This window comes from Rhinolophus ferrumequinum, chromosome 3 (genome assembly GCF_004115265.2).
Source record: "Rhinolophus ferrumequinum isolate MPI-CBG mRhiFer1 chromosome 3, mRhiFer1_v1.p, whole genome shotgun sequence".
NCBI lineage: Eukaryota > Metazoa > Chordata > Mammalia > Chiroptera > Rhinolophidae > Rhinolophus > Rhinolophus ferrumequinum.
The window spans coordinates 7,332,771-7,475,448 of NC_046286.1; the positions used below are offsets into that span (position 1 = coordinate 7,332,771).

The window sequence follows — 142,678 nt, forward strand, 5'->3', positions numbered from 1 at the left end:
TCTATCATCTTTTCCAACAAAAAATGTGTACGAACAACATAGAACCAAAAGACAACAATAGTTTAGAGTCTTTAATCTCTCAGTTAACCACCTACCACGTGCCAAGCACTCTTCTAGATGCTGGGGTTATAGCACAGAACAAAACAGACAAAATCCCTGCCTTAGTGAAGTGTACATTCTGGAGGATGGAGATGGACAACAAAATAAGTAAGTAACATAGTAGGCAGTGATAGTACTTTAAAGAAAACTAGAGTGATGGAGCCTGCTAAATAAATCTTAAATAAGATGATGGTCAGGGAAGGCCTCCCTAAATTGAAGACATGTGGGAATGTACCTGAATGAAATGAAGGAGCAAGTCATCTAGATACTTGGGAAAAGTGAATTCCAAACAGAGGAAATTGCTAATGCAAAGGCCTTGAGATAGGAACATGCTTGGATTGTTCAAGGAACATCAAAAACGCCAATAAGTGTGGTTGGAGCAGATTAAGCAAGGAAGAGAGTGGGACCAAATCATGCAAGGTCTTTAAGGAGCTTAGGTGTTATGTCAAGTGTGATGGAGCCATTTCAAGATATTGAGCAGAGGAGTGATGTCTGACTGACATTTTAAAAGGCTCTCTCCGGCTGCTGTGGAGGGAATACACTCTAAGAGGGCAGGAGTAGAAGCGGGAGGCTTAATAGGAGGCTGCTGTAAGGATGTTGGTTGGTTTAGATTTGGGTGGTCATGGTGGTGGTGGTGGTGAGAAACGTCCCAACCATCTCAACTTCCCTGATAAAGACTATTTAATAAGTTATCACCAGACAACTGGAGTGAATTTTTAAAGTCTTGGATGGGAAACTGGCTTAGATGTAGAAAAGCAAGAATAGGGATAACAGGGCTCCTTTGGGTAGAACGGTGTTAACAGTATCCCCTGGAATCAGGGTTATTTAACATTTAATAAACAATGAAGAAAAAAGGAACACTTTGAGACATTTCTAAGTACACAAACTATACTCTGCTTGCCACATGTGAAATAGCAAGTTAATAGGGAGCTCTTCTGGAACATTTCTGAAGCTCTGTGAATAGGCTGGAAAGAGACAGGTGACTTGCCACATGGACAAGGGTAGGACAGCTCCTATAGGGAGAAATAACTCTGATGATACCTTTAAGATAATGACTTTGAATTGCCAGTATCCACTGAAGAAAGGATCTAGAAGTCACTGTAGATCATTTCTTCAAGACATCAGCTTTTATAAAGTCCAAAATGGCAGCAAAAGTTCTGGCTGTCCAGAATAAAGACAAAACATCAGCTTCAGCAAAACCTCAGGAAACCCCTCTTGGAGCTCAGTGTGCAGTGCTGGTCACTGTATCCTAAGGAAAAAAAAAAGAAAAACAGCCAAAGAAAGGCAGCTAAAATGTTTAAAAGATGAGAATAAACAGATAAGAGGTGCTTTTGTTTGATGGATTAAATGCTCATAAAGGTGAGACAAGATAAGATGAAAATCTATAAAAGCACAAAAGGTCCAGAGAAAGTAAAAACAGCTCTTTTCACAATCCCATGATTGTGAAATTAGGGGGCAAAAGAAGCTTCAAAATGGGGGTAATATCTATGTAGAAAGAGGCCACTGGAAGGCATATAAAAAATGTCCTTTAGACAAGGAATCCTTTAAGTATTCTCCAATATGTGAAAAGACATGTGGTAGCAGTAAACAAGCCACCTCAACAGTCCTTTGTTGGGATGGAAACTATTCTGACTGGTGTGTGCTTTCTGCCCACGCCCCTCATCACTGGTGTACAGCCACAGAAACTGAAAAAGAGCAAAAAACACTGACGAGACATTCAAAGGATTCAAAATGCTAATATTAAATCTCATTCTGGATTTAAAACTAGATTGAAAATAAAGTCAAGGGTGAAAAACTGATAATAGATTAATAAGAGAAATTAAGTCTGTTTGGGTTTATATCCTTACTCTTTGTGATTCACGTCATGGAGATATATTCATGCGTCCTCGCAAGAAACATTACTTGGTCTGAATTGGATGAATACTTTGTCAGCATCTGGGTTCTGGTCAGAAAGTGACAGTTATTAGATGAAACAGGGATTCAGGGGTGTCCAAACTGCGGCCCACGGGCCAAGTGTGGCCCAGGATCCATTGTTAATTGGCCCGCAACAAATTCCAAAAATATATTTAGTTTACTTAAATAAACCAGGTGAGGCAATACGTACTTCACCTCGAGTGAGTGGCCCGGCTGTGTGTGTATTTTACTGCATATGGCCCTTGGTGAAAACCGTTGAAAAAAGTTTGGACACCCCTGGATTAGATCATTTGAACTTCACCCACAGCACAGGTCCTTCAATAGTGTTCAATGAACAGAGGAGAAGAAGATTCTCATGAACCAACCGTTACTCACGTGTTGAACAGTCAGCAACCATACGCTATCCAACCGTATTGATCTTCCTTCACAGATTAAAATATATATATATATATCGGGGTCCGAACCGAAAGGGAAACGGAGGGTAATAACCAGTGTCACTGAGCTGGGTGGGAGATTTTAAAATGGGCTGCAAATAACACATGGGACCTCATTTTTAGGTCAAGATTTACGTATATAAATAAATACATATGCTTTCTCTTCCCCAAAAATATTAGACTCCAGAACCTCATTCCCTCCAAAGAAAACTGTACCCTTTCCTCTTCCCATAGGTCCTTCACCTGCTTCTTCCAGGTTAAGGAACCTTCAGTCCCGCCTCCCTGCGGGTCCGAGCTCCGCCTTCCCGGTCCACCTGTGCGCCCAGCCCCTGACGTCACCGTTCGGCTTCAGCGGCTTGCAGGATTCCGGCTCCTGATTGGTTCGTCCGACCACGGCCTGGCAGTCCACCAATGGCAGCGGCGCTGGGTGGGGAGGTGCCCATATCCAAGATGGCGGTCCCAGCACCTAGGAGCGGGTGACCGGCAGCGGGGGAAGTGGCCTGGGTTGGCCCTCCGATTGTGGGGTCCTGGGGGCATCTCGCCGAGTACCCCCTGGCCCGCCTACAAGGCCTTCCCCGGGCCAGAGCAATGGCTGCCGAGAACAGCAAGCAGTTTTGGAAGAGGAGCGCCAAGCTGCCGGGGAGGTGAGCCCAGGAGCTGAGAGGAGGAAGAGGGGATTGGACCAAACCCTTCCGGATCCGAAGCCCTAAATCTCGCGGGCCTGGAGCTCCGCCGACCCCGGCGGGCTGGTTTGGGCAACGTGGGCTGGGGGAGCTGGGGCTGCCTGGTGGCGGCAGGGAAGCTGTCAGGATGAGGCGCAGGCAGCAGGGTTTGGGGACGGCTGGTTGTGGGAGCAGCCCCGGGTCTGGGGGTGGAGGGCTCTGGAGGGGCTGCCCTCAGCCAGACGGTGGCCGGAGTCCGGGCGTAAAAGACCCTGGAGTGGGATGAGTAGCCTGTGTCCGTCCTGGATTAGGAGGGTCAGCCCTGGAACTGCTTCTCACGTTAAAGAGAACTCTCTCTTGGGGGGGGGGTTGTCTCCCCCACACACAGGTGGTTGTTTGGACAAGGATGGCCCCTTCCCCTGCTCCTCCAGCTCTGCACGTAGGAACCTTTTTCCTGGATTCCAGCAAGGTTCTGCTGGGAGCTTGGGACCCTCTGCAGGGGGACAGGAGAAATGAGGAAAAGTCTCAGGCCTGACCTTACTTCATCTTCAGTTGGCCTTTTCCCATTAGGAATTATTACAGGGTGACCCAAGAATTGAGGTTATTTCTTTAATCTTTTCTAAGGATTTATTCAACCCCAAGTAACCCTTTACCCTCCTGCGTTGTATCGTTCTACTAAATTTTTTCGTTGTTCAGTTGATGGGTTGGAGAGCAGACCTTCTAAGCTACTTTTTTTTTCCTTTTTGATGTATGTTGAGACCCTTAACAATTGTACATCCTTCCATCTGCTGTTGGTTTACAGTTTCAATTTGTTTTGGGCAGAGTCCTGAGATGTATAAGGAGGAGTGAAGGTTCCGTCGTGAATTTAAGATTTCTGACAGCCATAGTCTGCTTGGTGATGAAATTCATGTGGGTTCCCCCACGTGCTACCTTTCCTCATTGATTGGGGTCTTTTCTTTCTGGGATAATCCTTTGAACTTGTGACCTTTTTTTTTTTTTTTTCCAATAGCAAGAGAGAAAGGGTCAATGGTGGCTATATAGCAGACTTATTTTATTTAGGATCCTATCAGACATATGGAGAATGGTGGGACTCAGCTACTAGTGACACAGTATTAAAATAATGCAAGGGAATGCAGAGATAGCTTCAGATGAAAGTGCTGTGGAATTACAGTGTTAATGTCAGTGCTAATGACTTCTATGTTTTTAGATAAGCACCACTTCCTGCCAACTGATTCCTTTTCCTTCCTGGTCTAGTGAGCTCTCCAGTCTCACTAACTGTTGTTCTCTGGGGTTTTCCATAGTGAGATCATTAAATGTTGACATCCTAAGGTTATAATCAGAATCAATGGGAGAACTGTTAAATCAGGAAGCAATAGATGAGATGTGGGACATGGCACGGTCTTTTGTGCCTGCTGAGTGCTAGTTGTTATTAACAATCTTTCGTTTTGTGTGTTTCCTATTTTGGACTATAGGAGCAGTCACCTTTTTTCAAGGCACTATTTTTGCAAGATAGAAAGAGGAGTCTTTTCAGTTTTCTCAAGTTTCTGGCTTCCTTTTTCATTTTGAAGAGGAATATAGAGGGATAGAGGAGAGATCATTTCAGTTCAGAAAGACTTGGGTTATTATTTGGACCCTTTTACCTGTGTGATTAAGGACAAATGGTTTGCTCAATTTCTCGAGGCTTCAATTTCCTGATCTATGAAATGAGGATAAAAATACTTTCCTCAGGGTTACTGTGAGGACTTAATTTAACATCCTATTTGTAAAGAACCAAGGACAGTATTTATTTAGTACATTATGGTTGCTCATTATATACTAGTAATTAGTATATTCTTACTAATTATTCTTACTACTATTATTCTTAATACTACTATTATTCTTACTACTAATTATTCTTAATACTACTATTATTCTTAAAGCAAATAAATAAACCTTTACTCAGATCCTTACCCTGGTGCTGGGTATTTATGTTCATTGTTTATCTTGAGACATCAAAGTGTTGCCATGATTGACAGTAGTTTTTATACCTTGCTTGTTGAGAGGAAGTATTGTTTAGTTATGTGTTTTTAGCAGGGAAGCCTCCAGGATCCCCTGGTTATGGGGACAACTAGTTTTAGATCGTAAGTGCTTTGATTTAAGGAAAACGTTAGGGCATTTTCTCAAGAATATAATTTTTGCACTTGTACTCTTTCTGTTTTAGTGAAGAAACACTTTCTCCTGGGTGGGGAAAGACATAGACAACTGTGTTTAGGCCCCTTGCAACCTAAAAGTGACACTAGTTTACTTTTCTTTGCGAACTGAAAGGTAAAAATTCAAAGCAATCTCAGGTTACTTTCAGTTGCTTTGATCGTTATCCAGCAACCTTAATGACAAACAAATAGGAATTTTACTTAGTAAAATAGCCTAAGTTCACAATGAATTAAACAGTTTTTTTAAAAAACAACCGCTTTATTGAGATGTAATTCACATACCATAAAAATTCACCCACTATTCAGTGGTGTTTAGTGTATGCATCTAGAGTATGATGTTTTGTACAACCATCTCCACTAATTTCAGTACATTTTTGTCACCCCAAAAAGAAACCTCATATCCATTGGTAGTCACCCTTCATCCCTCCCCACCATCCTCAGCCCCTGGAAACCACTAATCTTCCTGTTTCTATGGATTTACCTTCTGGACATTTCTTATAAATGGAGTACTGTGATATGAGGCCTTTTCTGGATTCTTTTATTAAACATGATGTTTTCAAGGCTCATTCGTATCACTATTTTATTCCTTATTATGGCTAAATAATATATGGTTGTACCTCATTTTGTTTATCCATTCGTTAGTTGATGGACATTTACATTGTTTCCACTTTTTGGCTATTATGAATACTGCTATGAAATTCATGTGAAGGTTTTTGTGTGGATGTATGTTTTCCATTCTTTTGAGTATCTGTAGGAGTGGAATGGCTGGGTCATACGGTAACTTGGTGGAATTAAACATCTTTTTAATGATATCTCAGTCATATGCGTCCATAAGAGCCCTATGTACTTAATGCATCACATGGTCCTTGTGTGGATGCCCAGGAAGATGGGAGGCAATATGTACCATGTGGTTAAGAATCAGGCTTCGGAAACTTGCAGCTAATAGATAAGTCAGTCCTGGAGATCTTACGCACAGCGTAGTGATTATAGCCAACAGCACTACATTATCAACTTCAAAGTTGCTAGGAGACCAAATCTTAATAGTTGTCACCAGAACAAAGAAATTATAATTATGTGATGTGATGGAGGTGTTAGCTAACCCTTTGGTGGTAATAAATTGCAATAGATAAGTGTATCAGGCCAACACATTGTACACCTTAAACTTTCACAATGTTTGTCAATTGTATCTGAACTAATAATTTTAAAAAAGGTGAAGGCTTTGGAACCTGACTGCCTGGGTTAAAATCCCAACTCTGCCCTTTATAGCTGTGTGACCTTGGGCAAGTTACTTAACCTCTCTGTTCCTCAGTCTCCTCATCTGTAAAATGGGGACAGAGTGATTACCCCATGAAGCTATTTTGAGGGTTAAATGAGATAATGCATAGAAAGTACAGAAGAGGTGATCAATAATAGTAGCTGTTATGAAAATGATAGTTGTAATTCAGGTGTTCTTTAGCAGTGAGGAGTATGATTTTGAACAGTCTCAAACTTCAGTAAGTACCCTGGAGGGCTCATTAAAACACAGATTACCAGACCTCCAGGGTTTCTGATTCAATAGGTCTAAGGGGGACCTGAGAAGTTGAGCTCTAAGAAGTTCCCAAGTGATACTGCAGCTGCTAATCTCGGGGCTGCACGTTGAGAACCACTAAGAAATGCCCCTAATTATACTGAAAGAAACCTGATCCGGTGCTGGGGGCTTTTGCCACATGGATCATGAATAATTAATACATTTCACACTCAACATGTCAAAACAGAACTCTTGGATTCTACATCTGCCCACTCCTGCAAAACTATTCTTCCCATCTCACTTAATGGTCCCACCATTCACCAAGTTCCACAGACCCCAAATCCTAAGCTTTGATTCTTCTCTTTCCCTTCCTGCCACATCCAATTCATCAGCAAGTCCTGTTGGCTCATCAAATCAATCCCAAATCTGAGCTGCTCTCACCATTTCTTTTTTCTCCCCGTCCCCCACTCTGGTTCAAGCCATTATTTCTAGTGTTTCTCAGTCTAGTTGTGTAGGACACAGCCCCCTGGCCCATGCTGGTATTATGAGCCTTGCGCTCCCCCCAGGCTGAGGCAGTCGGTCACTGGTCGTTGGTCAGCAGCTCACGGCAGCTCTCGCCAGCTCTCACCAGCTGCCGGCCACTCACGCTGGCCACCGGCTGCTCCTGGCAGCACCCAGTAGCCCAAGCTGACCTCCTGTTGCTCAAGGCAGCCCAACTCCAGGGAGAGCTGTTGTTCACAATCTCAGCTGTAGAGGGCGCAGCTCATGGGCCCATGTGGGACTTGACTGGCGACCTCAGTGTTAGGAGCACAGCGCTCCAACTGCCTGAACCACCAGGCTGTCACCATTTGTACCCTATTGTGGATCAAACTGTCCTCTCTTGTCTGGACAACTGCTGTAGCCTTCCTGCTTCTCTTCTTGCCCCTCTTACAGACCTCCTATTTGTAGTTAGAATAAAATCCAAACTCTCTTGAGTCTTTCAGGCCCTTCATGGTTGGAAAGATAGGCCAAGTTATGGACTTTTATCTTCATCTCAAGAGCAGTGAAATGCCATCAGAAGGTGGATGGGGGCTGTGACACGATTGGATTTGCGTTTATAAAACTATCATCCTGGCTGCCCTGAGGAAAATGGCTTGGACCAGTGTTTTCAACAGTTAGGGGTGGGACACACAGTGGGTGTTTTGGGTGAGTTAATCCTGGGTTGTACTGGACTGTAGGACATAAATATCCCTGGCCCTTGCCCACTGAATGTCGGGAAGGCCCACCAGTTATGGGGACACACACCCCGTCCCCCACTTACATGTTTCCAAACACTCCAGCTCCCCCCACCCCACCCCTGACTCTCACCCCCTCCCGCACCCCTGCTGGGAATCAGAGTGAGTCTAGTTAAGGGGCAACTGCAGTCAGTGGGGCAGAGGACACGATGGCTTGGATTAAGGCGATGGCAGTGGTCCGTAGAGGTCACGTCTGAGAGGACCTGCAGGACTTGACCGTCATTGGATTTGGGGAGTGAGGGAGAGGAGGTGCCGAGGAGGTGTGACTCCCAGGTTTCTGGCTGAGGTGCTCAAGGGAGATTGTGGTGTGATGGTCTCAGAGAACAAGCCCGATTTTAGGGCAAAGTACGTAAATACTCCGCGCTCAATCTCCTTATCTGTGAGGTGAGAGGTTTGGATTAAGGCTCTTACCAGTTCTGAAGCTGAGTGTTACGTTTAAACTTACCAACTCCAGCTCGTGTCACTGGATATTTCTCCTGCTCTGTCACTCACACCAGGCAGGATTCATAGGTAAAAGCAGATGACGGGGTGGGGGTGGTGGTGGGGGTGGCGGCAGGTGGGCTTTTCTGTCTTGTGCTTTGGAAAGCGGTGACTTGCTGGCCTGCTGACCATCTGAGTGTCATGAAATTGTAGGACGGTAGACTCGGCGCTAAGACCCCTGCACGGGGGAAGCTGAGGGCACAGGGGAGGTGACTGGCCACAAATCACACTGCAGATTTCCTGACTCCTGGTCCATCCGGGCTCTCTCCACTGCTGCTTCCCCTTCCCTCCGTCTGTGCTGAGGTTAAGACGCCCTCTGCCAAAGCACCTCATCCACTCCAAGGGTGTGGACACTTCCGGTGAAAAGATGTGGATGAGACGTGAAATAGGAGAGACACCTGTGAGCCAAGGCCCGGCTCGTACCCACGTTCTCATTTCCAGTCTTTCTGGGAAGGACTTTTCCCTCTTTTTACGCAAAAATGTTTGTTAAATTTGAGGAACTCTGTTTAGCGTTCAATGAAGTTGAGAAAAGTGTCTAATCACTTGAATCACGTAGGAGGCTTCTGTCACTTTGGTCATTTTCATAACATTAATGAACCTGATAGTAGACTCTGTGTCATGGTCCCAGCCTATCTGGGCGGATACATTACTACCTGTTCTTAGCTTGGAAATGTGTGACTGATAAAGTAAGTGACTAGAAGATATTAAATGATCACCGGAACCCCGCACACCCCGCTTCTGGAAGACTTCCATCCCGTGAGTGTGTGACCCTGAATCAGTTGTCAGCACGTTTGGTTTTCAGTCGGATCGCTCTGTGCCCTTATTGGCTGTAGCTCCTCTGTCAGCACCAAGCAAACACCTGTGGGTTTTCCCTACCAAGGTGTTTGCACTGTTCCAACTACATGACCCAGCTGTGCCAGTGCGTTCTGTGGTGTCAGTTTTATTAAAGAGAATAATGGAGGTTGCCCAGGATTTTTGCTCCTTTTTGTCTTGGTTGCAGCCCATCCTGTGGCATTTTCTCTGTGTCTGCGGTGTGATTTCTCTGCGCTGCAGCGTGTTTGCCTCTGGTTTTAGGTCTCTCTGAACAAGAGTCTGCTTAAAACAGAGGCCTGAGTTTTGTGCAGTTCCAATCTTCACTCAGTAAGTGTTGTTTAGGTGCCTGTTGGTGTACGTCGTGCTCTGCCAGGTGGTGAGGGGACTACAGAAAAAGACGTGCCCCAGCCCTGCTCTTTAGAAGCTGGAAATTGGCTTTGCAGGTGGCTTCCTGGTGAGGATGCTGTGTATTATTGACCTTCAGAAAAACGTAAAAGTGGAGCTGGGTGAAAACATTGTTGAGTGATCAAAGCAAGATACAGAACGGTATGTCTAGTGTGCAATCTTTTATGTAAAGTTTTTAAACATAAGAAAGCACTGTGTGTTGTTTATGGACACATGCGTACAAGTAAAAGTATGAAAACAGATGGGAGGATTTCATACCCAGTTCAGGATAGTGGTTGTTTCTTGAGGGGAAAGGGAAACAGGATCCCAGGATGCACTGGGACTTCTGTCGTCTCTCTAATGCTTTATTTTCTTAAGAAAAGAAATGTGGCAAATGTTAGCATTTGTTAGATCAGAGTGATGGGTTCATAGATGTGTGTTGTATTTTTCTCTGTACTTTTTTTTGTGTTAGAAAATGTGAATTAAATGGTTTCTATACTTTTTTGCAGCTAATATTTTTAAAATTTATGTTGGAGACATCAGTCACCAGCCATGGAATTAAGTAATATTTAAAGTAGCATTTATGGTTTAGAGTCAGAATAAGTCATATATACAGTGTGATGCCATTTATATAAAGTTTTTAAAACATACAAAACAATACTATATAAATTGGTCAGGGATATATACCTAGGAAATAAAAACTTAAAAACAAAAATGACGGTGAAAAATGCCAGATTCAATAACATGGCTTTCTAGGAAGGGAGGGAGGGGGTTCCACTCCGTAATGTCTTATTTCTTGTGCAGGTGATGAACATAAAGAGCCTTATATTATGATCTAAATATAGTTCAATTTTTTTAATAGTTTATTTTTAAAAAGCAACATAAGCCCTGATTTGTGTATTTTAGGGAATCAGAGAGGGCATGAGTTAGTGGGCGCTGGGTGTGGGGTCAGAGAAAGTCTCATGGTGGGAGACTGGGGGGGTGTGGAATGTGAGGGGAATGTTTCAGGATGGACACGATTTTGCAAAGGGGGTAGTGAGAAGAGCCTGATACGTGTGTTTGGAAGGTGGAATGGAGACCAGGCTGCTGGAGCGTTGAGTTTGGGTTTGGCGGGTAAAGATGTTACAGGCTGATGGGTCAGTTATAAGTGCCGGGAAATTGAGCACTTCAGTCGCCAGGCTCGTAGTTTATCGTTGTTTAGTCTCTGTGATCATCTCAGTTTCTCATCCTTTTCTAACTTCTTGCCTGTCCTTTCTGAGATTCAATAAACTGATTAATTATACAAAATGTTCCAGGTACAAAAACAGCATAGTTTGGTTCAAGAATATGTTAACAAATTCTGTTTGGGTTCTGATACCTTTGCTGATAAAATCCATCATTTGGCCTTTCTGGCTATGCGAGCACGTTGGGCTGACATTTTTAAAAGAAACAGTTTACCATGATTTTAAATTCTCTTTCCTGGATAGTAATTGATGGCCTTTGGCGCTTAGGCTTGCACAGTTAGGACAGCTTTTTGTCTGCATGGGTTACTGGCCAGTGCTAATCTTTCTTCTAAGGAGAGAATCTAAGGGTCCCCTCTTATTTTTCTACCCCATCACCTTACTTAACTGGCCTGTTGCGATCTTCCTGCAATTTATCCTCTGATGTTTATATTTTACTACAAAGAGAGTTGTGAACTTGCAGACTTCAACTGTACTCGTCTTAGAGTATTTACAAACATTAAAATATCCATCAGTGGCCCTTTTGGTGTTTTTGTTTGTGTTTTAATTTATATCTCTAAGCATTTCCACTGTAAGCCAAACTTATCCATTATTCTTTGATACTTCTTATTTTCTCTCTCCTTTCCTTTGCCTAAGAAACTCTGTAAACACATTCAAGTAGTATTGTTTGTATTTCTGTAGTTGTATATATAATGGTTTGTTTACAAATTACTTAACAACCTTCCAGAGCAACTTAGGGAGGAGAGATTTTCTATCTAGAAAGGCAGGGATCGTATTCATAACTAAAGATCTGTACATGGGAACATTCCCTCTGGAATCTTATTAATAGTACAAGTCAGTGTGAAAATGATTGAATTCGCTACATTTTTATTCAAAAGCAACATAGGGTCACATCTGTTATGTCAAATAAGTGCTTGGTAAAGTTGTTCTATTTTCTAAATGTTGGGTAAGGAATAAATGACAAAAATGAGGGGAAAAAGAAACCAACGTTTCTCGGGCACTGAGTGAGTGCTCGGCACTGAGCGCGTGCTGGGTACTGAGCGTGTGCTGGGTACTGAGCGTGTGCTGGGCACTGAGCGCGTGCTGGGCACTGAGCGCGTGCTGGGTACTGAGCGTGTGTTGGCACTGAGCGTGTGCTGGGCACTGAGCGCGTGCTGGGCACTGAGCGTGTGCTGGGTACTGAGCGTGTGCTGGGCACTGAGCGTGTGCTGGGTACTGAGCGTGTGCTGGGCACTGAGCGTGTGCTGGGGAGCATTGTAGCGTTGGCAAATCTACCTCACTGCTGCTGGTGTTATCCCGCACCAGGAATTGTGTGAAAGGGGCTTTTACACATTGTCCCATTGAATCCTCCCACCCTGCTTAAGATTGCCTAATTCATTTCTTGCAAAGGTGATACATGTGCATGACACTAATTGAGAAAGGTACGAAAAGGTTTGCTGTGAAAACTAAGTCTCTTTGCCACCAGGTCCTTGAGTCCTCCATTTCCTCTTCCAAACCACTGCTACTGGTGTTTTGTGTATCCTTTCAGAGGTACTTTATACATAGACCTAATTATGTGTGAATATATGGATATGTTTTATTTTAAAGTTTTTTACAGAAATGGTGGCATATTACACATACAGTTCTCCATCTTTTTTCAATAAATGTTTAGTTTGTTTTTTTGTCAATGCATATAGAACTGCCTCATTCTTTTTAACAGATGTACTCTAATTTATTTAACTAGTCCCCTGTTGATAATAATTCTTTGTCTTTTAGTAGGTAAGTTCAGCCCATTTATATTTACTGGAATGATTGATATATTTGGTCTTAGTTCTATTTTTAATATTTTCTTTAAAAATAATCTTTCAGTATAAGGACTGACCTTGCTTTGGGAGGTGTATATTCTGATAATTTGGCAGGCTTATCCTCTGATTCTAGTGATTGTGTTTATAATATAACTTTATACCATATTTCTTCAGAAAATAATCTATTGACTCCCTACCATGAGCAATGATGAAATTAGTAGTTATATTTCCTGCCCCCTCACCTCCTGCTTTTGCTGATTATTTTATTTTTCTTAGTTTTATTTTATATCTTAAAACATACTTATGCCTCTATTACTTGAGCTATCAGCCTTAAAGATCTTTTTTCAGCCTGGCCAGTAAAAGATGAACTCAGCGTACATACTCGTTCGTCGACTTTTCCTCCATCCCATTTTAATATTTGCCAGTTACATTGTTTTCACATTTTCTTCTGCAACCATAAAGCCTCAAATTTAAGACTTAGTCTTAAGGTTAAATTAATTAAACGTTCTCCACCAGTCGTTTAGCCATAATTTCTACATTTGTCTCATTGTTAATTGCAGTTTTTCCTCTAGTAGTTTCTTCAGTAAGGAGTTAAGGAAACCGTATTCCCTGAGCTCTTATATGTCGAAATCTGTTTTTCTGTCACCTTTGTACTTGAACAACAGTTTGGCTTGATATGTAGTTATTCGTGGATCACTTTTGTGTGTGTGTGAACTATTCCAGAAAAGGACATGAAACAATTGTGTGGTATGAGAGCTTGATGAATAATCACAAAGTGAACACCCCAGAAATGAGCACCCCACAATCCACCTTGTGTCTGTTCTCTATCACCCTACCTCCTTCCCTCAAGACAACCACGTTCTTTATGTTAATCACTCTGCTTTCTTTATGATATTGCCACTATGGATGCGTCCTAAACAATACAAATCATTTTTCCAGTGTTTGAAGAGTATATAAATAGAATTATACAGTATTTACTCTTTTATCCTTTGTTTTTTGCTCAATGTGACATTTGTAACATTCATTCACATTGTTACTTGCAGCCTTCACAATTTCCGTTGCTGTGTGATAGTGTATTATATGAACATATTACAGTTTATTTCTCTGTTGATGGACTCTTGGGTTATTTCTATTTTGGGGCTAAAAGAAACCATGATGGTATGAATCGTTTTATATATGTCTCCTGGTACAGATATGTGTGTATTTTTCTTCAGATATAGACTTGGGAGTGAATATACTGGGTCTTAGGGTATACACATTTCGTTCTTCCTAGATATGGCCAAACTGTTGTTGTTTTTTAATTTTTTTATTGGGGAACATTGGGGAACAGTGTGTTTTACAGGACCCATCAGCGCCAAGTGGTTGGCCTTCAATCTAGTTGTGGAGGGCGCAGCTCAGCTCCAAGTCCAGTCGCCTTTGTCAATCTTTAGTTGCGGGGGACGCCGCTGACCATCCAATGTGAGAACTGAACCTGCACCTCGTGCTCTAACCAACTGAGCCATCCAGCCGCCCCAAACTGGTTTTTGAAGTGGGTTGTATCACTTTATACCCCGCCAGCCACGTGTGAGAGTTCCTCGGTTGATGTGTAGTGTTGCTTCATTGCCTTTTAGCCCAAGCGATCCTTTGGGGTAGGTGATATTTCCATTTGACAGTTAAGAAAACAGGTTCAAAGTGGTCAAGTATTTAGTGCAAGTTTATAGAGGTAGTGGATGGCAGAACCGGCATTCGAACTCTGCTCTCTCTAGCTCTAAAGGCCGTTACCTTTCCATGCTGCCTTCGTTACAGATACAACCTCCTGACGTAAGGTATGTAAGGCACTGAAACCTCACCAGGGAAGATGAACACGCTCAAAGACTTTTTTTAAAATAGCCGTTTGCTATCTTTTGGGGATGGATTGGATTTAGTTGTTCTTGGAGGGGACCTGTTTCTCAATCCTTCCAAATCTGTGGTGTAGATGGTACTCATCCAACATATTTAGCGTCCTGACAGCTTCCTTTGTTCTGCTTTTAGCATCCAGCCTGTGTACGGAGCACAGCACCCGCCTCTGGACCCTCGGCTCACCAAAAAGTAAGTCAAGATGTTTTCCTTTCATGCAGGTACTTCTTCCATCACCCCCAAATCCTCCCCTACTTTGTTGAAATGACAGTTTCCACTGTGATCTTTTCTAGCTTCTCCTCTGGTCTCTTTTGGATCAAAAGATGAGCAATCTTACCTCTAAACAGTCTGTTACTAAGTGAGAAATTAATTCACTTCCAATATTTTTTCCCTACTTTGTGATAGGTCAGCTGATAAAGGAACACACATGGTCAAGCAAGTTAAGAAAGTTTATTAAGAGAAAGTCTAGTTTATTAAGAGAAAGTCTATCGGGCGGAGCAAAGGATGGCTACGGCCCGGGCTGCGTGTCTAAAGGAGACTTGCAGCCCCGAGGGAGGGGGTGAGGAGGGTTTTATAGGGGCTGTGCTGACAGCGTGACCTTGTTTGAACAGAAAACGCTGACTGCCTGCAAGCCAGTAGCTGCTTTGTGGTGTTTTCTGTTATTGCAAGTTTGGCTCTGTCTGCAGGTGCAGGCCAACAGACATTCTGCTGTTTTCTTGCAGACATGGCTCTGTCTGTAAGTCAAGGTCTCTGAGACCCAACATTCAGAGATCTAATGTGAAGTCAAGGTCTCTAACATTCAGAGACCTAACACATTGGAAATAGGTGTGTGTAGGGTTTGATGTTGAATTCTCTGTCCTGCTGAAAAGATCTTTATTGATTAAGGATTGTCCTGAAATTGGATGATTGATGACCTTCTTCTAGCAGGAGATCTGGTTTCTGAGGCCCACTGCTTTTGAACATAGATAGGTCTCCCACCTTCTCCTCACTTACACTCTGAGAAGTAGGGCAAACAGAGTATAACTCTAGGGCTGGTTTCCTTCAGGTCCTCTTTCTATTTGCCGTGTTCAAGGAAAACCAGCCATACAACAGAGCTAAAGCTCCTTGGAGGCTAGTTCTCTAGTAAAATTCTAATAAATTATCTTCAAACACAACAGAGGCCATCCTTAATCCAAGATGTGGATATATCGATACCCCCCGTTATCACTTTATCACAACTTCCTCTGACGGGCCGTCACTGAGCCGCAATGAACTTCAGTGAGGAAATGGTCACCTTCTCAGATACTAATAGTACCTCATAGAATTATGAATGAGCATTAGTAAGAAAGTGGGTATGTGTAAGTATTAGCACAGAGCCTGGCACCTAGTAAATAGCCTATAAATGTTAACATTTATGTACATATGAATTTATATTAATCTCTTTTGGAGAGAACAAAATTAATAAACATGGATAATTTTCAAAGCCTTCAATCTTCCCATCACTGTCACTGGTCTGTAGATTTGCTGCTTTCTCTCATTGGTGACCCCGGTACCTTTCACTCTCGCTCTCCTCTTTCATTCTTGTGAGTGGTTCTCAGCGACCTTCTTCTGTCCTCAGACTCCCACCCGTGTCGGTGAAACCAGCTCCTTCCATGAGGCCTCGTCCTCAGGACACAGCTGACTTTTCTACCTGGTTGGTTGAGTTTGGGGTTTTATGGGAGTAGGTGTCCCTAAAATAATTTCTAGCAGCCTCACAATGCTCTGCTTTGACTCTTTCTTGTCTTTCTGTCACAGAGAATGGGAGCCTTTCCTCTCTTCTTTTCTCTTCATTGTGTTGGAATGTGTCCTTCCAATTTCTATTTGCAGAAGCCTTCATCTGAGTACTTCTTAATCTAGTTCCCTTATACTGAATCTCCATCTGCTTTAAAAATGTAATGATATTCTTTAAACGCATAAAAAAAAGGTGTAAAGAAAAATATAGCCAACGCTCATGGACCCAGCACACAGCTGACTTACCTCCTTTGCTTGTACAGGAAGCTCAGCGTCTGTTAGAACCTGACCCTCAGCACAGCCGTTCCTCGGTGTATGTTTTAGTTCAGTCCAGGCCGTGCGTGAGCTTCACCCAGTGTTACACTGTCAGCACCCAGTCAGTTCTTCGACCTGAGTTAGAATTCAGCTTCTTGATTTGACGGTTTATTTAAAAAATCCTCAAAACATCAAGAGGGTATTTAGGAAACATCAACCAGAAAAAACCAGTAGTTAACCTTGCGATCCAAAGCACTCTCTGTCACTCTGTAGGATTCATTATGTGCAATCTTGAGGTGCGCGTGGCCCCCAAAGAGGAAAACAGTGATAATCACCACGTACTCCTGTGCAGTGTTTCATCCGTGACTGATCGTTCTTACACATCTGCCTGTTTGTTCTCGGCAGCGGCCCCTCCGCGGTGTGTGTGCAGGTTGGGGAGCCTGGGTCCCCTTTACAGAGGAGAAGCAGCCACAGTGATGAGTCCAGAACCTGCGGCCTCAGCAGGTCTGCAGAGGAGTAATTTGCCTTCTGGCTTATGGGGGACTTTTGACACGCAGATATTTGTACTGCGTTGCCTCAGTTTTACTTTCTTTGAGTCGTTCATTTCTGGTTATTCATTCAGTAGCTTTATAAGTACTCTCACTTTGGGAATTGACGAAAGCCAAGAAAACAACATTTTCCACTGAATAATAAAAGTAATAAGCTCATTGTAAAAATCATGAATAATTCCGAGAAGTATAAAAATGGAATGAAATGTCACCTATAATTCTACAGCCCAGAGATAAGCACTGTTAACATTTTGATGCATTTTCTTCCCGGTTTATGCATATACTTCTATGCTTATACTTTTTTATAAATACAGAGATCATTAAAAATGTGTCATTTGGTTCCAAGTTTTACTTTATCGGGATCGTTTTCTAGTGTTATTAAATAGCCTTCAAGATGTGATTTTCGCTGGCAGTACAACATTCCATCTAGGGGCTGAACCATGATTTATTTCATCATTTCCAGTTTCTAGATGTCTGTGTTATTTGAAGTTTTTAACCAAAATAATACCACTATAAACTTTTAGATCATTTTTGTTTGATTTTCTGATTATGTTCTTGTGGTCAGAGACTATGAATCATTTTAAGGCTTATAGTGTGTATGTTGCCAGATAGTTTTCCAGAAGGTAGTACAACATACTCTCTTACCTGCAGTATTAGATAGCTGGTCTCACTACACCCTGGTCAGCTACAGAGAATACGTCTTTAAATCTTTGCTAATTTAGTGGGTGGAAAATGGTATCTTGTTTCTATCATATTTGAGCCGTTGCATCTTGTAATCTTGTGTTCTCTCTTGTGTTAGTGTGCTATGTTTTCCTTTGCTCTGTGTGATGCTAGTGTTTCAGGATAACCCCTGCGTGACAGCTGACTCCTTTTTTGATGTTAATAACAGGGACATTCGGATGAGCTGTGAGTTACCAGTGTGTATTTATCGATGTTAGTGTTATCTGTAAGAATAAATAATTGGACTCATCTAGGGAGACAGGATAGGTCATTAGACTACCTACCTCCACCCAAAGGAAGAAACATCTCTTGGAAATGGGGGAGCTGCAGCTCTCTGGCAGAGCCTTGTTTTCACTCTGGAGTTGCCCTGCGTTGTTGGGGGAACAATGAGGCATTTTAATGATGTTTTTGCCCATTGCATTCCAGTCCCCAGGTGTAAACCTACACAAGGCACATCCTCTGCTTCCCTGTTTGGGGTCTGAGGGATGCTCGGTGAGAGTGAGTTAGAAATGTCCCAGCCACGTAGTCCCCTGGATCCAGAATAAGGGCCCCCAGACCGTAGGAGGGAGACAGAAAGAGGCAAAGTTCAGGAAAGTAGGAATGGTCTGTATGACTCAGGACAAGGCTCTCTTTCCTCAATGAGTTAATCTAGGGTTCCCCAAATCTGCACCATTTTTTGGGCCATATTCTGTACTATTATTTATTAAATGCATTTTAAAAAAATAAACTCATTTACTCAATTAGATTTATTGACAAAAATAAATGTGATCACTTATAAATGGAAAACCAATACCATTTGCCAAAAATAGAAATTAACCTTAAAAATAAACACAGTGAAAATCAAAACAATCTTTATAATTAAGTTCTAAGCCAAGTCCTGTTGCTTGCAAATATGTCGGTCCTGAGGCTGCCCTCACTTTGTTAAAAAAAAACCGTCTTAAAGACGGAGTAGCACTGAACTGAAACCATCTCCTCAAGGTCAGCAGAAGGACTTGAACAGAATAGAAAAGGACAACTTGTTCATTTTGGAACTCAATGTTTAGTGCTACATTTGGACTACCTGAAATGACCTCGTGTTCTACCAGTAGTTTATGCCCTACTCTGAGGAATAGTTCAGGTTATGTTGCCTTACCAGCTTAACTCTGAAATCTCAGTGGATTGACACGACAAAGGTTTGTTTCTCGCTCATGTTTCCATGTTTCCCCGAAAATAAGACCTAGTTGGACAATCAGCTCTAATGCGTCTTTTGGAGCAAAAATTAATATAAGACCTGGTCTTACTTTACTATAATGTAAGACTGGGTCTTTATAATATATAATATAATATAATATAATATAATATAATATAATAGTATAATATAATACAAGATAATACCAGGTCTCATATTAATTTTTGCTCCAGAAGACACATTAGAGCTGATTGTCCAGCTAGGTCTTATTTTTGGGGAAACAGGGTACCTACCCCTCCAGAGTGAAGTCGGGTGGGCGTGGAGGGCAGGCTCTGTGTTCCAGGCTGAGGAGGCGCCACCCTCTGGATCCTCTTCCTTTCCCACAGTAGAGGAAAGGTTCTAGAGAACACACCCCTGTTCTTTTACACTTGGGCTTAGAAGTGACTGCCTCACTTCTCCCTCAGCCCATTGGCCAGAGCGAGTCACATGGCCTTGCCTAAGTTCACGGGCCTGGGAGGGTAGAGGAGCACTGGGAACATTTGGGGAACACTGCTGTCTTTGCCACATCTGTCTCTGCGGCCTAGGCTGGTCTAGATGCATCTAGATGAGGAGTGGATGTGGGTGTGATTTATCTGGAGAAGGTAAGGACGGTATACGAGATAGCTGCTAATACTGTTAATAGTACATTAAGCAAGTAAAGGTGGTACGAGGGGTCAGACCGTTCCTTGGTAATGGTGTCTCCTTTCTTAAAGCTTCATTAAAGAACGGTCAAAAGTCAGCGCAGTTCCCCTGAAGAATAAGAAGGCCTCCAGTTTCCATGAGTTTGCCCGGAACACCAGTGACGCTTGGGACGTTGGCGATGATGAGGAAGAGGACTTTTCCTCCCCTCCTTTCCAAACTCTGAACTCAAAAGTTGCTTTGGCCACCGCAGCCCAAGTCCTGGAAAACCACAGCAAGCTGCGGGGGAAACCCGAACGGGCCCAGTCAGCAGCCTTCGACACCCCTGCCAGCTACCAGGTCATCAAGTCCAGCAGTGACGCCCAGCTGTCCAGAAATGCCAGTAAGTCTGTCCCGCTGCCCTTCAGAGCCGCAGCCTTCCCAGCGGAGTGCGTTGTCAATCAAAGTCATTTGTCTTTAGGGCGTCACTCGGGTTTTCCATTGGATGATAAGTAAGCGAGCAAAGCCTCAGGTCCGACCTCAAGGCGCCTCCCTGGGCATGAGTGGCCCTTGCTCCTCCCACCTCAGTGGCTGCCTGGCCCTGTGACCTGGGGCTTCCCTGCCCAACACCGAGGTGCTGCCTGCCAGTCTCTTCTTCCTGTCCCTACACGGGGGTCCAGAACTTTTGTGGTTTGATTGCTTCCCATTGCTTTAGGCCTGGTCAAGTTAAAGAATATTAACTAATGTATTGAAAGTTGTTAGCAGCTGAATTTCACAAACGTTGGGCGCTGTAGGTTGGCCTCCTCATTGTGGGGAACAGCCCCGAGCATAAGGGTGTCCCTCTCCTGTTCCTGAGTGATGGGGCGACATGGGCCTGACGGCCCTGGGTCCCACCAGGTGGGTGGAGCGGGAGGAGATGCTCCTTCTGTGTGTCTTCAGGACATGCACGGGCTTCAGTAACTGGTTGGAGTGATGGTGGCTTTATCAGATGTTTGGGGACCCTCAGGGTGCTCTTTTAATATGCATGGCTGTATTTAATGCTGCCCTAGGGGTTTTATGGGAGCCAGTTCTTCTGAGCTGGATGGGAAGTGCCGTCATTCTAGTGAAAGTTACAACAGGACTGGTAAAGGGGAAACAGGAAAGAGAAGCGTGTCAGAGCCCTGAGGCAGGTCCTGGCACAGGTTCTAAGAGAACGTCTTTTCCAGTTTCACATGAAGCACGTGGTCATGGAATTACGCTGTAAGCCTCTAAAATCATTCCCCGGTCACTTTCCATCGCCGACTCGAGCCCCAGCTTGAACCTTTCTCAGTGCCCTGCCCACGCAGGGGTGTGGTGTTGATCAACCACAGCTGCAGGCTGTGGACAGTGTCCACGTGGTGATTCTGGGTCTCCGGAGGGTGCCGGTGTGAGGAGGCCTGTCCACGGTCCCTGAGGAGCTGCCCTGTGCAGTCGGGAGGCCCGAGCCTTCCCTCTGGGGTCGCGTCCTTGAGCATGTGTCTGGGAGTCGCTGGTATCAGAGGTCACGTCGGCCGGTCTCAGCTCTGCAGTGTGTGGTCTGCGTTTTCCAGGCTTTGGGTCACACTGGGCATCCAGCCAAGTACCCTGTGGCAGTTGTTTCTGTAAACCTTCTCGTGGTGCTGCTTGTTTCGTAGTCACTGTTTCATTCTTGTTGTGATTACTGCTTTCCAAGGTCCAGGTATATAAAGATTATGAAACAGTCATGAAAGGACAGAGTTGAAACTGAGTTTTGTTTGGGGTAGTAAAATAAATAAGGGTTTTGGAGTCAGATCTAAGGTGGCCTCTCGGCTCTCCCTTGCGAATTACTTAACCTCTCTGAGCTGCAGTTTCCACCTCTGTACAATAGTGATGACGTCCTACTGTGTGTTGTAAGCTCAGATGAGAGCTATGGAAACGTGACCAGCATGAGGCCTTATACACAGTAAGCACTCAGTCAACGCTAGTCCTATTCTGCTCATTCTCCTACCTGCCATCTAGTTTGGAAACGTCTAGAAGCAGGCATGGAGTTCAGCTTGAGTCGTGTTCCTGCTATTTCAGTCCCATCCCATCATAGTTAAAAGCTGGTTCGTGTGGTGGGAAATGTAGGCGCACAGAGGAGCTGCAGCCACGCAGAGCGGGATTGCTTTAGGCCAGGACTTCTCAGCCGGTGAGCAGGGCACACAGGTGGGCCAGGGACAGGTTGGAGCTGGGCCAGGGGCAGCTGGGGGGGCTGGGGCTTCAGGAGAGCAGCACCTCCTTTCACTGCAGCACGCTTTCTAGTGTCATCGTTTCTTATGTGCTCCGTGACGTGGGAAGGGAAGGCAAACAGCGCCTTACACTGCGTGGCCCCCAGACTCACTGTTAGGTACCAAGAAAACGTCCAGCTTGGGTGGAAAGAAAACATCTGCTTGCCCTCGGGAGTCGCCAGAACAGTTCTCAAAGTTGCAGTGGCATCGGAGTCTCCGCCAACACACGAGGTGTGTGGTATGTGTGGTAAAAATGCAGCCTGGCCTCTGGCAGACAGTGGAGCAGAGCCGATTGTCCCTCCCCGGCTGCCCCTCAGCTGGGCGCCTTCAGGCAACGCACAGCCTGTCAGCCGTGGCTCTGGTGGGGGAGCCCCGTCCTGAACAGGCCGCTGTGAGGTTTCTCAGATTCCGTGCTCTTCACACAGTCGCTGCTCTTTCTCTTTCAAATGATCTCAGGTGATACCTGCCTGAGGAATGCACTCCATAAACAGCAGTCACTCCCTCTCCGACCTGTCATCCCCCTGGTGGCCCGGATCTCAGACCAGAACGCCTCTGGGGCACCGCCGATGACTGTCCGGGAGAAAACCCGCCTAGAAAAATTCCGTCAGCTTCTCTCCAGCCACAGCACCGACTTAGGTGAGTCCCGGGAGCCTGGGCGAGACAGGACCTCTTGGTGCCTGGGATTCTCAGAGACCTGGAAGCTACTGCTCTTTATTCTTCCTTCTTTTACTTTTCCAGCATCTCCTGATCTGGTGCCACTACAGTGACATGCAGGTATTCAGTCAGACGTGTGTTACTAGATTAGGGACCCAATGAGGTGGGACTGGATTCTGGGGCCTGTAGACCATAGTGCAGCTACTCTGGTGTTGGTCTCCCCACCTCAGGCGATTGGTATGGAAATCCACACCCACTGGCCTTTCTCTTCCCCTCCAACTCTGCTCTCAGAGCTGACTGGGTCCCTGCGGCCGAGTCGTGTCCTTAGCACCTTGCTGCTCAGTCGTTTGGGGCTTTTTCCCGGTGCTTGTCAGTAGCTGGTGGCGGTGGTTGTGGTCATGGTGACGGTGGCCATCGTCTGACTTGAATGGCGGGAGGCATGAGGAAGGGCTGGCTGAAGTTTTTTTTAGGGCATTTGTAGGAAGAGCTAAATCCAATGACGCTTTTATCTCTTTGTAGATGAACTGAGGAAGTGCAGCTGGCCCGGGGTTCCCAGAGAGGTCCGGCCTGTGACCTGGAGGCTCCTGTCGGTGAGTCCACCCTCTGTGTAGGACAGCGTGAGCTCACACTGCCCTTCTTAGCTGATGAGGGCGTTCTGGGTCCGTCAGTCTCACTCTAGAGACTCTGTGGTCCTACTGGGTGTGACAGAACTGGGGGACCGTCCTATTTCTGTGCGTAAACACACACGTTCTTGAGAGTTTATTTCCACCCATGTAGGAGGGCACAAGTTTGTTCCTATCGTCACCCCCATGGAGAAAGAATCTAGGGAGGCCGGGGGATCCCACCCTCGTTTGGGAAACTCCCATGGTCCCAGTGTTTCCCTGCTTTCTCGGTAGGAATAACCCAAGTGGTTGAAACCCACCTTGCAGCTGCGAGGAGGTGATAAATGGGCCTCCCTCGGGAGCTGCTCTAGTCCCATTTCACTAAAGTGCAGAGCACCAAGCCAGCCACTGCAATAGGGACGCCTGGATTTCCTAAGCCTGTGACACTCATCACTCACATAGTAAGGATTTATCGAGGGCCTGCTGTTTGCTAGGCACGGTGCCAGGTGCCGGGAGGGTAGGGGAATGAAGAAACTGAGTCCCTGCCCTCTAGGCACCGCCGTGGAATGGCGCATAGCCGCCTGCGAGAGGAGGGGTCTCTCCTGATGGCTCCCACCGTCCGTCTGGCAACCACATAATCATTGCTTCTGCCACTTCTAATAAGTCTGAATGCTATTAAGAGTCGATTTGATGAGAATGGAACAGGAGATGTCAGCAGTGAGAGTGGGGTCTAGACCACGGACAAGAATGAAAGTTGCCTGGAGCTTTGGCTGAGGGTGGGTGGGGGTGGGGCTGCTGTCGGAAGTTCTGTGTCTGGGCGTCGCAGCTGCTGTGTCACAGATTCCATCCGGCTTCCTAAGCTGGTCGTTCTGAATATAACCGTGTAAAGAATGGGGAAGCGGCCCCAACTTACACGGCCCGTCACTGAGATGTGCCGCAGACATGGCCCCTCCCCGCGATTCTCTTCAGTACTGCTTCGCGCACACACAGCCCTCAGAGGCCCCGACGTGGGTCCAGTTCCCTCCGACCGACCTGCATTCACTGCTCGACTGCGGCAACTCCGGCAGCTCTGGCGCCACCAGGGGTACCAGCCCGAGGGCGGTGCGGGCGGCGAGAGTAAAGAGCCCGGGAAGCGGGGTCACTGCCCACAGGTGGAGCTTGTTGCGAGGAGTCGGCAGACACTGTGTGGCCCAACCCAGAGCGGGACTGACCCTTGTCCTGCTGGCAGCTTTCCTTCCGTTCCTGTGATAGTGTCCCAGTCACTGCTCAGGCTGAAATGAAAACAGGATCCTGCAGCCAGTGTGTGTCCCCGTCTGACCGGCAGTCCTGTCCGCAGGGCTATCTCCCCGCCAACGCCGAGAGGAGGACGCCGACGCTGCAGCGGAAGCGGGAGGAGTATTTCGGCTTCATCGAGCAGTATTACGACTCTCGGAACGAGGAGCATCACCAGGACACGTACCGGCAGGTACAGTCATCCCTGCTGCCTTTTCCTCCCTCGTCCTGATCTCCAGGGGCCCTGGGAGTGTGTCGGGGTACAGGTGGGTTTTCCAAGTCCTCAGGCTGTGCTGTGCTGCTGAGGAGCCGCATTTCTTCCTGGGGGTACGCGGAGGAGGTGTGGGGGTCTGGAAACACATTTATACCCAGGCCAGTTCCCCTCTGTCTAATCAGTCGTTCTGATTTTAGCCCTTTTCAAATAGATAGTTTTCCACTGGTCAGTGGCCATGCTTCTCAAACATAATGTGCAGGCAAATCACCTAGGATTTTGATAAAATCCCCCCTGGGGATTCTGATAAAGTGCAAACGCTAATCAGTAGGTCTGGAGTGAGTCCTTCCCTTCCCATGAGCCCCTGGGTGATGCCAGTGCTGCTGTTTCACAGACCTCACTGCGAGCAGAGAGGGTGATGGGAGATGAGGAGAGATGAGTTCCCTCAGGAGTGGTGCAGACCCCAACTGGGACTTCAGTGTGTCCTTCTGGCAGTGGCAGTGCCTGTTCAGCACCCATGTCTGTCTGTCTGTCTGTCTGCTGGAGCTGTAGTCAGCAGCAGACTTGGCAGGGAGTGTCCCGTGATTGCCCGTAGTGGTCCCCACAGCCTGAAGAAACATGGAGGGGGCAGAGAGGAGTCTGGTGGCTGCAGAAGAGGGGACAAGTCGGGGAGCAGCTGCCTACAACGGCCCTGAGAACGGAAGTTGCCCCTGCCACGGCTAGCATCGTTTCTAGGGTTGTTAGACGGGTCAGTGGGAATCCCAAGGCCTAAACCAACTGTAGTGAACTCTTTAGTAACAGGAGGCAGAACTTCCGATGCCAGTTACTGGAGCTCAGCTCCCTCGGGTTTTGCTCACTTCTTACTCGTCATGACTTCCTGGGCAGGTTCTCTGGTTCCCTATCCTGGCACGTTTTTGCAGCTGTCAGAGCTCTTTCAGTTCTTGCAAACTTGATGAGTAAGGTTCAGAAAGAGGGGTACATATTTTGATCATCACACCTGTTAAAGGTACCAACTCAGAGTGAAACAGACATCAGAGCAATAGGGAAAAACAGGAGATTCTCTTAGGTTGTGAAGCCTATTGCTTTCTGAGAGAAGTGGATTTGTAAGGGTAGGTTTTCTCACTGTTCAGTAAGCTATTGCTGTCATGGAAACGTATTCCAGATGGGCAGGTAGGTTTAACCAGCCTTTTATTGTATGTCAGTCAATTCTTTTCCAAGATAAATTGTGCTCTCACTCTTACTCCCTTCTTATTAAGAAAAGAACTTCTCAAAGAACAAACTGGCATTTGTGTTTTTGGACACGGCTTCTCTTTTTCAGATTCACATTGACATTCCAAGGACGAATCCTCTCATTCCATTGTTCCAGCAACCGCTTGTACAGGAGGTGAGGGAAGCACCTAATGTTCTCGGCTCTTCTCCCGTCGTACCTCCGAGGCACCTGTTCTGTGTGGACGCGTGCTAGTGCCCTCCCTCCACCACAGGAAGGTTCACGGCTCACAGGGATAGTACCCGATACAGAGTTTGGTCCCTTCAGAGCACTTTCTGGTGCATTCTCGTTTGATCCGCTAACAAACCTGAGGGCAGAGTAGGGACTTGCCGAGAGTTTTGAGGCTCCTCGTGACAGAATGAAGACTCGGACCCACAGCTTAGAATTCCTGGTCCTGTGTTTGCTCTACTTTATCAAGTTGGGATAATGATTTTTTTTTTCTATTGTGGTAAATATACATAACATGAAATTTTAAATTGTGACCATTTTTAAGTGTACTTTTCAGTGCTATTAAGTACACGCCCCTTGTTGTACAGCCATCACCACCATCCATCCCTAGACCTTTTTATCTTCCCAAACTGAAACTCTGTCCCCATTAAACAGTAACTCTCCATTCCCCAGCAATCACCATTCTACTTTCTGTCTCTATGAGTTAATTATTCTCAATACCTCAAATAAGTGGGATCGTACAGTACTTGTCCTTTTGTGTCTGGCTTATGTCACTGAGCATAATGTCTTCAAGTCTCATCCATGTTGTAGCATGTGTCAGAATTTCCTTTTTAAGACTGAATAATATTTCATTATATGTATATAACACGTATTGTTGACCCAGTCATCTATCAATGGACAGTTGGGTTGCGTCCATCTTTGGGTATTGTGAATACTGCTGCTATAAACGTGGGCACCAAGTCTGTTTGAGTCCCTGTTTTAAATTCTTTTGGGTATAACCAGAAGTTGAATTAGTAATGATGCTTTGAGACCTAACAGGTTCGCACAGCACATGGAAGGTCTCAGTGGGACTATTGCTTTTTCCCCGAGCAGTAACTATGATCTCCTCAGATGAGGGGTTGCCTTTACAGCTTCACAGTCACTGGAATGCTGGGGTAGAGTCCTCTTTGGATTTCCCTTTCAGGGATCCTCATACTAGAGAGGGAGGGTGGTAAAAATAAGTTTTATTAGCTTTAGATTATATTCATAATTCTGTTTAATTATAGATATCTCTACTGGTGGGATCCCTCAGGACTTACCCATCGCGTAAAGAAGATTTTGAGGGTGACACCATTATTTTAGCTCTAAAAGTCCGCTCAAAGGAAGTTAAAAACCGATTCAGGATCCCTCTGCGTCTCCCATACATTTTCCCAGGGCTCAGCCCTGCTCGTTCCTCATTTCAACTTGGAAATGTTCAGAATCTTTTACCTGTGCAAGCTTACTCTAAACTTGGAGACAGGGAAAGTAGTTTGTTTAAAAGCCTTCTCCTCTCCTGCTAGTGGAACCTGAATACAAAGAAGGAAAATCAAAACTTTCTAATTTTTCTAGAATCCCCTTTCCATCTAGCAGATGTAAAATGACAACCAAGGAGCAGAGAACTAAGTAACCCTGATTATTAAGACTTGCTCTGCAAACCTGAAAGATACGTGAACATTAACTATAGTAAGTCAGAATTACCCGCACTAGGAGAAGAGGGGTAGAAAAACCTTCAGGGATTATCCTCTCCTCTCCTTTCCGCGAGGCAAGAATATTCCAGGCTTTTCTGTAGTGAAGATGCCATGATCTCCTCTGGTACCCGGGCCTGTGCTGGCCAATTTCCGTCTCTTTGGCGTCATCCTCACTTGTACAGGGTGAGTGTGTCTGCGATGTTCCATCCTGACTAGGACGTATCGCAGGTCTCCTGGTTCTGAATGGCTGGTTCCCACCCCTTGGCCGTTGTTAATGCCAGGCAGCAAGGATTGTGTGTTCACAAGGAGTGATCAGTAGTGTGCAGTAGAAGCCCTGGCAGGTCCTTCAGAAGGACTGACCTGGAGGAGCCTTTAACAGAGACATCCAGACAGACACGGGCCACAGGAGGTGTGAGGAGAAGGGGCGGGGGGCAGAGAATCCTTGAGAACGTCCTGAAATTGGAGGGTGTAGCTTGAGCTCCACTTTCAAGGGCGGGAGGGTCATTTAGCAGCAGAGAGGAAACGTGTCGGAGGCCCCGTGAGAATGTTGGGTCTCACAGAAGTGAGGATGCCACGGCCTTCCCTTGGCCCAGGGAGCACGTGGGCAGGTCTGGTGGAGGCAGAGAGGCAGCTCCTTCCGGGCACGGCTTTGTTCTCACTGCTTGGAGGGGCAGGAGTGTTGGCAGTGGGAGTTTCTCAGCTCTGCCAGCTGCAAGGCAGACTCAACCCCAGCTGGGAAACAGCCTTTATTGTCTTCAGATGCTCTGCTTCTCCCCTACACTAGCCAAGCAACTCCAAAACCACACAACCATTTCTCTTTTACTGTTCTCCATGGGAGCATTTTTCTCCCTCCACGTGACCTCCAGGAGGGCCTCTTCAGTCTGCCCAGAGCCGGCTGGTTGGGGCTCTGCAAAGCCATGTGCTCGGGAGGCCTTGTACTCTCCTGTCCTTGGCACCGCCATCACCTCTGCCATCCCTCTGGGTGGTTCACAGGGACGTGAGGCAGCCCAGGAGTTGTGGTCAGCAGGATAAACCAGAGAAGGAGGATTTTCAGGTTGAGAGAAGATCGCGGAAAAGATCAGAGGGCCCGATGAAAGCAGAGGGGAGTGTACTGAATGGGCCAGACTTTGTAAATGGACCATACAGCGCTCTTCTCTCTCCCCTTTCTAAGCTTCTGGCCTCTGTGGCTAGTATACTTCATTCCAGAGGCTTTGCTGTGGAGGCTCTGGCTGATGTCTCTGTTCTCAGATGCCCAGCTGTAACGCTCCATGGGATCTGGTTTATCTGACTTCCTGTCCACAGCAAATGGACAGGAATGCATCCTGATATGTGAAGTGACTTCCTCCATTTATAGTCTGTCACTAGTTTCAAGTCAAGCTGAGTTAGAACTAAATCTAGGTCTAGATCTCCTTCTGTCTCAGCAGGGAGAAAGGAGAGGATGGTAGAGAAGGCATTTCCTCTAAATCCTGTAATGATGGAAAGAGATTTAGAAAAGGCGTCAGAACTTAGATGTTCTGACATTTTCCTCCTGGAAATAGAGAAACAGTGTCTACAAATGATATCCTGAATTAAGACCTCCGTTGCAAACCTTTTTCTAAGCCGTTTGTGTCGCCATCCTTTTCCCGATTTTATATCACAGTTACTAGATACTGAAAAGATAAATAAAGGGCAAGAAATATCTACTTCTTAATAACGATTAGCATCTTAGAAACTATATTTATAAACTTGCTTTATCCATAGTGTTTTAAAATTTTCCCCCAAAATTCTGTAGCCACCCTGAGATAAATTGTGAGCTAGGTAAATGGAGAGAGGGAGCATATCCCCAAGGTTTAACAGTCATGTCTTCTTTCTTTCTCATTTTCCCAGATCTTCGAAAGAATTCTATTTATTTGGGCCATCCGACACCCTGCCAGTGGGTATGTCCAGGGAATTAATGACCTGGTCACTCCGTTCTTTGTCGTCTTCCTCTCAGAATATGTGGGTAAGAAGCATGAGTACCAAGTTGAACAAGCTCTCGCTCTTATCTTCAGTCTGTTTTTCCCAAGAGTGCAGCCAGTAGTCTTGTCGTGCTAAAAAAGGACAGTGGCTGAAGCATACACAGCTAAACCTATTTTAACAGCGGTAACAGCCTGGAATTTCCCTCTCGAGGTGGTCACAGATTTCACCTGAAAAGACCTGCTTTGTCACCAGAATGACCACACTGATATATTGTGTTCTGCCATAAACAGATGGTTTGATGGCTTATTTGAGGTCATTTTAGGATTATTTTGAACTTGTTGGAAAGACAGGAATTTTAGATTGTATTAGGTTGGTGCAAATGTAATTGCAGTTTTTGCAATTTTTAACCTTTTAAACCAGTTACTTTTGCATCAACCTAATACATCAGACCTTCCCACTTCAGTTCACATGCTGTTTCTTAGGAGCGGGGTGTGGGCTTGTAGAGGAGGAAAGGATGTGGCCCCAGAATCCAGCTCACGTTGCAGGTGATGGAATGGACTGAGGAGAGCTCCCGCACCTTGATTTCTCCCCTCCTCCCTCGGCTCTTACCCCACCGGGTTCTCGTCACTTTGGATGGAGTGATTAGATGTCACAGTGTCAGTTAGGTTTCCTTACAGCCCCCGCAGCCTCCTCTGGCCCTGCCTAAATTAGGCAGTCTTAGAAGGACTTGAGGATCTTCACTGCTTTTGGTTTCCTTAATCACTTGGCTTAGAGAGTCACAGGCAAACCCATCTGTCATGGCCTGAGGCTTTGTTCTCTTAGTTAAAGAGAAGCTCATGTGGGAGTAAGAACATTGAAAGGGTCTTAGAAAACCACCCATCATTATAATCCCCTCATTTCTCAGGTGGGTTATAAGATTCCCTGCCTTTTTATTAGTGGCAGAGCGAGGACTAGAACCCTTTTCTTTGGACTCTGGGGTGGTGGATTGTTGTGGTTTGTGCAGGAAGCCATTGCAGGGGGTAGGGGGGTGCTGAGAAGTGGACTAGAGTACAGACCCTTGAAGGCGGAGGGCATAGAAGATGTCTCACTTGATTCATCTCATTCATGTTCTCTGATGGGGCTCAAAGGGGTGGTGTTTGGTCTTTCGTGAGGCAGGTCTGAAAAAGTAAGGCAACCGAATGACGTTACCCCTTGTTCCCCTGACGTAGCAGCAACCATGGCCGCACTGGGAGTGAGGGTGGGAGGTCCCTCTGCCAACTCTGTCAGGGGATCCTGAGCAAACGCGGGACTAGTGAAAATTTAGCTACTGAAAGCATATAAATAAAGGTTTTGTAAAGGACTTTTCATTTTCCCTTCACGTTAATACGTCAGCTCTTGGAGGCCGCCTAATTCTGTGTGTTTCGTTTCATTAAGAACAGAGCAGCTGATCTGTTGGGATTTTGAGGTAGCTTCTTGCAGTAGCACTTCTGTAAAATAGTGTTAAAGGATGAGCCTAGGAAGGTGCTAACCGTCCATTAATCTACATTTGAAGTGTAAACGCTGGCGTGACATCTTGGTGACACTGTTGTGCCAGTTAGAAATAGTCCTCAGCAGCTGCAGTGCTGGTGGGATATTTAATTCTCTTGTTAGCTGCCATCGGTATTTTGTACCAAAATTTGCTTTACTTTCTTGTCGCGTCCAGCGCAACACGGGCAGTGAGGTTGCGAGAAGGGGCGGCGTTGGGTTAGGTTTTAAGAAAGAAAGAAACAGAGACTTAATGCAGTTAAATCTCAGAAGTCCAGGGGGTCTCGCAGTCACCAGAGACTGGAGCCCCGAATCGGGCTGGCTGGTGGCTTTTATTGATAATTACACAAGGAAGTGGTGATGTTTTACACTCGGTCTGTGAGACTCATTCGTCATATCACAAAAGTGAATCAAACCAATTATCTTTGTCCCCAAGCAGCCAGAGCGGAAAGTCTTTTTTTTTTTTTTTTTTTTTTTAATTTATTTTTAATTTATTGGGGTGACAATTGTTAGTAAAATTACATAGATTTCAGGTGTGCAATTCTGTATCACATCATCCATAAATCACACTGTGTGTTCACCACCCAGAGTCAGCTCCCCTTCCATCACCATACATTTGATCCCCCTCACCCTCATCCCCCACCCCCCAACCCCTTTACCTTCTGGTAACCACCAAATTACGTTCCCCAGATTAATTTTCAAGCCCGTGGCCATCCTGTGGTCACCGATTGCCCTCCAATTCCCTCACCCTCCCCCCACCCCCCACCCCTCCCGCCCATCTAGCAACCCTCAGTTTTTCCTCATTGTCTTTTGATGACTCAGGTGAGGTATGCACCTCCCTGGGGGGCAAGTCTCTCATGTTTCGCTGAGATAAGTGGAGCGAGCTGATCCTTATTGCCCTCATGACTTCTCTCACAATCAGCTGAGAGAGGAAAGCCAGAGTCAGTAATGGCTTTTCCCAGGCTGGGGGACGGGGAGGCAAGGCTCCTTCCCCGATTTTCTAAGGCAGCTCATTGGGGGTCCCCACTCGGTTCCGCCTGGCTTAGGTTGTATCTCACATGAGCTATCTTACCCGTCTTTGGCTGCAAACCATCTTTTGGGGACCAGAAAGAGAGACATAAGGTGTAAAACATTGAAATAAGCAAACTCCCAAAACGGCACAGTCTTACAGACTTTTCTTTCCTCAAGGAAAGACATGGGGGGACTGTCGGCTAGGCTGCTGTATGACAACACTCTGTAGGTGTCCATCCCGTTACTGCCTCACCCCCGTCAGCCCCACCAGCGCTGTGCCTTTTCCTGTGACCAACGTGACTGCGTTCTGATCTCGGCACTGGGTTTGTCAGCCCCGCCTGCTGCCCAGGGACACCATGTGCAGTGCAGCGTGGGTTCCTCTGCCCTTCCCACGCACAGAAGCCTTTCGTGGCACGGCTGCACTCAGTTTCACCTCTGCCACGGACTTCTGATTACCTTCTCCCAGACCTAGGAAGATGGGGGGCACTCATTTTTTAAAAAAAATTAATCATGTTAAGTTTCAAACATACGTAAAAGGAAAATCTAATACTGTAAATCCCCATATACTTACCATCCAACTCAACAGCCAGTCTTGTTTCATCTGTATCTCTATCCATTTTCCATTCCCCTCAGCTTTGTGAATTACTTGGTCGCAAATCTCAATATCAAGCATCACGTAATTTCATCCATAAATATTTCCATATGTATCTCTAGAAAACAATGATTAAAGAAACCCACAGCCATAATGCAATTATTACATCTAAAAAGTAATAATAGCGCCTTAATAGAATCTCATATACAACAGTATTCAAATTTTCCTGATTCTCATAAATGTATTTAACAGTTTGAATCAGGGTCCAAAATAAGTCCACACACTCTAAATGGTTGATACGTCTTATCAGTTCCCATCCTTCTTGTCCTTAGAACTGGATAGTGTTAGCCCTTGTTTTTCCAGTTTTTAGCCTAGGGTTTTGCCGTATCAAGCAATAATATCACGCTGATTTTTAAAGTGCTTTACCATTTGCAAAGTATTCTGACATACCTGAATTCATTTAGTAGACCCCAGTATCTCTTTAAGGTAGATGTGTCAACCCATTTTCCAGGTGAGAAATCTAAGGCTCAGAGATTTAATGAGCTTTCCAAACTCAAACCCAGGTCTTCTGACCTTAATACCTGTGATCTTTATATGATTTGGTGGTATCTAATCTTAGACCCATATCCTTGGACCTCTAATGGCTCTCTCTACTCCATTCTCTGTTCCAAAGCAGGCAGTGTATTTCTTATTGCTCCTTGCCTTAAAAAAAAGAAAACTTGCCAAAGGACATGCTCATTAAACAAATCAAAACAATTTAGAAGTGTTATTACCCTACCTCCACCTCCCACCACCAGAGGTAACTACCACTATCGACCTTTCGGTGTGTGTGCTTCCAGACCTTTTCCTGTGTGTGGATGCACCCACATAGATTATTTTTCTTTGTTATGTTCAGAAAAATGGGATCAAACTAGCCATACTTTTTTATATCTTGCTTTTTTTTCATTGACAAATATTGTGGCCAGCTTTCTAAGTCTGGACATATCGATCTGCCTCATCCTTTTCAGCAGTTACCTTTATTTCCATACTAAGACTTTACTATAGTTTATTCAGAAAGTCTTCTATAGAAAGACACTTAAATCATCTATAATTTTTTGCTGTTATAAATAGCATTGTAATGAATATCCTCGTACATATTTTCTTGTGCATTTGGGTTAAAATACATATTTCTCTGAAAGAGAGTCCCTAGAAGTGAAATTGCTAGTCCTACCGGCATGCCAAATAGGTGCTACTATTTTACACTCCAGAAAAGTTTGCACGAGTTTACACTCCAGCCTCTGATGTTTGAGTGTACTTTTCTTCACGTCCTTAGCAAAACTAGGCCTCTCAATCAAATAGTTTACCAGTCTGGCAAATAAACTACTGTTTTTGTTTCAATTTTTATTTCCACTTGCTCATCAGTGAGGTTATTTTATGTATATTACCATTTGTTTCTTTTGTGATCTGCTGGTTCAAACCCATTTTTTCCTATTGGGTTTTTGGTCTTGTTATTTTGTAAGAGCTTTTTGCAGGTTAGATATGTTCATTCTTTATCTGGTATATGTTAAAAATAGCTTAAACCATATGAAATTGCTATTATTCAACTATTTTTTACCTCCAGGAATTACCACAGGAATTTTATATGGTTCAACCTAATATTTTTTTCTCCCAGGTCATCATTTAGCTCTTTAACTTTGTTTATTGTGTTTCCTTATATAGAATTTCCTGATTTTTATGTAGTCAAATCTGTCCATTTGACAGGTATTTAATGCACTCCTACTATGTGGCAGGGAATAAAGTGACTAAGATGACGCACTTTGGCCCTGCCCTTGTGGCTACTCCCACCTAGTGGGGGTGGTGGTGGCTCAGAAACAAGTAAATAAGTCATTGCAATGTATGAGGGGGACACTAAGGAAATAATCTCCTTTATGGCTTTCTGATTTGGTATCTTGCTTAGTATTTAGGTATCTTGCTTTTGGATTTGGTATCTTTCCTTCCCCACCTCAATATTATTAAAAATACTCTCCCATATTTTCTTCTAATACTCTTGTGGGTTTGGTTTTACATTTAGCTTTTTAAATTTCATTAGTAATTTATTTTCCTGTGTGGTAGGGGTTGAGAATTACAGTTACTGTTCTAACTGGATAGTTTTAGTTTCAACACCATTCATAAAGAGTACATCCTTTCTTCACTGATGTGAAATCCCTCTTCATAATGTAATATAAATTCCTTTACTTCTGTGGTTCTACTTATTTCTATTCTATTTATCTCCATTACTATGCAAGTACCACATGCTTGGATTTTTGAGCTTTATAGTATGTTTTATTATTAGTCCTAGACCAGTCTCTTCCATCGCCCTTTCTAAAACCTTGTCTTGGCTCTTCTTTCAGATGGACTTGGAGTCAACTTGCCAAATTCAGGAGGTAGGGAACCCTTTAGCATTTTTATTGGAGTTGCAGTAAATTTATAAATTAAATTTTGTGGGGTTTGTTTTTTATAGCAGCTTTATTGAGATGTAATTAATATACTGTACAATTCATCCATATAAAATGTACAGTTCAATAGGTTTTAGTATATAGAGTTGTGTAAGCATCTCCACAATTTTAGAATATTTTTATCACCCCAAAAGAACCCCTGTACCCTTTAGCCATCAGCCCCAGGACCCCCATCCCCTCTGCCCCTAGGCAATTGCTAATCTACTTTATGTCTCTTTGGATTTGCCTTTTCTGGATATTTCATAAAAATGGAATCATATATGGTCTTTGTGTCTGGCTTCTTTCACTTAACATAATCTTTTTATGTTCAGTTCACTTTTATTATCAGACTATCTCTTCTAAACATAATCAATATGCAACACTTTCAACAGGAAAAATCTAAGGGTAAGCCCTGACTGAGTCTTTAGAAGTTTGAGATTTAGTATTCTAGCACATAAAGTTCAGCGTTTGGTATCATCCTCCACACAGAGCACATGGTTTTTACTCTACTTTTTAAGGTAAAGACAGATAAATCCCAATGGCCTTGGCATTTAGAACAGTGTTAATGATTTATCTGTTAATTCACCCCTTCAGCTCTCTGATTTCTTGCATCCGAGTTGGATACTCTGATGAATAACGGGCCACCTCGTAAAGATGCAGAGTCTTCCAGAGCACACAGGGTGTGGCCGAAACATCAGGAATGGAAATCACAAGTCTCAGTGCGGCTGGTTTAGCCGCCTCCCGATGTCTCACCTCAGAATGTCCGTGTACAGTTAGTACATGGAGAACACCTCTGAGCCTCTGCTGTGGTTATCAGGCTTTATGGAGGGTTCACAACAGAATAATAATAGCTACCATGTATTTATTCACACAGGAATGCTTACCATGTGTGGGCGAAAGCCTTCGTAGTCATTATTTTATTTAATCCTCACAATAATCCTGTGAAAAAACTCAGTTTGTTTTGTAGATAAACAAACTGAGGATTCAAGAGGTTAAAGAACTTGCCCAAAGTCAAATGACCAACAAGTTGGGGAGCCATTATTTAAATACAATTCCCTTAGCATATTTTTAAGTTTCATCCATGTTGTAGCATGTGTCAGTACTTCACTCTGTTTTAAGGTCAAATATTTCACTGAATGGATACACCACACTTTATCTGCTCATCCATTGATGGTTATAAATTAAGTTTCAAAGAAACAAGTCATACTGACTTCTCCCCAGCTCCAAGGCCTTTCTTGAACATAGATGTAACATTGTGTGTGACCTTCAAGAATAAGTCTCTTCTCTGAGTAACGCTTCTTTCTCCCCCTTCTCTCATGGTGTCACATCCTAACAGGGCAGCTGCTGGGAAAGGCGTTCTGCTATGACCTTTCTGATAGGACGCTCCCTCGTACAGGAGGCCCAGGTATCCTTGCCCATGGAACAGACCAGGCGTTGCCCTCGGCTCCTGGGCAGTCTCAGTGGGCAGACTCCTCCTCTGCCCCATCTCACTGAGCTATAACGTGGAGGACCTGCCCTCGTAAAGCTATGGGATCCTCATGTCACTGGGCCACTGGCCTCTCTCCCACGTCCTCGTTCCTCTGTTCCCTGTCATTTGTATAAATTCCTACCTGAGCTTGCTTTATGCTTTGTGTTATGTTTTTTTATAAAATAGTTGAAAACAGGGAGATCCAGTGAGTGCCCTCTGAGTTGACAGAGAAGTTCTCTATGGCTAGTCCAGCCCCCATGCGGCTTCTGCTGCAGCCAGCTGCTCACAGAGAGGTGGGTCTGCTATGGGTAAGCCAGCTGTCTGGGTCCAGGGGTGACAGCGCTAGATGGGGAGATACAGTCTCTGGGCTGCGATCCCTGGGACTGCAGAATACCTCTAGTCTCTAATCTTCAAAACCTTTTGGGCTTAGACGATATTATTTATCTATTTAAGTGACAAATAGGAGGAAATCATGGAGAAGAGTGAGGCTCGTGACATGTCCTATTCTCAAAAGAAGAGTGGTGCCTGGTGATTTCAGTACAAATGAAACACTGAGTATCAAACAACTGTCCCTCTTCTCGTCTACATGAAGCAGTACAGTAGGGTTTTCGTTTCAGCTTCTATTTAGAAGCACATTGGCACTGGAACTCAGAGGGAAGGGAAGGCTTTCCCAATCCTCTGACCCATGTATCCAGTTCCCTGTGTGACATTTCCGCTTTTCATAGACAGTCAGGATTGGCTGTATGTGACAGGGAACCCCAAATACCTTAAGTATCTTAAGCAAGAAGAAAAGCTTATTTCTCTCACATGAAAGGTCCAGAGGTAATGAGTGCAGGGCTGTGTGCTGCTCCAGTATATCAGGGCCCAGACTCCTTCCTCCTGTTCCTTGGCCATCCTCAGTGTGTGGTTTCCCTCTCATGGTCCACAATAGCTGTGTGCTCTGCCATCACGTTTGTATTCCAGCCAGTATGAAGGAGGAAAGGGAGAAAGGCACACTCCTTCCGTTTAAGGACACTTCTGAAGTGCATGATGCTTGGGTTTGAATCTCTGTCTGAACTCAGTCTTACAGTCATAACTATCTGCAAGTGAGGCTGGAAAACATAGTCTGTATCCTAAGTGGTCAGTCCCTTAGGGTCCTACCAGCAGGGACGAAGGGGCACAGTTATGTGTGGACAGCTGGCATCCTTGCCACCCTCAGGCTCCTGAGACTCGTGTTTGACTGACTCCTCCCCACGCACAGCCAGCCTTTTCTCTCAGCAGCATTTCCTGCCACGTAAGTCGGAAATGCCAAGAATTACTCATGAGTCCTTTGTCTCACGCTTCCATCCCCAATCAGGTACAAAGTTCTGATGATTTCATGTCCTAAACGTTCCGCGAATTTGCTTCCCTCTGCATTCGTCCTACGACTGTCCTAGGTCAGGCCTGGGTTCTGAAATGGCCAAGTGTGTGTTCCCATCTCTGGTTCTGTCCCCTTCTAACCTATCTTCACACCATTTAAACACAGACTTGCCCGTGCTTCTCTGCTTACACCCGTCAGTAGCATCTCATCACCTACAGGTTCAAATGTCCAGGTTCTCTGGCTTGTTGTGTGATCTCCGCCCTGCCTCACCCCTGCACTCAGGGACCCAGAATGGACGTTTTTCATCGACGGCCTCGTCTGCTCCATCTCTTTATCCCCAGGCTGATCCTTGTGTGTCCTTTAAGGCTCCCCTAAGCCGGGACTTCCTCCCTGCCCCCCACCCCAGTCGTACTCTTACCATGACCCTGTGCATTTGTTCTGTGGCCCTTGTGTTTCCATCCGCCCTCTGCCACCAGACTGTGTGATTCTCTGAGGCCAGAGACTATTTTAAACATCTTTATATTCCCAGCGCCTTCATTTTTGGTGTCCAAAATACACATTCCACGCGTCTAGATGATAACTTGGCAAGATATCTAGGAATTCGGCTTTGCTGGGCTTGGCCACTGGAGGGCAGTGAAGTACAGAGTTCTGACACTGCGCTGAGTTGGCCAAAGTTCTCTCCGAAGGGAAGGAGATGGAGTGCCACCCGCTCATCAGCCAGTATTTACTGAGCCCGACGCTGAGCTGGGCTCTGCTCTAGGCACTGAGGGCGGCACCATAAACAAAGTGACAAAAATCTCTGCCTTTTCCTTCTAGTTATTTATTCATGGAAAATGAAAGGTAATAGTCCTCCAAAGACTGTATCAGGATTTCCATAGGAACTGTATTCCTATAGATAACAATTGTAAACAACCCAAATATCTGTTAATCTGAAAATGGATGTTCACACAATGGAATAGTATCAGCCATAAGAAAGGACAAAGTACTGATTGGGCAACAACATGGGAGAAACCACTTTAAAAACCGTTCTATTGAACAAAAGGAGCCAGATATCAAAAAGTCTACGTTGGATGATCCCATTTAAATTGAGTTCAGAAATAATCTGTGTCAATAGAAATCAGTGATTGGCTCTGACGGAGACGACTGGGAAGAGGCCTGGGGACGCTTTCTGGGGAGACGGAAGTGTTCTCTTTCTCCACTGGGGTGTTTTTACACAGATACACGTGTGTCAAAGCCAGATGGCTTTTACGTGTAGTCCACTGTGTGTAAATTATGTGTAAGAAGAAATCCCTTTCCTACAGGTTAAATTCTGATGAGCAGAAACAGATAATAGATAGAAAACAGGTATTTGTACGAGGGTGCTAAGTGCTGTGGAGAAAAGTGAAGCAGGAAAGATCAGAGATGTGCCCCGTTGGCAAGAGTGGGCTAAGTGCTGTGGAGAAAAGTGAAGCAGGAAAGATCAGAGATGTGCCCCGTTGGCAAGAGTGGGAACAGGAGCAGGTTTTAAACGGGGCAGTGAATCAGGGTCACGCTGAGGAGAGGAGTTTGAGCAGCGTCCTGAAGGAGGCAGCGGGCCAGCCGTGCAGTTAGTTTTCAGTTTTTGATAATTAACACTCCGATTTTCAGAAAAAAAGACGTTGGAAGGCAAAGGTGAAACTGGCCAAACTTCCATAGTAATGGTGGGTTTTCATTGTTGTCTTAAAAGGACATTGCTTTTGAAATGTAAACTTTACATTGAAGTACAATTTGTACATTTTTTTTTTAAATTCGGGAACATTGGGGAACAGTGTGCTTCTCCAAGGCCCATCAGCTCCTTCAGTCTAGTTGTGGAGGGCGCAGCTCAGCTCCAGGTCCAGTTGCCATTTTCTATCTTTAGTTGCAGGGGCGCAGCCCACCATCCCATGTGGGAATTGAACCAGCAACCTCATTGTTGAGAGCTCGCGCTCTAACCAACTGAGCCATCCGGCCGCCCCTCGAATATTTTTTAAAGTACATATACGTGCACAGCTGGTAAATTTCCCCTAAATAACCAGCACCCATATCAAGACATGGAACACTGCAGAGCCCCCTGTGTTCCCGTCTAGTCCCCTCCCCCCCTTTCCCTAGCAAGGGTAACTATTGACTTGTAACATCTCAGTTAGTTTTCCCTATCTCTACACTTTATAGAAATTGAATCATACAGTAAGGACACTCCATTTTCCATTGTAATGCTCTTGGTGTGGAGGGAATTGGGGAGTGGAGCTGATGCTGAATTTTGTAGCACTCACCCTACCTGAGACTCTAACCCTTTCATCAAGATGCCTCCTGGCCCCGCTGCACAGATGCAGCAGCCTCCTGCCTGACAGGCAGTTGAGGAAGACTGGAGGCTCCTCCCAGCAGGAGGCGGCCCAGTCAGAGCTGAGCTGAGCTCCTTTGAGCTGATACTTTGGAGGGCCGTGTGTGCATGTGGTGGGATGTCCGGTGCTGAACTTCCTGTCATGTACGAGGTAAATTCTCCAAGGTCAAGTTGCGTCTTGTCATCTCCGGGACTATAAGACCTGGCCTGCTCTCCCTACACCTAGCACGAGTGGCATGTCCCTGCTTGCTAACTCGCTCATTCATTCACTTTCATCTGACCCCAAGAATATGTGAGAAATTCTAACAGAGGAGAAATTGAGGCAGCCACCACGTTCAAGATGTTTGACCCTAGATGTGCAGCCTCCGGGCATCTGACATTGGTGTTGGGGCCCCTGGACTCCGAGAGCCTGTTCACATACACAGGCTGTGACAGGCTGTTCACATACACAGGGTGACAGGCTGCCTGGCCCTGCGGATGGGCTCTGGGCGGGTCCTACAAGGTTAAGTGTGTGCCGTTCCTTTGCCCCCAGAACCTGATACTCATGTAGTTTGGGCTCATACAACCTGGGGTCCTGTGGCCAGTGCCAAGAGGCTAAGTGAACCAGCGGTCACTAACATTTGCTAAGTAACAGTAAGAGTAATACCGGAACCTGTGTAAAATGGAGAAAATTTGGTGGTATGTTGGGTTTTTTAATGAATTTGACCTAGAGCATCATGACACACGTGTACCCAGGCTCCCCCACTCTGAGGAGCGCAGAGCCAGAGTTCACGTATCGTTCTGAGTTAATATTTACCTTTGCGTCACGACCCTGATTGACAGGCGCAGTGCCAGGCAGGGCTCCGTGGTCAGCGGCTTCTCTGCATCCGTGAAACAGCCCATCTCCTCTCACACAGTCTGGAACATGGTCTTCATGACACAGAACCGCCTCCACTGGTCTCTGCTCTGTAGGAACCTCAGAAGAGGTCTTTCCTCTGACCCCCGCCCTGGGGGAGACCAGCTGTGCTCACTCTCTGTGTGTCAGGGCTTTGACTTTCCTGGGGTTGCCGAGGGCCCTCCCCCCCCATAAGGTTTGCAGTGGGGTCCTTCTCTCTGCTGCTGCCATCAAATACTTGCCTGAAATATCAGATGAACAATACCCAACAAAGACATTTTTATAGCACTTGAACCACTTAAAAATCATGACACACAGGTAATTAGATGCATTCCTGACACTTTTCTTAAAACTGTTTTTTGGATGAAATATCTAAGTTTCTGTTTTATGAGGTTCTTTAGATGTGTGGCCAAAAAGATTTATGTTTTCCTTTTCTCAAGCAGTTTACTTTTGTCATCAGAAAATATGTAAGGTATTCTTAGGAGTTTAGTTAAAAAAAACAAGAGACAGGAATCAGGTAAGCCCGAGGCTTGGGAAAGACGAAGGCTGGCTGCAGTCTGATGCCTTGAATCCCATGGCTGCCAGTCAGGCTGAATTGTTCTGAGCCAGCAGATCACAGGCGAGACCCTGCCTTGCGATCACGGATGGTTCCTGGGAAATGCCTAGAGCAATGAATGGGCAAGTTACTCTTGTCAGTTAGAGCAAAACCAATTTTTCCCAAAGCAGTCGAGGCTTTCTTGAGGCACATGTGATGCTGCTTTAGGACCAAGACTTGGAGGTCTCAGAAAAATAAGCCCTTGACAGGAGGCACCACTCAAGTACACAGTGTCCTCTAATAAAGGGGTACAATGTCGTCAAGCCCAGAGAGGGCAATTTGGTTTTTATAAACAGGTTTGGTCTTCCTCTTTTCAGATGCTTTGCCTCATAAAATAGCCCTTAAAATCTCATTCCCTCCAGTCTGAGTCCTGGCTGCCGTATGCTCTGTAATGACAAGCACTGCCCTCATTCGAGACTGCGTTGCGGGCACGGATTCCCATTCCAGCTCACTCACAGGTGGAGTTTTCTCAAGTAGGACATCTCATGAGCCTTCTGAACAGACTGTTTATGCTGAATGAAGCCCTTCCGAGAGCATTTGGGACCCCTGTCTCTGCTGCTTTTTGCTGTTACATTCAGCTCACAGTTTTTGACCAAATGTGTGAATTTTATCCTCCCAGCAGGCAGAACACTAGAACTAAGCTCTCCTCCCACTCTCTGATGTGCTGGTGAGCTGTGCCTCTGTCTGAAAGCAAAGGGCTAGTGGGCGGGTACGATGGCAGAATAAAAGCCCTGGGCTCCAGGCCCCCAAAGACGGCTCGGCACGTGTCTGTTGGTCCCTTTGCTTCCTGGACCCCTACAGGTTTGGAATTGGTACAGTTACTGAGAATGGCTTCTTACAAACTAAAGACCTCACGTTGTTAGATCTTCCTCCTTAAGACCAAAAGGTGGAAATGGAAACTTCAAAAATGGACTTGTTTTTAAAGTACGTTCTGGAATTATGTTAGGTTTGGCTGTGAATAACAGAGATTCAAAATAACTGAGGCTGAAACAAGAAAGAAGTTTATTTGTTCCTCATTTAATAACAATAATACTAGCTAACCTTTACATAATGCTTCTTTTGTGCCAGGCACTGTTATTAGCACTTTGCATATATGAACTTCTTTAACCCTTATAATGTCCTGTGACACTGGTAGGGTATCACCACCTTAACAGGTGAGGAATTGAGGCGCAAAAGGTAAAGCCATTTGCCCAGAGCCACATAGCTGGTGAGTGACGGAGCCAGGCCCTGAGCAGTGTGGCTGCAGAGTCTGTGCTCTGCTGCACGTACTCTTCTGTCTGGAAAAGGCCACAGGTCACCAGGGCTGACGAGGCAGCCGTGCTCCCCGGCGTTCTCATGGATCCAAGCTCTTTCTCCCTCGTTACTCTGCTCTGTGTGGTTTCCATTCCCAGTGACATTTCCACTGCAGGGTTCTGGGACTGTAGAAGCCCCAGGTGAAAAAGAGCCTTCGTATTATTATGGAGCTCTGGATCTTCATTTGGGAAACTTCGTGTGTGATTCGTGGGGGGTGGTTTTTGTCCTGAGTCGTCACAGCGTTTCTTACAACCCTGTTCTCATAAAGCGGGAGCTCCGCCTTGGACACTCAGTGCGAGGAAGCGGCACTCTTTCCTCCTGCGCTGCTGTGCTCTGGTCCTGGGGAGCAGTCTGGTCTGGCGGCTCCTGTGGGGTAGGTCTGCCTCCAACTATGCCTAGCGCAGTTCTCATGCCCTCTGAAGGGGACAGTTCCTGGAGGCATTGTTTGTGGTCATGGGTGTTGGAGGCACCTGGGTGTCTGTCCCTGGGGAATGGATACAGATGGAGGCGGGAGGCACAGTGGGGCAGTGAGCAGCCACACGCAAGGAGCTTGGAAATGTGATACGAAAAAGAAGGATTCTGAGCTGGGTCTTAGAGCCCCGTGTCATTTAACTAAATTAATAGTGTGTATATGGTCACTGCCCAAAAACTCTACATAACAAGTGTTTCAGTTAGGAAAAAAAGAAAGATGTTATTTCTTGGAAGGTTTTTTCTTTTCCCAGTGTAATTTCTCAAATGGACCTCTGTATATTACCTGAAGTCTTAGTTTCTGCAGGCGTCGTGTTTTACAAAATCTTTATTTTTTGGTGATAAAAGACATGTGTAGTCAATTGTAGCTCTTTTTTTCTAAAATAATATGCTTTTTTTCCTGATTATAAAATTGTGCTTATTGTAGAAAATTTGAAAAGTCTAGTAAAGCTTAAAGAAAATGAAAATCTTTTATCCCTACCACCTGGGGATAAGCACGGTAAACCTTGTGATATATTTTGTTTTTCCACTGTGCTTATGTAAACACACATAAATATTGTGTGCACAGTATGAGAGGATACCATAAGTAGTTTTGTGCCTTGCTCTTTTCCCTTAACACAATCACATACTTCCCCGTGCCATTACACATGCCTAAGAAACTTCATCTAAAATAAACTATATCGCGCCTACTGTGTGCCAGGCCCCGTTGTTTGCACTTTACATGTATTCACTGTGTCTGTACTTCAGGTCGAACTTCTAGGTTGTTTCCAGGGCCATAGCTTTTCTGACAAAACACCCTGCCTTCCCCAAAAGGGTTTGTGCAAGGTTAAGCACATTTGGAAAATTTCTTGTAACTTCTCAAATCTTTTTGTTTGCTATGATCTTTGTGAATCTCCAAGATGATGCTACATAATGCTGCATTTCTCAACCATATTTGTCTCTGGAACCCCTTTTTTCTTGAATATTCTATAGGATTGAAGTTTTACCAAAAAATCCATCTTAGGACTACCAACTTGACGAAATTAAAACCTAGACGTTACCACAGGTTTGGGCCATCTTTTTTCACATGCTCGTCTTCACTTCTAAGTGGTGAGGCCATGAGTTGGCCTTGTCAGAATTTGGGGTTCCATCTTTAAAAATGAATGGCAGGGGCTGGCTAAGGAGTATGGTAGACAGCTCACTGAATTTCTGAAATCAAATAATTTTTCCAACCCATCTCATGGGGGCTGGGTATAGCTCATTCCCGTATTGAAGATCCCTGCCTTTCCATTGGGTGGCACTAAGCAGCAGCATTCACCGTATTTTGTGATCACAGTGGAAAGGCTCCGTGTCACACATCATTTCTGGTACAGCAACTTATATCAAATAAAAACATTACAGTGTGTCCTCATCCACCTTATTCACCGGATCTGGCACCATGCAACTTCTGGCTCTTCCCCAAAGTCAAAATAACCATGAAAGGTAAACATTTTTAATCGATTCAGGATATCGAGGCAGCCACAACAGCGCAACCAAAGGTATTCATGAAAGAGGACTTCTAGAACTGCTTAGGAAATGGCAAGAATGATGGGATAAGTGTGTTCAAAGTGAGGGGGAATATTTTGAGGGGGATTAACGGCAATGTGTCTTTTACTGTAATAATTTTTTTTTAAATTTAAATATTCACCGTATGTTTTGATTATACCTCACATGGTCCCCTTTAAAAGAGGTGCCATGGCTAAAGAAGTTTTGGGAAACGCTGGATAAGCAAGGTTAAGCACATTTGGAAAATTTCTTATAACTTCTCAAATCTTTTTGTTTACTATGATCTTTGTGAATCTCCAAGATGAGCTATATAATACAGCATTTCTCAACCAGGGGTTCTATGGAACTGCTTTTTTCTCGAATATCCTATAGGATTGATGTTTTATAGAATCCATCTTAGAACTACCAACTTGATGAAATTAAACCCTAGACGCTACCACAGGTTTGGGCCATCTTTTTTCACACGCTCATCTTCACTTCTACATGGTGAGGCCATGAGTAGGCCTTGTCAGAATTTGGGGTTCCATCTTTAAAAATGAACTTCAGGGGCTAACTAATGAGTATGGTAGACGGCTCACTGAATTTCTGAAATCGAATAAGTTTTCCAACCCATCTCCGGGGGGCTGGGTATAGCTCATTGAACACGAGGCCTGAAGTATCTTTTTCTAAAACGGAATGAACAAATGCAGGGGAAGAGAAAGATATGTTGGCCCCAGCAGAACTGGTGTGAGAAATGCCTGTTCAGTGTTGTACGAGCTCCAGAACTTTCCTGGGCCATTTTTGCCCACCTGACGAGGGGCGGAGGAAGGAGAGCAGGCCCCTGCTCCTGGGCATCAAGTTAGCCTGGCTCTGCCCTGGTTGGAAGGACCCCCTTGAAGATACTAGACTCTATCTTTCTCTCTCCATTTTTTAGAGAAGACCTCTGGACTTTCTTCACCTTTTGTTTTACAGAAGAGGATGTAGAGAACTTTGATGTGACCAATTTGTCTCAGGACGTGCTGCGAAGCATTGAAGCCGACAGCTTTTGGTGCATGAGCAAGCTGCTGGATGGGATCCAGGTGAGTGGTTCTGCCCTTGTGGGACGCCCGGGGCCGGGGCTTCCTGCAGGCCTTTGGGTCCCTTACTGCTCGTCTGCATCAGACAGCCCCCCACCCCTGCATAGCTCCTCCTCTTTGGGGTTCATTCATTTCTACCTCTTTCATTAGCTTCACAGCTTTCAAAAGGCAATACTCTAGGGTCCCCTGGAGTCTCGGGAAGTCTCCACGTTGCCCTGGCTTTGTCATCAGAGCACGTCCCTCCTTTGTGCTGCACCCAAGCCATGTGGCTCTGTCAGGCTTTCCCCATGCTCAGCTGTTCTCTAGATTCCTTTGTTCCCCCAAATACTGGCACCAGCTTTGGAAAAATAGCTTGTGCTTTTAAACGCGTTTCTGTGAACGCGATGGGTGGTAGCATAACTGTTTGGAGTCTCTGCTTATCCTGGGCTCTATGTCATTTGCAGGATAACTACACCTTTGCACAACCTGGGATCCAGAAGAAGGTCAAGGCACTGGAAGAGCTTGTCAGTCGGATTGATGGTAGGTTCCAAGGAACAGGAATTCTCTAGCAATAGCACAGTATGATTCTGACGTGAGCAAGTTACGCTTGCGGGTCCCTTCCTCAGCCCCCTTCCTAGCCATGACTCTGTCCAGTTTACTCTGTGCTCTTGGTGGCACAAGCATCCTTCCAGATCTCGACAGGAAGGTGAGGTGAGAACTCTTGCTGTTATAGCAAATTCATTTTTCTCCTTAGTTTTCTGTCACCAAATTCTATCAGTTCTCCTTCAGCATCTCTCCTCAAACTCACCCTTTCTTCTCCATTTTCCTAGCCACTGCTCTGGTCCAGCCATGCCTCCCTCATACTCTTTCCTCTTCCAAACCTCCTGTCACACAGCTGCACCTTTCTAACGCGTTGTTCTGGCCACATCCGTCTTCTGCCCTGAAACTCCGGTGGCCCTCCATTGCTTTTAGCATCAAGTCTGTAGTCTGACCTTGTCCTTCAGGAGGTGATGTAACTCAGGACTTTTGGGCTTGACACGGGGTCCTCAGGTCTGGCTGATACCCAAGCAGGACTTCCCAGAGCTCTCTGTGACCTGTTTGGGCCGGGGGGGATGAGACGGGGCTCTTCCTGAAGCAGAATGTCTTTGAGAAACAGAAGCCTTCCAGGAATTCTTTGGCTCTGACTTGGAATAATGGAATGTTAGAACTGAAAGGCAGCTCGGGAAGCCCTGCTCTTGACTGATGAAGAAACGGAGCCCCAGGAAGAGAAATCAGTTAAGTTTCACGAAGAACGCATAGAACCTAACAGGAAGGTCTGTTAAGGAGCATCTCTAGCACCAGTTAAGTTGTAAAGCTTCTTGGAACTTCACCAGTTACGACACCAAATAGTCAATCTTATTTCCTGCTTTTCCCAGTCATGGACATTCTGCTTTAGGCAAGCATTGCCTTTTGTTTCTTTCTCTCTCCTTTCCCAGGTTCTCGTTTCTTGAAAACCTTCCCTGATTTGTTCCCCTCACTTCAGCTTCCTTTTATGACTTAGGATTTCAGTCTCCCCAGCTCATTTGCTTATTTACAGTGGTTTGCTTTTTAATACGTGGGATGTTTTTTTCCTCTGATCACCCTGACCCAGCTGTTAGCCCCATGGCAGGGCCTGCATCTAGGTCTCTTGCATCCCTCACCTGGGTCGTGGTACAGGGCACGTGCTGCCATAGCAGGGCCGCTGAGCTGGCTGACGGGCTGGTCATCGGTCGGGTTCTAGAGGCCAGAGGCTGTGGTTTCTGCCCCTGTCTGCCTGAGCCTTGATGTTTCTGCCCTCACACATACCTGGTAAATAACGGCGTAGTTCTCTAGGGTAGTGGGTTTTTGAGTGTACATACCTTTATTCTTTGAATTATATAAGTAATACTTATTACAAAAGTTTAAACAATTCACAAAAATAAAAAGTAAAAATCCTCCCCTTTCCTTAAATTCTATGTCCCAGAAATAATCATTGTTAATAGTTATTCTTTCAAAAATTGTAGTGAATAATTCCCACATGCCAGGTGCTGTTGTAAGCACTTTTATTTTCTCATTTTATCCTCTCCCAAACCTTCCAAGGTATGAGTGATTATCTCCATTTTGTAGATTAGGAAATTGAGGAGGATAGTGATTTTAAAAAAATCCTGTTAAGTATTATCTGAAGGGCTGTCATGTAGAGCAGGGATCAGGTTTGTTTGGGGTGTTCTAGAGTATCACCCAAACACCAACGTGTGGGAGTGAGGAGGGAGCTGGTGTCTGCTGACTGTGGCGAAGCACTTTCTGGTGAATGCCTTAGTACGTCCGCGGGCAAGGCGGCCCTGAGTGGAGCTGGGGAGCCTCTCACTGGCAGGCGTAAGTCCCTGCTGGCTGCCATCTGTCAGGGATGCTGAAGAGGAAATCCTCACCAGCAGGAAGGTGGCCAAGGTGACCCCCAGTCTGGCTCCTTCTCCGATGAGTCGTAGTGAACCTTATATCGCCTGCTTTGTGGCTAGAGCAGCCCCATGAAGGAAGAAAGGCACCTGGGACCTCACTATGGGATGTGAAAGTAGTTGTGTGCGCAGGCTGGGGTTACCATGTGGTGCTGCGGTGAGATAAACATATAGGACAACCAGAAGCCGGGTTGCCCCTCTGGCTGGTTTCCCCGGGGGAAGGAGGTGGAAAGAAAAGGAAACAGCCCTTTTGGCTCGTGATTTTTCAAGGCCTGATCCCCTAGGTTGTGACCCCAGGGCCAATGACACTTCCTGTTTCAGAGCAGGTACACAGTCACTTCCGGAGGTACGAGGTCGAATACCTACAGTTTGCCTTTCGATGGATGAACAACCTGCTGATGCGGGAGCTTCCCCTCCGCTGCACCATCCGCCTGTGGGACACGTACCAGGTATGAAGAGACCCTGCCCTCTGCACGCCAGGCTGCCCGTGCGCCCATTTCCTGCCCTGCGATGCAGTGCGGCTGCTCAGAAGTCCCCCCACCTCCTGTCTAATGCTGTGTTTGCCTCAGCTTCCTGGGCAGAGCCTCTGCTGTGCAGGCCTCTGTTTGCCCAGCCGTGAAAGTGGGGCTGTGCAGCTTTCCCACCTTGCAGAAGGATTGGAACTAAGAGGACTAGAGCCAGCTCCTTGGCAGGGCTTGGAGCCCTCACTCTGCTTTTTTGCCTTCCCAGTCTGAACCAGAAGGCTTCTCCCACTTTCATCTCTACGTGTGTGCGGCTTTCTTGATCAAGTGGAGGAAAGAGATCTTGGATGAGGAGGATTTCCAGGTGAGTGGGCAGGAGCTCCGCCAGAGCTGGGGATGGGCAGCAGAGTGACTTATCCCACTGGTGGGGCCGCACAGGCAGAAGGTGCCACAGGAGGGGCGGCTGAGTGACGTATCCCATTGGTGGGGCCGCACAGGCAGAAGGTGCCACAGGAGGGGCGGCTGAGTGACGTATCCCATTGGTGGGGCCACACAGGCAGAAGGTGCCACAGCAGGCACCTGGCTAGGAGGAGAGAAGGAGAAAAGGTGTTCGGAAGAAGCTGCCACTCCCAGTTGGCAGGCAGTCACTGGGGCCCAGAGCTCTTCAATCTGAGAGGGTTTTAGTGCCAGAAAGGCTGCAGAAATGGCAGGCAGGCCTAATTCATTCTCGGACGAGCCTTTGTTGGATGCTTGCAAGATGCTCGGTATTAATGACAGCATAGGATATTTTGGAAAGTAAAACAGGCGATGTCTCCGTTCTCATGGAGCTTCCATACTGGTTGGGAGGAGACTTACAATAAACAAAAGCACATTTAAAAGAATGTTAGAAGGTGATAAAAAAATGTTTTTAATGTAGAGCAGGATAAAGGAATTGTTAGATGGTAGGGAAAAGACAGGTTGCAATTTCAAATAAAGTAGTCAGGATAGGCTCACTGAGAAGGTAACATTTGAGCAAAGGCTTAGGGAAGGTGAGGGAGCCAGCCATGTGGATGTCTGGGGGAAGAACGTCCAGGCAGAGGGGACAGCCAGTGCAAACGCCGTAAAGCAGCAGTGTGATGGAACCCCGTGCAGCCTGGAGCAGAGTGGTCCAGGGGAAGAGCAGGAAGAGGTGAGGCCAGAGAAGTGACAAGGGACCCAGACCACAGAGGACTTTGTAGAGGACTTTAAGGACTGTGGCTTTTACTCTGAGTGGAAGGGGATCCCTAAGTGGGTCTTGAGCAGACGAGGGACACAGCCTGACTTACATTTTCAAAGGATCACTCGGGCTTCTGTGTGGACTATAGGTGTGGGCAGGGTGGAAGCAGGAGACCACCCAGGAGGCTGTCGTTGTCCTCTAGGTGAGGCATGAGGGAGGCTTGGACCTGGACGGTGGCAGTGGAATATGACAGGTGGCCAGATCTCGGATGTAAGTAGAGGCAACAGGAATTCCTGATGACTTGGGTGTAAAGTATGATAGAAAGGGATGAGTCAGCATGACTTTGCAGTTTCCGAGAAGGCTTTAGGAGGAGCAGGTTTCTGGAGAAAGAGCTGGAGTTCAGTTTTGAGTGTGTTGAGTTTTAACTGCCATTAGACATCCAAATGGAGATGTAGGCAGGTAAGTCTTACGACTCTGGAGTTGGAAAGAGAGAGGTCTGGACTGGACAGTCAGTTGGGAGCCTTTGGCTAGATGGTCCTTACAGCCAGGATGGTGGCTGAGACCCCTAAGAAATGGAGTGAGGACACAGGAGAGATGAGGACCAGCCCTGAGCCCTGGCACATGCCTGCACGAAGGAGCCGGGAGAAGAGGTGGGAGGAGCACAGGAGGCGGAGGGGAGCAGTGAGAGTGCAGCGTCCTGCGAGCCTTGGCTGGGGCGTGAAGAACACGGAAGGAGAGCAGCTGTTAGGTGATGGCGTGCCAGGCAGGTGCTCCAGGAGCCCTGGGGATGGGAACTGGAGGGTGAGGAGAGCGATTGCCAGGCTCTAGTCTGCAGAGAGAAAGGCCTGAGGTTGTTCATGGCCGTCGTCTCTGGGGCAGTGGGGGCTTTTGTTTTCCTGCTTGGTACATTCTGAACGGGGGGCTATTGTTTGTTTGTTTTAAATGGGCATATATTTCTTTTCAAAGCAGGGGCAAGAGAGGCAGAGAAGGCTGCATGTTTTTCTAAGTTCTAACTAATAAGTGTTCTCGAGAGCAGCAGCGTCTCCACGTGATCTCTGAGCAGTTCCACTCCGTGTTGGGTGTTAGGTGGTGGCTGAAAGCGGAAGCCTGTTCAGCGGCTCGATGGAGAGTCAGGACCTGCCTTGCCCAAGTAAGGGCTTTGGAAGAAAAAGGAAAGAGTGGGCTTCTGTGAGTAGAGGCTGGCTGTGGTGCCAAGGCCGCAGGCAGCTGATGAAGAGCCACGGCTGCTGCCAACAAGCAGCGTATGTGACGTCCTAGGATGAAGGAGCACATGGGGCTGCAATGGCCGCGTGCCGGCGGAGCTACCAGTTTTGATAAATGTGGTTGAGGATACGGAGAGCGTGGAATGTGATTTAGTTATCATGAGCCAGGCTCAGAGGGCCTTGTCACGTGTGATAACAGTGCTTCCCGGATTAACTCAGGGAGTGTGGAGGTGATTTTTGGAATGGCTTTTAGCAGTTTATAGTCTTGACAGCCTAGGACAACAGTCTGTGACTTTAAAATTGCGTTAGACGTAGAAATGTCCTTTACTGGGTAGCATATTCGGTTATCTGGTGGATCTGAGGTCTTTTTACAATAACCCACAGAATAACAAGTGGGTTTTCTGTCGGCTGCTGTGCTAGCACCTCAGTTAGTCCTCCTGACAAAGGAGCCTCGCCTCTTTCTTTTAGACAAAATAGAATGGGCAGTGAAACTGATAATCTGCAAAGTTCTCCCAGCCCCACAGTTCTATAATTCTGTGAAGAATGAAAGAAAACAAATGTGTCTGGCTGTGTTAGGATAGTCAGGAGATGTCCTGTAGGAGACAGAAGCGTGGCCCAGGTGTGAGGAACGAGGCACAAGAGCCTTGTCTGAGAGGGTGGGACACTGGCCCATGACCTCTGCAGAGAAAAGGGCCGCCTGTCCTTAAATCACTGCAAAGGAAGCTCTGTCAATGAATACGGGTATCCCAGAGAGTCAAACAGGCGTAGCCTGGGAGAAAGAAGTTTGGGGCTAAAAGCTGCAGTGACTCAAAGGAAAACCACGTGAAGTAGCTGCAGAGATGAAAGTTAGATTTGTGGCAGTTTCAGCAGACTAGCCATGTGTCACCCTTACAAAGCAGGGAAGAAGAACCCGCTGCAAGGGAGCCAGTGCAGGGTGTCGGGAAGCAGCGAGCCTCCTCCTAAAGTTGCGGACTATGCAGAATAGTGCGGTGGTAAGCCACGGTCTCTGGGGCCAGTCTGCCTGGGGTCAAATCCTAGCTCTGCCACTTTTCTGGGTGTGCACCCTTAAGAAGTAAATTGGCTCTCTATGCCTCAGTCTTCTTACCTGTGAAATGGGCATAAGAATCCCTGCCTCCTAGGGCTATTATGAGAATTGTACAAATTAATACACATGAAGTGGCTAGCATCATGTACTGTGCATATAGCCATCAAAACAGTGAGCTTATTATCATTAGTTTTGCTCCCTGCAATATACTCCTCAGTCTGGGAAGCAGTCAAGTGAAGACAGAGCTTTAGAAACCCGTCTGGGCGGTTTTTTACTTACCTGAGCAAACCATGCTCGACTCATCCTGGGTGAAACTGCCAAGCTGGGAGAACAAATGGGGCTGGACAGGAGGTGTCAGAGGGTGCCAGGGGCAAAGGGCAGTGCCCAGCTGTGGCGAAAGCCTCCAGAAGGACAGACGCTTGCCTCTTCTGGCCCAGCAGTTGCCTGGAGTCACGCTGCCTGGGAGAGGGGGCCAAAAACAGACAGTGGGAGGATCACCTTCAGTTTCCTTCCTTCCTGAAACCTGAGCAAGGGAACTGGAGGCATGTCTGTGCACGGGCGCTGTGATGTCAGGAAGCCGTGGTCCTCTGGGCCACGGGCTGCTGGAAATGACAGCCCCCAGCAGAGCTGGGCCAAGCCTCCCGTGGTAGAGGAGACCTCGGTAATGCTAGCCCGTAGCCTGCGCTGGAATGATAGGATAATTATGGTAATGATAGGTTGCATTGTATGAAATTGTTTTTACAGGTCAAAATGGTCAAATATTGGCAATTTCGTAAGTTCAATATAATAATAACTAATTCTTAGCACTTTTGATATTCCGAGCACTATTCTAAATGCTTCCCTGTGTTAATTCATTTAATCCTTGAACAGTCCAACAAGGGAGGTCATAGTTACGACCCCCATTTTACAAATGGGGAAACTGAGTCACAGCACAATTACGTAACTAGGCCGAGGTCACCCAGGCAATAAGTGGTAGAGACTTGGAATCCATGCTTACACAGTGGCTTCTCACAGGCAGGGATCTACTTCCTCCTCTTCCTCTTCCCAAGACTTCCCCTGCCCCCCTCCACTCTTGCCCTGTCATTGACAATTGCTAGCAGGCTTTCTTCTCACAAAGTAAATGTTTACAAAAAATTGGTGGTTTTGAAACTGGAAAAGAAATCCTCCGAAGTCCTGCCATTGATCTCCCACCATTCTGGCTTCTGGGTTTTTCTCCTCTCACTGCCAGGAGGCCCTGCGCCATCCTGACACCCTTTCGTGCTCTCCTTCCCAGGGGGCTGGAAACCTCACACGTGTGTCTGTGGGAAGGAGGTGCTCTAATGACCACAAGTTACTGGGCACGAGTGCAGGTGGCCGGAGCAGAGAGGGCCTCTGGGCCTTGGTCTTGAAGCCTCAAGCACGTCCCCCAGCCGTGAGGGAGCTCCTGGGCCTCAGAACGACCTGCCCACGACGGGCAGCGGGTCAGACTCAGCAGGGGCCAGGGATGCGGGATTCTACCGCAACGAGGTTTTTAAAGGGGTTTGTGTGTATGTGTGTCTCTCTCTCTTTACTTTTCATTTTGAAATAATTTTACACTTACAAAAATATTGCAAATATAGTACAGAATTCCCCACCCTTATCAAGTGGATATTACATCTTACACACCATGCCACAATTAATCGGCCAGGAAACTCACGTTGACAATTAATCCGCCAGGAAGCTCATGTTGATAAAATGCTATTAATCTATAGACCTTATTTGAATTTTACCGGTTTTTCCATTTATGTTCTTTTTCTGGACCAGGGTACGAATCTGGGATAGTTCCTCAAATCTTTCCTTGTCTTCCGTGACAACATTTTCAAATGTTTTGAAGAGCACTGGTTAGTTATTTTATAGAATGTCCCTTAATGGAGGGCTGTTTGGCATTTTCTCGTGATGAAATGGAGGGTCATGCCTTTCAGAGAAGAAACCACAGAGGTGGCGTGCCCCTCGCAGGACGTCCTGTCACGTGGTGCCTGGTGTTGGCACGTCTCGTGACTGCTGCCCTTGATCACGTGGTGCATGGTGGGTCTACCAGGCTTCTCCACTTTTTTAAAGTTACTATTTTCCCCTTGGTAATTAATAAGTATCTACTGGGGAGACACTTTAATACTATGTAATTACTCTGTTTATCATCGTTCTTTTTTACCCTCTAACATCTGTTTATGGTTCTTGCCTGTAACAATCATTACTGTGATGTTAGCCTAGTGGTGATTTTCTATTTTCATCATTTCTTCTATACTTATTAATTGGCATTCTACTCTAAGGGAGAGCTGTCCCTTCTCTCCCATTTCTTATTCAAATATTTATTTATATCAGTGTAACATTCATGGGTGTTTATTTTACTTTATGGATTTCCCAATTGTCATTATTTATTTTGCTGGTCCTGTTGTCCCAGCTTTGGCCCTGGGGTGCACCTTCAGGTTGGTTCTGGTACCTTTTCAGCCCCATCATTTTTAAGCATTTTCTTTCTGGCACCACAAGATGTTCCAGGCTTATCTTGTATTTTCTTTGCCCCAGTCTTGGACTCAACTGTTTCTCCAGGGAGCCCTGGTTAACTAAGCTAGTTTTTTGCCACTAAAAATTATTTAGATGTGTCATGATAACTTTGGAAATAAGATGGAAGGAAAGCATTTATGTGAAGTTCAAGAACAGGCAAAACTAGTTGATGGTTGATTGAGGTCAGTGGTTGGTGGGGAGTGTTGACTGGGGAGGAGCATGAGACTTCTGGGGCCAGACGTGTTCTTCACCTTGATCCAGGTGGTTTTGTGTATACGGAGGGTGTCAAAAAAATGTATGCACATTGTAAGAAAGGAAAACTATTAAAATTGTAATACTCAATGTATACCAATAACAAAAGATGAATACAAGTCACGTTTGACTTCTGCATTTACAAGAGCTGCTCAGAGTGGTTTCCATCAGCGTCCAGACACTTCTGATGACGGTGAACTACTGCTTGAGCAACGCTAACCAAAGTGTCCACTTTTATACATTTGTTGACACCCCTGGTATATATCAAGCCATCCAGCTGTACACAAGATTTGTGTAGTTACTGTAAGCAAGTTATATCACATTTTAAAAGTTAAAAAAAAGACTACAGGGGAGCGCATGGTAGGAAAAGGGCACATGGTTCAGTGTGTCGTGAGGCCACCATTGAAGGGTTGGGAGGAAAGTAAATGGGTAAGTGGTGGAGGAAAATGCAGCAACACTAAAATCTACCCACCACACAGACTGTTGACCGTGTGAAAATTGCCCAAATCGAAATGGACGAAAGCTTCCTTTCTCACAGGGGAAGGCTGAAGAGTGAATGATGGTACTTAAATCTTGGTACCAAGTGAGGATCTTGATATTGGCAGCTGGGAGACTTGAAGAAAACAGTGTAACCAGTAGGATGCAGGGCTGACAAGTCACAGAACTCATCAGATGCGAGGTGGTGGCTGTCCAAGGGGTTGTGCAGCACTGAGTGTGTTGGGGTGTGAGTGGTGACGGTGGGAAACCCTCCTGGTTAAAGGGAAGCTTTAGTGGTGGTCAGACAGGCTGACATTGGCCTTGGACATGAGATCCTAATTCGTAACCAGCGGGGCCTCCACGTGCAGTTGTGAACTGCGGGGGGAGGGAGTGGGGGCTTCTCTCCCCCAGCTGTGAGACTGAGGAGGCCTGTACCTGCCCAAGGGGGCCTGTCAGGCTGTTACAGGTCCTGGAAGAAGGAAGGAAGCAAAAGGGACTCCAGGGAAATGGGCTGCACCTGTGACAGCTGTCCCCGCTCTGATGTGAGGCTGCACGGAGAGCAGGCCCTTCTCAGCACTTGCCCGGGGCCTGCCCTGCGCTGGGTTCTTCTCCCTGATGGGGAGGTAGAGGAGAGGCCGCTGCAGCCAGCCACGCAGAGGTCTGCCCAAGGGGTTCCCGGCAGAGGAACAGCCAGAGCAAAGGCCTGCAGGGGTGAGAGGTTGAGGTGCTGGGGAAGGGAGGAGGCAGAGGGAAGGCAGGGTGGCTGGAGTGTCAGGAGGTGAGGGGACAGCGCTGGCGAAGACCGTGGGAGGGAGGTGGGGCTGGATTCCACAGCAGGGAAACTTGGACCCCCTTCCTGTGTCACATCCACAGCCAGCCCTGAAGCCTGGCCCTGTAACGTCTGGGCCTTGACCTGCACCGCCAGCTCTTTGGAGATGGGATGGGGAGGGATGCCTTGGTCCCACCCCAAAAGCCAGCCGAGTCCCAGGGATGTGCAGTCCGTTGTTAAATAACCAAATCATAGCAGCAGGAGTGCACTTGCCAGCTTCTGCCCTTGGGCCGAGGCTGAGCCTGGAACGTTAGTGGGACTGGGAAAGCCGCAGAGTTAGGTCCTGGAAACATGTTCTTCTTCCTGATACCCAGGGTACAGTACACCATTGGGGCAGGTGTGGGCGTCAGACTTTGGGGGAGACTTCCCCGTGTCACACCCAGGACAGGAAATCTGGGGGATTTCTGTGAGTGTGGCAGACCCCTGGGTTAGTGTGCCACCACGTAACAACCAAACAAGAGGACCTGCTGGCAGGGAGAAAGAAAACATCTCCAAAAGTCAGAAATTCAGTGTATTTTAGAAGAATATGAGCTGCTGTGCCAAATTGCCCAGGTTCAGGGGGGCGAGCCCGGGTTCAGGTGGGTGAGCCCGGGTTCAGGGGAATGAGCCCGAGATCACAGTGGCTAAAACCTTCTGCCCACATTCGCACTGCTGCATGGCGCCCCTTATTGGCCTGTCCACGAAGGTTGTCAAGGCCCATCAAGGTTAAGTCTGTGATCCCTCTCCCAGTGTTTTAAGATGCACATTGTGTTACCAAAGAGAGGGCCCTTCTCTGGGAGATGTCTGGGCTTGGCTCTCACACTGGGGGTCGAACCTGAGAGGAGAACTGGGAAACTTAGCCACTCTGTTACCAAAGGATGGGCCCTCCTTAACACGGTGTCCAGGTTGTTGGCGTCTCGAGCAAAGAATTGAACGAGACACAGAGGTGAAGCGGTGAGAGGAAGGTTTATTAGAACAGATAGTCACTCCAAAGAATTAGCGGGCGGAGCACCGAGAAAAGCGGCTCAAGGCTCAGGGCTCAAGGTGGCGTTATTAGTAGGAGAAAAAGTGCACTCCAAAGGGTTTGCAGCAGCCCTCGCAAAGGCAAGGCTCAAGGGGGGCGGGGGGGCTCAAGGCTAACGCTCAAGAGGCAGCAGCTCCTGGGAGCCTGAGGGTTTTATCTTTTTCTCTGGGATGGGCTGTTCCCCTCTGGGAGCCAGACGGCTTGATTGACACCTGTGATTGACAAGGGACATTATCTCACCCTCTTAGACTGCGCATGTCCCTTCCCAGAGTTCAGTCTGTTATAATGATATTAATGAACGCCTGGGCCTATGTATGATAATATAATGATGGTATAATGCGGCCAGGGTGAGATGGAGGTCGCTATAGCCCTTTATGGCACTGGACCGGTCTAATTCATTGTCTTTTAGTTTCCTCACAGTGGCTACTGGTTAGGGCAGATATGGGAAGAATTTGGGAGGTCCGGTCTCCAGGCGGTGCTCCCCGTAAATTGTGTTGGATGTGAAGGAATGCAGAGACCCCATTACCTGTCTCTAACTACCTGCCTTGTTTTCCCTGAGAGACGTGATCCCCATAAATCTCTGTGGGGAGTTGAGGGACAAGAGGTCTCTTCTTCTGTATCTGCTTCAAGCCGAGAAGAGGAGTAGAGCTGTCCCTACCTAATGGGGATTCACAAAACTCTCGCCCTATCTGTTCTTAAATAAAGAAGAGGGGGTCTCATATCTGCCTTGGTCAGGGTAAACTGGAAGCCTCGCTGGAGCATAATTCGTATCCCAATGGCCCCTAGATGAGGAGAAACAGATGTTAGTTCATAAATTAAAAGCACTGGCTCCAGGATTATGACTTGAAGCCCAGTTATCTTGATTTCACCCAGGGTTAGGTCTGGACTGGCCTGGAGGAGTGTTAAAACCCATTTGGTCTCTGGGATGCCATCTTTATCCAAGAGTTAGGTCTGGAATGGTCTGGGGGAATGTTGGGCTGCAATGATTATAGCTCACAGGCTTTTAAGGAGTTATTAAGCAGGGTGAGAGACATTCTGTGATTTAGGCTAGGAGCAATCCTTAGTTTAGGATTTAGAAACTGATTAGAAGAGTGATTAAGACCAGGGGCTAAGGAGCTAAGAAACTAGGGAAAAGGAGACTTACAATTTCTATAGTGAGGGGGCTTAAACCTTCTATAGTGAGGGAGCTCTCCCAGGTCAGTTCCAGCAGGGACCCAGGCCTCAGAGAATGCAATGAATGAGCAGCTTACGGGGAAAGGGGGGGTGGCAGCTGCTCTGAGAACGGCCATCTCCCCGAGGTTGCAAACCACTGCCTATCGGCCCGCTCCTGGGCCTGGCCTTTAGTCCCCAGCCCAGCCAGGGCTCGTGGCTTTGTTTTCTTGAATCACTGATACTTTGCATTTTGTAATAAATATTTTTTTGAAGAAAATTTGTGCAGAATAAAGTAGCCCACAGGAAACCTGGACACTTACTTGACGATAACAATGTGTCTAGGAAAAGTGTGTGCCCGAGTTAGGACAGCACCCGAGCAAATAAATGCCTGGTCACACTAGAGTCTAAGAAGTCATCTCGGGGCAGCATCTGTGGGAGCCCAGAAGAGCATGGGACCCCCAGAGATGTCGGGGCAGGTGCCAACAAGGCCTCGAGTGTCTTAGCCGATTTCCAGGGGACTCCAAGGACCAGCAGTCACAATTCCTTTTAGGACATAAAATGGGAACCGCAAGGAAGTCATGGGGACCAGCTGATGACTCTAAACCAGAGTAGCAGCTGGTCTCAGAATCCTTTGCTTTCATCTTACGGAAGAAAATCTTAGAGAGATTCCTACTCTGAAAATATCTTTTGTAGGAGAGGAGACAGATCAGAATCATTAAATGAAACAGTGCTAAGCCCGTGGGACGTTCCAGGCCTAAATAACAAACTAAGTGTAAATACATCCCTTGGACCAGATGGCATCCACCCACCCCTTCTGCAGGAACTCAAGGGGGAGAGTGTGGAATGTTGCCCAAACGCGCGCCCCATCTTTACAGATAGCCAGTGAATTGCCGGTTTAAATCCTGCCCAGAAGAAGGGTTCAGAGTGAGCCCTGGGAACTGAAGGTTTCCCGCCGAAAGCAGGCTGGTGTGAGAAAGGACATGATTCCTAGACACGTAAACCAAACAAGCCATTGAGAGGGAATCAACATGGCTTTCTCTGAGGGGAAACTTGCTAAATGCCCTAGGTACTTGCATGCCTGGGAGACCAGCGAATAAGTTTGGCTCTCAAGAAGTTTACATAAAGGGCATTTTTTTTGAAAATTTGTATTGAAACCAGGGGAACTGTTTTGCTACCTCATGGATCCTCAAAACAGGAGGGATTTGGGTTTTTTGTTTGTTTGTTTTGGTTTTTGGTTTTTAAAGATTTTTATTGGGGAAGGGGAACAGGACTTTATTGGGGAACAATGTGTACTTTTAGGACTTTTTTCCAAGTCAAGTTGTTGTCCTTTCAGTCTTAGTTGTGGAGGGCGCAGCTCAGCTCCAGATCCAGTTGCTGTGGCTAGTTGCAGGGGGTGCAGCCCACCATCCCTTGCGGGACTCGAGGAATTGAACTGGCAACCTTGTGGTTGAGAGCCTGGGCTCCAACCAAGTGAGCCATCTGGAAGGCAGCTCAGCTCAAGGTGCTTGTTCAATCTTAGTTGCAGGGGGCGCTGCCCACCATCCCTTGTGAGATTCGAGGAGTTGAACCAGCAACCTTGAGGTTGAGAGCCCACTGGCCCATGTGGGAATCGAACCTGCAGCCTTTGGAGTTAGGAACAAGGAGCTCTAACCGCGTGAGCCACCGGGCTGGCCCTGGGATTTGTTTTAAAATAGTTACTTGACTAGGAAAGTATTTTGACATGCTTGAATATACTTTACATTTGCAAAAAATGTTCCAGTATTGCTAAGTGATTCTACAGTATGTTTTTTAATAGTTGATATTTCATGTGACATTTTAAGTTCTTTTCCTGTCAATTATTATACATCCTATCTTTGGTTGTGCTTGACTCTTATCACTGAGTGAAATTAAGCAACTCATCCAGATTTCCTTCAAATGGCCTCCTGTATGACTTCTTGTTCTTTCTGCATTGTGCCCCACTTCTAACTCCAATGCAAGCAGTATATACCAGGGGTGCCAAAAAAAAGCATACACAAGACTTGTATTCGTATTTTGTTATTGATATATATTATTACAATTTTTTAAATTTTTTTTTGTATTGGGTAACTGTGTTTTTCCCAGGGCCCATCAGCTCCAAGTCGTTGTCCTTCAGTCTAGTTGGGGAGGGCGCAGCTCAGCTCCAAGTCCAGTGTCCATTTTCACTGTAGTTGTGGGGTGCGGGGGAAGGAGGGCACCGCCCACCATCCCATGTGGGAATTGAACCAGCAATCTTGTTGTTAAGAGCTTGCACTCTAACCAACTGAGCCATCCGGCCACCCTTGAGTATTACAATTTTATATAGTTTTTTTCCTTTCTTGAAACCTGTATACGTTTTTTGGCGCCCTCTGTATATAGTATAATGGTTTGGAGCACAAGCTCCAGAAATCCCAGCCCAGCACACGATTCTGTGACCCTGGGCAAGTTCCTTAACCTCTGTGCTTCAATGTCCTCATCTGTACAGTGGAGGTAATGTGTATCTCATAGAGCTGACGTGAAGATAAAATGAGTTACAAGCGCCCGTGAAGCATCCAGGGCTCTGTCTGGTATGTAGTGAGTGCTTAATACATGTATTGCCATCATCATGGTTATTCTCCTGATATTCTTCCTCTAGCTCTCCACTTCTTCCATCTATTGAACATTCTCTGATGAGTTTCCCCTAGACCTTTTCCTTACCCATTACCTACTATCCCTTCTTCTCCCTTGGCCCCTTATCTAATTCTCTCTCTCTCTCTCTCTCTCACATACACACACACACACACACACACACACACACACACACAGCTCAAATTCCTCTGCCATATTCCTTTTCCTCTGGGATCTGTGGATTCTTAGCAGGTACCTGAGCCCTTTCCTACTATTTCAGCCATTTCCAGCTTTTCTTCTGTGAAAGCCATTGCCCCTTTCCATTAATTTGGAATCTTCTTTATCTCTAGATGAAAGCACCTGGTTTGTGACTAACACTTTCTTCCACGAGCCGTGATCCTTTGGTTTCTACCTCTTTATCTCTTTCCTAAATTGATCAGTGTATTGGGCAGGTTTTTGCATTGTTACAGCAATGGGATTTGAGGTGGTGGTGGTGGTAGTGGTGGTGGTGGTGGTGGTAGTGGTGGTGGTGGTGTGTGTGCATTCCTCGGCGTAGCCATCAGGTGGCAGAGTGGTTTCTCACATTTGGCCTCACTGCCAGTGGGGACGGTGGGGACATTCACTTGGCCAGGGGTGGGATTACTACCAGGCTTCTAGCAAGGCTACAAGAAGTGGAAATTACAGGTAGATCCTATCCCAACAAAGAATACTCTCTTCTAGAGAGATCATGCCTTTGTTGGTTGCTTTTGTTTAACAATTGTATGTGTACATAACCATTATAGAAAAATTAGGAAAAATAAAAATTAGGTATCTGAGATCTTACCACACAAAGATGATACATTTCCTTCCAGACATTTCATTATGCCAATCTATATGAACAGATTCATGTTGTATGTATATAACTGTTAAAGGAACCATTTTGTATCCTTTGTTTTAAAACCTCTCTTTATCACTTTACAAAACATAGTGGATGTTCTATAATGTCAAAAAGTATAGATCTACATCATTTCCTCCATTTTCTTATTTTTTACATATTACATGTGTAAAAATTTTGAAAATATTAAAATAATAACTTGGCTGCAGGGTGTTCTGTTTTAAAGATTGACCGTTATTTAATGAGAATCACTCTCTGTGTGACATCTAGGGGTTTCCTTCCTTGGGATATCATTATTAGGCCTGCATCTCAAGTGTGCTTTTATTCCTTCAGGAGCTTTTTAATTCCTCTGGTGGTAACCCCAGACCTGGTTGCCTGCGGGAATCATTGGAGACGCTTGTGAAAGGTGTGGATTGCCGGGTCCCATCCCAGGTCTTTAGAATCCAAAACTTGAGGAATGAGTCTAGGTGCGTGTATTTCTAAGAGTTTCTGCAGTCTTCAGCTCTTGCAACCTGGTTGGAACCACTGGCTGTGGTGACAAGTGGGAGGATCACCATTGAGTCTCCAGGCCCCTGGAATTTTCTTGCTTCTGTGCTGAGAGGCTAAGCAGATGTCATTCCTTCAGCTTCCCTTTCGTGGAAAGTGGGGGCTGCTTCTGAGTCCATGAGGTATGCCCTCAAGAAATAGGATAGCAATTTGACCTCACCCAGCAAGCTGGTTGAAAGTGGGAGTGAGATTCTATGCCAACAAAAGCAATTTGTCCAAAAAGGAAAGTTTTCCAATGAGTGAAGTTAGAAAATTTAACATTAAGTGTTAATGTGGACACTTAACATTAAGTGTTAAACTGGACGCTGGAGGGAAGTATAAGAGTTCTTGTGAGCTGCCATGTGGATCAAGAGAAGGACCAGCCACAAGAAGAGCAAGGGACTGGAATCTAGAGTCCACATCTAGAAGGCAGGAGGTCCCTGCATGTGAATGGAAAACTAATTATAGTTTTATTTTCAAAGACCCCTAATTCAAAGTTAGGATTTTGTACAATAATGAGCATAGGCAACAAAGCACAGTGATATGAGCGGGACCTGTCTTTGTTGCGAATCACAAGTATTTTGGTGTCATATTAAGTTGTTTCAGGTATCTCAAAACGTTGTTCATCACTACTTTGACATTATGGTAGTTATTTAATCTGCCATTAGATCTTGTTATAGAACATATTAATGAAGTACATTCAAAAGGTGAAATCTTTGCCAGGTTGGGTGGGGGTGGGGTGCTTGCAGGGAAGGCACAGGAAGCAGGAGAGGAGTCAAAGGGGCCAGAGGTCAGGGAGACAAGAGGTCATGGAGGACAGCATTATATACCAAGGCACAATAAGATAACATTTTTAAAAAATAAGATAAAAATGAAGGTTCTCTTTAAAAAAGAAAAAAAAAAATGTGGATTTAGAACTGAGGCTAAGACAGAACCCTGTGAGAAATGAGCGCTCATAGCAGCTGAAAGTTTTTAAAAGCAGTGTTAGCATGTGGGTAGATTGAATGAATATCAGTGACTGGTTGAGGAACTGGTCTGGTTGAATTTCGGTATCAGTGATGTGATGGGAGGGTGTATTTGTTTACCATGGACTGAGAGGGTGTGGACGGATAGAAAAGCACACAGCCTGATTGCTTTCTCCTTGTGTTCTTCCTGTGGGTTCTCCACCATTTTGCCCCAAGGCGTGGAGTGCTATTCTCAGGCTTGGAGACCAGGGAAAGGAGTTGCAATTAACAAAGTTTGTTTGTTGAGAGTGTCCAGTGTGATGGAGATCCGGGGAAATGAGCGCTTTTATGGAATGCAGTTTCTGGAGGAGTGTTAAGTACTTTAAAATTGTTCATGCTCTTTGACACAGTGATTTTCATTCCTAGGAATCTCGCCCAAGGAAATAACATAAAATATGGCTTTATGCACAAGGCTGTTCACTATAATTTCATTATAGTGAAAACTAGAAATAAGTGCTCAAAACAGAATGATGTAGACTAAATTATGGTACATCTGCATCATGGAAAATTGTTTGGCCATTGATAATGTCTACCGGGAGTTTTTAGTATTAGAGGACATGCTTATGATAAACGCTAAATGGATCAAAATTATGTAGAGAAAATATTTCAACTGTATAAAATGTGCAGAAAAAGGACTGGAAGGAAGTATGCCAAAACATGTAGAAGTAGCTTCCTTTTGATTATGAAGTTATGGGTAGTTTATTTTCTGTTTTACTTTTACTAAACAAAACTCCCACAGAATGTGTATTATTCAAAAAAAAAAAGTTCTCTCACACTGATAACATACAAAGACTTTATTGTAAAAAATGAAAACAAAGGGCTTGAAAGATATAGAAGTATAGTGAGAAAACGTGAAAGTCTCCATTCCTAAAAGTAACCACTGTTTATAGTATACCACCTAGCCTTCTAAAATTTTATATACATATGTACATACATAAATTATAAATACATTATATTTTCCTGTTTACCTAAGTGACATACTATACATATTTTTCTGCAATTTACTTTTTTCTTTTTTTCCTCCTAAAAATGTCTTAGATATCTTTCCACCTTGGCACATGTAAGTCCTTCATTTGTTATAGAAGCTGCTTTGTATCATGATACGGATAATTATGGTTTATTTCACTATTCCCATACTGATGGATACTTCCCTACTGTCATTTTCCCCACTATTTGAAGCAATGATGCAGTGAATACCTTTGTGTGGGAGTGTGACTATTTTCCTAGGAGGGGGACATAGAAGTAGAGTTGCTGGATCAAACCCCATGTGCATTTTTTATGTTGATAGACATGGCCTATTTTTGTTAAGATGATATAAATGTACCTCCTGTAATCAAGACCTTAAAATAATAGTGGCTTAAAACAAGATAGGTATTTACTTTTCTTCGATTAACAGGCTTAAATGTAAGCAGCCCAGGGCTAACATGGCTCCAGGGTGGCAGGAACTCATTTCTTCCATCTTGTTTGGTCTGTCATCTTCAACACATGGCTTTAATCTTGTGGTCTAAGGTGACTGCTTCCACGCCTCTATTTATACCCATTTTCTAGGAAGAGGAGAAGGAAAAAAATGTGTAGGGCACGGCCTAGAAGTTACACTGCCCCAGAATTGGCCACACATAACAGTGATGTGTGGCCAGTCTGATTTAGGCAGCTTTGTGCCCAGCGAAATTTCCGTTACTAACAGAAGAAATCCTATAAAAGATATGCACTGAAATTTTCACTGAAAATTACAAAACACTGCTGAAGTATTCAGATCAGCCAAAGTGAGGTTTTTAAAAGTAACTGTGGCATGTGGGTGAGCCACTGGCTTCTGTACATGACCTGGTCACAGCACTCTGCCATTTGTCTCTTTGGTCATTTTCCCTTTTTTCTTAGTGATTTGTGGGTACTCTGTTTTTATTTTGGACATTAACCTTAATTTTTTTTATAGTTTCTTATATTTTAATTTTATTATAGGTGTCTCTTGACATATTAAAGTTTCAAAATTATATGTAATCAAATCTGTCCGTCTATTTATGGCTCCAGAGTTTGTCTTGCTACTATTACTTTTATAATCAGAAAAATAATAAGAATATCCAGTTCAGAGAGAGAAAGAACTTGAAACAGCAGCAATAGCATGGATAACTAAATTACAGAGAGAACCTAAAAGCTCACATTGATTTTTATTCTTATATCCTCTTTAATAGGCTATCTCCATAGAGCTGTATGGAGGGCTTGGGCTTTGAAAATGGAATAGAATTTAGACAGGTGGAGGAGAAAAGAGAAGGTGTTCCAAGAAAATGGAACGACTTAAATTGAACTGTGGAGGCACAGATAAATCTGGCCGAAGTGGGCCTGGCAGGATGAGGCGTGTACGTTGGGAACAGTGGAAAATGAGCTGGACAGGTTGGTTGAGGATGGTCTTTGGAGAACAGGGCAGAGGATAGAAGCCGTGATTACAAGTGAACATTGGTGTTTCAGAAAGATGTCAGATGCAAAAGGATCCGTAGCAGTCTCCAATAAAGGTTTGTGTTTTTGTTTTCAAAAGGAAGCAAATTAAGTTCCTTACAAAAGGGAAATGGTTGAGTAAATTAGGGTATAGCCACGTGATGGAGTACTAATAGTGAATGTAATCATTTTTGAGGGCTGCATGGAAAAACATGAAAATTACAGTTAAATTATTTGAAAGCACATAAAATCATAATTATGATTACAACTATTTAAAGAAATATGCACATGAAAAAGACTGAAAAGGAATACTTCAAAATTAGGAGAGATATTTGGATGATGAGTGATTACTTTTCTCTTGTAAATATCCTTATTTCTTGTTGTCATTCTCTGTGTATAATATTTTTAAAGAGGCAGGTGTTAGTGGATTGGAGAATTAGCAGAGGCCTTTCACGGCTTCCTGAAGGGGAACTAGGAGCTGAGAGCCGTGTGCCATTTGGGAGTGGGGAGGCCAGACCCTTTGGCATGTGTAGCCCAAGAGAAAGGGGCCCCATTTCAGGGCCTGCTGGCCCTTCGCTCTGTAGTCCCAGGATGATCAAATCCCTTCCTTGCATTCCAGGGTCTCCTCATGCTGCTACAAAACCTACCTACGATACACTGGGGCAACGAAGAGATCGGGCTGCTGCTGGCTGAGGCGTACCGACTCAAGTACATGTTTGCTGACGCCCCTAACCACTACCGCCGATAGGTGCTGTCTCCCTGTGAGGACCCAGACTGTCCCATCTCTGATGGCAATCTGATCACTGTGGCCATTGTGGAGCCGCGGACCCCGGCCGGGAACCAGTCCTGCTGTAGAAAGCTCACGTCCGCCGCCCAAGTCTTAACTCTCTGGCGTGCCTGTCCACCACTCCATGTCTCTGGATGGTTCTCCCGGACCACTGTCAGTGTTCCATGCCATGTGGACGGGCCCAGCTCTGGGAGAGGACACAAAAGGAGGTACAGGGTCGTCTGCCCCTTGAAAAGAAACTGGACAAATGAAGGGTAGGCTCAGGGTCTTAACTCCCATTGTCTCTCCGTGGACTGGCTGTCTCTTGCCTCCTATCCCCCACTGATACTGTTGTTTTTTGTGACATAGTTTGATTCAGTCACAGGTCAAAAACGCCTTATGTTTTCAAGAGACTCTGGCCCGCCCCCCACCCCCACCCCATCCCAGCTCTTTCCTTTCTGCCCTAGTCTGAGCCAGTGAGGTGCAGTTTTTAGACCATGTTTCTCAGATGGAGGAGGCACCAGTGCTTTTAACTCTGGGAAGAGACCTGCACCCGAGGGCTAGGGGTTTTGTTTTTCCTTTTCTCACCAGTACGTGAGCGTGCATTTGTGTGTGTGGATGAGTGTACACACCCATCAGCATTTACTTACATGTCTGAATTTCTGTGTCCCCCTCACAACCAGCTGGGAAGGGCCCCCGTGACCAGGTGTACAAGCATCCCTTGCGAAAGGATCAGGACAGGGGAGGGAGAAGGGGCTTTTTACCTCTCCAAACCCTTTTTCCATGATGACCCACTCCAAGATATGTGTAAATGGTGTTATTATGTATATGGGTAAAGATGTACAAATATATGTCCTCTTTGTAGCAGATATGATTTTATATTTATAATGTGCATCAACATGTGAAAGCAATCTAGGTCACTAGCACAGATGAAGTCGCCAGGGAAGTGGCTTCGGTGCCTCCAGGTTGGTTTCTGGGCGCCCCCCGGTGAGGGAGGTGAATGGGAGTCTGCTAGAGTGAGCGTAGCTGAGCAGATGGAGCTGCTTCGAAAAGCAGTGGCAGCCATCCCAGACGTCAGTGTCCCAGACTGTTTTCCTCCTCCCCCCTCCCCACCCCTGCCTAGGCATTTGTGGAGCACCTGCCCTGCTCCTTCCCCATCTCCAGCAGACAGAGCTCCCCACCCTTCACCCCTGGAGAGGACCACAGAGACGAAGCTCTTCCACGTTCATCGCCCCTGCCTTTCCCCTGGAATCTGGGGAGGGCCTTTGTTTTCACATTTTTAAGTCAGCATTATACTTAAGACAGAAACTGACTGTCAGTGCCAAGGAAAGGGGTTTCCTGTGTGTCCCTGGGGTTTGGGGCTCTTCTCAGAGAGAGGCATTCTGTGTCCCCCACTGTCACCATCACACCCCACTCAGCTCATGAGATGTGTGACCCATGTTCGATTTTGGGTGTTTGGTAGTAGAGAAGTGGGGGATGGTGGCAAGCAGTTGTCATCTTGGGAAGCCAAGCAGTGTCCCAGTGGTGATACCCTTGAGTCCCTGCCAATGGAGCCCCAGCACGCAGGCATGTTCATTTCTCATCTGGAGCTGTTTCTCAGGCATCTTCCTAACCCTGCTCCCCCTCTTCGGTGTGCCTCAGTGGTCTCCACAGAGAGGGCTCGTGACCTGCCCTCAGCCCGACAGAAGAAAGACACTTGTGTTCCCAAGTGGTGGTTTTATTTTTTTAGTTTTTATGTTTGTATGGGACATTGTGGATAAAGTGAAAGAATTGTAAAATAAATAGTTTATTTCCTCCTCCACTGCTGATTTTTCTCGCATGGCTTTGTGTCACCTGGAACCAAAGGAGTCTATTTTCTCAGGTTTTCCTCATTGATACTCGTCAGGATGGGGGACAGGCCCTCTGTAGGGCAAGCAAGGGATCAACAGAGATCAGAAGGCAGTTTCAGAGGACATCAGCAAACCCTTATTACTGAGCACCTCCTTTGCGAAGGATTCTGTGGCAACTACGAAAATGAAATAAAAATGAAATAAAAACATGGTTCCCAATAGCTGACATTTATAGAGCACCTCACCATGTGCCAAGCACTGGGATAAGCTCTTTACGAGGATCATTTAATGTATCCAAAAGGAGTATATAATGTAATGGACGTTAGAAAACAGACTAGAATTTCAATGCGGGACGAAAGCCTAGAGATACCTAGTTCAACACCCTCATTGTTCACAGAGGAAAACTCAACCCAAGGCCCAGGAAGTGAGAACAGGAGGAGGGCCTTCTGCTTTGCCTACACAGTGTTTTTCCTACCAAACCACTGAGAACTAAAATGTGTTCAAACACTAGCCCTCTCTTTAGGGTCTTCATTAAGGTTTTTTTTCGTTTTTTTTTTTCCTTTTTGGTTGTTGGCTGGTTTTTCTCTTAGTAACCCGTCTCAAGCAAAGCAGTTTACTGCACTTTTATCCACAGTGTCAATTGGAATGGTATCTTCACCTGGAACTTTTTCCTGGGAGTCGTTTAAGACTGTTTCTTGGTTTCAGTCATTAGGATTAAATTCAACCACGTGTAAGAGAAACCAAATTAAGTGGCATGGGAATTTCCTTCTTCCTCCCATAAAAGTCCAAAAGACGGCAATGCAGGGCTTGTAGGGTGAGTCTGTTTCACAGAGCCTTCAGGAGCCTGGGCTATTCTCTAGGTCTTCATGGTCAAGGTGGCAAGTAGCACTCCAGCTACGACATCCACTTTCCAAGCAACAGGATGGATTAAAGAAGGGACAAAGAAAAAAGAATAAAGGAAATGTGCTGGTGGTGTTTTAAGGAAGGTTCCAGAAAGCTACCCCATAACATCTTCTCTTATGACTCACAGGCCAGAATTCAGTCCCGTGGTAGGTCTCAAGGGAGGCTGGGGGATTAGTCAATTCCAGGTAGCTATATGTCTGGCTCAAAATCAGGATTCTATTACTATGGAGGAAAAGGCGAATACATATTAAGATTCAAGTAGCAACCTCTACAATTAGAAATTCATAGTTGAAAATAGACGACTTTCCCATATGCATGTAGAGGGGATCTGACTTTGAAATTCAAGTGATTGTTCACAGTTAACCTTGGAATTTATTGTTACAAAACACGGGCAGTTGATCTACTTGATACTATTTGGACTGAGGCCGTTAATTGTTCCTGAGGCTGGCAGAGAAAACAACTAATCTGAACTAGTCTTCATTCAAAAATTCTGTTTTTCATTTATGTAGGAAGACAAGCATTTGCTGAAATATGTTTGATAACGATTAGAAAATTAATGAAACCTTTCAAACAAATGCCAGCATATTCTGACCTGCAGTTTATCCAGTGTTTCTGCAATCTAAATCTCTACAGTTCTACTTAAACAGGCCCTACCTCAGCTTTTATTCATCTGTGAAGGGACAGTGGCACAGATTCCTTGAATAGTGACCTCATTTGCTTCTAGAGGCTAGAGCCTCTTGTTGGCAGCATTTGGCTTGTCTTGGGTTGAACTTTGCACGTCCAACATCTTTGCAAAGCTTGAATGATTGGAGTGAGAAACTAAGCCCCAGTAACCGAGCCCTTCATACCTCTTATTGGGACTCCCAACACTCAATTCCTGGTTGGAGACCAAAGGTGGAATGAAGGTACAGTGGCCACCAAACCAAGAAGGGATCTTGAGACTGGAAAACGAGGCAGGCAAATCCATTGATTATAACAATTTGTTGTAGGGTAAGTTACAGGAAGATTGGGTCAGAGGGGAAGGTGACCGCCAAGTCTGCACAGGTAATCTGCGCTGCTAGAGAGTTGTTACTGTAAACGTTTCATAGTATGGCTGAACTACTCATGATCGACAAGACAAAGGGACCAGACCTCCTGTGGTCTCAACTATGAGACCTTGGTGCTGGCTGACACTCGTTGGGTCAGGGTTCAGAACGTGGGAACTAGAAAGAAATGGGGGCACACAAAGATGGAGTCAGCTTTGTTTACATCTACCTCTATACAGAGACAGTTTTGGAAGCTGCCGTAGACACCAAAGAGACGATTTTAGACTCATGATGAAAAAGATGAAATCCACACAGTCAGGAAACATAAAGCACGTTGCTACAAGACCAGCATCTTCTGAGCCTGTGCCCACTCGACACGATGGCTGCAGCACACCCACAGCTACAGCAAATCAAAGTTTCTCCTTATTTTGGCAAATGCTGAGTTAGAATTCTTGGATGCAAAGAGAACCCCTGTTCAGTTGGTTCAGCAGGTGGATTGTGAGCTGTGACTTCTGGGTGGTGAGCGTGACAGTCTCTGCTGGAATCTAACTGGTGGGAAGTCTGAGAGCCAGACCCTGAGGACACTGCTTTTGTTGTAGGGACACCAAACTTGTCTCAATAGTGACCCCACCACCCCTGTCCCACCCCACCAAGCCCTTCTCTTCAAACCACTGCTCTTCAAACTTTTTCCCATCCTTTTAACCTATGTCTTTATACCGTGTTTCCCCAAAAATAAGATCTAGCCAGACAATCAGCTCTACTGTGTCTTTTGGAGCAAAACTTAATATAAGACTGAGTCTTATTTTACTACAAGACTGGGAATATAATATAATATAATATAATATAATATAATATAATATAATATAATATAATAAACATATAATACCAGGTCTTATATTAAGTTTTGCTCAAAAGACGCATTAGAGGTGATTGTCCAGCTAGGTCTTATTTTTGGGAAAACACGGTATTTAATGTGGGTTTCTTAAAGACAGGATACAGTTGGGTCTTGATCTCCAGTCCACTCTGACAATCTCTTGTTTTTAGTTGGTGCATTTAGACCATTTATAATTAATATAGTGGATTTAGGTCTACCATTTTATTTGTTTTCTGTTTTTCTATTCCTCTCTCCCCCATTTCCTGCCACCGTTTAGATTATTTGAATATATTTCAGGTATTCTAATATAGCTATTGACCTTTGGATATATATCTTTGTATTTTTTTAAAAAAGCTGCTCTAAGAATTACAATATACGAGGTCAGACAATAAGTTTGCGAACTCATCCTGGAAAAAGTGCTACATACCTCATTGCTGAATATCACCACGGTCACCTTCGAAGTACTCCCCTTAGGAAGCTATGAACTGATGCCAGTGCCTAGTCCACCCTTCAAAGCAATTTTGGAACTTTTTTTCTGGAATGGCCGTCAGAGCTGTCATCGTATTACCCTTGATGTCCTGAATGTCATCCAAATGTCTTCCTTTCAATATTTCCTTTTATCTTCAGGTAAAGAAAGAAGTCATTGGAGGCCAGATCAGGTGAGTAGGGAGGGTGTCCCAATACAGTTTGTCTACTGGCTAAAAACTCCCTCACAGACAGTGCCATGTGACCTGGTCCATTGTCGTGATGCCAGAGCCATGAATTGCTGGCGAAAAGTTCAGGTCGTCTAACGTTTTTGTGCTGCCTTTTCAGCATTTCCAAATAGTAAACTTGGTTAACTGTTTGTCCAGTTGGTACAAATTCATAATGAAGAATCCCTCTGATATCAAAAAAGGTTAGCAACATCCTTGCAACAAAGTTCGCGAACTTAATTGTTGGGCCTCCTACATACCTTACTGCTTACAGTCCATATACAGTCTATAGTTAATATTTTATCACTTCAAGTAAAATGTTGAAGCCTTACAACCATATAGATACTTTTACCCTCCCCCTTTTATATGATAGTTGTTATATGAATTATGTCAACATGCATTGAAAGCCTGACCAGATACTGCTACAATTTCTGCTCTCAATAGTTAATATTTAAAAGAACTTAAGAGGAGACATTCACTATTTATGTTTCTCCTTCATTCCTTAAATTCTAAGTTTCCCTCCGATATTATTTCCCCTTCAGCCTGAAAATCTCTTGAGCATTTCTCATAGAGCAGGTGTGCTAACAAGTAGTTCTCCTTCATCTGAGAATCGTCTTTATTTTGCCTTCATTCCTGTATATATTTTTTCTGGATATAGTTATTTTCTTTTGGCACTTCAACTGTCTTCTTGCTTCCACAGTTTCTGATGAGAAATCCAGACTCTTTGAAATCATCGTTCCACATTTAATTCATCACTTTACAATTGCTTTTCTTAAAAATTGTGGCAAAATGTACGTAACACAAAATTTGCCATCTTAACTATTTTTAAGTGTACAGTTTGGTAGCGTTGAGTACATTCACATTGTTGTGTGACTATCACCACCATCCATCTCCAGAACTCTTCTTGTAAAACTGAAACTCTGTACCAATTAAACAGCAATTCCCTACTTCCTCCTACCCGCAGCCCCTGGCAACCACCATTCTACTTTCTGTCTCTATGAATTTGACTAGGCACCTCATATAAGTGAAATAATACATTATTTGGCTTTTGGTGACTGGCTTATTTCATTTAGCATATGTTCTCAAGGTTCATCTGTGTGGTAGCATATATCAGAATTTCCTTCCTTTATAAAGGCTGAATAATATTCCATTGTATGTGTATACCATATTTTGTTTTTCCATTCATCTGTCACTAGTCAGTTGGCTTACTTCCTTTTTTTTTTTTTTTTTTGTTTGCTATTGCTGCTATGATCATAGGTGTATAAATATCTTTTTGAGACCCTGCTTTCAATTCTTGTGGGTATATACCCAGAAGTGGAATTGCTGAATCATCTGGTAATTCTATTTTTACTATTCTGAGGAACCATTATATTGTTTCTCAAACTGCTTTTAATATACGTTTTTTATTTTTCTTTGGGTTTAATTGTGTGTCTGAGTAGAGGTTATTTTTGTGTGTGTGTTTTGTAGTTTTTTGTTTGTTTGTTTTTTGTATTTATTCTGTTTGGAGGTCACTGAGTTTCTTCAATCTATAATTTTATGTCTGTCACCAAATTTGAAAAGCGTTCAGCTATTATTTCCTCAAAAAAAAAATTTATATATATATATATAATTTTCCCCCCTGCATTAACCTCTTACTCTTCCCCTGGTACTCCAATTATGTGAATGTGTGGACCCACAGTCCCTAAGTCTCTGTTCATTATTTCTTCAGTATTTTGTTGTTGTTATTCTTCAGATTACTTTCTCTTCATCTATCTTCAAGTTCATTCACTCCTTTTCTGTCATCTCCATTCTACTATTAAGCCCCTACAGTGATTTTTTAAAATTACAGATATTGTGGTTTTGGGTTCTAATATTTCCATTTGGTTCTTTTTATAGTTACTATTTCTCTGCTGAGAACTTCTATCTTTCCTTTTATTTCAAGTGTGTTTACTTTTACTTCATAGAGCATAGTTATAATACCTGTTCTAAATCTTTGTCTGACAGTTCCAACAGCTGGGTCATATTGGGGTTGGCATCTTTTCTATCACCTTTCTCATAAAAATTGATCACATTTTCCTAGGTCTTTGTATGTTGAGTAATTTTGGATTGCATCTTGGACATACTAAATATATTGTGTGAGACTCTGAGTCTTGTTAAAACTCTCTAGAGCCAGGAACAGCAAACTGGCCTTCAGGCTAAATCCAACCTTCCTCCTGTTTTTAGAAATAAAGTTTTATTGTCCCAGGTTTTGGCACCAAAAAAAAAGTTTTATTGGAATACACAGCCATACTTATTCATTTACATATTGTCTATGGCTGCTTTGTAACTACAACAGCAGAATTGAGTAGTTGTAATATACCGTATGACCCACAAAGCTTAAAATATTTACCATCTGGCCCTTTATGAAATATATTTGCTGAACCCTGCTCTTGAAAGGGTTGACTTTGTTTTGGTTTAGCAGGCAATCTATCCTGTTCAAACTGCAAGTTCTGTCTCATCTTCTGTGGGCCATTGTTCCAAAGTCACTTCAGTATTTCAGAGACTGCTATGCTGCTTTGGGTTTGTTTTGACCATGCAAAACTTGTGCAATTTCATACCTGAGAATTAGGGGACCCCCTTCTCTAGCTGACTTCTCTCTGGGATTCCCCCTGCACTCTGGCTCACAGGTGCTCTGTTTCCTCATCAACCAGCCAGAATGAGTGTTTCTTATGAAAGTTCTGCCTATACTGCTGCCACCACTGCTGCATAATTGAGGCCTGCCCTTGGGACAGGTCTGGGAGAGAGAAAAAATTTAATTGTAATTCTTCCCCCATCCCAAATTCTCTGGCTGGCAGGGACCGATTTCCCAAGTACTCTGGTCAAGAGAGGTGGTATGTGTGACATACGAAGAAATATATCTTTGATCTCTGCCCCCAGTTCCTGACACAGACTCCTAAAACCCTTGGAATTTCCTGAGTGACAGGAGCATCTTTTGCTCTAATGAGGCCACTCTGGGTGGGCTCCTGGATGGCTTAGGATGGGGGCTGGTCACCAGAAGACCAAGCTACAATGAGAAACTTGGAACTTTCAGGTCTACCCCCATCCTCTGAGGATGGGAAAAGGGCTGAGGACTGACTTAATCAATTATGGCTACGTGATGACGCCTCCATAAAAAAAATAAAAATAAAAAAATGCTCCCCGAAGAGTTTCAGTGGGCTTCCAGGGGGGTGAACACATCCATGTACCAGAGAAGTGGTCCATGCCAACTCCACGGAGACAGAAGCTCCTGTGCTCAGAACCTTCCAGACCTCTCCCTACATGCGTCTTCATCTGGCTCTTCTTTATATTCAGTTGATGCAAAAGTAATTGCAGTTTAAAAGGTTAAAAATAATTCCAAAAACCGCAATTACTTTTGCACCAGCCTAATAATAAACTAAACATAACTGTTTCCCTGAGTTCTGTGAGCCATTATAGCGAGTTACCCAACCTGAGGAAGGGGTTGTGGGAACCCCCAGTTTATAGCTAGTTGGTCCGAAGTACAGGTGACAACCTGAGCTGCACCTGGCATCTGAAAGGAGGGCAATCTTGTGTGACACACCTGTGGGGTCTGCACTATCTCCAGGTAGTTAGTGTCAGAATTGAATTGTAGGACACCCAGTTGGTGTCCGGACAGTTAGAGAATTGGTTGGTGTGGAAAAATATATATATATATTTGGTATCAGATATATGTGAGTGGAAGAAACGAGTTGTTTCTCTCTCAGAGTTTTACTGCTGTGAAGCTCCCCAGCCAGGACCTACTTTCAGGTCAAAGCTGTGAAAGAAAAAAAAAAATTTGAGAAACGTACCCCGTACTGAGAGCTTCTTCCAGCTTTGACTCCGCCGCCCATATATGCCTGCTTGTTTACTTTTCAGAGTTCTTAGGTAGTTGTATTTTGTCCAGAATTTTGAGTTGTATTTAGTGGCAGAGAGAGGCTGCAGCGGGCTCGCTTCATCTTGCCTAGCACCAGAAATCCTCCAAATGTTTTTAACCACAACCTACAGTAAAAAACACATTTTATGGAGCAGCTCAACGGCTCAGTTGGTTAAAGCATGAACTCTGAACAGGGTTGCTGATTCGATTCCCACATGGGCCAGTGAGCTGCGCCCTCCACAACCAGATTGAAGACAACGAGCTGCCGCTGAGCTTCCGGGGGAGCATCTGGATGGCTCAGTTGGTTAGAGCGCAAGCTCTCAACAACAAGGTTGCCGGTTCAATTCCCTCATGGGATGGTGGGCTGTGCCCCCCGCAACTAAGATTGAAAGCGGCAACTGGACTTGTTGCTGAGCTGCGCCCTCCACAACTAGAATGAAGGGCAAACGACTTGGAGCTGATGGACCCTGGAGAAGCACGCTGTTCCCCAATATTCCCCAATAAAATTTAAAAAGCAAAAAACACACACACATTTTACACTGAGTCCAGTACACAAAGACATATGGTGGTCACAAAGATGAGTGCCATTTCACAAACAATACTGACCTTCAACTATGTGTGATGGCCTCTGACCTGCTCTATTGTATTCCGTTTTTCCAAAATGCTGATCAAGACTCATTACTAAGTATTATTAACCTGAGTTTGAAAAACACAGCTCTAAACATTATTACTGAAATGAGAGACAGAAGCCTGCTACTAGCTGAAAGAATCTTAAGCACATTTCAACAAATCCTGAATAGTAGTATTTACTGGTAGTGCAGTAAATTTCTGAGTCAAAAAAAAAAAAAGTGATGAGAATTGCATTATAATCTTGGACTGTAGAATTCAGTTTCCTGCCACACTTTCCCCTTTTCCCAGCCCTGGACTAACATGAATCCAGTTAGGGATCTTTGTGATTTTTGTTGTGCAGAAATAGCCAACTCAGTGTGATGTGATTCAATTGTAAATCACTCCAAGCCTAATTTTGTATTAGGCACTTGATACCATGTATTACTTGCAAAAATAAAAACCTGAAGCCAACTCTGCAGTGAGAGAAAAACAAGGTAGTAATTATTGATGCCTAATTCCCACTGCCTTCTTTCTCTCCCTCTTGCCTACCGCTTTCCCTCCTTTTCCCTCCCCCTCCTCAATAAAACCAGATGGGTAATAAATATTTGAACTGGATACTGATCCTTGGCAAGTTAAAGGATGTGAGTGCTTAAAGAAACATCTAGGGCCCCAACCAAAAAGGAGGTGGTTTCCTACAGTACTAATTTCAAGCACCTCCAAAACATCTACCTTAATTACTGATTACAGATACCTCCAGAATGTAATAAACTTGATGACTCATTATAAGTGCTTCCAAAATATAATACATTTGATTAAAGGTACCAGAAATACCTTCCGACTCAGTACTTGAAACCCTGTGTTTACATAAAATAGCACTAATACACAATCTGTCCAAAGCAGATGGTCCCTTTTTCCCTCTTCACCTACTTCTGTTTTTCTAAAACATTTTCCTTTGAAAAGTAGAAGACATCTTTCCCTAATTCCTTCAGCATAGAGTCTTACGTTTGGGGGTAGGTGGAAAAGAGATGGCGATAGAACAAATGAGTAAGAGAAAAGGTAGAGTGAAAGAGAATGTGGAGCCATCAGCCCCACCTGCCCACCCCGAGACACACACACATACACACACACACACACACACTAAGGCTGGATCACCCCATGTGGGCTTTCACCTCCCCTAGTCACCCTGAATGCCTCGATGCCTCCGAGTCTAGGGAATCCATCTGTGCCCTCGCTGCCCACCCTACCCCCAAGATGACTAAATGCACCAATATATCAAACAGTTGGCCTGTGATCCCAAGATTAGAGAGTACTTGAGGAGAAACAACAGGACTTCTTCGCTTGAGATGTTACATCAAGACCCCTTTCTTCTCTGCCCAGTCTTTTGAAAACATAATGACAAGGTTCCACATCACCCTTATTGAACCTCACACAGAGACTCACACTTGAAATCAACGGGCAGAGCTGTGACCCCCAAAGTGGGTCAGTCCTTGCTCACAGAGGAAATGATTTAATCTAAAAAACCCATCTTTCTTGGGGATGGGTATTAAAAGAATCTAAAATTGATTGAAGGGATTTCTGCTTTATAGCTTCACCAATTTAAAGACGGGAAAACATCTTGTTTTCGTGTCTCTTAGACAAGAGAACAGAAAAGGCATTGGGAGATAGTTTATACCTGCAGGAGGTGGCTTCTGAAAAAGCTGACACTCCATTCTTCTACAATAGCTAACAAATATTGGATACTTACTAGGTACCAAGCCTATCTTACGGGAATTAACCAAATTCATCCTCACAACAATCCTATAAGTTAAGTGCTATCCTTATCACCCTCATCTTACACATGGGGAAACTGAGACTTGGAGAAGTCAAGTAACTTGCTCAAGGTCTCATATCCAGTAAAGAGCAGGGCTGGGATTTGAGCCCCCGCGACCTGGCTCCAGACCCCACACACCTCACTCCCATTCTATAGTAGCCTCTAGTTTACCCGAGTTGAGAAGGGCTGGCCTCACACCAAAGTCACACTGGGAGCAAAATGTGATCATGTGCCCCACCTCGATTTCAGGGAGATTCAAAAAAAGGAAAAAGGAGAGGGAGAGAAAGAGAAGGCTTTGTCATGATCATCATTTTAATTCTTTAACTTGAGTTCTAAAGTCTGCCAGAGACAGCTAACTGTCCACCAAAATTCATGCTCCCTTTTCTGTAGTATGGAGGGTTTTTTTTCCTGGGAACTGGCTAACCAACCAGGGACTACATTTCCCAACCTTCCTTGGATCTAGGTGGGATTATATGACCAGTTCTTTCCAATAAAATGTGAGCAGAAGGAATATAGGATGCTTCTGGGACAAGAAAGTTAAAAAGTAGATGTGCCTCCTTCATTCTCTCTTGCTGTTTTGCTTTCTGGATGCAAAAGACTCCAAGCCCTGGAGAACAGAGAAGCCACAAGATGACAGGTAGTCTGACTTCCTGAATGATTTGATAGAACGCTGTCCGCCGACCAGAAACCCTGCACTGAACAATTATGAAAGAAACTTCTGTGTTAAACCACTGAAATTTGGGGTTTGTATGCTATAGCAGCTAGCATTACCCTAATATTAAAGCAGAAAACCAAGGACTGTTCAGCCAACCCCCCTTTTCCTGTTGCAGATCTTGATGCCTAACGAACGATCTCCAGACAATGGAGATTAACACACCATTGTATGATGCTCACAGACTCAGATGGGGCACGACACGGACGACTTGGATCTACTCCACGATGTCTGGGACCTCAGCTGGAAAGAGGCAAAAGGCCGGGGTGACTCATGCTCAGAGGCCTGGTATTGTCTAGAGGAACCTTCATTCCCGTGTCTGGCAGTTGATGCTGGATGTCTGTTGGGACCTCCGTTGGAGCTGTCAGAACATCCTCTTCATGTGTTCTCTCCACTTCCTTACAGTCATCTCAAGAAGGAAAATTGGAAGGGAAGGGGAGCAGAATGTAGAAAAGCAAGTAGGGTGTTCTCTATAGCTGTGGATCTGACATACGTCTCATTACATATACTCAAGTTGAGGAATGTTAGAGTTGAAAATGGAGAAGCTTGGGGAAGGGGAAAAGGAAAATGACACGAGGAGGAAGCTGACTGGGTTCCAAGAGCGTCCCCCAAAGGCCAGGTGGAAGCTGTAACACCTTTAATGGCATAGCATCACTTCTCCTGGAGTCACATGCCCACCTAGATTCAAGGGGAGGAAGTATAGACACCATCTTGCAACGTGAGGAGTGTCAAGGTCACCTTGTAAGAGCACGTGGCATGGTGATCTTGTTGTATTCATCTTGGAAAATAATCTGCCACACTTTCTTTCCACCTTTCTCTCCCCCTTTCCTTTTCATCTTGCCATGTGCTTCCTCCTCTTGTCATTTTCCTTTTCCCCTTCCCAAGCTTCTCCATTTTCAACTCCAACATTCCTCAACTTGAGTGTATGTAACGAGACATGTGTCAGATCCACAGCTATAGAGAACACCCTACTTGCTTTTCTACATTCTGCTCCCCTTCCCTTCCAGTTTTCCTTCTTGAGATGACTGTAAGGCAAGGTTTCTCAACCTTACTGCTACTGACATTTTGGACTAGATAATTCCATGGTGGGGGCGATCTTGTAATTTGTAGAATGTTTTGCAGCATCCCTGCCTTTTATTCACTAGATGCCAGTAGTACCCTTGCCTCTGTCATAATCAAAAACATCCCCAGGCATTGCCAAATATCCTCTGGGGGGCAAAATCACCCCCAGTTGAGAATCACTGTTATAAGGGAATATATAGGGGCAATAGAGTTAATAAAATCCCCAAATCTTAGAAGGCAGTGTCTCCAAACTGTTTTGATCATGTACTCTTAGCAACAAAACAAAATCTGAGCACAGCCCAATATATATGCATATTTATTTATTTATTCATATAAAGTCTATACATACTATCCTCTATGTTGTTCTTTTATGTAAGTACAAAATATTCACAAAAGTGACATATTTAAAAGAATGGGATAAAAACCTAATTAGACATCCTGATACATTCTTTCCACAAGAAAATGGATCATCTTGTGTACTCTCTGGGATATGGCCATACCACCTTAGAGAGTACTGAAAGACGGTAATGAGTGCTGCCTTAGGGGCTAGATAAGTCCAGGCTTACAGTCTTGGCTTTAGTTCCCTGCACTGCCATTTACTAGTTGAGTTATATTCATTTGTTCAATAAAAATGTCAGGAATACAATGGAAAACAAGACACAACCCTCAAGAAGCTAATGGTGGGCAGCCAGATGGCTCAGTTGGTTAGAATGTGAGCTCTTAACAACAAGGTTGCCGGTTCAATTCCCACATGGGATGGTGGGCTGCGCCCCCTGCAACTAAGATTGAAAATGGCGACTGGACTTGGAGCTGAGCTACGCCCTCAACAACTAGATTGAAGGACAACTTGGAGCTGATGGGCCCTGGGAAACACACTGTTCCCTTTTATTCCCCAGTAAAATTTAAAAAAAAAGAAGAAGAAGCTAATGGTAAGGAGACCTTGGACAACCTAGGTTCCTCATAGGTTAATAGGGATATCTTGCAGGATGGAACTGAGAATTAAGTAAGATAATATATAAAAGCATGTAACAGGTGCTCAAAAATGGTCCCCACTAATTCACTGTAAGGCTGTTTGTGATAACGAAAGACTGGAAAGACTCAAACTATACATCAACAAAGAACTGGTTGAATAAACAATGGTACATCTTCACCATGGAGTAATACACAACTATAAAGAGCAAGGAGGAATACATGTATATATGGCTAGGGACTGATTCCAGGATATATTGTTAAATAAAACAAGCAAGGTGTGGGAGGGTGGGAGAGAGGCCTTAAAATTATTCTCTATGATAGTATAATGTGTGACACTATGCATTTGCCAAAACTCATAGAACCTTACATTAGAAAGAGTGAACCTTAATGTACATAAATTTTAAAAAATCATCTAAGAGGTCAAGGGATCTCAGATAGAATGCAGGCTTTGACTAAAGAATCTAACTAGAAAATAACCTCTCTGAAGAGGGTGGGGGGAAAGGGTGCTGACCTAAGTAACTCTGTAATTGAATTCTGTAAGACTAAAGGCAAAATACCTGCACATACGTAGTCTAACTCTAGTTGATAAAGTTGTTGCCCACAGGTGTATGGGTTAACAATTCTGAAGCCCCTGTGCACACATACTGGAAATGATAATTAAGTAAATGGATAGCCGATGGTGGGAGCCAGGTTTCTCACGTTTGGAGTGGAGGATTACAGACAAGCAAAGGGGGATGACTAGAATGATCCAGGTGCCAGGTGACAATACATTAGAGTTATAAGAAATCAGTATGCACACATTTAGATTAAAGATGGAAATGGGGAGTTGTGTATATTTACGAGTAATCCTTTGCTTTCTTTCTCCTCTTTCTGGAACCCCTATGATGGAAAGATTGTTATGCTCATATGCATATGTATTTATATTATTACATACATACATAAAATATACATGCATACACACATAAATATTCATAGATATGTGGACATAAAGGGGTTAGTATTCACACATATTTTTCCTAGATCTGTCAGCTGAGAGCCTACAAGTAATGACATCCCAGCGGCAACAAGCACACCTAGTACCCAGATCTTGGTTTCTGATACCATTTTCTAATAAAAGGAACCAGGGATCCTTGGGAAAATGGCTGATTCTAGGTTTAGAGGATCTTGTGCCAGAAAGTAAGGAAGTGCTCAATAAAACATAATGATGGGAGTATGTATGTCAAAGGGACAATGTAGCTAAAGTAGGAACAATTTGATTAAAAAATAAAGTGGTATTGGATTATAACGCAAAGTATAAAGTAAGTATCTATGAGTCCATACTGCTATAAATAAATAATTCAATAAATAAATGGGGGAGAAAAGACAAATCTCCTGTGTAGAAGAATTTCAAATAACTTACATGGATAACCTGCCCTTAAGGAAGTAAGGCGTAACTGCTCACTCCTTAAATGTGGGCTGTGCATAATGACTTCACTCCAAAGAGCAGAGTAGGGGAAAGTGGGTAAAGAGTAACTACACTACCTAAGCCACGTGATCAAGATCAACATCAACAGCAATAACTGGCGTTGATAACTTTTACCCTTAACATGATCTGACGAGAATGGCATTTTACCTCTGTAGTCTTCCTTCTCAAAACCTATAGCCATAGTCTAATTACGAGAAAAACATAAGAGACATCCCAGTTGAGTGACATTCTACAAAATACCTGGCCACTACTCCTCAAAACTGCCAAGGTCATCGAAAACAAGAAAAGTCTAAGAAACTATCACAGCCAAGAAGAGCCTAAGGAGACATGCCAGGTAAATGTCAGGATGGCCTCTGGGTGCACTTGCTGTTCCTGGGACAGAGCACTAAGGTGGGGTACAGGCACCAACAGATACAAATCCAAGCTTAGGGAATCATCTGTGTGAGAGTGCAGTTATGGCACCCACTAAGTTTCCTGACCCTTTGTGACATCACAGGCCACAATTCTTCATCTGACAGTGCCACACATTTAAAACGCTCCAGGCTGGAGTTGTAACCATGATTAGGAAATTAGGTTCTGGAAACAGTCCTCAACCAGCATCCTACTCCACCCTTTGTTACTTTGGGAAGATTATCAAACCTTTCTGTGTCTCTTTTCACATCACCCCTAAAGTAGAAATTACAATTGTAACCTTTATAATTATATTGTTAGTGAGGAGCAAATAAGATAAAGCATGTAGGGAGCTTAGCCCAATACTTAGCACTTAGCTCTCGATAAATGTTAGCCATTTACTATGGTAGTTTTTATGATTCACTTATTGTATGTATTTTCTCCTGACAAAATTTAAGAAAATTGTTAACTACGTATTGAAAAATTGAAAAGACATAAAAGGGCGTTGAGTTATCACTGAGGAACTCACTACAGGGAGCAGCTATCACACTATATTGGGGAATCAAAAGAAGGAGTTTGAGGGTTTTTTCTTTTCTTTTTTCCCCATATATATCTTTTTTTCCATCTCTTTATTTTTTGAGCTTTTTTTAAAAATTAACAGCTTTATTGAGGATAATTTACATACCATAAAATTCATCCACTATAAGTATATGTGTGCTTCAATGACTTTTTAGTAAATGTACACAATTGTGCAATCATCACCACAATCCAGTTTTAGAACATTTCTATCACCTTCCAAAATTCTCTCAAGTCTGTTTGCATTCCATCCCTGTTCCCGCACCTAGCCCCAAGTAACTGATTTCTGCCTCGATAGATTTGCCTAGTATACGTTTCTTCTTCTCCTCTTTTTTTTCCCCTAATCCAGTAGTAAAAGGAGGTCATGCAAAATAGATGCTATTTAGGAAAAGATTTACTATTCAAAAATTACCGCAACTTTAACGTTGTTTAAAAGATGGTTTTTGAGGCGGCAAAGACTGGGGCGGTGGTTCTAGAGAAGGCGAGGAGAGTCAGACGTGAGAATTAAGAATCCCTCGCCCGACCCCCACCCCACCTGGGCTAGGTGCCTGCACACCACCTGAGGTTACGTAGCTCCCTCTTCGCAAGCGCCAGCCCGGCCGCAGGCTTTCTCTCGCGCAGGCGCAGTGATTCCGGCTTGCTGGCCTGGGGCGGGATGGGCGCGGAGCCCCAGCGAGTGTTCGCACCGATCGCGAGCGCGTAGCGATTACTTCTGTCTGTTGTTTAGGAATGGCGCCGTCAGGGAAGCTGGAAGGCGGCGGGTACCCGGATGGAGGTCTGGCTCTGTACTGACCGAGAACCAGGGTCGAGTGGGCTATGGGGGAGCCCGGCTCCTTGGTTATGGGGGACCGCGCCGGTGGCCGGATCTGGTGCTTGCGGCGGGTGGGGATGAACGCCGAGAGGCTGCTGCTGGAGGATGGAAACGAGGTGAGCGGGAGTCCTCTTGAGGGAGGGGAGTGAGAGGAGGCCGGGCCTGGAGGGATCCAAGGCGTCCGGGCCGGACGGATAAATGGAAAAGCGGAGGTGGGAGCGGGGAAGAGGAGCGAGATGTGAAGGTCTTTGGGTGAGAAGGTCCGGTGCGAACGGTTGGTGGTGGAGGGGAAGGGTTAGGTGGGGGGTGCTTGGCGGAAGTAGGGACCGTTTGGGAGAAAAGATGGCCTCTTTGACAGCGGCCTAGGCCTGAGCGGCGAGCTAGGGCGGGAGTCTGGGTTGAGGGAAGGAGCCGGGTGGAGGGGCACAGCGAGAGGGGGTCGTAGAAGGATGTGAGGTAGACTTGGGGTTTCGAGGGGAAGGAGGCGACTGGTTTGGGGAGAGGATGGGACCTCCCCATTTTGGGTCGCACGCAGCCCTGCGGGGCCCAGCCCCGGCGGCGGAACTGTGAGGCGGAGTTGCCCCAACTTGCGCCAAGAGCGTGAACTTTCTCGAATTTATTTTGAAAACAATTGCGAGTGTGGGGTCATGTCCCTTAAAACACTCAAACTTTAAAAACGCCTCCTTTCCAATTCTTGAGGAAAATTGGCTCGGGGCGGGGGGGTGGGCCACATTTATCCTGTGAGTCTCGGTACTGCCGAGTGTCACCCGATGAACTGGGTCGGGGGTAGGAATTAAGAAACATAAGAGCTCGCCTTTTCAGGAGCAGCTTATATTGTTTGCTAATGCTGTCATAACTGCAAAAAAAAAATATTAAAGCAGAAAATTGAAGCAGTTTGTTTTGGGGGCCGCTAGGACGGGGGTGGTGATTCTAGAGAGGGTGATGGAAAAGGAAGGAGAGAGAGTTGAAGAGAGCTGGATTAGGGACCAGCTTGTGGTGACAGGGAACCATTTGGGTTTTGGAAATAATTTGTATGGAAAATAAAGTCTTGACTGTTATGTATATTTAATTAGATTTTTTCCTATAAACTGGGTAATCTCAATTTAGTCTCCCAGGTATTTACCGAGTACTTAGGTTGCTTAGTGTGCTATGAGAGAGCCAAATAATGGCTTCTGCCTTCAAAGAGTTTATGGTTTGAATGGAAGAAAGAGGATTTTATACAGAGGAGGAGACTGAGAACATCCAGGCAAGCTGTACGATCAAGTGCCAAGATGTGGATTATTTAGTACCATCCTGGAGCATTGGTTCCTCAAGTCAGAGGGATTCAGGTCCAACCTTCAATGTTTGTGGATCAGAAGGTTATAGTTACTTGTATGCTGTGATTTGGAGAACACCAGGAAGACGCCTCCACCCCCAAATCTCACTTCATTCTTTTAGCCTGAGCCTTGACCTTTCTCTGTGCAGCCCTTTCCAAAATCATATACGTCTGGGAAGTTTCAGAAGAGACTAACACCTGAGTAATAGTAACTATATTTTGTATAGGGTTTGGGCTTTCACATAATTACTTAATCTGAGCCCTACTCATGTACTCCACACCCACACACAATTTAGGGGTCAAGAAGTTAACTCATTCTTCAGATTCAATTGCTGTGGATTATTATTTCTGAATAGCTTTGTAGCACTGGGAGTCTTGGTGTGGGGAGGGGAGGATAGGAAGAATTAAAGCACCTGCAGCAAGAGCAAAAGGACTAAAATCATTCCTGGACATATTTTAAACTGTTGGATAATTTTGTGTGGGACAACCTCTCTGGGTAGAGAACCATAGGAAACAGAGTGAATGGTGAAGAAACATGTGGAGGACTCATAAGGAAGATCTCTTTGTTCTTTCATTCATTTACTAAGCATCATGCCAGGTGCAGAAATACAATGGTACACAAGACATAAGGTCCCTGTTCATGAAATTTATATTCTAGTAAGGGGGAGAAAGAAAGAATTAAAATGAGATTAATTTTGAATTGTGTAAGTACATGCTAATAACATAAAGGAACAGGTAGCACCTTTAGATTGGGTCATCAGGGTAGGCCTCTGAGGAGCTGAAATTTGAAAGATGAGAAGGAGCTCGTGCACATGTCTGAGAGAACAGTGTCCTAAGCCGATCAGACAGGTGAAAAGACCCTCAAGTACCAGGGAGTGTTTCTGACCATGGTAGGAAATAAGTCTAAAGAGGTGGAGGGGTTAGGACATTCAGGGCCTTATAGGCTATGGGAGGAAGTTTGGATCATTGGAGAATTTTAAGGAAAGAAAGGAAATGATCTGAATTAAAATTTTTACATTACCACTGCCACTGCTGTGTGAAGAATTAAGTTTAGGAGGGCTAGTATAGGAGCAAAAACAGCGTAACTGGAGGAGGAGGCCAAGTTGTTTGGACTAAGGTAGTGGCCATAGAGATAGAAGTGAACAGATTTAGGACATATTAAATTACAGCCAGTAGAATTTGCTGATGATTTGAATGTGGGCATGAGGGACAGAGAAGAATCAAAGATGGCTTCTGAGTTTTGAGCTAAACAGATGTTTGGATGGTATGTCAGTTACTGAGATGAAAGTTTGTGGGGGAGAATAGATTGGGGCAAGGAGAGTCATGGTGGTCTTTGAGGGACTGAGGAGGACAGGCATGATTCTGAAAGATGTTCAAAAACAAAGAGGGCAGCTTTTAGAAAACCACAGATGGGGCGACCGGTTGGCTTAGTTGCGCAGTGCTCAAAACGCCAAGGTTGCCGGTTCGATTCCTACATGGGCCAGTGAGCTGCACCCTCTACAATTAGATTGAAAACAACGACTTGACTTGGAGCTGATGCATCCTGGAAAAACACTGTTCCCCAATATTCCCCCAGTAAAAAAAAAAGAAAACCACAGATCATTTGGCTTAATGTTCCTAGGTAAGGTTTGGTATGGGTCATTAAAGAAGTGGCTTATGCACCAAGAAGAACAAGCAGGGAATTGTAAGATCTGGAATCTCGGAAGAATTTCATTTTCTTCCATGACAGGGTTATTATGAACTAGACTGGTCCATCAGGAAAGTATGATAAATGTGAATGGGGGCTTCTTTGCAACCTTTTCCAGAGACTCTCATGCTGTCCTTGTGAATGAGATGGAAAATATGGACTCAGCGCAGACTTTTGGCTGTATTACATCTGTTTGAGGGCATAACCAGATTGTATGGTAGAATGTTTACTAGGCTTTCCTGAGAGCCTTGCCTTTGGCTACGTGCTCTTCCAGTCTTTTACCTGTGTCTTGAGTGAAGATACAAAGGGCATCATATCAGTTTGGTGGTTGACTCATCATGGAAGGGATATTGAGTATGTCTGATGGCAGATTAAAAATTCAGAAAGGTCTTGACACACTCATGTGATAGACTGAACTAACAAGATGAAATTTAATAGGAATCAATGTAAGGTCCTGCACTTGAATCCAAAATTACCAACTAGTCAAGAATAGGACAGAAGAGACATGACTTAGTATAGCAATTCTTGGAGGAGGGTCAGACCAAGAAATTTAATCATTTGTAAGCCTGAGGATACATTGGCAGTATGATAGATTTATGAAAGCTAATGCAATTTATATGCTCCAATGATAATATTTAGAAATGTGAAAGTGATACTTAGATTCAACCGTGTAATAGAAATTAAGTTTATTTTTCTTAATATGGCATCCAGGAATAAAAGTAAACCAGGAGTCTCTTGAAAAACCCATTAGGATAGCAAAGAGACGCAAACCCATGCCATGGGAATCAGGTTGAAGTAACTGGGAACACAGTGGCAAGAAAAGAGAGGACTTGGTAGACCCCTATAGCTGTCATATGGGAGGGGAACTGGAGATTTTCTGATGGTGCTCAGGGCAGAGCCAGGGCCAGCGGATGGAATTCATAGCGAGAAAGATGTCACATCAGATCCATTAAGAAATTGGAGGAACTGTCTTGTGGATAGGGGCTGTAGTTTCCTGCAGTTTATGAGGGTGTGTAGAAAGAGTTCCTCTACCGCATGTCTTTTCAGGGTCCTACCAACCCTGACATTCCATGAGTAACTCCATTCAGCCGTCTCTTCTTGTCATAGCTTCTTGCCTTTTCCTACCTGGTGGCTCCCATGGCAGCTGAAGGAGGAGATAGCTGATGAGCTGTTTGGGTTTCCTGGGAGTCTGGTTTCATAAGTCGGGACATGTGTATACTGACAAGATTGTCAAAGACGTCTTTTTTCAGCACAGTGGCTGATGGTGTCTCTTACTTTGTTGTTTTCTTCCTAGGTGACCGTAGGGCGAGGATTTGGTGTCACATACCAATTGATATCAAAACTCTGCCCTCTGATGATTTCCCGTAACCACTGTGTTTTGAAGCAGAACGCTGACGGCCAGTGGACAATTATGGACAACAAGGTACAGCAATCCATAGAGGCCTAATGACTTTCATTGAACTTTTGTTCATCTTTAAATTGTCATTTTTCAGTAATACATGGTACACAATTTAAAGATTCAAAAGTATATCTTCTCCCCTAGCCACCCAGTTGTCTCCCCCTGAGACAACCACTTCTGTATGCAGCCAGAGATCAGATTGTGCCACAGTCATTTCTGAGGACTTGAATGTAGTTAGTTACTTTGAAAGGAACACCTACACTGGGGCAGTAGGTCCTGCTCCAGAAACTAGACTAAGTTACTGTGCGAATCGGCCCTTTGTAACCTGTGGTCCGGGAACCGTGGGAAGCTGGTGAAGACTGTGGAGTAACCTGTGGTTCAGAGTGGGGAGGAGGGGAGCTGAGCTCACGCACCTAGCTCTTTCCCCGCCCCAGCCTTTAGTCAGAGCAAACCGTCTCCCTCCTTTTTAAACCTGTTTTACATATTGGCATGCTGAGGATGATTTCCTTTGAATAAAACATTTTTCGGCTTTAAACATTTGAAAACTGTTAATACTAAGGGAGGTGAAATAATGTATAAAGCCCAGCAATTAGGAAGTTCCTAAAGTGCAGATATATAGGCACCCAGGATACAGTGGAAATAAAGACTGTGAGGTGAGAGAAATTTTAATGTAGACAGTTAAGGATTAGGAAGTATAAAATGTCTTCAGACACCGTTTTACACGCTCTGGTAGGAAGGATTGTAAAGATAACTGTGAGAAGGAAGGGTATTAAAATGGTTCTGAGATGAAGCATGTGGTTCCTACGTGTAGGGAAGTTTACCTCCATCCCACCTAGCAGAGCCCAGGACGCCAGCTGGGTGTCCTCCAATTCTGACACTATCTACCTGTGTCACCGGGAAAATGCACCTCGGCTCTCCGTCGTCTTGAAGGAATGAATTCAGCCAAGAGACAGAAATTTGTGCAGCAAGAACAGCAGTTTATTAGTAAAAGCAAGTACACTCCAAGGCGTGGAGTGGGCTGACCCGAGAGGGAAGCAGCCTGGCCTTACGTTGTGTGAAGGCTTTTATTTCTACGGGTAGAAGTGCCTCCCCTTCTCCCCTCTCTTATCCGTACTTCCCCTGAGGTGCCTAGTCCTCTGGCATTTAGCAATGCATATCTATGATTTAGGGGCATGTGTAAATGTATCCCTTTTATGTAGGGGCATGGGTAAATACAGTCCTTTGGTTTGGGGGGATGTGTAAACACATCTTTGGGGTATGTGAAAACCTGGAGTCCTGTTGGGCTAGTAAGGTATTGCTGACAAACAGGATGAGTTCCCCGCTCCTCTGACTTTTAACAACATATCTCTTTGATTTAGAAGTACGTGTCAGCCTGGAGTCCTGCCAGGCAGCTGCCAGGGGTCTTGACCCCCAAGTAGGAGCTGCAGCAAGGGGCTTTCTAATGGGGCTAAATTGCTCCTTCTCCTGCTCATTTCTATCTACCTTCCCTGTCACCTGGAGAGAGCGTCAGATCCCACAGGTAAAGGTTTCAATCCCACAAGACCGCCCTCCACTTCAGACACCTGTGCTTCTGACCAACCAATTATAGATTGGCGGTTCCAGGTACCCTTCCTTGGACTTCAGATGCCAGTTGCAAGTCCAGGTTGTTACCTGTGCTTCTGGCCAACTGGCTGTAAACGAGAGGTTCTCATGACCTCCTTCCTCTTTGGATTCCATTAAATAGTTAGAGTAACTTTACAGAACCCAGGGAAACATTTCCGTATGTTTACCAGTTTATTATAAAAGGATCCAATAAGGGATACAGGTGAACATCCAGTTGGCAGAGATGCGTATGGCAGGGTATGTGGGAAGGGGCGTAGAACTTTCATGCCCTCTCTGGGTGTGCCACTCTCCGGGCACCTCCAGGTACTCACCAACCTGGAACTCTTGGCACGTGTCCTTTTTTGTTTTCCCTGGGGCTTCATTACGTAGGCATCCTTGGCCATTGGTTATCAATTCAACCTCCAGCCCCCTCCCCCTCCCAAGAGTGGGGCTTAAAGTTCCAGCCCTCCTAACACAGGGTTGGTTCCCCAGGCAACCGGCCTCAGCCTCAGGTAGCCTAGGGGCATTCCCAAAGTCACCTCCTTAACGTAACAAAAGACCCCTTTATCTCTCTCTCACCACTTAGGAAATTCCAAAAGTTTCACAAGCTCTGTACTAGAAATGGGGATGAAGACCAAATACATATTTCTTATAATTCACAATGTCCTGCAGGCCTCATTTTGCGTGCAGAAAACTGCTAGATTGAAGATGTTGGAGAAAGTGCCTTCCTGCATGCACTAGGATAAGTTGAGTAGGCACTATGTTGAAGAAGAGGCTGTATAAATGCTTAGTATATTGGTTCCGCACTCTTGGCGAGGCACTATGAGAATAGAAATTAGCACTGAAAAGGGGACCTTTGACTGGATCTAGTTTAACTCCTGGGGACAGACGAACCTGAGGCCCAGAGAGAAAAACTGACCTGCCCAAGGCCTTCTACGGAACTGATTGGTTGGTTGAGTGAGTGAATAAGCCAGGGCTCTCATTCAAATAAGTCTTTCTACTAACGCCCCCTTGTCAAATACCAGTATCGGACACAAGCAATTTGCTATACTTGCTGCATGATTTAAACAATCAATTATGCACATTTAAGACATAGTTACAAAGTTTAAAGCCTCTGCAATAGCTTATATCAAAACACCTTTTTTTCCTCAGAGTTGGCTGAGAAACGGGGTTACAGTATTATAGAGGTGAGCTGTGTGCTGCTGCTTTCCTTATGTGCATTTTGGATGTGTTCCGATGTGTTCCATTGTTTTCCATTGATGGGATAGCAGAGTGGGAGAGGTTGGGAAGCCTCCAGCTACCTGATTTTAGAGTTCCTTAAACATGCACCTCTGGGACACGAGGCAGCCTGGGCCAGCAACAGGGCATGACTGTTCCCCAGATCGCTCTCCAATGTGTGCTATGTACCCTTTCTTCTAGGACTGTTGTTATCTGAGACTCCTCTCTCAGGTCTCAGACAGATAATACAGAGGAAAGGTAGGCGCCTGCTTATTCCTCGTCTTTTCTGGTTTAAGCCTCTTAGCTTTGATTCACTTTGTGAGAAGTATCGATGAAAAAAACACAGCCTAAGAGAAAACTTATGAGTGTATTTGAGCCAAACTGACAACAATTGCTGGGAAGCAAAATCTCAACGGATGGAGAAAATGCTCCGCAAAATGGCCATTTGCAGCTTTTTTATACATAGAATCGCAGGAGGAGGGTCACATAAAATTCACTGGTGGAGAGTAAGGGGGTGGAAGAAAGCAAAGTGGGGAAATCTCTGGGATTGATAAAAGTAAATTGGAGAGAGAGATACTCCCTTTACATAGGTGGGTGCAGGATAGTTAATAGCTTTTTATCACCAGGGGACAAGATAACAATGAGGGATTCTATACTTGCCTGCTCTGTCCGGATAAGCGGATTACTGACATTCCAGGGAAGGTGTAAAAAGACAATAGACAGGCTCGCTTAAGGTCGAGATTGACTTTATGAAAGAAGCTTCCGGCTAAAGATGTGACTTCCCGCCATGGCCCACCTTTGTTATGATTTTTTTTGTTGTTGTTCATGCCATCCTGTGTTGTTGTTTTCAGTCTCCTGAGCTTGTCAGGTTTAACCTGTGGCCCCTTTTCCGTCCTCAGAAGCTGTAACTGGGGTGTTTAGATGGGGCAGCTATTCTTACAGGTGCTCCTTTTCTTTCTGGCTTCTTTCTGGCATGATGCCTTGGCAGCCCTCTTCTCCTGATGAAGGATTTGAATTTCAGGTGCGGCATGTTATTTTGTGGTCATAGCTGAAGTCACTTGTCAAGTCTTTTCAAGAGGTAGATATTTCTAATAATTCAAAACTTAGAACTACAGTCTCTCTTCCTAAAATGGTCTCTCTTATATACTGGAATGGCCAGAAAGGGAAAACTTAAGTACAGATACAGAAATTGCAACAAATGCAATTTTGGTTCAAAATTGGCTTAGGGAAAAAAAACCCAACCTTGGAGGACTGCTTCCTCTGCGCACATAATATGAGGATAGTTGTTGTGTAGACTTCAGTTAATTGAGTAGCTCTTCAGATAGTTCATCCTATATATCGGATCCAGCTGTTTCAGAAAATTTAGTTGCTTGAAGTCACAATCTGAAATGCTTTGATGGGTTTGCTGCCTCCAATCCTAGAGGCTCAGGCATATCGCTTGAGCCTTTCCCTTTCTTCCCTCCCTAGCATATTGCTCTTCACCTGCTACCTGGTGATTCCTACCTTTGTCCTTCTGTGGCTGTGGCATTTAAAGTCTCTGGTGAGTTTCACTCTGGGTGAACAAACCTTACTACTTGGACAGTTCAGCTTCTGGTTTTCCAGCAGTTACAGCAGTGGTTCTCAGCCCTGTTTTCAGGTTTTGCCCTTACCTGAGTACCTTTAAAAAATACTGATGGGATCACATTAAAACTGAGAACTTTCCTTTACCAAAAGACATCATTAAGAGAGTGAAAGGCAAGCTCAGAGTGGAAGATATTTGCTACACATACTGATCAAGTTGCTACACATAACTGATATAGTTGGATATATACAGAACTCCAAGTCAATAAGAAAAAGAAAGATAACCCAGTTTTAAAAATGGACAAGAGCCAGGCACTTCACAAAAGGTTGTATCCAAATGTTCAACATCCCTGAAAAGTTGTTCAACCTCATTAATGATCAGGGAAATGCAGATTAAAACCAGGATGGAATACAACCACACACCCACCAGAGTGGCTCAAATTAAATATTGGAGATGCCAGGTATTAGCAAGGACACAGAGCAAAAGTCGTCTTTGGGTAGAAATATAAATTGGTACAACTATTTTGGGAAATTATTTGGTACTATTTATGAAATTGCACACATACCTCATGACAATATTTTCCCTCCCAGAGAAACAACCCAAATGTCCATCAACAGTATAATGGAGAAATAAACTGGAATATTCTTATGGTGAAACACTGTACTGTAATGGATATGAAGGAACTACTGCTGTATCTAACCACATGGATACATCTCACAAACATAGTAATGAGTGAAAGAAGACAGACACCAAAGTATACATGTGATGCCATTTATACAATGTCAAAACCAGGCAAAACTAATGTGTGGTGTTCAGCCAGGCTAGTAGTAACCTTATTGGGGGGAAAAAGGGCCTAGTGACTAGAAAGAGGCAAAAGGAAGTTTCTGGGATGCTAATAAATGTGGGTTAGTTTTTTGTTGTTGTTTTAACTTTGTGTTAGTTATACTGAGATGTTTACATTGTGATTATTCATCTAGTTGTATAGTTATATTTATATGTTTTAGTAAAGAACTAAAAAATATTGACTGATGCACATCTATTAGAATTACTAAAATAAAACAATACCATGTGCTAGGGAGCAGGCAGAATAGCTGGAACTCTTAAACATTGCAAGTGGGAATACAAAATGGTACAGCCACTTGGAAAAACAGATTGGCACTTTCTTAAACATACAATTACCCAGTGATTCAGTTTGTAGGTATTTGCCCCAAATTAGTGAAAACTTATGTGCCCACAGAAACTTGTATGTGAATGTTTATGGTGGCTTTATTTATAATTACCAAAAACTGGAAAGAAAACAACTATGGAATGGATAAACAAACTCGTGCACCCATACCTTAGAATGCTAGTTAGCAATAAAACGATACCACCCTACTCTTAATGCAACAACGGGGCGAATCTCCGTCATTATGCTAAGTGAAAGAAGCCAGACTCAAAACGGTACATACTGTATGATTCCATTTGTACAACATTCTGGAAAAGTAAAGCTGTGTAGGTAGGGCAGAGGAGTAGTTGTCTGGGAATGGGAGAAGGGTTGACTGCAAGGGACAGTTTGTCTTAATACAATTATACACTGTATGTATTTGTATATAAACCTGACTTTAAAAATCCTGATGCCTGGTCCCGTCTCAGACGGATTAACTCAGTCTGAGGGTGAGACTCAGGCGCTGCTATTTGTTTTAAACATTTCCAGGTGATTTCACTGTATAGTCAGGGTGAGAACCACTGAGCTACATAAATCATCCGGAAAACTCCGAGAAAATATTGCCTTGTGGCTTTGGGTTTCCACTGTCTTCAACAACTGATTAAAAACACTGGACAGAGATTGAGCATCAAGTGAAGTAATTAGTGTACAAGGGAGTGTGTGTTATCTCACTTTTCCCAATCACGGCTCGGAGACGTTAAGCAGGTTTTTTTTGTTATCACTTTGGTGCTTCCGACATTGTTCAAACCGGTGATTATGAAAACCAACATCAAAGATTTGGACAGTTTGATTTATTTAAACCATTGTATTTGAGATCGTATCCTGGGCAGTACTCGATTGTTCTTACCAAGCCGTGTATTTCATCCTTTTCTATAGTCACCTTGTGAACAGACCTGACTCAGGACGATAGTTTAAATTATACCACTAGGTGTCACCAAGGAGGGATGAAAGGGTAGACGGAAGGATCCAAGGATAAAATTGGTGAGAAAATTTTGAGAGCTTATTTTCTAGGCCTAAAGGGCTCCGAAGGAGGCGGGTGGAGTATCTGTGGAGGGCTGCAGTGTGTCTTGCAAGTTTGCCCCAGCTCTATAGGGATTCCTTGTTCACTCTAGCTTTGAGCTGCTTCTGTAGCCTTCTTTATTTAATCTTATCTTTACTTTTGAGATTTTTCTTAAGCGTCTGTACTTTGGCATAAAGTAAGCTTCTGCGTCATACTACTTTTTCTGAGATCTTTTTCTTATGTATAATCTGTTGTAATATGAAATTATTCTCAAATAGACTCTATCTCTCTCCTTTGCTATTTCCCTACTGTTGTCATAAAACAGATTATTCCCCAGAGTTTCTGAGGCTGAATGTAAACATAAAGGTTGGGAGCAGTTTGTCCAGATGAACCCGGTTAGGCCCAAGGCAGTGGGTTAACGGCAGTCTTTCTGTGTATGTCTGTGCTGGGCTTTCTCTCCCTCTCCCCGCTCTAGCCAAATAATAGAAAACCAGAGCCAAGGGCCTAATAGGAAACCAGAGCTAAGATCCGATCTCTACCCCCTTCATCCTCTGTACCTTGGGGTCAAGCCCCCGTCCCTCATATTGGGGTTGACCAGATAATTTTCCCAACTGAAAGTAGGGAGCTATAGTTACCATCATAAACATAAGAGTGAGTCCCAGTTCAGCTGTGAGCTTCATCTCTGGCCTGGTCCCCAAAGATAAGTCCTTGATATGGGTTAAAATGCACCCGTTTCTTAACCTCTTAACTCACTCCGGCATTTCTTTCAAGTCTGTGTTAGAACCCATCCTCCCCATTTAGCATGCTGACTCACCCAGCTGCATCGGATACTCTGTTGCATCTATAGACTGTGCTGTGTTATCCCACGTTGGCTTATATATGCCCTTGTGTTTTCCTTTCCACAGTTGGGCTGAAAGTTGTTTTCATGTCTTCTACTTTTACACTTGGTATATTTACCTTGCAAGATACCGAGCATAGAATTAAGTGATTGTTAATAAATTAGTTGAGCCAGAACATAGTAATAGCAGTGAACACCTGTGTAGTGCTTACCATGTGCCAGACACTTGTCTAAATGCATTGCATATGTTATCTCAGTAAATCCACACACACACTACGAGGGAGAGACTCTTATTCTCCATTTCTTACATGTAGTAACTGGGGCATAGAGAGGTTAAGAAATTGGCCCAAAGTCACGCAGCTGTTAAGTGACAGAGCCAGATTACAAACTCAGGCAGTCCATCTCTAGGGTCCATGCTCTTAACCCCTAAACTATGATTGAATTAAAACCGCAAAGTAAATCATCGAGCATTTATTATATGTGAGTCACTATGCTAAGTGTTTTATGTGTGTCTAGTTTATTCCTCACAGGAACCGTATGAGGTAGGTACTGTACTATCTCTGTGTTACACGCAAGGCTGAGGCACAGAGAGTTTGAGTAAATTGCCGAAGGCCATGCAACTAATAAGCCCCAGGTGTTACAGAGGATAAGAACCCAAGTCTGAGTCCAGAGCTCCAGCTCTTAACTGTGCTGTATTACCCATGGACCTCTGGGGCTAGTAATTGGGTCAGATTCCACCTGCAGTTTGACCCCAGGACAGGTGTTGGTTCTCTCTCTTTTGGTTTCTGTGGACTGGAAAGTGCTTGACTCGTTCACCACTGTGTTCAGGGGACACATCCAGAGACAGTGCTTGTGTGACTTTTGGTCAAGCCTACCTTTTGAACCTCATCATTAGATGCTGCTTTCTTTACTAATAACAGTTTTTTCAGTCTTGGGCCATTGCCTTCAGTTTAAGTCAATAGGAGCTATTAAATTTCAGTTTCTTTCAATGCTACTCCGTTTATTTGAGTAATTCATCCACCAGTAATCAGGTGATTCCTGCCTGTTATACAGGCCGTTCTCTGTGGAGGCATGAATCTGAAATATAGGTAAAAAGCCAAAGTGCTGTTTGAAGAATGCTGTTTCTAAGGATGGTGGTTTATGAAGCTTTCTTTGCTATTTGTTCTCAAGGGTTTTTCTTTTGAAAAGGCAGAAGGTTTTGCAGCAGCAGGAGAGAAATTCCATTAAGAGGAAGAAAATCATGAAGCTTATTTTGTCTGTTTTTCCCATTCTCCAGAGTCTGAATGGTGTTTGGCTGAACAGAGTCCGTCTAGAACCTTTGAAGATCTATTCTATCCATAAGGGAGACCACATCCAGCTTGGGATGCCTCTGGAAAATAAGGAGAACGCAGAGTATGAATATGAAGTTATTGAAGAAGTCCAGGAGAGGAATCCTTATGTTACCCCAAAGAGTGACCAGTTGATGGAAAAAAATAAGGACTTGAGAACTAAAAGGAAATTTATGGATGAATTGGAGGGTTCTGGAGCTGAAGGCCCTTCAAATTTGAAGTCCAGAATAAGTAAAGTGTCTTGTGAATCTGGCCAACCAGTGAAGTCACATGGGAAAGGCGAAGTGGCCAGCCAACCCTCCGAATGTCTGGATCCTAAGTTGACTTCTGTTGAGCCCAGTGAGAAGACCGCGGGGGCTCATATGTACTCTGGCCCCGCAAAAGTCGTGGAGCTTCATCCTAAGAAGCAGAAAGCCTCATACCCGTTAGCATCTCAGAACATCTTAGAGCTATTTAAGGTGATTATGTCTCGGATTCTGAAGCTTAAAGCACAGATGCAGGAAAAACAGGTAGCTGTTCTAAATGTGGAAAAGCAGTCCCAAAAAGGAAACTCAAGGAAAATGGTGAAAATGGAGCAGGAATTTCAGGATTGACAGTCCCTTCTTTATGCAGAGCAGGCCCAGCAGCAGGCCAGAGTGGAGCAGCTAGTGAAGATGTTCAAGAAAGAGCAGCAGTATCTCCAGGTACCACACAGGAGGGAAGGACAAGAGTGCCTGTCAGAGTTGGGCAGGCCCTTCGTGAGCCTCTAGCCAGAGCTCCAACTCTGAGGCAGGGACCAAATGCTAAGTGCCAGGGACAGGAGATGGAATGGGGACAGAACACTTGGAGGTAAGAGAAGGGGGTTGAGTCAAGGGTTAAGGCTCCAGCATGACGAGCAGATGAAGAGCCATAGGTGGAGTGCCAGGAGAGGGTCGGTGGCGGCAGAGCCAGCCCCAAGACGTATCAGATCTCAGGATGTAAAGCTGAGGCATCTCAGAACAGGTAAAGTCAGAGAGACGTTGGGTGAAGGTCCAGATGCCACAAAACCACAGTGCATTCTAATTAAACCAGTAGTTGTCCTCATGATTTACTTTTCTCTGCTCTGTGGTCAAAGCCAAATCAGTTAACCTCAAGGCAGGTAGGGGTCAGCTGGTGACCCTGCCCTTGATGTACCTGACAGCTTGTTAGCTCTGTAACTAACCTAGGAAATGGGAGGCTGCAAAGGCAGAAAACATTTTTCTTTCTATTCTGAGCAGCCAGCATGGGAGGGGACACGCCCACCATAATTCAGTTGTTGGGTTAGTGATAAGCCACCTTCCACAATGCCTTTAGCGGGCAGATAAAATAATGACTGTCTCAGCTGTCAAGGTCAGACCAAATGTGGCACCGTCCCCGAGTCATTTGAGGTGACAAGCTCTTACACAGAGCTTCCAGGGTAGAGTCGGTCCTGGTCTCTGCTCTAAATGTCAGTTCCCGCCTGGCAAGAGCCACACGATTTCCTCCTCCCTACTTGCTCGGATAATACTGAATGTCAAGAATTCCCCGTTGTCGACTTATAACTAAAACGGGCCAATCAGGATTGAACTGAATAAGCTTTTATCTTTTGTTTACTTTGTTCAGAGCAAGGAACAACCAGTAATGTTGGCTTAGTTCTGAAAAAATTATACATTTCATTCTAATCTCTGCTATCCCCTTGAACTGGTGGTATTGGAGGAGGCCATGGATTAAATGGGTTTTTGTAAGAGTCCACACTGCTTGCTTCTGTGTACCTTTTTTCTTCCCTTAAGCAGCCTGGACTCGTTCTTGAAATCAGTACAGGGAGGTTTCGCTCTGCACGTTAGTGTATGCCACCTTTCCCAGAGCAGAACTCTCTTCAAGGCTGATGTGTTCAGGAATAAGGGTTGCTGTTAATTAATCTCGTGGCTGCTCTGGGCATGCTTCCAGGGACAGCTGTAAACTCTGTTTTCATACCGAAATGATAAAGGCAAAAAGGACTGGCTTAGAAAATGCCTCCAGGTTTGAGAGGGTCATATATAAATGCTCATAGTGAAGTGTATCTAGTCCTTTATTTATTAGCTGGATTTCCTTCTGCCACCAAGCCCTAGGGCTTTATCCTACCCCGACTACTTGTTCACAAGCTCACTGAAGCCTTGTTGCTTCACACAGACATTTTTATTTATTTATTTATTTTTTTGAGCACTCACGTTGCCTGGCACTATGCGTGGGTTCAGGTGATCATAAAGATGCTTAATAAATGTACATATAAAATAATCAGAACAGTTTTAAGTCAATATATTAAAATTAGAGAACAACTTCCGGTTGGCATATTAAATGCGTAGGTAATTTTTAAAGTAAGGAGGCAAGGGCCCAGAGGTTTTGTGGAAAGTGCTAGACGTAGGGTAATCATGATGTCGGTACCCTATATCAGAGGGGAGCAGAGGAAGAAATACAGCATAAGCTCAGGCAAGCTGGGAGGAGGAGCAGTTTGGGGGCTGGAAGCGGTAAAGAGACTCAGAGTGAGAGACAGGGTCCCCAGAATCAAGGGAAGCAATGTGGAGCTGAGTGCCAGCGTGGCACTCAGTATATTTGAGTTTAAATAGTGTTGGCTCACAACCTCCCAGCTGACATCCTTTTGGGAGTCACAGCATTTGCCAGGTAAGCATTCACCCAGAGTTTCTCCAGAACAGCCTGAGTGGTGGCTTGAAGGTGACAGCCCTGAGGTGAGCAGAATTTTGAATAATTAGCTCTGCTTAAATCCCTCACTGCCAACAGCTTGAGGTAAAATGGGAAATTTCCCACTGCTGCCTGCCCCCTATTGTTTCCAGATGCTCCTGCTAGCTGCTCTGCTCTGCTTGTTGCTGGATTTTGTTCCTTTTATCCCCTTCCTCCAGGGAAACCTGTTTTGTTTTTGGCTTTGCAGGGGTTGGAGAAAGAGCAAGGAGAAGAGGACCTGAAGCAGCAGCTGGCCCAGGCTCTGCAGGAGGTAATGTGTCTCTTGCCATTGTGCTGAGATTCTAGTGGGCTGCAGATCGGGGGCAGCCAGGCTCTGCATGGCCACTGGCTGCCTCTGCTGCTTAGCACATACCTCTGCGGCATCTCCAGGCTGTAGGCAGAGCAGGTGGCTTCCGCTCACACCACCAGGTTAGAGAATGGGAGCCTCACGTACATGCCAGACCTCAGCGTGAAAACTTCCATCTTCATCTGAGCAGAAGCTGCTCTAGTGAAGGTGGAATGGAGCCTGTGGCAGTTAGCCTCCCCGAAAGTGGCTGCACTCCCGGAAAGGTGAGGGCAGCAGAGGGAAATCGCGAGCTAAGACTTGGCCCCAAGACCTTCAAGGACCTCCATTACCTCACCATTCCTGAACTGAAGCCATTCAGAAACCATTCAGGAACGTTCCAGTTAAGCATTTTAGGTCAGGTCGAGAATGTGCAGCTGAACAGTCAGCAAAACATTGATTTACTGCAAGGGCAAGGCTCACAGCAACAAAAATCGCCTAAAAGATCGCCTGTAATTTATTTCATTTAACTTGACTGTTTCCCTCATCTGATTATGTTTTATAGTCTTCTTTCCATCTTTAAAACCTCCTTTGTCTTCTATCCTTTATGTGTTACGAATAGTAGTTCGATGTAAGTTTAGTCAGGAGGTTAGTGGAGTGGTTCATATCTCCTTGAGAAAAGTGAGCAGTCACATTAGAATTTAAGATATTAATTTATCCTTACGTTCTTTTATTGCATACCTACCTCCCAACCTTGTTACTGTGCTAATAGTCACATACTGTTATAAGCTCGAGAGGTGCCTGCCTTGATTTCCTTAAGGTACACAAACAGCCTTGGAAAGAATTAGGTGGAAATTAATTCAACCTTTTTGGAATTTTATTTTCTGAGTTTGTTAATTTTCTAGGATGGGAGGGTAGGCATATTTACCATTTAGAACGTTATTAAATTAATATTCAGATATTATTTTGAAATTGAATGGAAGGTAAGGTTCTGCTGCTTGGAAATCCCTGAGGGATCATTGAGTACCCTGCACCCACAGGTCCTCAACTTCTCCTGAGACAGACAGGAAAACACACTATCATTTAGCATGAGGTGCTTGGGCCGTCTCCGTTCATTAGCTTAAAGTGGGATACTATTAGGTCATGGTTCTGTAACAATATACCTGGGGGACGTCCCACTCTCTCAACTGAAACGTGCTTGTATTTTGGTCCACCCTGTGGTCTCTCTGAAGCTGTTCTTTTTCATTTACCAGGCCATTATAACACTTGCATTTACATAGAGCTTCAACTTTTCTGAATGCTTTCCTATGTGTGATTTTATTAACACCCATGTAGGAGAGACCTGTTTTCCCATTTTATAGATGAGAAAGGTAAGGTATATGCACCTAATTAGCAGTCAAGATGAATGAATACCCAGGCCTTCTGATGTAACTGCTTTTCTCAGGAGACCATACATTTTAAAATTTGTTTCTTGAGTAATATCTTTCCAGAAATACTTACCTTTACTCCACCACCTGCTTTAAAAAAGGATTTGAGGTGAGATTTCAGTATAAGCTATACTTAAGCATGAAGGAGCTCAGAAATTATGTTTCATAGAAATGGGACCTTTTGACGTTTGGTATAGGCAGTTAGTCCCAATGTTTGAGCTGTTAGCTCTTGGACGTGCCAGGTTCCAGAACAGACAGGCAGGGGTTAGGCAGCATTGCCTTATGAGCATGTAGTGTGTGGTTTGGAGAATAAATAGGTTAAAGGTCTTTTATTTCAATGAAAATGATTACCTCGTTTCCCTGAATCCTCTTTCTCCCTGATTGTTTCTTAAAAGCCACTTCCAGTGCTGGGTAGCTTCAGAATTACTTACTAGTTCTTGCACATAGGTTCCTAGAATCACTTGGGTGGCTTTTTAAAAAAAATGCACATTCCTGGGCCCCAAGCCAAACTTACAGAATCAGACTCTGGAAGGCAATGTAAGTTCTTCAGTTGATTTGAATGGCCATGAAGGTTGGGTTGTTTCCAGAGGGATTAATAGCTTTGGTGGCCTAACCCCCCCCCCATCTGCTCCCTTCCCTGGAAAGGAGTACCCAGGTAAGTAAGATGTCCTGAAGGAGCACTGGCATTATTTTCAAATTGTCAGTCTATTGATCCCTTGAACCAAAGCCACTGACAGAGGGAGGGAGCAGGCGTGTGTGGCTAAAAGGAAGGATGCAGGGTAGCTCATCGTGTTATGTATCTGCCGTGTTTCTGCAGCATCGGAATCTGGTGGAAGAGCTAAATCACAGCAAGAAGAATTGTGAAGCAATTATTCAAGCCAAGAACAGAGAGTTGCAGCAGATCAAGGTACGAGAAAAGATGAAGGTTTAGAGTTTGATTTGTAAATGCAATTCAACATTTTCAACAGTGCAAGGGTTGCTCTGGTGAATGAAGAGAGATTATGGCTTTTCCTAGCCTCACGGGACATAATCTGTAAAATTATTCAGGCCTATAGAAGGTTCTGCCTATAAGACAACATCTCTTGCCTTCCCTCATTCAGAAGCTAAATACTGGGAATAAGACACGCACATCTTACAATCTAGTCCGTTGTCTATGGTAGATGTTCCTTCAGAGTCTCACTGACAGAAGCTAAGTAAGGAGTGATATAGTCAAAATAACAAATAGTTCATCCTCGTGTGTTTAGGTAATTATTTCCCACATCGTATCAATGGAACTCTTAAATTAAGGGTTATAAATTCAAGTGCCCACTGGGGTGAGACTGGTGATGGAAGGAGTGAAGTGACGTGGGTGTAAACACAGTGGAGGGCCGTGAGGACAGGTGCCTGGGAAAGGGGCCTTCACCACCCACCCCCACCCCAAGAGGCAGCTCTTCTCTGCTGCCGTCAGTCGTTACCGTCTGGAAATGCAGGCCCAGCATTGTCAGGTCTTCTGTTTTCTCCAGAATATGGAAATCCAGGTGTTTACATGAAATATCCTGATTTTCAAATCTTGGCAGCAAGTTCGGCTTTTTGCTTTATTTTTCAGTACCATGAGGGCCGAACTAAACAAGTCTGTAGGCTGGATCCAGGCCACAGGCCGTCAGTTTGCAGCCTCTGACCTGAAATTAATGCCTGAGTCTGACTGCATTTCTGAGCTCACCCCTCCTCACATACAGACCTGGAGCAGAGAACAGATAGGAAGAGACTCTTTTCAGTTGGTTTGATATCCTTACGCTCTGTTTCAATCACATAGCACCTTCTTCCCCAGCCTCCCAGGAGCCACCACATCTTTTTAAACCCAGCAGTTCATAAGTTTCCAGGGAACTTGACTCTAGTTGGACATAGGTCCAGACCCTCTTCACTGCTGTAAGCAGTCTAAGAGTCATTGCTTTGAGTAGAAGAGAAAATAAAACGTGAAAAATTAATCTACTACTGAAATATACCCTAAATGTTTTTCCCTCTGCCCGCCAAGGGCTTCTGATACGTTCTGTTTGGGGGGTGAGGGGCTAACTTAAATAAATGCCTGTTTCAAGAGAGCATACCTAGGATCCCCCCTTAAAAGAGTGTCTGACTTTTTGGGGAAAGCACAGGGAAATTGCACCACAGACCTCTGCAAGAGTGGGAAGTGGCAACCATCCTAGAGCGTGGGGCCTGACGGCACTTCCGGAGGCCTTTTCTCCAGCTCCTGCCTCCAGAGAATGTAGGAATTACCCTGATACTATAGGAGAGGCAGCTACAAAAAGCACAGAGGACCCTATATATGCTCATTCAAGCTTCCTGCCTCTCTCGATTGTTCTTTATGTCTTCTTTCTTGTCCAGGGAACTCTTGTTCTTGGGATGATTTTATATCCCCTCTGAACTGCATTTCTCTCTGAGATACTTCATGCCTCATTCTGGTGTTGGGTGGTGGGTGGGTTTGGTATGCTACCTTCAGGTTTTCTCATTTGGTTAATTTTGGGAAGGAGACAAACTGCAGTGCAAATACCGAAAAAGCAGAAAGAGGAAAGAAAGGAAGACAGTTCCCCATGTTAGAAAGCAGCTCTGCGAAATAGTAACCCTGTGTTGCTGTGCCAGGATGAATTTTTCATTTAGACTCCTGATTCCTATTCCAGATGAGTAACCCTGCTCCCTGTCCTGTTTTGCGTTCTTGTTGATTCTCCCGAGTGACAGGTGGGGTTGTGTGTCTTTGCAGGAAGAGAAGGAGAAGGTGCAAGCGCAGAAGGAGGAGATTTTCAGCCACCTGAATGATGTGCTAGAGAATGAGCTCCAGTGTATCATTTGCTCCGAATACTTCGTCGAGGTAATGGCGAGCGGGGGCTCACGCCCTGTTGCCCTGAACGGAGCCTGGGCTATACGGGCTCCTACTGCTGTAGGGAAGCATTCTGAAGGCCTTTTCTTCCGGGAACTTCTCGTAGCTGTTTGACTTCAAAGTGGCCTCTAGAGGTGGCCACTTGCCATTTGTTCTTGTAGCCTTTACCTTCACTGTCCTTTTTCTTATTTATTCTTGAGTATTTATTCGATATAATCAATATTTTTAGCTGCAGTAAAACCTTTGTCTCTTTGTTATTGGGGAAAAAACAGGGCCACATGGCATAGATTTTTGAGTGTCAGAATAAAGCTGCTCAATAAAGCTACTCTACTGTGAGTGGCACGGGGCGGAGAGTGGGCATGTAGTGCAGCCTTGAGACGTGGGGGTAAATGTCAGTGATGTGTGGTCATCTGGGGAATTCAGTGGCCAAGGGGCGTATGTTGCGGGGACTCTGAGGCTCCTTATGAAGACGAAGGATCTCTTTCCTAGGTTACATGTGTCATCCTGTCATATTTCTGCACAGATTCTTGTTTTTCATAAATTCTTCCATTTGTGGTTCTTCCAGTTCACCTTACACCACAAGTTTAAATTCAAGTTGTTAAATGACAGTGCTTTTCAGACTCCTTTAAGAAGGAAAATGCATACAGACACGGCTTCTTTTTCTCGGTGGGCTTTCGGGAGGGTGAGTCTGTCGGCCCCTGAACAGCCTCTCCTGGGCGGACCTGTTTGTTCTGCTCTGAATCCACTGTAACTTCAGGTCGTCATTTCCCCCATCGTTTCTAGTCGTTTGATTCCCTACTTCGGAAAAACGCAAATCCGCGCTGTTTTGACAGGGCTTGTGCGCTCTGCTAGAGGAAGGCAAGGAAAGGGCTTGGAATGGCGGGTGAGTGAGCCGTCCTGGTGCATCTGCACAGATGGACGACTTGACCTGTGTTCTGTTTCCAGCCTCCCGCCTGGCCTTTTCTCCTGGCCACCTCTGAACGTCAGTGTTGGAAAGAGGTTTCATTTTAATTAGACAGGTTTTTGGTCCATTTGTGAGAATGTATCTCATACAGTAAACAGACTGTCTCCTAGTTGGCTTTCTGGGCTCAGCATGGCATTTGAGAAATTCACCATTTCTGTGTTGTTTTCCACTGCTATCTTCAAAGCAGGAATGAAGACTTTTGAGCCTCAGAAAGAGTATCTTAGGAGACACACATAAACAAGAGTAACGAAGAGAATGGTTTATATTCTTGGGAATGAAAAGAGCCCTGGCAGAAATCTCCTGGGTTTACTCAGAGCCCCTCAAATGACAAGCTTCCTTCTGCTTTCTCTCTTCTCATAGGCTTATTTACTTAGGGGTTCAGGCAGTGTCAGTTTTTTCCTTTTCCCCCAGCTTTTCTGTTGTCTTTTACATTTATTTTCCTTTTTTTGGGTTTCTTTTGAATAGAGATGATGCCTCCTACCATTCTATGTACTGAGTATTCAGACTGTGCTCCCTTCGTATATTAAAATTGAGGTTCTAATTCACCATTAGCAGGACATACATTTGTCTTTCATAAGAGAATTAGTGATATATTTGTACCAAACATTCCCATGCTTATGAGTCCTACTTGGCCCCAGTGACATTTGTTTGCAGGGCTGCTAACCTGTGTTGGCAGTGGTCTGAGTGGGTGGAACAAAACAGACAAATCAGCCTACCTGGGGCCTGAGTCTGTGAACTTAATTTTGAAAAAGAAGATGAATCGCCTAACTTGAAGCCTAAAATTTCCGATCCCCAAGAATGATCCTAATATCCTTTGTAAGCTCTCTAGATGGGCTTATGGTTAAATTTCCATTTGGCCTTGGGGATTGACCCCCGTCCTAGCTTTGAGATCACAAGTGCCCTGGGAATGTAAGTGTGACAGTTCTGACGTGTGTGTTCACATTCCTGTTGCAGGCTGTCACCTTGAACTGTGCCCATAGTTTCTGTTCCTACTGTATCAGTGAGTGGATGAAGCGGAAGATAGAATGCCCGATTTGTCGGAAGGACATCAAGTTCAAAACCCACTCCCTGGTTCTGGACAGCTGCATTAGTAAGATGGTAGATAATCTGAGTTCAGAAGTAAAAGACCGACGAATGGCCCTCATTGGGGAACGAAAAGGTGAGTGGGCATGAATAAGAAGGTGCGTGTCCTCAACGGAGGCCTTACTTACAAACTGGCAGATTTTATGGTTGGGGAAGAGAGTCAGATACAGGATTGTTGAGCTAAAGAAGAGGTGGAAGAAATGGGGAAAAGTAAAAGGAGTTAAAGGTAATGAATGTGTGAGAGTTAAAGTAGAATTAACTCAGTTACTTGAGTAGCTGGAAAGGGGGAGGCTTCAGTGTCTTGGTTATAGGTTGTTGGGGATAAAAAAAGATGATTAGAAAACACATGGTCAGACAGATTGCTGTACTGATCACTAGATGGTGCTGTTGTTCAAGACAGTTTAGTTGTTGTCCAGGTGTTGCAAAGACCTTGGCTTGGGTATACAGTCAATTATAAATAGAACGTGTAGGAGTGAGAGATTCACAACTTGGAGAATGCCCGAAGAAAGCACACATACAGGTTCTCTCTATAAGAGTCACGGCTTATTTAGACAACTTGGGCATGAGGTTAAACCAAAGAGAGAGCAATTTAATCCTACTGTGTCATCTTTGGGGATTCGAATACATTTACCAACAAGTCTCCCTGTTGGAGGGAGTTTGGATAAAGAGATTGGGGAAGGGGTGGGTGAGTTTCCCTAATGAGCCATGCTTCCATAGTGAATATCTGCTCATTTAACCAAGCGATCTCATCACACTTGGGGACTGTTGTGTTGAGGGCTGCAGAGCAACTCTGCTTATGACTCGAATGTCCTTGTGGCAAAGATATGTCCTGGGGCAAAGCACAAGGAAGCTAATGGATTGGTTATTGGGCAGGGATGAGAGTGCACAGAAGCAGGGTGGATTTCATTTTCACATTCAGTCCCTTTAATAATCCAGTATAGCACTACCTTCTGGGAAAGCATCAGAGCTGTGATACCAGTTGGTTGCACATAAAGGCCTAGCAGAGAGGAAGAACCAGAAGCTCGCTGCCCTTACAGGTGTTTCCCACCACCTGGTCATTGGTAACCCATGTTCATGTGTCTTGGGATGTACCTTTCCCTAACTCCAGCCACACTGCTAAGAATAGGGTCTTCTGTCTACTGCTTCCTTTCTCCTAGCCCTTCAGCAGATATCAGCCCCTCTGCGTAGGGCCAGGATCTGATGCCGATGGGTCAGCCACAGCAGCGGCAGCAGCTTGCCACAGGTGCTGAACAGGAAGCGTGCTTGAGCCTGTTACATGCAAGGGAGACATTCTGACCTGGGAGGGTGGGGCGGCACTCAGGTGGTTCTTTAGAACCAAAGTGTTTTCCACTTTTCTGACAGCTATGTGCTCCTGGATTTTGTGCCCTGTTTTAAGCCTCAACAGATACTTTGACCTTGCAGGAGCCACTTGATTCCGGCAGAATCCCATGGCTGTTCCTCTCCCCTTCCATCACTCCATAGCATTTACAGGAACACTGTACTATGTACCAGGATAAAATGATAAACAAGGCATCGTCTCAGCTCTCACAGCCCCCATCTCTATGGGGGAGATAGACAGGGAAGTGGGTCGTATGACGGGTTCCACAACAGGGTGCTAGGAAACTCCAGAGAAGAGGACGCTCAGTAGGCCTGGGCAGGTGGAGGTATGGGAGAAAGCTTCACGGAACAAGTGCCGTTTGAACTGGGTCTTACAGGTTCCCTAAGGGGTAGCTTTCCAACAGAGGAATCAGCATAAGCAAAGTCGAGGCATGAGAAGCGGTGACTTGTTCCTAGCAGTGCCCCTCCTCACCCAGGATGGAATGTCTGCGTGGGTGTCAGAGCATCATGAGGACATTGTGAATGCCTCCTGTTTTCTTCCCTCTGTCCTTTCGGAGAGGAGCAGTGACCTGGCAACCCAGATTTGACCAAGGTCAGCCTTTGAGCTGAAGTGTGCTGGGTCTGTGTGGGGGTGGGGACACCCATGTACTTTCTCCCCCAGCACACTGACAAGGTTTCTTCTCGCAAGTCCAACCCTCGTAAATGGCTTTATGCAGCGTTGGAAAGGGTAAGAAGAGCCCATGTCCTAAGTTCACCTCTGACTCCCCTGACACAGAGTTAGTTCTGCAGAGTAAATAATACCAAACCCCCCCTTTTCTCTCCAAAGGCTAAAGAGGGGGCCTCTCAGTCTTTCTGGTAACAGGGAGCCTCCCCAGGAAGCCAGTTGGGCCTCCCTGTTGCAGTCACTGGCTGGGAGCAGTTCTAGCGCCGCCGCAGTTTCTGCAGTTATCACAGTGAGTGCAGCTTGGAGGTTTTCTCTAGAGTCAGACAGAAGGTTCTGAGGCCCGATTTAGGGAAACGTGTTCCAGAGCCATCAGCAGCTTCACTGGTCTGCAGTGTGAGGTTTAGAGAAAATTCTCAGTTCACATAGCAGCCTTCTTTGCCAATTGAAAGCTTGTTTAATCCCCAGTGCATGGAAATTTTTAAAAGGACCAAACTTAGGACCTGGAAACTCGGATTGGCAAGCCTGTAATTGTCAGAGTTCCGACACTGCAGCAGGGCCGTTTCCTCCTGGGCAGGGGTTGCTCTTATCACGAGTTCACAGAGGGAGACTTGCCTGTCTAGCAGCATGGGCCTTTGATTCCACCTCGAGCAGCCCCACGCCAGGCCTCCCTGGCTGGTTGTTGTCAAGTTCCATATCCCGTGGGAAGAGGAATGCCCCATGACTGATGAGCCACCGACCCCTTGTATACTCTGAGACCAGAGTATAGAGAGGAGAGGAGGAGAGGTTGGGATGCCAGATCCTGTGTTGGAGAAAGCACGCTCTGGAGCCGGGGCGGATAAGGACCATCCCATACGCGCTCGTCGCGTGGGTAATGGTAACTCTGGGATGTTGACGTGAGAGTCTCCTGAAGGGAAGACGTTTATCCCCTATGGAGGCTCTCCCTCAGCAGCTGGCGAGGTGCTGGAGCAGCCTCTCCTGTCAGCAGTTCCCCCGCCCCTGTTTGTTCTCATTAAATGTCGGTTGGTTGACAAGAGTGTTAACATTCTTACTTTTAGCTTTCCCTGGCAGTTTCTTTGGCTTGTGCTTAGAAAAGAAGAAAGCAAATTATTGAGCAATAAAATCTCGTTGGTCCTTTAGAACAGTGATTTTCAACCCAGGACCTTTTGCAAACTGCATTCCGCAGCTCCCTTGATACTCTTTATTGAACCGAGTCTACCAGTGGGACTGTGGCCTGGCCTTCAGGTGTGCCAAGCTGGGAGAAAGGGTTACGGACCACAGCTTTCCAGAATCTGTGAGACAGGCCCTTCCAGAGGTGGTGGGTCTCTAGGAAGATTGGTCCCGGTCAGACCACATGGCTTGTGGTTCTGTAGCTTCCTGTAGGCTTGGAGGAGGGTGATCCAGACACAGGACAGGAGAAACTGCCCGTCTCTGAAGAGAGTACCTGCCTGCCCACCTGGAAGCCTTTCCCTGACGCTGCCGTGGAAAGGAGTATGTGGGGACGGCAGCAGTAACTGTCTGACAGGCCAACCTCCTCCAGAGAGAGTACTTGTTGGCAAGTGCTTTCAATCCAACCGGTCCTGCCCCTGGAGAATCAAGCGGGTCACATGTATGAGGTCTTCCATGGCTGCCTGGCCCGGGACACTGTGTCTAAGGGGCAGTGGCTGTCAGCAAGGGCGGCACGGGGTGGGGTGTCCCAGGCGTGCAGCCAGGTGGTGCATGACACTGGGCTCCAAAATTTTTGACTTTTAAAAATTGACCCTTTGCAAAATTGTCCTGGGATAGAAAATGAGCAGACTTAACCACTAGAAGCTTTTCTCTTTATAATCCCAAACCACCCTCCAATTTCTGCTCCTCCTTGCCTTCCCTTCTCTTCTTTTGTCTCTCATTGTTTTCTTTGTCTTGTCTCTTAATCTGTCTCCCCTGTTGCCCTGATTGGCATCTCAGAGTGCACCATGGGAAATGACAAGGGCAGCACAGGAACTGTTCGCCCCGTGTGGAGGGACTGTGATCTTAGAAGTCAGCTTCTAAGACATTAATTGGAATATACGAGTAACAACCTCGGAAGTCCCAGACACCGACTCCAGTCCTTGGGGTTTCCGAACAGTCCTTCCATCTGGAGGTCAAAAGCCTGTTCCTGGCTAGTGCTCTGTGGTGGACCGTCTTCTCCCCTTCAGAAAGGACCACTTCACTGCAGGCACCCGCAGAAGCTTGCACAGCTTAGGAAATTGGCCTTCCTAGATGTGATTATGATCCCCCAGTGCACCCCACATGCACAGATGGCTGGATTTGAGGGAACCCTGCCATGCCAGGTGAAGAGATTCAGGGCTGACCTTTGACTACCTGCCCGCTGAGCCGGGATCTCTGGTGAGCCCCCTCCTTCCCCCACCATCGTGTACAGAAGGGGAAGACCAGCGCTTGCTGGCCACGGCTTCCCCACCAGGCTGGAGAGAAAGGCCTGGAGGAGGAGCGTGGACACACTCAGAGCCTCAGGAGAAGTAAGTGAGCAGCCCTGTCAGCCCTGGGCATCCAGCAGCAGCCACTGCTTGATGTTTCTCACAGCAGAAGTTTCTCCTGGCTCTCAGAAATGGAGCCTATCTTCCCACTTTATGATTTGCTTTCCAAACATACTTCTAGGAACTTCTTCTTGTGGAAGATCACTTGTGTAACTACAGAGTAGTGTCACAAGGAGATGCGAGGAAGCCAAGATAGTGGATAGGAAACAATTCTTAGGAAGGCCGGAGAGGGGAGAAAACGTGGAGCACAGATGGAGGAATTAGTCTCTAAAAGAAAAAAGCAGCTTTTTCTTGAGAGTTTCTTGATTCCTACACTTAATACTGGATGTACACAGAGCATTTTTAGAGCAAGCTCAAATACGTTGGTGTTGCAGATTTCTATGCACTAATCATGGAGAGTGGCTGGGGTGTCACTGACCATGCCCCTTTCTCCCCCATAGAGTAACATAGAGTAGGCTTCTCTGCGTCAGCTGGATAGATACCCTTCCAGCTGCCTGCTGATGGCGCCTAGGAAGTCCGATAAGACCACGTGCCCCTGCGCCTGGCTAGAACTTCTGCTTGACTGCTTTCTGCTTTCCCACCCTGGAGAGCTGGGCCCTCTTTTAACCCTTGGCCCATGAAACTGAACCAGAGCCAACCCCAAAGAAACACCCCCTTCTTCCTTTCTCTGGGCCTTCCCTCCTTTTCAGTACCTACTAAGTGCCAAGAGCTGGGAATAAAAGTGTGTAGGCACGTGCAGCCCCTGCCCTCCTGGAACTTTCAGTCTATAAGCAGGGCGTCACTATAAGCAGGCGTCACTATAAGCAAGGCGTCACTATAAGCAGGGCCTGGGCTGCTTATAGTAAAGTGCTATAATAGGAGAGCTGCAAGGTGGTAGGTAAAGGCCGGGGAAGGCAGAGAAGGGAAGGGAAGTGAGGGAGGCAGGTGCATTATCGTTAGAGGGGCCCAAAGCAAGGGGCAGTGGGGTTTGAGGGCTGAAACGGCAGAATAGCTGGTGTGTAGAGCGCTAGAGAGTGTTGAGCAGTGAGACTTCAAAAGCAGGCAGGACTGGCTCATGAAGGGTCTTCAAAATTGTGTTAAAGATTTGGCCTGGGGGCCGTGGGAAAACTATGGAAGGTTTTAAGCAGAGATGTGCCTGGTCATGTTTCTGTTTGTCTGGATACGTTAATATGGCTGCAGTGAAAAGAAACGGTGACGGGCACAAGAATAGGCGCAGCAGCCCTTGCCAGGGGTGATGGTGGCTGCGCTAGAGACAGCAGTGCGGATGGAGAGAGCAGGCGGACTTGAACAGTGGTCTAGGGGTGGACTGCAGCTTTGGGGGACTGGGTTGCTGTAAGGAGCGAGGGAGCTCAGTGGAGCATCGCTCCCTGGCTTCTGTCGGGCAGCCGGGTGATATGGTGCCGTTTGTCCGGGAGACGAGTTCGCTTTACACTGAAGTAGGCTGCGAGCACTGCGGACATCAGTGGGTCTGTTTAGTGGGTGTTTGAGTATATGGACCGGGAGCTCAGAGATGTGAGATCTGGGGATTCTCTGTGGGTGGTGAGAGCTAAACGTCAAGTCCCTGTCCCTGAGACACAGCCACATTGAAGGGTGGGGAGCGGAAGAGGAGGACGCAGGACAGACGGACGAGGAGCCGGCAGAGAGATGGAAAAGGAGGGAAGTGGGCAACAGGCAACCAGACGTCCGCATGGTGGCTTTGAGCCTTGCCGACCACGCTCGTCTCTGGGCTGGCCCCTCATTACAGGCCGCACAGCTCCCTGTTATTTCTGTGAAACACCGGTGAGGGTGAAATTGCGTTTGTTAGTGCGCTCTTGCCCCTCGATGTATAAGCTTGAGGGCAGGGTTGTTGTTTTTTAATCTGATTTTGTGTGGTATTGTCAGGGCTAGAGAGCGGTGGGTCTTTGGTAAATGCACATTTCTGAGTTGTTGTGCAGTGAGGGGTCAGTGGGGTGAAACGCTGCTGGGAAGATAAGGACGAAAAGTTGACCTGGGGATGTTGCACATGTGTGGGACATGGATGACTTTTTCTAGTACAGGTTTGGGGGGACTGGTGGGGTCAGAAACTAGTTTTCAGTGAATTGGAGTATGAAGTGAGAGAGTAGAGAAGAGAAGAGTAAGAACAGATGAGTTCAAGAAATTTGGCCACGACCAAGATGGTGGGGAGCCGCACCCCGAGAAGGCCGTAGTTGGAGGAGGAAGTGGGGTAAAGGAGTTTTTGTTTCGTTTTTTAAAGACACAAGATACTTGAGCATGTTCACTTACTGTTTGGAGGGAGCCTTACAGAAGGAGATGCGAGGAAGCCAAGATAGTGGATAGGAAACAATTCTTAGGAAGGCCGGAGAGGGGAGAGAACGCGGAGCACAGATGGAGGGATTAGTCTCTAAAAGATGGAGGGTGCATCCTGTTTCGTAGAAGCCTGTAATGCGGGAGGGTGGGCAAGGGAATTTGCTTGAGGGGAGTCAAGACAGCTTTTCTTGTGGCTTCTGCATTCCTCTGGGAGCCACTAGGCGAGGCCATTCCTGAGAGGAAGGGCGCCTCGCTTGTTCTCAGCTCTCCAAGGCTGAAGGCACGCCCAGCTCCAACCCCACCGCCTCAAAGGCTGCCCAGAAGCGGGAGAAAGTAACTTGAATCCTTTTGCCCTCTTACCAAAGTGTTCCAGACCTCAGTCTCAGGGAAGAGGACAGTTTCCTTGGTGGCTTTATTGTGCCCTTAGTGTAGGCAGGACCCCTGCTTCCCCAGGATCAAGGAAGCAGAAGCTAGCGGAAAAGACTGGAGGCCAGTACATAGCACCTCCCACCCCCTCCTTCTGGACACGGGAAGAACTTCCACGTCTCCCTGCCAGTCGCTGTGTACGTGATCCCCTCCTTCCTTCAACAGATATTTTTTGAGGGCCGGCTTTGTGCCAGTCACTGTTCTAGATGCAAGGAATAGAAGAAGTGAAAATCTGATAAGTTAGATGTGATTAGAACTATGGAGAAAAATAAAACAAGAAAGGGGTTGGGGAGTGAGGGGGAGAGTACTGGCACTTGTTGATCAGGTAGTCAAGGAAGGCGTCACCGAGCAGTTAGTGTTTGAGGAAAGCTCTGAAGGCCGTGGCCGTGCTGCCCTCTGGGGAAAGTGTCCCACGCAGAGGGAATAGGAAGGGGGAATAGCAGGGAGGCCACTGTGGCTGGAAGGAGTGAGTGACAGGGAGAGGGGTGGGAGGTGCGGTCAGGAGGTGGGGCCCAGGCCTTTGGAAGGACCTTGGCTTTAACTCTTACCTGGGAGGAGTGAGGAGCAGGCTTTGAGCAGAGCCGCCCGACCTGACCTCTGTTTGCTCTTCACCACGGCTGCCGTGTGGGGAAGAGACTGAGGGTGGCATAGGGAGGCCAGAGAAGCCACACGCAGGCTCCTCTTTTATTTCTCTCTCCTTTCTCTCCAAAGCGAAGAGACTGTCCTGAAGACCGTGCTCCAAGGGCATTTAAAAGACTACCAGGCATGGGAGCTTGGGACGGCCTGGGAGAGTCTCTGTGGACTGATTTTGGGCCGCTCCGAGACAGAGCATGGGAGAACCATGTGGGACGGAAACTGACTTAGGAAGTCTTCCGTCGGGAGCCTTCCATGCTGGCCAGCCCTGTGGCCACCGTTGTCTGAAGCACCACCGGTACTCACCACACCGACTGCTGCAGGGTACTTACGAGACTCTGCTTCACTACATGTTGAAGGGGTTACATAGTTCTGTTCTGTTTTTTAAGTTTATTGTTGTTTTTGTTATTGTGTTGGTACCTCAGAAGCACCTCTGTTGACATTTGTTTGGGACAGCTTTGATGCGCCCCCATGGCTGTCCCTGAAAGCTAAAGCAGCCTCTGTTTAAGAGGATGGCATTACCTCTTTGTGAAAACAAGATATCATTTCCTGGAAATACAATATAAAACCTATCAGTTGCTCAGCTGGGCTTTGGTGTATTTATCTTCCTTCCTTTCCAGCTCCCAGAGAGTCTCACAAGTAAACACTGGCAGCTCATAAATTGCAGTCAAGTGACTGTATCAGATGATAGACTCAAGTGAGTGTCGGCCTAAGAAGCCAAGCCCAGGGTCACGGCCGTAGCAGATGGGCTCTGTTAAGCCCCTAACTGTGTGTTTCCTTTCTATTCCAGAGGTGGGTCACTGCTTACCTGGTTCCAGGATGGGGTGAGTTACCTTCTTTCATAGCTGGAGTTTCAAAGTTGTTTCCAACACTATTTTACCCAGTGTGAGAAAACATGGGCAATGATTTTATGAGAACGTGTGCTTTTTTTTAACAAAACTAAAAGTCATCTCTCTTTTCCTGCCTCCTAAACAGAAAGAAAACTAGATTGGTGTTTAGGAGATAGAAGCTTAGGAAAACCTGCGGTGTCCTTGGTTATCGGTGATGACAATGAGGGACAAGACAGGAAGTTGAAGAGTAGTCATTTGAAACGCGGAGCTCTAGTAGGACTGTGAACTGTATTCTGTCATTCAGTGATTTCCTTCCAGATGGGAAGGTATTTTCCTCTCCCTTTTTACTGCCTATTTGGAGAACCAGTCTTTGTAGTTGTTTATTTACACACCATGTGTTTTCGTAAAGGATTGGAAACTATTGACTTGCCAACTTTTTAGAGATGGTAGCTTTTTACCTTTATGGAAATTGGGATTCTGGGGTCCCTAGTCTTCATTTCTGTTTTTCTTCCCCGGGTAATGATCGGAATCCTGGTGTGGTCAAGGAAGAAGTAAGTTAAACATAGACGACAATACTTTAAAAATACCTATCATAACCACATCGACAGAAGAAAGAAAAGGTCATTACCATCTTGATGTAATAAATCTCCTGGTTCTCCTGTACATGTGTTTTGTTTCTGTGATTGCATGGGCATATATAAACTTTTATTTGTTCGTTTTTTTTAAGTTCATGTATCAATTACTTTTAGAAGAGCACAGATACACATGTTTTGAATAGCTAATATGGTCACGTGATTTGAAACCAAAAGGTACAAGAGGACTTAAAATGGAAAGCCTGTCAGTCTTGTCCCCAGGGGCCATTTCCCTGCACAGCAGTAATGTGTTAGCAGCTCCCTGTGTGCCCTTCCAGTCAACCTCTCTCTGTATAAGCACATACACAGGTGTGGACTTTTGCACAAATGATAACAAGCAACATACTCTTCTGTACCTTCTTTTGGTGGTAGTTCCATGTCAGTACCTATTTCTTTGTTACAGCTGCCTGTTACTCCATTGCATGTTTGCACCATAATTTGTTTTTCCAGTCTGTTTGTGATCTAGGTTGCTTCAGGCCTTTAATTCTTTCTTTTTTTCACACAGCTCTCAAAGAAAGTCCTATTAAATGAATCTCATAATAAATACTTTTAACTAAAACAACAAAAATAACAACAACAAAAAATTATATAGAACCCACAAAGTGACATGTAAAGAAGGATAAAGGAAAATCTGGAAATCCACTTACGGGGAGTTCTCTGTTAAAATCAAGGAGGCTCAAATATGTTTCTTTTAAAAAATATGTACGGACATAACTGTTTTTCTAAGTGTTTTGTTAGTCTTATAAGTCTGGTTCCATAACAACCTATAATGTAACTACTTCCATCTGAAGGCCCAACAGTCTGCACTGAAACATTGAAATCAGTTAGGCTCCCACTTCCACAAAACCCTACAATGCGTAACTTCAGTTAAACCCAAGGTCGAATGTCCAAGGTAAAATCAATCTGCTCCCAACCATCCAAGAAAAAGACAGTGCAGCCGCCACTTTGTATAAATAACCATTTACACTTTGACAAGACGCGGGCTTGAGAAAATCAAATTTATTTCCAGTACAATATGTTTCATTGCCACTGAAATCCTTACAAGTTATGTTGGGTGCTAGAAAACATACAAGTAGTACATGAGCTGTATATTTGTACAGTTAACCGGTTCTTGTGTAACATTTTTTATTTTTTAGATATTTACAAATATATTGTCCCACTTTAAGGTCCTCATACTTGTATCTCCTGCGCCCATAGGGGTGGCAGCAAGCCTCCAAGGTCCCAGGGTGACTGATTCAAGCCACAGGACGTGCATACGGGAGCTGTGCATCCCAATTTTTACAAAACAATGCTGCAGTAAACGCCCGTATATATACTTCATTAGAGGAAAGCTCCTCAAAGAAGAAACATCCCGACTCAAAGAGCCTGAAGGCCGTCTGCAGAGACCGATCTCACATCTCACAGACTGGCCGTCCTCTCCCTCAGCTGCTGGCCAGAATGTAGCCTCTCCCTTCAGAACACCACATGCCTCTCAAATGTGCCACACAGGTTAAGAAAGTGAGCTTTTAAACACAAGCTTAAAAATTAAATAAATGAAAATTTAAAAATCAGGCTAGCTGGGATTCAGGCTAGCTGAATCCCAGCCCTGCCTGTGTAATGTGTAACTATGTGACATTGGGCAAGTTACTCAACCTATCTGAGTCTGTTTCTTCTTCTCTGAAATACCCTGATGTGTTACTGTGAGGCCTAAATAATTATTTTGGTTACTGCACTGCTCACAAACAAAAACCTGAGTGTTCTATTTTTAAAAGACACAAACCAAAAATTAACCCAATTTTTGCATTATTTCTCTGAGCTACAGTATGTTCTTTCCTGGGAGAGACAGCTGACATTAAACACCATGTACATTTTGCTTGCCTAGAAAAAGACATGGTAACTTTTCTGCCTTGCAGCAGCAAACCACAGGGTAGCTGAGCCCCACCACTGTGCAGCCCGGCTCTAATTAAAGGCATGTTCTCTACAACTGGGCTCCGAGAAACTGGGTAAAGAGTGTTTGTTTCAGATTCTGGCTTTATTAAGCAGATGAATGCAGCCAGCTAGCTCTGCGAAGCACTTTGCAGTGAGTGGCAGGTGTCCCATATCCATCTGATTATGTCAAACTAGAAAGGGCTCGCTCTGCCTCCAGGCATGCTCCATTTCCGCAATCAGACTGCCAGGGCGGGGGACTTCACCCTTGGTGGTTGGACAGCTGGTTACCTGTCCTCTGTTTCTCTGATTGGAAGCTGCTGTTTTTATAGAAAGATCTAAGTCCCCTCATTACCTCCAGCCCTTCTCACTATTTCCTCTTCTGTGAATAATCCGGCAGTCGCCACAGCTGCATGAGTGCTTGGGATGGTCCGCTCTCTCCAACTGCCAGCTTCCTTTCCATAGCCAGACTCTGGTAAATCTCTGCACTTCTTACCTAAGGATAACCTAGGAACTCGGAGGTGTCGTAGGTTTAGGAGAAGGAACATCTAACTTGCATTGTGGTCTTAAGAAGAAACTAAGAAGATTAGGAGAATCCTGGAATCATTGTCTCTTGCCCAGAAATGCAAGCTTGTTTCCAGGTGCAGGACCTGACTTGAGCGGCAGGCTGCCATTGGTGCCAGTAGCCCAAGGCCTTGTTCCGAGCACCAGTTAGCTTCTTTCAAACAAAGAAAACTTCCCACCTGGTCAACTCTTCCATCTTTTCCCGTAAATGGGAGTTGAGGCAATAGGAGTAGATGGGGAGAAGATGGGGCCTCGTGTTGATGGAAAATAAATAATGAACTGTCTCGTGCAGCTAATTCTTAAGTTTAGAAGAGCATGTGAATCCTAGGGGAGGGCTGGGCCCCTAGTAGGTGCTCAGTAAATACTCAGATGCTGTAATTCCGTCAGCTGCAGCATCCCCAAACAGTACCCACCGTGGGTTATCTGAGTTCGTTAATTTAACTTCCAAGCAGTATTTCCTGCTTGCTGCTGCTTTACCAAAGTCTAACCCAGATTCCCACCTCAGATCCGATTTTCAGACCTGCTATCCCTGGTGTCCGCTTCCCTTCCGGGTCTGAAGACTTCAATCTGGTGTGACTTTTTTGTCATTCAGTGGCCAAATTCGGAATTCTCCGCTGTGTTTCCAATAAGTTCAATTAAGCAATAGTTACTGGATACCCCTTTTTTACTAGGCACTGCTCTAGGTGTTTGGGGTATGGCACTGAACAAAAACTGGGGTGTTGTGAACCTATGTTCTAGTAAGGGGTCAATCTAGTAAGATTCTGTGGGAGTGGTTTAGCCGCGTGTCCTCCCATCCCCAGACTCCAGGCAGAGAGCCTGTAGGCTATACTGGGCTCACACCGAGACAGAGAGAAAGCTGGCGTTTCACACCTCCAAGCCGTGGGTTTCCATAGCTTTCTCAGTGTGCTTCTCCTTTTACCTCCCCTTAGAATATAGGGGCCCGCTCGTTGGAGAGCAAGCTCTCCTGGGCCTCTACCTAGCTCTAGCCAGGGGGCTTCAAGGGCCTCTCTGAGGCAAGTTTGGGTCCTTAGCCTGGAGGATAGGCCCTGAGGACCCCCTCAGCCTACATAAGAACCCCGTAGTCCTATGCAGGCAGGCACCTAGGTGACACTGCTTGCTAGGCATAGCCAAGTTTCCAAAGTGAATATTGACACCAAACATCAGCTGGTGATGGATGGGACTGGAAAGGTGTCAGGCCATGTACCTCTGAGTTTATGCCTAGCGATGAGAGGACACCCCTCACTTTATCGCCCTTTCTCAGTGCTCTCCTTGGTCCCTCACTTCCTTATCTGGCCTCTCCCAGTGGAGCACTGGCTCTTAAGAGCCGATTGTTTCTCTTCCCAACTCCACATTCAGTCGGGTTGTGTTGGGTAGTTTGAAATCAGCCATGTTGGGAGTATTTACACCATGGAAATTGGCAAGTGCTACAAATCAGAATTTGCCCCCTGGATAGTCAGTTAAACATTTCGTTAAACATCTTCCCACATGGTTGATTCCTGAGGCCTTCTGACCCCAGGTCTTCCCAGTTTCTCCTGAGAAAGACAGGCCAAAGGTGCTGTCTCCTTCCTGGTGCTCTGGAATTGCCCCAGGGTGGTAGCGGTGTCACTGCAGAGGCCGAACGGCCCTTTCCACTACTCTAGGCCACACCTGAACACCTTTGGAATCATTAACACCTTTAGAATTCCCAGTTTCTCAACAAAATTCCATCAAGCCCATAACCACTAGGGCCCAGACCTAATCCCAGAGGCCCAGGGAGAAGGCAGATGCCACGCCACCCCAGGACCCGCCATTTCCTTCCTCAGTGACCTGAGTTCTCATAGCCACGAATATAGATAGGTACTTGGCAGAGTGGGTGGAGCATAGGGATGTAACCAGCAGCAGTAGAGACCCTCAGTGCCCAGCAGTCAGTGTGCCCCATCTTACTTCCTCAAGCCGTCTTCCTACAACAGTCATTTAATGGAGGTGGGAAACCCCTGGCTAGGGCATGGGGCATTTCTCCAGGGCTGGAGCTGTAGTGCCAGATGGTGTGAACTGCATGTCACCCTGAGCTCCATGAATCTGGATATTAACCCTTCCTCCCCTGGGATAGCAGGTTCTCACCACACAAGCCAGCTCTGGTGTCTTCCAACATGGACACAGGTTGTCTTGGGTAGCATCCTTCTAATGGAAAAGTCCCTCCCAGGTATGCTGTGACCTGGGAACTGGCAGCTGCCCTTGACTCAAAGTCCATGAGGTAGGACTGGAGACCTGACCTCATAATTGTTACCAGCACTTTAGAAGAATTAACTCTTCTACCAACCCTGTTATAATTCCTTTTCAAAGATGAAAAATGGAGGCAATGAGACCGCACCAATTGGTGGAAGTGGAGAAAATGAGGCTGAGCGAGTGATCAGGCCCTATTATGGAGTTAGGGTCTTAGCCTAAGAACAGTGAGAAGCCATCGAAGGTCTTGAGTAGGGAGGAATGACATTTTCCTCTGTTTTGGGAAATCTCTCCAGTTGCCATATGGAAGTGGGTTAGATGGGGGAGGACATGGGGATCCCGGAAGAACACTTAAGCAATTGCAATAATCCAAGCAAGAGATTAGATTGCCTGAATTAAGGCACTGGCAAGTGGGGGTGCAGGGAAGCGGAGGATTTCACAGATATTTAGCACGTGTACTGAGCAAGACCTATGACTGATTGGATGTGGACATGAGGAAGAGCCTGGAGTTAAGGGTGACCACGAGGTTTCTGCTGTAAACGAGGATCTCAGGGATAGTGTTCACTGAATTACCTCAGGAGGAGGAAAAGGTTGTAGGGAAGGTGAGGGCAAGCATGAATTCTGTTTGCGGATTGTTGAGTTTGAAAATGCCAAAAAGAAAATTGCACGGAGTGGCTATGTATGCTAATTGGGACGCTCCCCTCCACTGTCCACACAAATTTTCCTTTTCCTCAGTGTCTTCCATGGCAATGGCTGTAAGTCATTAAAGCAGTCCTAGATAGCTTTTAGGAATTCAGCTGTCAATAGTTGGACTTGAGAATTTACTCTTCCACAATGCCCAAAGGCAAATCGCCACATTGTTAAGTGTGCCACAGGATGTCAGACCCACATCCCTTCCAACGTCCACTGAATTGGTTATCAAGATACACATTCACTAACTGGGAGAACATAAGTGCTGGAGCAGAGCTACTGATTCAAGACCTCTCACAGACAGTTGTTGAAAAATCCCTGTGTGACGTATACTCAAGTGAGCATTGTGGTTGACATTTGTGACAAAAAGAAATTCCCCATCAAGTGGTCTTACGAAATTGCTGCCCACATCAGTCCATGAGGTGGCTACTGCTGTGGGACAGAGGGACATGGTGTCTGTCACTCAAGGATTTCAGGCTTCTCGACAATGAGCTGAGAGTTCAGAGGTGAGACCTGGGCTGGCGATACAAAAAGACATATAGATGGTCATTGGGGTCATAAGAGAGAGTAAAATCCCCTAGGGGGAATAGGCTAAAGGGAAAATTACCCAAGACAACCTTACTGACATTCAGAAGGAGAAGCCTGCAGAGGCTAAGAAAGGGTAGGAGCAAGAGGGAGGAGAAATAATTGGTGCTATATCTCAGAGGGCAAATGTGATAGTTCATTTTAGGTCAACTTGATGGCCACAAGGTGCCCCGATACTTGGTCAGACATTACTGTGGAAGTGTCTGTGAGGGTGTTTCTGGAGGAGATTACATCTGCACCAGTGGACTGAGTAAAGCAGATGGCCCTCCCCAATGTGGGCAGGCTCCATCCAATCAGCTGAAGACCCTCTAGTCATTCAAAGGCAATTTCCCCCTGCCTGACTTCCTTGAGCTGGGACATCATTTTTTTCCTGCTTTCAGATTCAGACTAAAACACCAGCTTTTTGGGGGTCTCTAGCCTGTAGACCTTCATGGAACTATACCATCAGCTCTCCCAGTGTCTCCAGCTTGCTGACTGCAGGTCTTGGGTCTTGTCAGGCACTAAAATCCTGTGAGCCAATTCTTTATTATATGTCTGTCTGTCTAATCTATCAATCTATCTAATCTATCATCTGTCTGCCATCATCTGTCTACCTACCTTTGTTGGTTCTGTCTTTCTGGAGAGCCCTAATACAGCAAGGCAATATTTCAAGTATTAGGTAGTGGTTTGACTGGGACAAAGGTTGCTGTTTGGTTAAGACAAGAACTAAAAATATCAGTGGGTTTAGTAGCCAGGAGGTCATCAGAAGAGCAGGTTTAGTGGCATAGTGGGGGCAAAGCAACCATTTGTCCTGCATTAAGAAGTGAGTGAGAAATATGGACTTGTTATATTTCAGGAGGGGAGAGGAAGGGATATAAATGGAGAGGAGATTTGAAAATACGGTAGAGGGAAGTTGAGGGATTTTTCTACTGATGGTTTCTATTTATTTTATGAAATTGGAAAGGTTCTACTCATGAAAGTGAAGTGAGAGAAAATTGTTGGGGTCAGAAGTTGGAAGAAGGTTCTCTGCTACTGCAGAGAACAGGAGAGAGGTCATTAGGGAAACACAGAGGATTGCTGAAACACAGAGGGCTGCTTGGGGGCGTGGATGACTTGTGGCACCAGTAGGCACTGTTGTGTGGTTTTCCCTGGCAGAGCTCAGCTCCCTGTGTGTGGAGAGAATGGAGTTGGATGGATCCAGGGTGGGATTTGGGTAAGGGGGTGCCATGGGGATGAAGAGGGATGGAAGTGATTCCAGGCTGGGCAGGGTGGAAAATGAAGACAGGAAGCAGGTGATAAATAGAAAGTAGATGAGTCCAGGACCTGGAGGGAGTAACTGCAGGGTCAAAGGAGAGAGGTGCAAGTCAGAGAATTGTTGCGTATGTTTAGTATTTAAAGACTGGAACAGTTCTACAACCAAACATGGATATGCCCTCATCTTCATCCTCATCCCAAAATAAAATGATGGGCTTTGCCCCATGAGCACTGTACTTAATGAAAATAATCTTGGATGTTCTTCTTACATATATATGTTGAATTCATATATGTATGAATGCACTGCTCTTATGGATATTCTTTTTATGGGTATATTAATTCAAAATAAGAAAATATTATTCAATAATATATAGATCAGAACTCTTTCTTTCTGAGAATATATTCTTAATACATACCTCTTAATCTCTCATTCTTTCTCCCCTTAGTCTCCAGCTGCAACAGTAGGAACAAATTAAGCATTATTTTAAAATGTTGTTACAAAAATCTTCTTTGGTTCCTGTCTTTTTCCTGCAACTGTCCACTTACATTTATCCTTCTTTTTGACTATCCAGCACCTGAACTACCTTCTTATTTTTAACTAGTCCCCTTCCTTATGAAGCAAAGCCCACCTCCCATCAAAGAAGCTGAAAATACCAGATATTCGTTTCCCACAATCCCTTGCCACTAGAGCTGTGTACATGACAAGGATCCATTAATTAGACACACTCAAGCTGTGAACTAGAAGTGTGATGCAAAGGAGTCAGGAGCGGCAGAATAATGGCTCTGTGAGGACGGTGGCTGATGAGTCCAGTTTTCAGAGGAAGTCGTGGCAGCGGTACTCACAGCATTGTCCATGGTCAAGGGTATTTGCCATGAAAGCTTTGGTGTGTGTGCCCAGGTGCCAGGGCAGTGGTGACTTCACCACACTTGTTCTATAGTACAATTTGGAGTACAATTATTCCTGGCCATATAGCTTCCAAATCTTTTTCTTATATGTCCTGTTAATCCTTTCAGTATATTCCTTTTCTAATTAACGTATCCAGCATCCATTTCTGTTGCATACACCCAAGTCAGCAGGCTGATAAAAGCTGGTTCAGCTTTGCCTCAGTTCTGTGAGTTAGCCTTCCCAAACTTTTTCTTTTGGTTTGAGTTAGCAGCATCAGGTTCCATTGCTTGTATAGGAAGCAAATATGATGAAAAGAATATAAACTTCAAATCTACCTTTTACTTACTCTGTGAACTTCAGCCAGTTATTCAACCTCTGTGAGCTTCAGTTACCTCCTCTAACAGATAAGAGAGCACTTCCCACTCTGACCTGCTCAAGTTATAGAGTCTGGCTGACCCCCTCAAAGGTCTCAGCTGAGTAATGAGGGACAGGTTGAACTTCTGACTGATGATCCCACCAAAGATTCTCTCTTAAGTTTGTAACATTCTAAAGTAAAGGGGTTTATCACCTCTTCTCTTCCCCCCGTTCTCTTCCTTTCACAAACTCTGGGTGAGACTGTGACAGTGGATGTTCCAGAAGCTAAAGGAGGTGAGAGACAACAGAGAATGAAAGGAACTCCCTAAAAGCTCGGAGAAGAGAGATTAGCACATCCTCAACCTCACCTTCTTGAAGATAACCCGTCTTACAAGGAGCTTCCTCAGAGCATACGTACCCCACACCTTGGAAGCCAAGACCTGGGACAGGGTGCAGGAATGCTCAGGCCTTCCTCCTCCTTCTCAAAATCTTTCAGTAGTTCTCTAAATAAGCCCATGATCTTTGTTCTTTCCCTCTCCAATCTATTTTCCACACCTTATCCCAAGGTGGCTTTCTGAAGTATGCATGAGATTATGTCTCAGCCTCCTATGTATTAGCTTGAGTTATGGGCAAATGATTTAAAATTTCCACAGGCTGACCCTGTGGCTCTGGCGTTTGGAGCTCCGTGCTCCTAACGCCGAAGGCTGCTGGTTCGATTCCCACATGGGCCAGTGGGCTCTCAACCACAAGGTTGCCGGTTCGATTCCTCAACTCCCGCAAAGGATGGTGGGCTGTGCCCCCTGCAACTGACAACGGCAACTGGACCTGGAGCTTAACTGCGCCCTCCACAACCAAGATTGAAAGGACAACAACTTGACTTGGAAAAAGTCCTGGAAATACACACTGTTCCCCAATAAAGTCCTGTTCCCCTTCCCCAGTAAGAAAAAAAAAAATCTTTAAAAAAAAAAATTCCAAACCTCAGTTTTCTCATCTGTAAAATGGGGATGATAATACCTACCTCATGGAGGTTGTGAAGATTAAATGAAACTGTAGCATAGTGCTTGGCACATGGCAAGAGCTCACCGAGTGTTAGATATTGCTATTGTCACCATATTGCTATTGCAGAGAACTTAGATGTCCGTGTTGCAAAATAACCATGTAGTCTAGTGGTCATGAGCTTTGGCTGGGGAGTCAGACACACCTGGGTTTAAATACCAGCTCTACCTTTATTATACATATGAGCTTGGTCAAGTTGACTAATCGATTTTCTGATTTCCTTTCCATAAAAAGAAGATATTAAAATCTTCCCTCCCAGGGTTTTGTTAGGGTGAAAGGAGATAATGTATGTACATCAACTTAGGTTAGACTAACACAGGGCCCTAAAGAAACCATTTTTCCCCCACATGAAAGAAGCTGGAGCCTGCCTGGTGGCTCAGGTGGTTGGAGCGCCATGCTCCTAAACGCTGAGGTCACCGGTTCGATTCCCATATGGGCCAGTGAGCTGTGCCCTCTACAGTTAAGATTATAAACAAAAGCTCTCCCTGGAGCTGGGCTGCCGTGAGCAGCCGGACATTGGCATGAGCTGCTGTGTCCCACCATGGGCTACCGTGTGCAGCCATGAGCAGCCAGTGGCCAGCATGAGTGGCTGGCAGCCAGTGTGAGTGGCCAGCAGCTGGTGAGAACTGCCGTGAGTTGCTCTGAGCGGCGACCGACTGCCTCAGTCGGGGGGAGTGCAAGGCTCATAATACCAGCATGGGCCAGGGAGCTGTGTCCTATACAACTAGGCTGAGAAGACAATGGCTTGAACTGGAATGGGGGGAGGTGCAGAAAAAGGGGAAGAAAAAAGAAGAAGCTGAAGGGAGGCTCTATTATTATTAAGGACTCAGACTGTTTCTTTCTCTTTCACCATCCTTAGTGGTTGCTTGATAATCCAAGACAGCAACTACCTGGGAAGTTTTAAGACTTTCCAGTAGTTCAGTCCAACAACTTCTACTTATGCTTCATTGGCCAGGACATAGTATATGGTAACACCTAGCTGCAAGGGAGGCTGGAATTGTAGTTTTTCAGTTAGACAAATTGCCACCCATAGTGAAATAAAGTTCATCAAATAAGTGAGGCTTCTGCCAACAGCTACATGAGTGAGTTTGGAAGTGGATCTTCCAGCCCAGTCAAACCTTTAGATGGCTATGGTCCTGGCCAACTGCTTGACTTCAACCTCATGAGAAATCCTGAGCCAGTACCAGTGCCATAAGCTGCCTCCAGATTCTTGACCCTCAAAAATTGTGTGAGATAATAGGCGTTGTTTTAAACTACAAAGCTTGGGGGTGATTTGTTATGCAACAATAGATAATACAGTAGGCAACAAACTCCAGTAATATTAGTATATGTGACTTTGTCACTAACAGTAACCATAGCTATTTTCATATCACATTAAAGTTGCTGTAGGTATTTCAAAATATTATTTCTATTCAAAATTACTTAAAATTACAGTATTGTTAGATCTACAGCTAGATAATACATGATTATAGTCTTCCATGTGCTTAACCTTTGTGTGATGTAGCTGGCCAGCCATTGGAAAACTCTGCACCTAGTAATTGATGTTTTTCTCACATTGATAACTCAGATATCTTTGTTGTTTTCCAAGAATTTCTATCAAAAATTGTTTGTTGATCAAACAAACACAGATGTGAGTTGTTTCCATTGTTGGTTCATTTTACAAATCAACAGTTCAAATGAGAATTCTTAACTCTCAATAAGGCAGCTTGAGCTTTTGCAACATGAACAAGTGTGCAGTCTAGAAGTGTGGGCTAGACAGTTTCAAGCATACCTAATGGTTAGGTAACTGTTACAGGATATTATTTACGGTAACTTATTATTTCTCACACATGATACAGGTTTATTTCTCACACATGATAGTGTTACAAGTTATGTGAGTAGTGAGCGTCTTTTCTTTTACTTTTCCCCTTAATCTTCCTCTTTGTATGTTGTCTGTGTTTGGAAGTAAAGGCATGAACACTCAATAGGTTGTACAGGTGGCATTTGTGTGTTATTTTTCCTTGGAAAATAATGAGTATTTAAAATAAGAAAACTGGAGATCCAAAATAGTGGAGTAGATGAACACTGTGCTTGCCTCCTCCTGTGACCACATTAAAAGTACAACTAAATTATAGAACAATCAACCTGGAGAACTATCTGAAGTTTAGCTGAACAGAAGTCCTATAACTAAGGATATAAAGAAGAAGCCACATTGGGACTGGGAGGAGGGGTGGAGATGCAAAGCAGGCCAGCCCCACACCTTCTGTGGGGGCTGAGAATCAGGAGGGATATCTTGACCATGGAGGTTCCCCTTGGAGGAGGGAGGAACCCCAACCCCACACTGGGCTCACCAACCTGGAGTATTGTTGCTGGGAAGAGGAGCCTCCACAACATCTGGCTGGGGATTCTGATCATCTGGGTGAGACTGAAGGCTGCAGGAAACCCAGACATCCTTAAAGGGCCCACACACAGACTCAGTCACTCACAGGCACTCACCCTGGGCTCTGGCGGGGGAATAGTGACTCGAGAGGCATCAGGACATACAGGGAGAGACTGAGTTGTATAGCTCAGGGTGAGGACTAGAAGGACAATCACCATTTTCCCTATGTAGAATCCTCCCATGCAGCCTGCAGGTGGACACCGTCTTTCCTGTGTTGTGCCCTCGCGCACATGGCCAAATCTGAATCTGCATTGGCCTGGTGAACTCTGCTCACCCCACCCTGGTGACTCCCTGAGACCCTACCCCTCCCAACTCGTTCAATGCCCAAGACAATTTCTCGTCAAGCAGCCAGCCCCGCCCACATTGCTCTATTTTTTGGACAACTCTCAGGGGTCCCCAGGCCCCAAGAAGGTGGTGGCTGACTTCAGTGTGCTCTGAGACTTTTGCTGAGTAGCTCCAGGCTCAGCACTGGCACCAAACCAGAATCTACATTAACCTGGTGAACACCAGTCATCCCATCCTCGTGACTCCCTGAGACCCTGCCTCATCCAACTCACAAACTGCATGGAGCTCTATCAGTGGCTGAGTCTTACAGGAGCCAGAAGGTGGCAGCAGGCCTCAGGTTGCCCTAGGCTTTGGGCTGAGCTACTCCAGGCCCAGTACTGGTGGCAGCCACCCTCGGTTCACAATGTGGCCTCTCCCACATGCCTCCAGATCCAGCACAAGCAGCAACCAACCATGGATCACTTTGTAGCTCCTACCAGGTAGACCCCAGCCAGTCATAGGCAGTGGCTGACCTGGGCCTACACCAGAGACTTCCCAAAAGGCCCCAGAATCAACATACCTGGAGGTTGGCTTCAGACCATAGCAGAGCACCACCCAGTTAGCCCCACAAATGGCACACCCAAAGGGAGATCTCAGCAGGCACCAGAACCCACTGGGGTGAGTCCCACTTCAGGGGGTTAGCTGCCCCCACCTCAACAGTAGCCCATAAGCTGTGGACATGGCCAAACATGGCATAAAAAACAACATATGAACCATAAAGAAAGTCAGAAATGAAGAATACAATAACCGAAATGAATGTAGTAGAAGGTATCACCAGCAGACTAGATGAAGCAGAGGACCAAATCAGTGATTTGGAAGACAAGGTAGCAGAAAACACCCAGTCAGAACAGCAAAAAGAAAAAAAGAATCCAAATAAAATGAGAATAGTTTAAGAGACCTCTGGGATAACATCAAGTGTAACAACATTCACATCATAGGGGTACCAGAAGGAAAAGAGAAAGAAAGTGATTGAGAATCTATTTGATAAATAATGACTGAAAACTTTCCTAACTTGGTGAAGGAAATAGACATACTAGCCCAGAAAGTGCAGAGTCCCAAACAAAATGAACCCAAACAGGCCTACACCAAGACACATTATAATTCAAATGGCAAAGGTTAAAGACAGAGAGAATCCTAAAAGCAGCAAGACAACTAATTACTCACAAGGGAGTTCCCATATGATTGTCAGCTGATTTCTCAACAGAAAGTTTGCAAGCAAGAAGGGATTGGCACAAAATATTCAGTCATGAAAAGCAAGGATCTACAACCAAAACAGCATGATATTTGCATAAAAACACATATCAATGGAACAGAATAAAGGGCCTAGAATTAAACCCATGCCTATATGGTCATGTAATCCATGACAAAGGAAGCAAAGCTATACATTGGGGGTAAAGACAGGTGATTTAATAAATGGTGCTGGAAAAACTGGGCAGATACATGCAAAAAAAAGAAAGAAAGAAACTGAACCATCTTCTTACACAATATACAAGAATAAACTCTAAATGGATTGAAGACTTAAATGTAACCTGAAACCATAAAAGCCATAGAAGAAAAAATAGGCAGTAAACTCTCAGACATTACCTTTAGTAAAACTTTTACTGATATATTTCCTGAGGTAAGGGAAACAAAAGAAAAAATAAATGAGACTACATCAAATTAAAAAGGTTTTGCACAGTGAAAGAAATCATCAAAAAAAAAAAAACCTGGAAAGGCATTCTACTGAATGGGAGAAGATATTCACCAATGATACACATGGTAAGTGGTTACTATCCAAAATTTATAAAAACTAATACAACTCAACACCAAAAAACCAAACAATCCGATTAACAGTGGGCAGAAGACCTGACTAGACATTTCTCTAAAGAGGACATACACATGGCCAATAGACATATGAAAAAATACTCTACATCCCCTAATCCTCAGAGAAATGCAAATTATAACTAAGATATCACGTTACATCTGTCAGAATGGCTGTCATCAGTAAATCAACAAACAACAAGTGTTGGCAAGGATGTGGAGAAAAGGGAACCCTTGTGCACTGTTGGTGGGATTGCAAATTGGTGTAGCCCCAATAGAAAACAGTATAGAGGTTCCTCAAAAAATTAAAAATAGAACTATATTTTGTGACCCAACAATTCCACTTCTGGGTATTTATATTAAAAAAAGTTCCAAAGCACTAATTCAAAAAGATATACGCACCCCAATATTCACTGCAGCACTATTTACAATAGCCCAGATATGGATACAACCAAAATGCCCATCAATAGATGACTGGGTAAAGATGAGGTGTTACATTTGAGTATATACAATGGGATCTTACTCGACCACAAAATGGAATGAAATCTTACCATTTGCAACAACATGGATGGACCTAGAGGTTATTATGCTAAGTGAAATAAGGCAGACTGAGAAAGACAAATACCATATGATCTCACTTATATGTGGAATCTAAAGAACAAAATAAACAACCAACCAAAACCTAAACAGACTCATAGAGAACAAACTAAACTGATGGTTACTAGATGGGAGGGAGGTTTGGGGGCTGGGTAAGAAAGTGAAGGGGTTAAGAAATACAAATTGATTGTTACAAAAGAATCACAAAATGTAAACTACAATATTGGGGATATAATCAGTAATAGTGTAAAAACTATTTATGGTGTCAGATGGGCACTAGACTTATCGGGAGGATCATAAATTATATAAATGTCTAACCACTATACTGTACACCTCAAGCTAATATAAAATAATATTGTGTGTCAACTATAATTTAAAAAACAGTCACGGTGATGTAACTGGACAGCATAGGGAATATAGTCAATAATATTGTAATAACTACGTAGTGTCAGGTGGGTAATAGATTTATTGGGGTTATCACTTTGTGAGGTATGTAAATGTCTAATCACCATGTTGTTTTGTACACCTGAATAGAAAGAGAAGGAGGAAGAGGAGAGATGAGGAGGAGGGAGAGGAGGAAGAGGATCTGTTATGACCCCATTTAACTTTAATTACCTCCTAAAAGCCCTATCTCCAAATAGAATCACACTGGGAGTTAGGGCTTCAACACATGGATTTTGTGGGGTACACAATTCAGTCCACAGGAAGCCCCAACAGTGAAATTTTCTTATCAGTTGTACTTTTCAAGTCTAGACTTTCTATTTCATTCTTTTAAAAAATAATTTATTTTTTTATTGATGTTCTCTCTTTGGTGAGACATTGTCTCACTTTCTTTTAATTGTTTAGATATAATTTCTATTAATTCTTTGAATATATTATAATTGCTGATATAAAACCATTGTCTACTAGGTTCAGCTTCTGGGCTTTGTCAGACCTTGTTTCTGTTGATTGCTTCCCCTAACCTAACCCCCTCCCCACCATGTACAGGACATATTTTATCATTTCTTTATGTGTTGAAAACTGAATGTTTCAAATCATGTGGAAATTGTGGATATAAGACACCTCCTCCCACCCCCGGAAACAGTGAAACAGTAGACAGAAATCAGCAAGGATATAAAAAAACTGAACTTATCAACCAAGTAGATCTGATTGACACATAGAACACTTCATGCAACAACAGCAGAATACACTTTTTTTCAAGTACAGTGTGTTTTTGTTGCTGTTTTTCAGTGATTTCCCTGAACTAATTCTGTCAAGTCTGCATTCTTTGTCATGGATGGCCACTGAAGTTTCTGCTTGGTTAGCTTAATGACCAGCTAATGAGTAGACAGATTTCCTTAAATGCCTTGAACCAATACATCTCCTAGCCTTTGTCAAGAGCTTGTGTATTAGGGCATCAATGCTCTGATAGGCAGTTTACAACTCTGCCTTTGTCTTGTACAGAGCCTCAAAGTCAGTCAGAGGTGAGAGATTAGGGCCTTCTCAGGTCTTTCCTGGGCATGTGCATAGCGCTGCACATCAGGCGGCCTTCTAAACACCTAGGAATATTCTGGGGATTTTCAGAGACCCCGCTTTGGGCAATGGATTCCCAGATATTTCTTAGGTTTTTATTAGCTCCAATTGATAAAGCTGCCTCAGGCAGCTGCAATGTTAAACAACTGCACTGATTATTTTTGACAATGCCTTTAATTTATTTATTTATTTATTTGAAGATTTTATTGGGGAAGGAGAACAGGACTTTATTGGGGAACAGTGTGTATTTCCAGGACTTTTCTAAGTCAAGTTGTTGTCCTTTCAATCTTAGTTGTTGAGGGTGCAGCTCACCTCCAGGTCCAGTTGCCGTTGTTAGTTGCAGGGGGCGCAGCCCACCATTCCTTGCAGGAGTCGAAGCAACCTTGTGGTTGAGAGCCCACAGAGCCATCTGGCCACCTGGGAGCTGAACGGCAGCTCATTGACTTCATTCTAGTTGCAGAGGGTGCAGCTCGCTGGCCCATGTGGGAGTTGAACTGGCAGCCCCGTTGCCCAGAGCTCATGCTCCAACCAACTGAGCCACTCGTCTGCCCCTGACAATGCCTTTTAAATAGCACTCTTTGCACAGAGTGACCTCTGAGTCAGGTAAAATAAAGACAAGCCCTGAAAATGGAGCTTTTCAGTTGAGCTTCCAGACAGGTCAAATAGTGACATTTCTTGGGGTAAGGGATCTCTAAGCCTGTTTTGTCCTCTATATTGGCTATTAATCTATGGGTTTTTACATCTACCATAGTTGCGTGGTTTTTGGTTTTCAAATCTACTATAGAACATGCAATAAGGAAATAGGATTGGGGCAAGTTAAATGCCACAAAGCTCATTGTTCTTACTGAGACTACTTTTCTTGAAGAAACACTCCTTGAATTGTTGCAAGTCTTTGGTTTATTTCCAGAGTTCTAAAAAGTTGATTTCGACAATTTTGCCTTTGTTTTCATTCCTTTTTATGGAGGATTGTATTTCAGAGGTCTTTACTCTGACATTTCAGAAGTTGGAATTCCTAAATCTTTTTTTAAGAGGTTGCTCTATGGATTACAATACAGGCATACCTCAGAGATTTTGTAGGTTTGGCTCCAGACCACAACAATAAAGTGAGTATCAGAATAAAGAGAGGCATAATATGTTTGCTGGTGGAGGGTCTTGCCTTCTCTTTGTAAAAAAAATGCAACATCTATGAAGACAATAAAGAGAAGTGCAATCAAATTAGGTATGCCCATATACACACTTAACTTTTCTCAGTCTATTTAGAATTAATATTTCACTACATTAAGTGGAATGTAGAAGCCTTAACACCTTATAGATTCTTTTGCCCTATTCCATTTGTTGTAGTTGTTGTGTATAGTACTTCTACATACATTGAAAATTCCATCAGACAATGTTATATTTTTTGCTTTCAACTGTCCTGCAAAATTTAAAAAACTTAAGAGGAGAAAAACAGTCTATTATATTTACTTAGATATTAACCATTTTTATTGTTCTTCTTTCATTCCTGACATTTCTGATGCCATTCTAATTGTTGTTTTCCCATATGGGATGCATAGTTTTTTTTCCAGCTGTTTTCAAGATATTTTCTTTGCCTTTAGCTTTCAGTGGTTTGGGTATTGTAGGTTTGGAAATATATTTCTTTGAGTTTTTCCTGTTTGGACATTGCTGAGTTTCTTGAATCAGTAAGTTTATGTCTTTTGCCAACTTTTGGAAGTTTTCAACCATTATTTCTTCAAATATTTCATCTGCATCAAATATTATTTTCTTTCTCTATTTCTTTTGAAAGTCTGATGACATGAGTGTTAGACCTTTAGGTATTTTCCCACAGGTCCTTGAAGCTCTGTTCAGTTTTTCTCCCTCAGTTTTATTCTTTGTTGTTCATATTTGATACTTTCCATTGATCCATCTTCAAGTTCAGTGACTCTCCCTCTGTCATGTCCATTCTGCTCTTACGCCCATCTAGTGAAGTTTTTGTTTCTGTAACGATATTTTTCAATTCTAAAATTCACATTTGGTTCTTTCTATATATTTTTTCTTTCGGTGATGATACTTACTATTTTTCTATTCATTTTAAGAGTCTTCACTCCTTCTTGAATCATGATTATAATGGCTGTTTTATTCTCATTTGTGGTTAAAAAAACAGATAACATAAAATTTACCATCTTAACCATTTTAAAGTGCATAGTTCAGTAGTGTTAACTATATTCATACTGTTGTATAACAGATCTTTAATTTTTCATCTTGCAAAACTGAAACTCTATGCCCATTGATCAATAACTCTCCATTTCCCCCTCCCTTGGTCCTTGGCAAATATAATTCAACTTTCTTTTTCAATGATTTTGACTACTATAGTTACCTTATATAAATGGAATGAGACAGTATTTGTCTTTTTTTAACTGGCTTATTTTACTTAGCATTATGTCTTCAAGGTTCATCCATGTTATAACATGTGACAGGACGGGAGTTCCTTCTTTTTAAAGGCTATATATGTGTGTGTGTGTATATATATATATATATACATATATATATATATATGCTTGTTTGTTTATATATGCATCCATTGATGAGTACTTGTGTTGCTTCTACCTCTTGGGTATTGTGAACAATGCTGTGCTGAACATGGGAGTGCAAATATCTCTTTGAGATCCTGCTTTCCATTCTTTTGGATATATACCCAGAAGTGAAATTGCTGGACCATATAGTAATTCTATTTTTGACTTTTTGAGGAATCTTTATATTGTTTTCTATAGTAGCTGCACCAGTTTACATTTCTACCAACAGTTCACCAGGGTTCCAATTTTCCTACACCCTCACCAACACTTGTTTTTCTTTTTTATAGTGGCCATCCTAAGGGTGTAAAGTAATACTCATTGTATTTTGGATTTGCATGTCTCTAATGATTTGTGATGTTGAGCATATGTCCATATGCCCATCTAAAAATTGGACTATTTAATTTTATTCTTGTTTTTGTTGCATAATAGCTGTTATCAAAACCTTTGTCTCTTGCAGGATACAGGGTTAATACACAAAAGCAATCACTTTCCTATATACCAGTAGTTAACAAGTGGAGTCTGAAATGAAAAACCATACTATTTACATTTGCGCTCACAAAAATGAAATATTTAGGTATAAATCTAACAAAATATGTACAAGATCTATATGAAAAAAAAGCTGTAAAATTCTCATGGTTGAAATCAAACAAGAAATAAATAAATGGAGAGACAGTCCATATTCATGGATAGGAAGACTCAATATTGTCAAGATGTCAGTTCTTCCCAGCTTCATCTATGGATTCAATGCAATACCAATCAACATCCCAGCAAGTTATTTTGTGGATATAGACAAAGTGATTCTAAAGTTGATATGGAGAGACAAAAGACCCAGAATAACCAGCACATTATTAAAGGAGAAGAACAAAGTTGGAGGATTGATACTAACCAACTTCAAGACTGACTATAAAGCTATAGTGATCAAGACAGTGTGGTATTGGCAAAATGATAGATAAATAGATCAGTGGAACAGAACAGAGAGCCCAGAAACAGACCCTCATAAATATAGTCAACTGATCTTTGACAAAGGAGCAAAGGCAATATAATGGAACAAAGATAGTCATTTCAACAAGTGATGCTGGAATAACATTAAAAAAATTAATCTAGACTCAAAATTTACACAAAATTTAACTCACCCTTCACAAAAATGGATAACAGGCCTAAATGTAAAACACAAAACTATAAATACACCAAATACAAGAAGATGCTTCATATCATCTGTCATCAGGGAAATGCAAATTAAAACAGCAGTGATATACCACTACACACTATTAGAATGGCCAAAATCCAGAAAACTGATGACAACAAATGCTGGGAGGATGTGGAGCAAAAGAAACTCTCTCATTCATTGCTGGTGGGAAAGCAAAATGGTATGGCCACTTTGGAAGATAGTTTAATGGTTTATTAAAAATACAATGCAGCAATTGTGCTCCTTGGTATTTACCCAGAAGAATTGAAAACTTATATCCACATAAAAATCTGCACATGGATGTTTATAGTAGCATTATTTATAACTGCCAAACTTGGAAACAACTAAGATGTCCTTCAGTAGGTGAATGGATAAATAAACTGTGGGACATCCAGACAGTGGAATATCATCCAACGCTAAAAAGAAATGAGCCATCAAGCCATGAAAAGACATGGAGGAACCATAAATGCATATTATTAAGTGAAAGAAGCCAACTTGAAAAGGATACCTACTGTATGATTCCAATTGTATGACATTCTGTAAAAGACAAAACTGTGGAGACAGGGTGGCCCGGTGGCTCAGGTGGTTGGATCACCATGCTCCTAATGCCAAGTTCGCCAGTTCGATTCCCACATGAGCCAGAGCTGCGCCTTCTACAGCTAAGATTGTGAACAATAGCTAGACCTGGAGCTGGGCTGCTGTGGGCTGCCGTGAACTGCTGTTGGCTGCTGTGGGCTGCTGTGGGCTGTTATGGGCTGCTGTGTGCTGAGGTGAATGGCTGGCAGCCAGCAAGAGCTGCTGTGAGCAGCCCTGAGAGGCCAACCAGCGACCGGCGACAGACTGCCTCAGCCAGGGGGAGTGCAAGGCTCATAATACCAGCATGGGCCAGGGAGCTGCATCCTACACAACTAGACTGAGAAACAACTGTTGAATCGGTTTTGGGAGGGAGGGGAAAAATGTATAAATCCTTTAAAAGAAACAACTGTGAAGACAGTAAAAAGATCAAGATCAGTGTTTGTTGGGAGTTGGGGGTGGAGAGGGGTGAATGGGCAGAATACAGGATTTTTAAGGCAGTGAAACTATTCTGTATGACACTAACAATGGTGGATACATGTCATTATACATTTATCCAAACCCATAGAATGTACAATAGCGAACTGATGTAAACTATGGACTATGAATGAGAATGATGTGTCTGTGTAGGTTCATCAGTTGTAACAAATGTCCCGCTCTGGGGGAGGCTGTTGATAATGAAGGAAGCTATGAACGTGGGAGGGCAGAGGGTATATGGGAAATCTCTGTACCTTCCCCTCCATTGTGTTATGAACAGTAAACTGCTCTAAAAAATAAAGTCTTAATAAAAACAAATAAAAATAACCATTTGTCTGATAATTTCAACATACGTATGTCCTCACAAGGTTACAGTCCCTTGATTTTCTTTTACCTTAAAAAAGGGATTAAGAAGTACATAATGGCAGTTATAAAATAGTCCCAGGGATGTAAAGTACAACTTAGGGAATATAGTGAATAATAATGTAATAACTACATATGGTGTCAGGTGAGTACTAGATTTCATAAGTTACGTAAATGTCTAACCACTATGCTGTACACCTAAAACTAATATAATGAATGTCAACTGTGATTTAAAAAGAAAAAAAGAAAAAAACATTGAACATTTCCTGGCTCTTTGTATATTGAATAATTTTGGCTTTTATCTGGACATTTTGAATATAACATTATGTGACTCAGGGTCTTGATTAAATCCTCTGAGGATGCTGATTTGTTGTTTGTCGGCTTTGTTTGTTTGTTTTAACAGGGAACTGACCCAGTTAGGTTCAAGCCACAAATTCCTCCTTACCTTCTGTGGGCTTTCGTTCTAATGGGCTCTGGGATTTGCTACCACTCTCACCTGTGGCTACCTGAAGACTGGGGTGAAAGTGAATCAGAGAAACAAAACAAAACAAAAACCAAAGAATCTTCCACACTTTCTCTGACCATAGAGATCTCTTTCGTGCTGCTGGGATGACAAATAGATGGTTTCTCTTGGAGCTTTCTATCTTTACCTGTGGCACAGTTTCAGGTTTCAAGCTGCCTTTCAGTCTGGTCTGGGAGATACCAGAGAGGGGAAATTTGGGAAAACCACCCCTGATTTGGTGGTTGTTTGATGTCTGGTTTCCTTCCCCAATAATCCTGCTACTATTTAATTACCAGAATTCTCACATAGGTGTTCCATGCATTCTGGCTAGGTTTTAAATTACATCCAGTGGTAGAAATGGGATGGAATGTGTTTTCTCCATTTTGCCAGTAACTGGAATCTTCTGATTTTCTTTTTATTACTGGATACTATATATATTTTTGGGTATAAGTCATTTGTCTTCTACTTATATATTTGGGTATAACTCATACATAAGATATATGTATTTTGAACGTTTTTCTCTCAGTGTGGCTTGTCTATTTAGTTTCTTAATGGTGTCTTTTGATGCACAGAAGCCTTTTATTTTATTTTTTTATTTTTATCAGTTAAAAAATTTTTAAAATATTTTTATTAAAACACAGCTAACGTGCAATAATATATTAGCTTCAGGCATACACCACAGTTATTCAACATTTATATACCTAAAGAAGTGATCACTATGATAAGTCCAGCAACCATCTGACATGGTACCACACTATCATCATATTATTGATTATATTTCCTATGCTGTACCTTACATCCCCATGACTTATTTGTTTTATAGCTGGAAATTTGAACCTCTTATTCCCCTTCACCTTTTCCCCCTTTTAATTTTTCAATTACGGTTGTCATTTAATATTATTTTATATTAATTTCAGGTGTACAGTATAGTGGTGACATATTTATATAATTTAAGAAGTGATCCCACTGACTAGTCTAGTACCCACCTGGCACTATACATAGTTATTACCATATTATTGACTATATTCCCTATGTGTTACTTTACTATTTTGTAACTGCCAATTTATACTTCTTAATCCCTTCAACATTTTGCCCTGCCCCCATGCCCCTCCCATCTATCATCCCGATAAATCTAGGACCCATCTGACACCATAGTTACTACAATATTATTGACTGTATTCTTTATGCTATACCCTACATCCCCATGACCACTGTGTAACAACCAGTTTGTACTTCTTGATCCCTTCCCCTTGATCATTCCTAACTCCCCTCCCATTTGGCAAACATCAAGCTGTTCTCTGTATCTATGAGTTTGTTTCTGTTTTGATTGTTTGTTTGTTTGTTTTGTTCTTTAGATTCCACTTGTAAGCAAAATCGCATTGCATCTGTCTTTCTCTGGCATACTCCATTCAACACTATACTTTCCAGGTCAATCCATGCTGCCGCAGATGGCAAGAACCCATTCCTTTTCATGGCCGAGCAATATTCCATTGTGTATATGTACCACCTCCTCTTTATCCATTCATCCATCCATGGACACCTAGGCTGCCTACACATCTTGGCCATTGTAAACAATGCTGTAATGAACACCTGGATGCACACACCCCCTGGAAGTAGTGTTTTTGGTTTCTTCAGAAAAATACCCTGAAGTAGATTACTGGGTTGTTCTTTGTTTCTTCTTATAGCTTTTATTTTGAAGTCTATTTTATCTGGTGTAAGTATTGCTACCCCAGCTTTTTTTTTTCCATTTTCATAAAATATCTTTTTCCCATCACTTTACTTTCAGTCTGTGTGTGCCTTTTGATCTGAAGTGAGTCTCGTTTTGGCAGCATATGTAAGGGTCTTGTTTTCTTATCCATTCAGCTACCTTATCTTTTGACTGGAGCACTTAATCCATTTACATTATTGAAAGTAATTATTGATAGATATGTAGTTGTTTCCCTTTTATTATTCATATTTTTAATCTCTTTTTTTATCTTAAAGAAGTCCCTCAAAGATTCCTTGTTTGGTGTTGATGAACTCCTCTAGCTTTTTCTTGTCTGGGAAGCTCTTTATTGATTCTAAATGATAGCTTTGCTGGGTAGAGTGATCCTAGTTGTATGTCCTTGCTTTTCATCACTTTGAATATTTCCTGCCAATCCCTTCTGGCCTGCAAAGTTTCTATTAAAAAATCAGCTGACAATCTTATGGAAGCTCCCTTGTAGGTAACTAACTGCTTTTCTCTTGCTGATTTTAAGATTCTTTCTTTGTATTTAAACTTTGGCATTTTAATTCTTATGTGTCTTGGTGTGGGCCTCTTTGAGTTCATCTTGTTTGGGACTCTCTGCACTTCCTGGGCTTATATATTTATTTCCTTCACCAGGATAGGGAAGTTTTCCATCAATATTTCTTGAAATAGGTTTTCAATTTTTTTTGCTCTCTCTTCTCATTTTGGTACCCCAATGATGTGCATGTTGGTTTGCTTGATGTTGTCCTGGAGGCCCCTTAAATTATCTTCATACTTTTAGTTTTTTTTTTTTTTCTGTTCTAATTGGGTGTTTTCTGCTACCTTATCTTTTAAATCACTGATTCGATCCTCTGCTTTATCTAATCTACTGTTGATTCTCTCTGATGTATTCTTCATTTCAGTTATTGTAGTCTTTATTTTTGACTGGTTCTTTTTTATGTTTTCTATCTCCATTTTTATATTCCCTATCTGTTTGTTGAAGTTCTCCTTGAGTTCATTGAGAATCTTTGTAACCAGTGCTTGGAACTCTGCATTTAGTAGATTGCTTGTCTCTATTTTGTTTAGTTCTTTCCTGGAGCTTTGTTCTATTCTTTTATTTGAGACATGCTTCTTTTGTCTCCCCATTTTGGCTGCCTCCCTGTGGTTGTTTCTATGTATTAGGTAGAGCTGCTATGCCTCCTGGTCTTAATAGAGTGGTCTTACAGAACAGGTGTGCTATTGCACTTAATGGCACAGTCTTCCTGGTCACCTGAGCCAGGTACTCCAGGTGTGTCCCTTGTGTGGGTTGTGTGTACTCTCCTGTTGTAGTTGAGTCTTGGTTGCTCTTTGCATGTCAATGGAAGGGATCGATCCTCAAGCTTATTGGTTGTGAGGCCTTGCTGTAACTTCAGTGGAGGAGCTGTTGTACAGAGGCTGACCCTATAGAGCAGGATTTGCTTTAACAGGGTTCTGGTGCCTTTTGGGTGTGTCATCCCTGGAGGCGGCTGGGTGATGCTCTGGCTGGCTTTGAAGCTGGCCACTGGGCATGCCAGCCCTGGGGCCTCCTGAGAGGGACCTCATAGTAGGCCAAATTCAGTCCAAGTTCAGCCCTGCCCAATGGCCACCTGGCACTAGCCACAAAGCAATCTGCAGATGGCCACCACTCTTGCTGGACTTGGAGGTGTCTCAAGTGGCTAAGCCGTGAACCAGGGCTGGCTGTGGCTAGTACTGGGCTTAGGGTTGCTCAGCCAGATGTACAGGACATGCTGAAGCCAAATGCCACTTGTTTGGGTTTTGTGAAACTTTGAGAGATTATAGGAATGTCCTCAGCATGAGCCAAGGCAGGCTGTTTATATGGAAAAGCCTGGAAGTGGCTAGGGTGTGTCTGAAAATTGTGTGGAGTCTCAGGGAATCAGGGCAATCAAACAGCATTAACTAGATTATGGAGACTCAGATATGACCACCTGCATCTGCACACTGGGAGTGGGGACGGCTCAACAAAGAAACAATAGCTTTCGCCAGCTCCTCAGTCTGGGAGAAAACTGCCTCCAGCCCTTGCTCTGAAGCCAGACAACTCAGTTCCTCCCCTTATGTCCCTGGCACCTTTCAAGCTGCTGCCCCAGTGCTGGAGCTCAGAGTGAGTGAGTTTGTCAGCAAGTATGTCCGTGTGTGTGTCTTTTAAGAGGAGTGCCTGGGACTGCAGCTGCCCAGCCTCACTCAGCCACATACTCTACTGGTTTTCACATCCAGAAGTTATGGGGGCTTCTCTTCCTGGCACTGGAACTATGGGCTGGGAAGCCTGGTGTGGCTCCTCCCAAGGGGACCTCTATAGCTGAGATATCCCTCCCAATATTTAATGGTCACACACGGATGTAGGACCAGCCTGTTCCATGTCTCTGGCCCTCTTATGAGTTTCTAGGTGGTTTTTCCTGTGTGTCCTTAGTGGTGGGGCTTTGGTTCATCTAAACTTCAGGTGATTCTCAATGATGGTTATTCTGTAGTTTAATTGTAGTTTTAATATGGTCATGATGGGAGGTAAGCACAGTGTTTACCTACTCTGCCATCTTGACTGGATCTCTATCAGTTTCAGAAGCTTTTTTTTTTTTTTTTTTTTTAAAGATTTTATTGGGGAAGGGGAACAGGACTTTATTGGGGAAAGTGTGTACTTCCAGGACTTTTTTATTTTTCCAAGTCAAGTTGTTGTCTTTTCAGTCTTAGTTGTGGAGGACGCAGCTCAGCTCCAGGTCCAGTTACCATTAAAGGGGGTGCAGCCCACCATCCCTTGCGGGAGTCAAACCAGCAACCTTGTGGTTGAGAGGACACACTCCAACCAACTGAGCCATCCGGGAGCTCAGCAGCAGCTCAGCTCAAGGTGCCATGTTCAATCTTTAGTTGCAGGGGGCGCTGCCCACCATCCCTTGCGGGACTTGAGGAATCGAACTGGCAACCTTGTGGTTGAGAGCCCAGTGGCCCATGTGGGAATCGAAC

At 44.6% G+C, this 142,678-nt stretch overlaps 2 protein-coding genes and 1 long non-coding RNA gene across 9 annotated transcripts; 2 read left to right on the top strand and 1 right to left on the bottom strand.

Annotated features, from left to right (window-relative positions):
- The first annotated feature begins 2,848 nt into the window (after window positions 1–2,848).
- LOC117020381 (TBC1 domain family member 22B) lies at window positions 2,849–68,780 on the top strand. 5 transcript variants are annotated; one of them, XR_004422684.1, is made up of 13 exons: window positions 2,849–3,091; window positions 14,771–14,827; window positions 19,828–20,135; window positions 22,432–22,611; window positions 23,149–23,219; window positions 24,568–24,696; window positions 26,033–26,098; window positions 29,503–29,617; window positions 45,981–46,087; window positions 46,528–46,603; window positions 48,837–48,959; window positions 49,240–49,335; window positions 66,715–66,759. XR_004422684.1 is itself a non-coding variant. In XM_033102825.1 (13 exons), the coding sequence occupies exons 1-13, from the start codon at window positions 3,036–3,038 to the stop codon at window positions 66,841–66,843; spliced, it is 1,491 nt and encodes a 496-aa protein (XP_032958716.1). In that variant the 5' UTR covers window positions 2,849–3,035; the 3' UTR covers window positions 66,844–68,779. The 5 variants fall into 5 exon arrangements, 4 of the variants coding, with proteins under 4 accessions (XP_032958716.1, XP_032958718.1, XP_032958717.1 ...); XM_033102825.1 differs by having other exon boundaries at window positions 29,503–29,552; window positions 45,943–46,087; window positions 48,832–48,959; window positions 66,715–68,779; XM_033102828.1 differs by having other exon boundaries at window positions 2,928–3,091; window positions 48,832–48,959; window positions 66,715–68,775.
- Window positions 68,781–69,495: 715 nt separating this feature from the next.
- LOC117018180 (uncharacterized) lies at window positions 69,496–84,284 on the bottom strand. Its single transcript, XR_004422184.1, has 3 exons — window positions 84,208–84,284; window positions 75,988–76,177; window positions 69,496–69,596 (listed from the first exon to the last, which is right to left on the bottom strand). It is a non-coding gene; the product is annotated as an uncharacterized LOC117018180 (long non-coding RNA).
- Window positions 84,285–84,322: 38 nt separating this feature from the next.
- RNF8 (ring finger protein 8) lies at window positions 84,323–116,037 on the top strand. Of its 3 annotated transcripts, XM_033099006.1 has the most exons (10): window positions 84,323–84,575; window positions 88,756–88,884; window positions 97,539–98,099; window positions 98,208–98,273; window positions 100,490–100,552; window positions 102,809–102,898; window positions 104,723–104,830; window positions 106,758–106,962; window positions 115,537–115,570; window positions 115,722–116,037. In XM_033099006.1, exons 1-10 carry the CDS (start codon window positions 84,465–84,467, stop codon window positions 115,750–115,752), a joined length of 1,398 nt encoding a protein of 465 aa, XP_032954897.1. In that variant the 5' UTR covers window positions 84,323–84,464; the 3' UTR covers window positions 115,753–116,037. The 3 variants fall into 3 exon arrangements, with proteins under 3 accessions (XP_032954897.1, XP_032954906.1, XP_032954917.1); XM_033099015.1 differs by lacking the exon at window positions 98,208–98,273; XM_033099026.1 differs by lacking the exon at window positions 98,208–98,273 and having other exon boundaries at window positions 97,539–98,048.
- The last annotated feature ends 26,641 nt before the right edge of the window (window positions 116,038–142,678 follow it).

Bases quoted from the DNA above. Each gene is read 5' to 3' on its own strand.
- LOC117020381 (XM_033102828.1), top strand. From the start codon at position 3,036: ATGGCTGCCGAGAACAGCAAGCAGTTTTGGAAGAGGAGCGCCAAGCTG. The intron at 24,697-26,032 runs GTACAGTCATCC...TCTCTTTTTCAG, and splicing joins ACCAGGACACGTACCGGCAG to ATTCACATTGACATTCCAAG. The intron at 48,960-49,239 runs GTATGAAGAGAC...TTGCCTTCCCAG, and splicing joins GCCTGTGGGACACGTACCAG to TCTGAACCAGAAGGCTTCTC.
- RNF8 (XM_033099006.1), top strand. From the start codon at position 84,465: ATGGGGGAGCCCGGCTCCTTGGTTATGGGGGACCGCGCCGGTGGCCGG. The intron at 98,274-100,489 runs GTACCACACAGG...TTGGCTTTGCAG, and splicing joins AAGAGCAGCAGTATCTCCAG to GGGTTGGAGAAAGAGCAAGG. The intron at 106,963-115,536 runs GTGAGTGGGCAT...TTTCTATTCCAG, and splicing joins CCTCATTGGGGAACGAAAAG to AGGTGGGTCACTGCTTACCT.